Here is a 143,491-nt window from a genome sequence, read left to right as displayed (position 1 = left end):
TCAATTAATTGAGACTATCTAGATGATTTTATCCAAGGTACAATGGGGACCATGGGCCTATGAAATCAAGCTCCAATAAGTTATCATAAATCTAACAAATAAATTTACTAACTTATTAATTCCTCGTGACTCCACTATAGACTTGGAATTGCACTCTTGAATTCATAGAACGCTCTATAACAAATATAGATACGCTATTAATTATCCATTGTTACAACCATAATTGTCACTCAATCCTCTATAGACGGTCTACAATGAGATAGGACTAAAATACCGTTTTACCCCTCATTGTATTTTATCCTTAAAACACTTAGTTCCTTGTAAATGATATTTCAGTAAACTAATTTAATTACTGAAATGAGATCTATCATTTAACACCTTGAACCAAACTAAATGGAAACCATCGTTTCACTTCTTCATCAGAAGCTATAGATGTTCATATCTATGATTAACACTCCCACTCAATTATACTACCGAGTTCCCAAGATGTAAGTATGGGCTAGTCCGTAGGGTAAGCTGGTAACGAACAAGTCAAAGAACTCAAATAATACAATCAGTTAGAATACTAACCACTCAGAATTGAGATTGAATTGACCTATGGTCAACTATATGATATGATTAGAATAGATAATAACGGCATGTTTACTTATCTTATCAACTGTCAATATCGGTCATGTCCGATGTAACATATACATCCGATTTTATTTACTTTGTCAATGTTCTGGAAAGAACATAACACTGTAATGTGTAAGTAGATCATATCGTAGATTGGCAAGTCAGTGTAAATCCAGTGCACTGACTAATCTTAGGACTAACTTATTTTGAACATATAATCATATTTATATTCCACTGTGATTACGTCACTATAAATAAGATTAGCTATATGCTCGGGATTTAATAGAAGTTTATATTAAACAAATAATCATGAAAATAAAACATGTGAGCAAAGTGATTGACCAAGTCAAAAAATGATTTCTATTCTTTTATTGATAATAAAATGTGATTACAAAGAATTTGGGTTTTAATTAGGGCATAAAACCCCAACATGTTTCTGATGAGACTCATGTGCTAAGTTATGATGATCTGGAGCTGCAGTCAGATTTGTCCTTCGAGGAGCAGCCAGTCCAGATATTAGACAGAAAGGACAAGGTCCTGAGGAATAAAGCTATACCTTTGGTGAAGGTATTATGGAGGAACAGTAAGGTCGAGGAGGCGACCTGGGAGTTGGAGCCAACTATGCGGGATCAGTATCCCGAGCTGTTCAGGTAAAATTTCGAGGATGAAATTCCTATAAGGGGGGGATAGTTGTAACATCCCAAATTTCCTAATAGGGCTTAGTGCCTGGATTAGGGGGCCGGGAGGCAATAATTAAGTTAATATGTGAATTATATTATAATATAATTATGCTTGTATTTTAAAGATATTAAATATGTGTATGTGGGCCTGTTTCTTATAAGAAGGGTATATTAGTAATTTGACCCGTTTGGGGTATAAATGCGAATATGTGCTTGTGTGAGTGAGACCACATTATTATGTGGATATATTTGGGTTACTCGACGAGAGGCGGTCCCGATGAGCAAGTTAGCGAAAAAGTCACAACGAGGTCTAAATACCCGGTTCGGGGTATTCTAGTAATTTAGTACGTTACCGGGAATAGTGGGTAATGGGAACTTATTGGTGACCGTGTGAGAATATTGAAGGTAGAGGGAATTATAGGGTGCAAATTGTGGATAACGGGATTTAAGGCAAAGGACGAAATTGCCCTTGTGAACACTTGATGAATAAGATGAGGGCAAGGGGTAGAATGGTCATTTTGGGCTAAGTTTAGTGTTTGAGTGAGATGGGATTGCTGAGAAGGTTAAGGAACAAAAGGGAAACAAAGAACTCAGCAGCTTTCCTTCTCTCTCTCGTTTATTCTAGGTGCCAAGGAGGCTTGAGGAGTTTTTGGAGAATTGAAGAAGATCAAAGCTTGGGAAATCAAGGTGTTAGGCTTGGGGATTAGTTCAAGGGCAGGTAAGAATCTTGAATTGAATTGGTTGGTTAGCTTGCTGAATATTTAGAGAAAATATGTTTATGCATGCTTGATAATTGAAGGGATAGGTTTGGGTAAATTTGATGTGTTTCACTGTGATAATTAGTTGGGTTTGGTTGGTGAGAATGATTTTATGAGTTTGGGAATTGAATTGGAGGAGTGGGATGGATTTGGTTAAGTTTTGGCTGGGTTCGGTTGCAGAAAAACCCAGAAAATTCTGGGTTCGTGGTGATGAGTCGCGGCTCTTTTATGGTGAGCCGCGGCCTGCGAAGAGGATTTTGAGCCCGTAGGGCTCGGATGCAGGGGCGAGCCGCGGTGCCTCAGGGGCAGGTCGTGGCGCCTCAGGGGCGCGCCGCGGCGCGCGTTGGTTTCCAGGGAGGCCGAGCCTCTGGAATCAGAGGCGAGCCGTGGCTCGGCTGTGAGGGACCGCAACTCTTAAGGGGAAAATTGACCTTAATGGGATTTTTAGGTTGGAAACTTAACCGTTTGGGCTCGGGATCGATCCTACTTCCTCCTTAAGTGGAATTCGATGTCCCGGAGGCTAAGAGTTAGTCTGGAAGTTGTTATTTACCTGTTATTGATGGGAACTTCTTTATCGCGGTTGTGACTAGGTTTTCGCTAAGGGCTTGAATCGGGGATCGTGCTCGGACGGTTGTCACTAGTAACCCGCAAACGGACCAAAGGTAAGAAAACTGCACCTATTATGTGAATGCATGCTTAGAGCTTAGTTAAGGTGATGAACATGATTATAATTATGTTGTGAATGTCTGATTAGGTACGTTGTAACGTGCATAATTATGATTATGCTTATGACTGTTGAGTGAATGTATTATAATGCATGGTATGACTGTTTGATAAGTATGCTAAATGAAAAATGAGACTATTTGTATGACTGTGAAGCTTAGTTTATAAACTAGGGTATTGATAGGATGTTAAATGGGGATCAACTTATTAGTTGAGAATATGATGGGCTCTGGGAGATTCATAATAGTTAAGAATCTCAAGGCTTCAACTTATAAGTTGGAGGCACGTGGTGGCTTGACTTATAAGTCAAGGGCATAAGGGACTTAGTTTATAAGCTAAGATTGGCATAATGCACGTGGAGTGCAGGCCACCATGGCTGGGCCACCCTGGGAGTACAACATGCACTTGACTGGCTCGGATGCCAACAACTGGAAAGGAAGTGCGACATGCACTTGTGTGACTCTATGGTCTCCAATTGAGTTTAATAAATGCATTGGATTCAGTTATTACTGTTTGGTGGTTGTTTATTCGCTGAACTGTTGATTAAATTTTCTTGCTGAGTCTTCTGGCTCACAGGTGCTTTGTGGTGCAGGTAAAGGTAAGGAGAAGCTCAACCAGCCATGAGTCGGAGGGCATTAGCTGTGGTATGTACATATGCAGTCCGCTCGACCACCACGGCCGAGATGCTCAGAGGAACTAGGGTTAAACCCAGCTTTTGCCGCTTAGGACGGCTTAGTATGTAATCTGAGTTTTGTAACAGGCTTTTAAACTAATGCTTTTGGGATCCCATGTAAAGAACTGGTTATTAACTTAATGGAAATGTTTATGAAATGATCAAAAGTTTTTAATACCCAAACCTTAGTGGCTTAATCACATGTTTAGTTCAAATGACTTATTAGTAAGTCCAGCACTGGTTTCAAAACACACCTGGTAATGGACCCTAATTAGCAGGGCATTACAATACACGTCTTGAGGTGTAGAGATTGATCTTGGAAGATCGTGGTCTGAGTATTTTGGAGGCTACTTTGGATTTTATGCTCATAGGAGTTACAAAAAGATAGCAAGGATTCTTGATAGATCTACAACTGATAAATCCTTATATTTTTCTATCTCATTGATTAATGTTTTCATATTAATGGATCCAATTATTTAAAAATTGTTTAAATATTTTTTTTTAAATCCTTGGGCCCACCACCCCGTGCTATCCGCTGCGCACATGGTAAACCAGTTACCAACACCTCTTCTATAAAAACTTAAAGCATCAAGCCGATTACTAAAATGGGCAATAGAACTTGGGAAATATGAAATCACCTACTAGCCATTGCTGAATGCACATGTGTAACAGAAGAAAAACAAGCAAGTAATAGAGCTGATGTAAATGAGGAGACCTAACCAACATGGAAATCGTTTGTAGACGGTTTCTCAAATGAGCACAACTTTGAGCCCACATTCATTATGCATTAAGAATTGTATTTAATGCCTCAAACAAGGAAGCATTATACGAGGCCCTACTCGGTAGCCTTCGATTTGATAAAGATGTTAAAGCCCTAGAAGTTGACATTTACAGTGATTCACAGTTAGTTGTGAACCAAATCTTGGGGGAGTACCAAGCTTGAGGAATGAAGATGTAACATCCCAAAATTACCTAATAAGGCTTATGGCCTTGATTAGGGGGTCAGGATGGAAATATATGGAATTATATGTTTATTTGATATATTTGATTGTGATTATGTGAGTTTTATGATAATATAACTAGTTATGCATGTTTAGGAGTATTAAATATGCATGTGGGCTCGTTTCTTATTAGAAGGGCAACTTTCGTAATTTGGTCCGTTATGGGCATAATTGTATATGTGTGCATATATGTGATATATGTGAGAGACCACATTATTATGTGGGTTTATTTACTCGGCACGAGACGATCCTAGGGAGCAAGTTAGCGGGAGAGTCACAACGGGACCCAATACCCGACTCGGGGCGAGTCAAGGGGTATTTTAGGTATTTAACATTAAATCAGGTTATCGGGTAATGGGAATGGATAATTGATGATATATTTGGAGTTAGCGAGATTAGGATGGAATACCGGGGATTTTGACCATTTTTCCCCCGGGGACGTTTTTGGTACCCCGAGCCTCGGGATTAGCTTAAGTTAACTTAAGCCTTAGGGAAAAAAACAGAACATACAAACACTCTCTGAACTGACTCCTTCTCTCTCACTCTCTTTCTCTTTAAGCTTCCCTAAGTAAGTTCTTGATGAACTAAGAAGATTTTGGCTAGAAACTAAGAAATTGAACGCTCGAGATTGGAATTCAGATAGCTTGTGGCTAGAGGATCACCATTCATAGCTAAGGCAATATCTTAATCCTTGTTTCAGATTGATTTCTGCCTTGTTTTCCTTAAAGTTTGAGGTGTTCTTGAGCTTGTTGCTCAAGTATGAGATTTTGGTTTTTGGTGGGTCTTTAATCTAGATTTTAGTTGGGTTTTGTTGCTGGGAAGATATTTAAAACTGTTATATGGATTGAATTATTGTTTTAGGATGAAATTGGGATAGTTTTGGTTGGATTTGGCTGATGAAAAATGGAGGAAATCCGGGTTCCCAGGGCCAAGTCACAGCCTTATTCTTGAGGGGCCGCGACATAACCGAACCCAGGGCCTTGGGAGGCTTCTGTCTGGCAGACGCACCGCGACCCTCAAGGAGCAGGTCGCGGCCCGTGACCATTATCAGGGGCGGAGGGCCTCTGATTTGAGGGGCGCACCATGACCCTCAAGGGCAGATCGCAGCCCACCTGGGCTGTTTTGACCATGGTGAGTTTTTAGTGACGAGAATATTTTCCTTAGGGCTCGGGATCGATTCTACTACCCGGTTTAGTAGAGTTCGAAGTCCCGGAGGCTAGGACTCGGTCCGGAAGTCTTTATTTGCTCGTTATTTATGGAATCTTATATTATGGTTGTGACTAGGTTATCGCTAGGGGCTCGGAACCGGGATCGTGCTTGATGGTCGTTCTTATTTTACGCTATACTCGGACCTAAGGTAAGAAAACTACACCCAATACGTGTTATATGTGATTAGGGCTTGGCCCGACTGTTAATAATAAATATGAATAGGGATTGGGCCCCTGAGAATGATTATGATTAAGTTATCGTTCTGTGTATTGATTAAACATACTTGAATATTCTATACTTGCTTAAGTGTTTCATGATTGTTTGCATGGTTTTCGTGGATAGGGCTTGGCCCGTTAAATTAGCATGATTATTACTATAATTACGGTTACTTGATGATGTTATGTGATTAACATGTATGCGTGCTTTTCTTGTTGAGGTATGCCTATCCATATATGCTTCTGTGTTGATGTTCGAATACCTGGTACAGGGCTTGACTTATTAGTCAAGGATGACAATAGCGCGCTACGCGCTGGTCGAAAGGCTTAGGCCTAAATTAGCAATGTACTATTATGTTGGCTGACCTTATGGTCGTTGGAAAACAAAAGGTGTTTGGCTAGCTCTATGGCTAGTTACCCAGAGCTAAGGGCAAGGGCCCCAGGTGACTCTATGGTCACATAGCTAGGACATAGGGCCCTGAGGTTGACTCTATGGTCAACTGTTCAGGGCAGCAGCCCCAAATTGGTCCAATGATCATTTATTTGTAATTGAATGACTGTATGAGTAGGTTATTACCGCTGGACAAGCTATATAAGTATCTGGGAATCTATATTTTCTGTTTATGCACATGTTTAAGTTTTCTTGTTGAGCCTTGGCTCACGGGAGCTTTGTGGTGCAGGTCAGGGTAAAGTAAAGCTTGACTAGCCATGAGTTGGAGAGCTTCAGTGGCGATGTGTACATATGCGGCTGCTCGTCCACCACAGCCGAGGATATCTCAAAAGAACTAGGGTTGTAGCCCTAATTTTGCTACTTAGGTCAGTCTGTTGTAATTTTTGATGTATATACACTATTTTTAAACGTTTGTTTGTTATCCCATGTATGTATGAAACCTTTTAAATAAAAGTCAACAGTTCCTTTGACCAAAAATTTTAACCCTAACCCTTGACATTAACCTTAGTTACACGTTTATAGCCAAATGACTTGATTAGCAAGTCTGACACAATTTAAAATACACAATGTAATGGTCCTAGATTAGGAGGAAGTTACAAAAGATGGTTGCCTACCAAAGCAAGGCTAAAGGCCTTCTTGCACAATTTAAAAAGTATACCATACAACAACTACCACGTGATAAGAATTCAAATGTTGATGCTTTAGCCAAGTTAGCAAGCACTAAAGATGCAAACACTCTAAGTGTAATATCAGTCGAGCACCTTGCCCAACCGAGTATCAATGAAACAGAGACAACGTTTCTACTGGACAATTATCGATCTTGGATTACCCCGATTGCTATTTATCTAGAGCACGGGATTTTGCCCCAAGACAGAAACAAAGCACGAAAGATATCAAGGCAGGCTGCTAGATATGTAATTATTGATGGAGTGATGTACAGACGTGGGTACTAAATGCCTTTACTTTGATGTATCATTTATTCAGTAGATGGATTGTTGATGATAGAGGTACATAAGGACTTTGTGGAAATCACGCAGGGGGACAGAGCTTAACAAATAAGATATTGAGGCAAGGGTATTTTTGGCCAACAATGAATGAAGATGCATTGGATTACATAAAGAAATGTGACAAGTGCCAAAGATTCTTTAAAATACCTCAAGCAGCTTCTAATGAGCTTAAACAAATGCAAATTCCATGGCCCATTGTTGTATGGGGGATAGATCTGATCGGGCAACTACCCACAGGAAAAGGAGGAGTCAAGTTTTGAAGTTGTTGCAGTGGACTACTTTACCAAGTGGATTGAAGCAGAACCACTAGCAACTATAACGTCAAAGAAAGTACTTGACTTTGTGGTGAAAAATATTATATGTAGATATGGACTACCAAAAAAGATCATTTCAGACAATGGTACTCAGTTTGATAGTGACCTATTTACGGACTTCTGTACAAGGCATGGTATTACAAAAAGTTTCTCTACAATTGCTCATCCTTAAGAGAATGGACAAGTAGAAGTTGTCAGCAAGACTTTGAAAGATACAATGAAGAAGCGACTCAAGCTAGCCAAAGGCAACTGGTCAAATATTTTGCCAGAGGTGTTATGGTCATATCGTACTACTGCTCACACGTCAACTGGTCATACACCATTTTTCTTGGCATATGGGTATGAAGCAATGATACTAGTCGAGTTGACCCCCCCCCCCCCGTCACATAGATGAAGTACATATGACCAAGCTCAAAATCATCAGTTCCTAGCTGAGACTCTTGATTTGATCGACGAATGACGAAAGCAATCACAATTGCGAGTAGCTGCTATTAAGCAAAAAGTTGCTCTATATATTTTAACACTCGAGTCAAGGATAGAAAGTTTTCCATAGGAGATCTATTCTTGCGACAAGTGTTCCAAAACACCAAGGCTCCTGCAGTAAAAGTTTTGGGGCCTAATTGGGAAGGACCGTACCAGATCGTAGATGTGTTATAGCCAGACACATATAAACTTGCTCGATAAAATGGAGAATTGGTCACAAGATATTGGAACGGCGAACACCTTAGAAAATATTATCAATGATACTATGATTAATAACACTGGTCGCAAGTCACGTATTTGTCCATTTTTCACGACCAATTTATTTCATATTTTGTTATTTTTGGTTGCAAAGGCACGTTTTTTAATGGACCCAAAATGGGTATGTTTTAAATATGTAAATCGCAAGCGCATGAATCGTATATATAGTATAGAGTTCGTGTAAGCAAGGATATTGAACCCAAAGGAGTTGTCTAAAATAAAAAAGAAACTATTTTAAACCAAAATTAAATAAATTATAACCTAGTTCTAAAGATTGATAAGATTTAATGTCAAGAAAATAAAATAAAATATAGAAAATAAAGATATTTAAGAGAAGAAAAAATAAACCAATTATGATTTGTAAATAAGTTGTAAAAGAAAGATTATTAAGATACTAGAATCCACAAAATGTAAGTTTGATAATATTTATTAGTATATTGATTCCCAAGTTTTAGTGATAGTTAAAATAAAACAAACTATCATTTTCCAAATAGATTTATAATTTAAGCACAAATTATTGTTGGAAAAACTCATAAAGGATCTTAATTATTTTCATGTAAATCATATATTAAACACATTAATATAAGACAACCTAGAACATGTTTCTATAATTGAATTTAAATAGAGATAATGATAAGAACACTTACATTATATGCAGCAAAATGTCTTAGTTCTTCCTTCAGTTTCTCTAACCCTTGAATCTTTTCTGTCGCAGGGTATCACCAAGAAACTAAACCGATCTTCAAATTTCTTCATAGCCTTCCAAAGTATCCTTAGAATCACCTAGATTAAAGTAGACGATTATCAACACATGAGATAGATACAAAGAGAATAAGAATCTAAGAGAATATTGAGGCTTAGAAAATAACTTATGTTGTAGAGAGAATCTAAAACCTAGAGCATAAAGAATAGATCTTCTCAATCATATTCACCACTCAAATCGTCTATTAAAAATTTGATTTCAACTCTCACTTAGCATTCTTTTTATAGACTCAATTAAGTCATTTATTTTAATTAAAAATCAATAAAAATAATAGATAATATAAGTCATTAGGTCGAAATTCTCATGGGCTTTAGACCTGTGAAATTTTCCATTTAATTATAAGCCCATTGGACTTAAAATCAAGGTTTGTATTATTTTCTATTTATTCAATTAATTAAATAATTATCTAAATCCTTTATAAAATTAATTATTTATAATTTGAACCTTGATTTAAACTTATTTATTAATTTAGACACCAATTTATCGTAAGTAATAAATCTGCCCTAAAATCTCTTTTCTTCTCTAAATTGTATAACTTTGTAAAACTATCCAAAATTGATCTGGTCAACTTTGATGATTCTAATTGATAATTAAATCAATTAATTGAGACTATCTAGATGATTTTATCCAAGGTATAGTGGGGACCATGGGCCTATGAAATCAAGCTCTAATAAGTTATCATAAATTTAACAAATAAATTCACTAACTTATTAATTCCTCGTGACTCCACTAAAGACTCTGAATTGCACTCTTGAATTCATAGAACGCTCTATAAGCAATATAGATACGTTATTATTTATCCATTGTTACAACTATAATTATCACACAATCCTCTATAGACGGTCTACAATGAGATGGGACTACAAATATTGTTTTACCTCTCATTGTATTTTATCCTTAAAACACTTAGTTCCTTGTAAATGATATTTTCGTAAACTAATATCAGTTACTGAAATGAGATCCCTATCATTTAGCATCTTGAACAAAACTAAAAAGAAACCATCGTTTTACTTCTTCATCAGAAGCTATAGATGTTCATATCTATGATTAACACTCCCACTCAATTATACTACCGAGTTCTCAAGATGTAAGTATGGGCTAGTTCGTAGGGTAAGCTGGTAACAAACAAGTCAAAGAACTTAAATAATACAATCAGTTAGAATACTAACCACTCAGAATTGAGATTGAATTGACCTATGGTCAACTATATGATATGACTAGAATAGATAATAATGGTATGTTTACTTATCCTATCTACTGTCAATATCGGTTCAGTCCAATGTAACAAATACATTCGATCTTATCTACTTTGCTAATGTTCTAGAAAGAACATAACACTACAATGTGTAAGTAGATCATATCGTAGATTGGCAAGTCAGTGTAAATCCAGTGCACTGACTAATCTTAGAACTAACTTATGTTTGAACATATAATCATATTTATATTCCACTGTGATTACGTCAATATAGATACGATTAGCTATATGCTCGGGATTTAATAGGAGTTTATATTAAACAAATAATCATGAAAATAAAACACGTGAACAAAGTGATTAACCAAGTCAAAAATTGATTTTTATTCTTTTATTGATAATAAATGAGATTGAAAAGGAATTGAGTTTTAATTAGGGCATAAAACCCCAACAATTATTTCTAAAAAGATTGGATTTTTCTTCATTTTTATAAGAAAATATAATTTCAAAGCATTTAATGTGAATCAACCTAATGAAACAAAAAAAAATCAAATAACATTATTTATAAGACAAAACATAATATTTTTGTTCTAAGCATTAGATGTGTACAATTCAAGGACACATCTTAATCAAAGAATATTATGTTTTGCAAAATGAAGAACAAAGTGTAATATTATCTAACAATCCAAAATATAAGATATTAAAGATGAAAGACATATATGAAGAAGAAAAATCCAAAACTTTGTTGCATTACAAGGGAAATCAACATACAACAATAAATACTATCTAGTTACAAGTTGCTACATCATGATCTTAATAATCTTATGAAAAAGATTAAAAGTACATAACTAGAATAAAAAATATATTACAAAAGAAATACATACTTGGCACAAAATCGTCTTCCAAAAGGAAGAGAGAAAGTGTAGAAAAGATGATAGTAACCCAAAAATTAAGCACACCAAAAATGGTCTTGAAACTACCTATTTATAGCCAAATGTAAGTATTAAAATAATCAATTTAAATAAATTAAATTGATTAAATTAAATTTTCAATGAATAATAATATGGCAAGTAAAGTTAAATTTTAGGGTGTAATGATATATTTTGTGGAAAAATATGTAGAGAAGTTGGGTAAAAAATGGCATTTGGACGTTATGGGACAAAAGGACAAGGGGACAATTGTGGGCTCAAGAGGAAAAAAATTGCAGGCTACTGGTTGGGTTGTGGCAGGCGGTTGGGCCGTGGAGGGGTGCAACTGGAGGTTAGAGAAAAGGCTGCAGGTGTCGGGCTGCGGTGGCGTCGTGGGCCAATGGAGGAGCTAAAGGCTTCGGGCCCAGGTGGAGGAAGAAGATGCTGGCCAGACGTCGGGCCTAGGGAGCTGGCTTCGGGCTAGGCTCTCCAAATCATTTTCTTTCTTCCTTTTTTTAGATTTTCCACATTTCTTTTCTTAAATTTTCATTTCTTTTTTTTAACTAAATTTTTAACCAAAAAATGCATCATAATTCCTACAAAATAAACATAAACTAAATTAAAACTAAATATTTTCAATAATAAAATATACAACATAAAATCCATGAAAATACTAATTAAAACTTAATTTACTTTTACATTTAAGCTCAATAAAATCACATTTTTAACTTTTAATCTAACAACACTAATTTCAAATAATTAAACTACAATAAATTACAATAAAATATCTATAAAAACATATAAAAATCTAAAAAAAAAATACAATAAGACTAATAAATTCAAAATGACTTAAAATCTTAATAAATTACTTAATAACTTAAGAACTAAGCAACAATTAGCATATAAAATATGGTAAAATAACTCTATTTTATAGAGTTATCACACTCCCAAACGTAATATTTTGCTAGTCATCAAGCAAAAGAAAATTAAAACACACAATTTTTTGGTATTGGTGATATCATAAGTATTTCCTCAAAAATTGCACAAAGATAATAGCTCTATATAAACTTATTAATATAGATTAAGCTTATGTATTTAATCAAATAGTCAATTTTTCTTTCTAAAATATATTTTTAAGAACAATTATTTTTCATAAAAACTTATAAAAATTAGGAGTGTACTATTTTGAAAAATCTATATATGTATATAATTTAAGCAAAATTAACCCAATAATTAGAAGGCTATTTAGGATTTTTACCCCTCGAACTATGACCTATACATTATCGTGCCCCCTGATTCTTTCATGCCGTTAAGAATTACCCCCGAACTATTCACAATGTTGTAAAGTAGAACTTCCATCCAATTTTGTCTAATGAGGCTAACGACATGCTGACGTGACTCTTTACTTGTTAATATGTCTTGGTCACGTCAACACCACATGTGTAATTAAAAAATAATAAAAAAACTCTTTTTTATTAAAAAATAATAAATTTAAAATAAATCATTACACTAAAAATAATTTAACTTAAATCAAATCTTACAAAATTTACTTTTTTATATAAACTATTGTAGAGTCCAAGAACTTTACTTAGCTAATTGTTTAGTAGTATTATAGTATGTTTAGTGTTATCATTGTTACTTTGGATTTTTGGTTCAGACCGGGAGTTATTTGGACACTCATAGTAGTACTTATAGATTTTCTAAGTTTAACCTATAGTTTAAGAATATTAAGTATAACCTAAGGTTTGATTAATGTGTCTGATATTAAGGAATATATTATTATATTATAAGGTTTAGACATCAACCAATAGGATTTTAAGCACATGTTTTGAATGGTAATTAAGGATTTAGTATTTTTGAGGATTAAATTAAATAAGGGTAAAAGTTTGAATGTATAGGGTCAGTCAGCAGCTTTGAGCACGTTGAGGGCTTAGTCAAGGCTGTTTACTCCATTCAAACTCAGCTAAAAATGTGTAAATTCGTGTTTAAATATTCAGCGTATGCCGATATATCGCAGCTATAGGGGGCGATATGTCGCAGCACGTAGATACGGAAAACACGAATCGATGCACGGTCGCCTCGGGAACAAAGGTCCAGGCGATATATCGCCTATAGGGGGCGATATATCGCCTCCACCAGCATAAATTCAAATACATTTGAATTCTTTTCCCTTCAGCCATTCAAACTCCTTCAACAGTCCAGCATCTTCTGAACGAGTCTTCAGCCTCTGCTGAACGATTATTCAAATGATTTTCACCTAAAAAGCCATTATTTTTATTCAAGTAAAATCAAGATATTTTCATTCCCAAACTCTATAAATAGGACCTAGTACCCAGCCATTATTCACCATTTGCTCTAAGTTCAGAGGCTGCTAGTGTTAAGTGAGTGTAAGAGTGTAAACACTTGGTTTGGGAAAAACTATAAGCTTAAACATCATAAGCTTATCAAACACTTGGGAAGTAAGTGAGTGCTATAGTATTTCGGTGGATGTTAGATTGATCTTGCAATCTTTGAGGTAAACCCAAAACTCTAGTCCTTTCTGTATTCTATGTTATTTCTTTTCTCAAAACCTTCTACTCAGTCCCCTAACCTTATTCTTATTTTTGGTTAGGGAATCCAAGTTCTTAAGCACTTAAGTGGTGGTAAGCATATTTTCGTTTAATGGTTTAGTCTTCCTATTCTCTTTCATTTCATCTCCTTTCTTTAGACTCACCCTTGTTCATTGTGGTTTTAGGAGTGTTCCAAAAGTCCTAACTCAGTCCATTTTATCCCGGTAACTTTGGTAAGGAAAATAGGCTAGAATTAACATGTTATGTGATTATGTTATCTATATGTTTTATGTTATTAAAAGTGTTATGATTTATGTGTATGTTTGTAGGCTTGGGCATATGACCCATATGACTAACAAGACCCCAAATGGGTTATGGGCATATGACCTACTTAGCTAGTAGGACCCCATTAACCCCATGGGCATATGCTTGTTTAGCCTATGGGACCCCAAGTAATAATGGCCATTATAATAAGTGTATGTTATATGTATTATGTTAAGTCTTTATGTTTTCTTATGAAATTGTGTATATGACTATGTGTTAGGTTTTTCCTTGCTGGGCATTAGGCTCACTCCTTTCTGTTTATGTGCAGGAAAATAAGCTTAGAGGCGGTAAGATTCGTGATGCTTGGGAGGATGTGTATCGATGATGAATGGAGTCAAGGGGCCGAGCGTTATTCGATTCGAGGATATAGTCTCCTTTTATGTTTTTTATGGTTTTACATGTATTTTCCGCATTATTATGTAATGTCTTTTATTTTAAATCTTATTTTGTTTTAAAGACAATGGGATCCCAAAATCCTTCTTAGTATTCTGTTTCTTTGTAAATAACTCTTATTTTCAAGTTACTCAATAAATTATGGTATTTTCGTAAAATGTAAGTTTTTATGTATAGTTTCGATAATGGTCCAATTAGTCTAGATTAGTGGGTCATTACAGTTGGTATCAGAGCAACGGTTCCTTCGCATGAAGTTCTCCTCGATACACATGCTCAAAGCTCCGAATCGGACCGCCAAGTAAGTGTTTAAGTTACAAGTTACAAGTTACTTTGTCTATGTGTATAGCTAACAACTTTAGTGTTTATGTTTCAGTTAAAAATGAATGGAGCTTTAACCTACCAAGATATCCGAGCCATTAAGGCCTTAAAAAGAATAAGGGAGCCAAGAAACACCGTAGGAGCCTTAGAAAGGATTACACGAAGGTTGCTTTTGTTTCACCAAGCAATAGGTGGCCTTCAAGAGGCTAAACAAATAATGCTAAGATCAACAGAACAATATGTATTAGTGATTAGGTTGTTTAAAGATTTCCATCCTGTAATAGCAGCCTTAGAAGAAATATGGGAAGAAATGAATGATGAGGATGAATCACCATTAGCAATGAGATACTATTTCCTCTTAGTTAGGTTCACCGCAAAATTTGAATTTCAATTCACCAAGGAGCAAAAGAATAGGATTCTCACAAACCTTCCTAGAGGGCATTTTGATGCTCATGATAATGATGACTATGAGGCTATAGATGATGATATGTTAGATGACGGATCGGATGTAGAAGATCCCGATTTTTAGATTAGTAGTTTTTATTTGTTTTATTTACTTTTATGTTATGATTGTAATAAGTGAAATTGTTTTCCAAATGAATAAACATGCTATTTGAATATCATGTGTGAGTTTGAAATTTTTTTCACAATCATAATAAATACTAAATAAAATGAATAATGACTGAGTTCGGTGAGGGTGGATACGAATCAATGAACCTGGTTTCCTTGTTGAGAGTTAGGGGGCCTTAGTAGTGGGAACGATTTTACTGATCCCAGCCCTCCCTCAATATGGTTAACTTTGGAACAAAGATAAGTTTCGAGCCTGAGAATTAAGTCATATAGGATGATTAGAAACACACTTAGAAAATAAATATGACTTGTTTTTCTAAGTATAGAAACCCACTCTAATAATAAATAAAGACCTATATAATTTTTCATAAAAAGTCATAATAAATAGGTCCGAGATATGTTTGTTTTAGAATAAGTTTTTGCCTTAGAGCCTATTAGGAAAAAGTTCTAACATGTTTCTTTTAACTGTTAGAACTCTACTACGATGTCTCTCCGAAGATCTGCTCGCACCAACGGGAACGCTTCCAACGATGTTCCAGCGACCAATGCGGTCCCTACCGTTCGCCGAAGGAGAGTACGTGTTACTGCTCGCCGCAACGCACCGGCACAGCCAGCTGACAACACTGCAGAGATTGCCAGACTACGACAGCAAGTTGAGGAACTTCTGCAGCAACAACGCCAACAGGCTCAATCTCAGCCTCAGCCTCCGCCACAGCCACAGCCACAGCCGCAGCCGCAGCCACAGCCAATGGCCCCAGCACCCCAACAAGTTGGTCCGTATGGGGGATGGCCTATGACGAACTACGCTCCTTATCCTGTACAGCATATGGAGCCAGTGTACGAGAGGTTCCGCAAGCAGCACGCTCCAAACTTTGAAGGGACTACGGACCCCTTTGAAGCAGAAGAATGGCTAAGGAATGTGGAGCCGATCCTAGCCCACATGAACCTCAATAATGCTGACCGCATATCCTGCGTCTCATCTTTACTCAAGAAAGATGCCAGGATATGGTGGGATTTGGTCCAGCAATCCCACGATGCTGCCACTATGACGTGGACCCGATTTGTGGAGCTCTTCCACAAGAAGTACTACAATTCAGCAGTGCTTGCTACGAGAGTTGAGGAGTTCACCAATCTGAAGCAAGGGAACTTAACAGTGGCGGAATATGCTCGTCAGTTTGATCGCTTAGCCAAGTTCGCGGCAGAGTTAGTTCCGACCGATTATCTGAGGGTGAACAAGTTTGTTAGAGGACTTCGCCCGAAGATCGAGATGGGGGTTAAACTAGCAAACCCGGGAAACACTTCATATGCCGACGTTCTTGAGACGGCAATTGAAGTAGAAAGGTTGCAAGCCAACGTGAGCAAAGAAGAAGCCAGCAAGCCGGAACCTAGGCAGCAGAGCCAACCTCAGGCCAGTCGGAACAACAATCAGTCCAGCAACAGTCAGTCCAACAACAACGGTAACGGACAGAAGAGAAGGCATCCTGACAACAAGCAAGCCGACAACAATAAAAGGGCACGACCAAGTAATGGGGGAAATAGGTCGGGCTACGTGGAATACCCGCCATGTGCCAAATGTCAGAAGAAGCACCCCGGAGAATGCCGTGCCAACACCAAGGAGTGTTTCAACTGTGGTCAAGAAGGGCATCGTAAAAGAGACTGTCCTCAGCAAAAGCCGGAAGGAAAGAAGGACGAAAAGATAGTTCCTGCTCGGGTTTTTGCTTTAACCCAAGGAGAGGCGGATGCTAGCAACAAGGTGGTCACAGGTCAGGTTTCCATCCTCAATAAATTATGTCATGTATTATTTGATTCGGGAGCCACCCATTCGTATATTTCGTTAGGAATGATAGATAAACTAGACAAACCTAGTGAAAGATTTAGAACTAGGTTTGCAACCGAGTTGCCTTCGGGCAAAGTAGTTCTATCATCACGAATTGTACGAGGCGTACCAATCAAGATTGAGGACAAGGAACTAGAAGGAGACCTGATAGAGCTGGTGATCAAAGACTTCGACGTCATACTAGGCATGGATTGGCTAGCACGGCATGGCGCAACGATCGACTGCAGACGCAAGAAGGTGACATTCGATACTCCTGACGGCCAGAAACTGTGCTTCATGGGACAAGCTTCAGGACTACGCACACCGTTAGTATCATCTCTCAAAGCTCAGAGAATGATGGAGAAAGGATGTCAAGCATTCTTAGCCAACATCACGAATGTGGAGAAGGAGACATCACTCAAAGTTGGAGATGTTCGAGTCATACAAGAATTTCCAGAAGTTTTCCCCGATGACTTGCCAGGATTGCCGCCAACTAGAGAAATAGACTTCACGATAGAATTAGTACCGGGCACCGAGCCTATCTCTAAGGCACCATACCGGATGGCACCTACGGAACTCAAGGAGTTAAAGACGCAGCTACAAGAACTCCTAGACTTGGGTTTCATTAGGCCAAGCCATTCACCATGGGGAGCTCCGGTACTATTCGTGAAAAAGAAGGACGGAAGTATGCGCATGTGCATAGACTACCGTGAGCTGAATAAAGTAACGATTAAGAACAAATACCCGCTACCTCGGATTGATGATTTGTTTGATCAACTCCGAGGCGCGACTGTATTCTCTAAGATCGATTTACGGTCCGGGTATCATCAGCTCAAGGTAAAGGGGGAAGATATTCCTAAGACAGCCTTTAGGACTCGTTATGGACATTACGAGTTCTTGGTTATGTCTTTTGGTCTTACTAACACGCCAGCCGCGTTTATGGACTTAATGAATAGGGTCTTCAAGGACTACTTGGATAAATTCGTCGTTGTGTTCATCGACGACATTTTAATTTACTCCAAGGATGAAGTGGAGCACGAGGAACACTTGAGGATAATTTTGACGCAATTGAAGGAGCACCAACTCTACGCGAAGTTCAAGAAATGCGAGTTTTGGCTCTCACAAGTGGCGTTCCTCGGGCACATCATATCGAAAGACGGAGTTGCAGTAGATCCATCGAAGGTAGAGGCCGTGAAAGATTGGCCTAGACCAAAGAACGCGTCGGAAGTAAGAAGCTTCTTAGGGCTAGCAGGTTACTATAGAAAGTTTGTAGAGGGCTTTTCTAAAATAGCCACTCCACTCACCAACCTGACCCGGAAGCAACAAAAGTTTAACTGGAATGATAAGTGTGAGGAAAGCTTCCAGTTGCTTAAGGATAAGCTTTGCTCAACACCAGTACTTAGTGTCCCAACACCCAACGACAAGTTCGTTGTCTACTGTGATGCATCAAAGTTAGGATTGGGATGCGTACTGATAGCCTACGCGTCACGTCAGTTAAAGGAGTATGAACAACGCTATCCAACTCACGATATGGAGTTGGCAGCGGTGGTCTTTGCGTTAAAAATCTGGCGCCATTATCTTTACGGAGAACGGTGCGAGATTTATACGGACCACAAAAGTTTAAAATACTTCTTTACTCAGAAGGAGCTTAACATGAGGCAGCGCCGGTGGTTGGAATTAGTAAAGGATTACGACTGCGAAATCCTATACCACCCGGGGAAGGCAAACGTAGTTGCCGATGCACTTAGCCGAAAAAGTTATGGGAACTTAGCAGCCTTATCCGGAATAGAAAAGCCACTACAGCAGGAGCTTATCAGTGCCGGAATAGAAGTGGTTGTAGGCAAGCTGGCTAACTTGTCTATCCAATCGAATCTGCTAGAAGACATACGGAATGGTCAGAGACATGATGATTCACTAGCAACGCACATGAATGCAGTCCGAGAAGGCAAGACTACAGATTTCTCAATATCCAGTCAAGGTTTATTGAGATATAAGGATCGAGTATGCGTGCCAGACGATCAGAGTATTAAGAAGACGATCCTAGAAGAAGCGCACAGTACTCCGTACTCAGTTCATCCAGGGTCTACCAAGATGACTCATGACATCAAGGCAGTCTATTGGTGGCCAGGGATGAAGAAGGACATAGCAGAGTATGTATCTAAGTGTCTGGTATGCCAGCAAGTGAAGGCGGAGCATCAGCGACCTGCAGGATTATTGCAACCGCTTAGCATACCGGAGTGGAAGTGGGACGATATAGCCATGGACTTCGTGACGGGTCTGCCAAAGACAAATAAGCAGCATGATTCTGCTTGGATAGTCATAGATAGACTAACCAAGTCGGCTCATTTTCTGCCTGTTAAGACTTCTTATACGGCAGACCAATATGCAGACATCTACATCCAAGAGATTGTACGATTGCATGGAATCCCCAAGACGATAGTATCAGATAGAGGATCAGTGTTTACGTCAAGATTTTGGAGAAGCTTACAGCAAGCCATGGGTACTAAGTTAAGTCTTAGTACAGCTTTCCATCCTCAGACAGATGGGCAGTCAGAGCGTACGATTCAGATTTTAGAGGATATGCTACGCGCATGTGTACTTGACTTCGGAGGATCGTGGAACAAGTACTTGCCGCTGATCGAGTTCTCGTACAACAACAGCTACCAGTCGACGATCGAGATGGCACCTTATGAGTTGCTATATGGAAGAAGGTGTCGATCACCGTTGCACTGGGACGAGGTAGGAGAAAGGCAGCTTCTAGGGCCCGAAGCTGTTAGACAAGCACAAGAAGCAGTAACGCTTATTAGACAGCGTATGCTTGCTGCTCAAAGCCGACAGAAGAGCTATGCGGATACCAAGCGACGCGATGTGGAGTTCCAAGTTGGAGATCAAGTCTTCCTGAAGATATCTCCTATGAAGGGTGTCAAGCGGTTCGGGAAGAAAGGCAAGCTCAGTCCCCGATTCTTAGGTCCTTTTGAGATATTGGACAAAGTGGGACCAGTTGCGTATAGACTAGCCCTACCGCCAGCACTAGCCGATAGTCACAACGTCTTCCACCTCTCGATGTTACGCAAGTATGTGTCAGACCCATCTCACGTCCTCAAGTACAACACCATAGCACTCCAGAAGGACTTAAGTTACGAGGAACGACCGGTTAGCATCCTAGATAGGGGGATGAAGCAGTTACGGTCCAAGAGCTTTCCTATAGTTAAAGTCCTATGGAGCAATAGTTCTGAACGCGAGGCAACGTGGGAGTTGGAAGAGGACATGCAGAGCCGGTATCCGGAGTTATTTGGTAAGTAAATTTCGAGGACGAAATTCTTTTTAGTAGGGGAGAATTGTAGAGTCCAAGAACTTTACTTAGCTAATTGTTTAGTAGTATTATAGTATGTTTAGTGTTATCATTGTTACTTTGGATTTTTGGTTCAGACCGGGAGTTATTTGGACACTCATAGTAGTACTTATAGATTTTCTAAGTTTAACCTATAGTTTAAGAATATTAAGTATAACCTAAGGTTTGATTAATGTGTCTGATATTAAGGAATATATTATTATATTATAAGGTTTAGACATCAACCAATAGGATTTTAAGCACATGTTTTGAATGGTAATTAAGGATTTAGTATTTTTGAGGATTAAATTAAATAAGGGTAAAAGTTTGAATGTATAGGGTCAGTCAGCAGCTTTGAGCACGTTGAGGGCTTAGTCAAGGCTGTTTACTCCATTCAAACTCAGCTAAAAATGTGTAAATTCGTGTTTAAATATTCAGCGTATGCCGATATATCGCAGCTATAGGGGGCGATATGTCGCAGCACGTAGATACGGAAAACACGAATCGATGCACGGTCGCCTCGGGAACAAAGGTCCAGGCGATATATCGCCTATAGGGGGCGATATATCGCCTCCACCAGCATAAATTCAAATACATTTGAATTCTTTTCCCTTCAGCCATTCAAACTCCTTCAACAGTCCAGCATCTTCTGAACGAGTCTTCAGCCTCTGCTGAACGATTATTCAAATGATTTTCACCTAAAAAGCCATTATTTTTATTCAAGTAAAATCAAGATATTTTCATTCCCAAACTCTATAAATAGGACCTAGTACCCAGCCATTATTCACCATTTGCTCTAAGTTCAGAGGCTGCTAGTGTTAAGTGAGTGTAAGAGTGTAAACACTTGGTTTGGGAAAAACTATAAGCTTAAACATCATAAGCTTATCAAACACTTGGGAAGTAAGTGAGTGCTATAGTATTTCGGTGGATGTTAGATTGATCTTGCAATCTTTGAGGTAAACCCAAAACTCTAGTCCTTTCTGTATTCTATGTTATTTCTTTTCTCAAAACCTTCTACTCAGTCCCCTAACCTTATTCTTATTTTTGGTTAGGGAATCCAAGTTCTTAAGCACTTAAGTGGTGGTAAGCATATTTTCGTTTAATGGTTTAGTCTTCCTATTCTCTTTCATTTCATCTCCTTTCTTTAGACTCACCCTTGTTCATTGTGGTTTTAGGAGTGTTCCAAAAGTCCTAACTCAGTCCATTTTATCCCGGTAACTTTGGTAAGGAAAATAGGCTAGAATTAACATGTTATGTGATTATGTTATCTATATGTTTTATGTTATTAAAAGTGTTATGATTTATGTGTATGTTTGTAGGCTTGGGCATATGACCCATATGACTAACAAGACCCCAAATGGGTTATGGGCATATGACCTACTTAGCTAGTAGGACCCCATTAACCCCATGGGCATATGCTTGTTTAGCCTATGGGACCCCAAGTAATAATGGCCATTATAATAAGTGTATGTTATATGTATTATGTTAAGTCTTTATGTTTTCTTATGAAATTGTGTATATGACTATGTGTTAGGTTTTTCCTTGCTGGGCATTAGGCTCACTCCTTTCTGTTTATGTGCAGGAAAATAAGCTTAGAGGCGGTAAGATTCGTGATGCTTGGGAGGATGTGTATCGATGATGAATGGAGTCAAGGGGCCGAGCGTTATTCGATTCGAGGATATAGTCTCCTTTTATGTTTTTTATGGTTTTACATGTATTTTCCGCATTATTATGTAATGTCTTTTATTTTAAATCTTATTTTGTTTTAAAGACAATGGGATCCCAAAATCCTTCTTAGTATTCTGTTTCTTTGTAAATAACTCTTATTTTCAAGTTACTCAATAAATTATGGTATTTTCGTAAAATGTAAGTTTTTATGTATAGTTTCGATAATGGTCTAATTAGTCTAGATTAGTGGGTCATTACAACTATAATTTATTTTAAATTTATTAATTTTAATTAAAAAAAATTAATTTTTTTAAAAAATACACATGTGGCACTGATGTGGTCAAGACACATCGGCAAGAAAAGAGCCACGTTAGCATGTTGTTAGCCACATTGGACAAAATTGGATGGAAGTCCCACTTTACAATACTGTGAATATTTCGGGGGGAATTTTTAACGACCCAAAAAAATCAGGGGGGCACGATAATGTATAGGTCATAGTTCGAGGGGTAAAAATCCTAAATAGCCTAATTAGAAATAAAGCTTAAGTAATATTCATATTTTCAAGAGAACTACAATCACACTCAATCAAGGTTCTTATCATTGGAATTAAAAGATATTACCAAAGTTTAAAATAAAACAAAAATTTTAAAACATAATAGCAATTTTTTTTAACAAAACACAATTCTCCCCTAAAATTCAACATAATGAATAGTAAATAACTGTTAAAAAGACTACCTCCAAACTTAATTTAAGCATAGTCCTCAATGTGTCAAAATATAAATATATATTAAAATTTACAAGAGGTTAGAGTTTAGAATGGCCGTACCTTATCGTGGTGCATCGTCCAGAAAGCAAGAAACACTTAACAAAAAGTAAAACACACAAAAGTAAACATGAAAACAAGCACACAAAACAAATAAAACACAAGTTACCAAGAGTAATCGCAAGCAATCAAATAACTTGGTAAATAGGATCCTCAAGGAGGATGCCATCCACTTCATTGGTTTTTAATTCTAAAATATAGTTTTAATTTTTGTCCATTAATTTTAAAAATATTACCATTTTTAGGATTTTTCAATTTCAATAGCTCCATGTGGAAAAACAACTCGAAGAATATAAGGATCGGACCACCTAGAGCGTAATTTCCCTAGGAATAGATGCAAACGCGAGTTGTATAAAAGAACTTTTTGACTTGGAGAAAAATATTTTCTCAAAATGATTTTGTCATGGTAAAATATCATACGATCCTTATACTTTTTTTAATAGTCATATGCATCATTCCTAATTTCGCCTATTTCATTCAACTGAAGCTTTCTTTTCTCACCTGCTTTGTCTAGAGAAAAATCTAACTACTTAATAGCCCAAAAGGCTCTATATGTTCTAACTCAACAGGTAAGTGGCACGCCTTCCCAAACACAAGTCTGTATGGTGACATGCCAATGGGCTTTTTGTACGCGGTACGATACGTCCATAATGCATTAGTGAAACTTATGGACCAATCTTTCCTAGTTGGATTAACACTTTTCTCTAAAATGTGATTAACTTCCCTATAAGACACTTCAACTTGACCACTAGTTTGTGGGTGATATGGTGTTGAGACTTTATGTGTAATGTCATATTGTTTCATCAAATGTTCAAATGACTTATTACAAAAGTGTTCAGTTATCACTAATGATAGCGCGTGGTGAACCAAAACTACAAAATATATTTTCTTTCAAAAACTGAAGCACAACTTTGTGGTCATTAGTGTGGCATACAATAACCTTAACCCATTTAGACACATAATCAACTCCAACAAGAATATAAAGATTACCAAAAGAGTTAGGAAATTGTCCCATAAAATCAATGCCCCAAACATCAAATATGTCAATGATAAGAATAGGATTCAAAGGCATCATATTTCTTCTAGTTAAACTTCCTAACTTTTGGCAACGTTCACAAGCTTTACAATAAATATATGTATCACGAAAGATAGTAGTCCAATAAAAACCACATTGTAAAACTTTAGCAGTTGTTTTCTTACCACTAAAATGTCCTCCACATGCATGATCATGAAAAAAAGATATGAGTTTAGATTGTTCACAATTTGGAATGCATCTTCTAATTATTTGATCAGGGTAGTATTTAAACAAGTAAAGATCATCCCAAATAAAAAATTTCACCTCATAATAAAATTAATTTTTATCATGCTTAGACCAATAAGATGGTATATTTTTTGTGACCAAACAATTAACAATATCAGCATACCAATGCAAGGTAGAAACATGCATCAATTGTTCATCAGGAAATGTTTCTGTGATAGGAGGAGTGCATTCATGAGTTTTTTCAACAACCTCCCTAGACAAATGATCAACAACAACATTTTCAAATCCTTTTTTATCACATATTTCTAAGTAAAAGAAGGATCCAATGAATTAAACGAGACTTAGCATCTTTTTTTGACAAGAGATATTTTTACGCAACATGATCAGAATAGACAATAATTTTAGACCCTAACAAATAAGATCTAAATTTCTCCAATGCAAAAACAACAACAAGCAATTCCTTCTCGGTTGTGGAATAATTTAATTTAGCATCATTTAAAGTTTTGCTAGCATAGTAAATTACATGAGGTATTTTTTTAAGTCTTTGTCCTAAGACAACACCTATAGCATAATCAGAAGCGTCACACAATATTTCAAAAGGTATTTTCCAATCAGGAGGTCGAATAATGGGTGTAGTAGTCAAAAGATTTTTTAATTTATCAAAGGCAACATGACTATCATTATCAAAGACAAAAACATTTTATTTTCCAAGTAAATGGCACAAAGGTTGAGAAATTTTGCTAAAGTCTTTTATAAATCTTCTATAGAAACCGGCATGGCCTAAGAATGATCTAATTTCTTTCACAGTTTTAGGTGGGGGAAGTTTTTAAATAAGATCAACTTTAGCTTTATAAACTTCTATTCCTTCAGATGAAATCACATGTCTTATAACAATTCATTTTTAACAATAAAAAGGCATTTTTCCCAGTTAAGCACAAGGTTTTTCTCTTTACAACGAATCAAGACAAGAGAAAGATGGTGCAAACATTCATCAAAGGAAGATCCAAACACAGAAAAATCATCCATAAATACTTCAAGGAATCTTTCAACCTTGTCAGAAAAAAGTGAAATCACACACCTTTGAAAAGTCTCAGGTGCCTTGCATAATCCAAAAGACATGCGACGATAGGCAAAAGTCCCGAAAGGGCATGTAAATGTAGTCTTTTCTTGATATTCTGGGGCAATGGGGATTTGGTTATATCCTAAATACCCATCAAGAAAGCAATAATATGCATGGCCAGCTACTTTCAATATTAATAAAAGCTCAAGTGGACGTAGGTTATTACCAATTATCGAGGCCGAACTGTTGAAATTGGTTAACTATAATGGTTAAGATGTTTATACGTTGAGGTACAAAACACTTAACGGTTTGCACTTAAAGAGAAGTGAAAATATGAGATTGTGTAGAAAGCATCTAAAAATGACTTTTATGGGTCTAAAGTGATACAATGAGGTATCAAAACATTCCCAAAAAGTTTGGTAGCATTTGGAGCAATTTTAGTACCATTGGAGGGGTCCAAAATCAAATAGGGTGGCAATGTGTCGCCCCCTAAGTGGTGTAGCATCACCAAAATGTGAAGGGCTTCAAAAGCCCTAGCAGGCGATTCATCGTCTAGGCTGTCTTTTAGGATCATACAGTTTACGTAAAATGCTCCAAATGATGTGTTTTAAATGCTATAATCTTATTGGTTAGACTAATGATGATACCTACACTATATATATATGGGTTATTAGAGTTGAAAAGTCTTGTTCACACTTCCCAACTCTCTCTCTCTCTCTAACCTCATTCTCTCTCTAGCTTTCTAAGACCAAGATTTTCTCCAAGAAACTCATTAAGCATTGCTTGACTTGCATGAGTTTTAAGGCTTGTTCAATCCCAAATCTCATTCTACTTAGTTGAAGCTTCAAGCAATTAGGAAGGCTTGGAATAGAGATTTTGGACAACAATATTATTATTGTGTATAAGCCTTAGAAGTTCCTCAAGTTTGAAGATTCAAGTTGCTAAATGAAAAGCTTGTATCTCTCTAACCCTAATTTTATATTTTGTATTGTATTTTAATATAATGTTTTGATTGATTAAATAAGTGTTACAAAAAGTGATTATTTAATCTAAGTGGGGGAATGTTATATTATTTTAAATAGTATAATATTAGATTAAATAATGTGACATAATGTGATTTGTCACACCTTGTAACATACACATGTGTGTGGCAAATGTGACATATTTTGGAGTTACAAAAAAAAAACTTGTAACTCCCAAATATTACCCAACAATGTGTAGATTTGATATTACATATTTTGATTTGAATTTCTCAAAATCCATAAGAGATATGGCTGTTAGAGATATGATTTTAACTTTCATAATGTGTATGGAAGTTACAAAATCAAGTGGGAATGAATTTGGAACGTTTTGGCAAATTTGGAAAATTGGTTGCTGAAAAAACAGCTTGGGTCGCTGCCTATGTTTTTCAGGCCGCGGCCTGAGCATTGTTAGAGAATATATATTTATGTTTTTCAGGCCACGGCCCAAGAGGCATAAAAACCTCGTGGGTCGCAGCCCATGTTTTTCAGGCCTCGGCCTGAGCGGTTGGCAGCATGTTATATTATTTAAAATAATATAATATTAGATTAAATAATGTGACATAATGTGATTTGTCACACAAATGTGATTTGTCACACCTTTTAACATATTATTAAGAGTCACAAAAATTGGACACATGTGTGTGGAAAATGTGACATATTTTGGAGTTACAAAAAAAAAACTTGTAACTCCCAAATATTACCCAATAATGTGTAGATTTGATATTATACATTTTGATTTGAATTTCTCAAAATCCATAAGAGATATGGTTGTTAGAGATGTGATTTTAACTCTCATAATGTGTATGGAAGTTACAAAATCAAGTGGGAATGAATTTGGAACGTTTTGGAAAATTTGGAAAACTGGTTGCTAAAAAAACGACTTGGGCTGCTGCCTATGTTTTTCAAGCCACGGCCCAAGAGGCATAAAAACATCATGGGCCGCGGCCTGAGCAGCTGACAACATTTTCCAAACTTTGTTTTTATCCAATTTTGAACATTTCCAACAACCAAGTAACTCCCAAATCTCTATTTTAATTCCATAAACATCCAATTAATCATTGCTAACAACCATGGGGGTTGGTGGAATTTGAAATTCAAAGGGTGTCTCAAAACTCTATAAATAGGAGCCTAATGCTCACTTGTAAGACACACCATTTTCCATCCACAAAGCACTTGGCTGGAAAATACACCATAGAGACTTGATAATTCCAGAGAGCTATTTCCTAGAGAGATCCCTTAGTGCTTAGAGAATAGGGGGAAATAAGCTTTTGGACAAAGGTTTTGAACCTTGTTCAAGTTGGTGATCCCCACTACTCTACACTTTGGTTGTGTGAGAGTTTGTTCTTTTTATTGATTTTATTTTCATTCTTTTGATCTTGTTGATCTTATTTACTTGTATTATTATTGTTTTGAGTTTGTAATCTTCTTCTTCTACCTCTTTATATTTACTTGTATTTTGAGCAATTGAGTTGTAATGTTTATTTAATCAATTACCTTGTCTATTGTATTTTTTGCATAGAGTTGTATTTTGGTTTTTCCATGTTTCCATTGAGTATAAATATATATTCTCTAACAATCAAAAGCTTAGGTTCCTTTTCAATGGATGGAGAAACCATAGAGATCTTGTGAGGATCCAGCTTTAAAAAGATGGTAAGATAAGGTAATGTTCTTCTTTTGTTTTCTTAGAAGATCTAATGGTTTTCATATAGTGATAGAAATGAGAAGAAGAAAATTTTATAAATGAGGTTCATTGTTTTCTAATCTCCTTTGTTTTTTCAAATATAGTGGTTAGATTATAAGATAATTCAACATCTTGAGTTTTTGTTATATGTGATTAATGTGTAAACAATCTAGTAGATTATTAGGTAATATGCTATGTAACGACCCAAATTTGCTAATAGGGCTTAGGGCCTTGATTAGCGTGCCTGCAGGGAAATAGGTGAATTATGGATATAATATGTGAATTTATGTGAGTATGTGATAGAGATGCATGTTGAGTTGAATTAAATATGCATGTGGGCCCCGTTCGGATATTAGGGGTATGTTTGTGATTTTAGCCCATTGAGGGTATAAATGTGATAAATGTGATATGTTTGTAATATATATGTGTAGCACGATCCGAGACAGTCCTAGGGAGCAGTTAGCCAGAATTTCACAACGGGGTTGAGAATCCAACTCAAGGCGAGTCGAGGGGTATTTTGGGTATTAGATGTATTATGGGGTTATCGGGTTACGGAAATAAATATTTGGAGATATATTTGAGGTTAGAATGTCTAGGAGGGAATATTGGGGAAATTTACCATTTTGCCCTCGGTGACGTTTTTGGTACCCCGAGCCTTGAGGTAACCTTAAAGCTTAAGTTAAATAAAACAAAATAGTGGAAACCCCTAGACTTTCTCTAAACTGACCCATTACCTCTCATTTGCTCTGTTTTTCCTACACTCTTGAAGGCCTAGTAACATCTTGGAGAAAAACCAGCCAAAACTAAGGAATTGGGCTGATGGTCTTGAGGAATTAAAGCTGGGAACTTAGAGAATCTACACAAAAACATAACTCATCAAGGTAAGCTCCTAATATGTTGAATTGTGTTAATTTACAGCTGGTTTTAAGGTTGAATATTAGAGTTTTGCATGTTGGAGGATGATGGACCCAAATCGGGTATGTTTTAAATATTTATACTCGCAAGCGCACGAATCGTATTTATAGAATAGTGTTCGTGTAAGCACGAGGTCGAACCCAAAGGAGTTGTCTAAAATCGAAAAGAGAAACTATTTTAAACCAAAATTAATAAATTCTAACCTAGTTCCAAAGATTGATGAGAATTTTTGTATAATAAAGATAAAATAAAAGACAATAATATAGAAATTAAAGATAATATATATTACTAAATTAATAATTGTAAATAAGGTGGTAAAATAAGATTATTAAGATAATAGAATCCACAAAATACAAGTTCAATAATATTTATAAGTACATTGATTCCCAAGTTTTATTTATAGTTAAAATAAATCAAACTATCATTTTCTAAATAGATTTATAATTTTAAGCACAAATTATTTCTAAAAAGATAAGATTTTTCTTCACTTTTCAAAGTTATAATTTCAAAGCATTTAGTGTAAATCAATCTAATGAGATAACAAATAAATCAATGAACATTATTTATAAGGCAAAACATAATATTTTTGTTCTAAGCATGGATGTGTACAATTTAATGACACATCTTACACAAAGAATATTATGTATTTGCACTAATGAAGAACAAAGTTTAAATATGTGCTAACAATCCAAAATACATGATATTTAAGATGAAAGAATATATTTGAAGAAGAAAATTCCATAAACTTTGTTGCACAAAATGAGAAATCAACATACAAAATAAATACTATCTAGTTACATAATGTTTCATCATCACCTTAATAATCTTAAAAAGATTAGAAACACATAACTAAAATAGCAAATACAAACTAAAAATTACAAACATAAATAGGAAAATTTGGAGGATGAACCCCCAAATTTTTCCTCTAAAAATACATAGAAAAAAATAAAAAGAAGAAGAAGATGAAGAGAGTTGAGAGGTTTTGAATGTGTAGAAACTTTGTGTAGAGTAACCTCCCCTCCAAAAAAATATGACACCCTAAATGGTCTTCAAAACTCCCTATTTATAGCCACAAATGAGGTATTAAAATAATCAATTCAAATTAATTAAATTGATTAAATTAATTTAATTAATTATAATATGGTAAATAGGGGTAAATTATAGGGTATAATAATTATGTTTTGGGGTAAAATGTGTAGAAAGTGGGGTAAAAAGTTGGTATTTTTAGACAAAAGGGACAATGTTGGGCTCAATAAAAATAAAGAAGAAAATGGTTGTGGGCTGTGGCAGGTGCTGGAAATTGCTTCAGGTGGAGCACGCTTGGGCCCGTACGGCTGGAGTGCGCTGGCGTGAAGTGCTGGGGCTGGTGTGACTTGGGCAGTCATGTGGAGTGCTGAAGATGGTTGGAGAGAATGGTGAGGTGCACGGCTGGCTGGAGGGAGGCTTTAGGAGGCCAAGCATTGGGCCTGGGCTTTGGGTGCAATTGCTGAAGTGGTTTGGGCCTGGAAAAATGACACTTTTAACTCTTTTCTTTTCAGATTTGCCACATTTTCCCTTCATTTTCTTTACTTCTCAATAGCATAAATTCCCTACAAAATAAATCATAATACAATATTTTCAACTATAAAATAAATCAATTTAATTCTTTGAAAATATTAATTATAACTTAATTTATATTTTATATTTAAGTTCAATAATAAAACATTTTTTTACCACTAACTAAACAACAATAATTCAAATAATTAACTACAACATTTTACAACAAAATAACTATAAAAACACACAAAAGTATATAAAATCATGATAAGACTAATAAATTCAAAATTACTTAAAAACTTAATAAATCAATTAACAACTCAAGAATTAAGCAACAATTAGCGCATAAAAAGTGGTAAAATAACTCTATTTTGTAGAGTTATCAGAGGAATTAGGATTCAACTTTGATTTTATAAGGGTTTTGGCTTGAGTTTCTGTTGGGTTTTGCTACTGAATCAATAGTATAATCTTTGTGATAACTAGTTTGAAATGATGGCTTAATTCTGGGGTTAATTGGACTGGTTTTTTAGGTGAAAATAGGGTTTTTTTTGGGCTCGAAGGGTCGGGCAGCGGCCCTGTTCTTGCTGAGTCGCGACCCCGTAGAACTTGGGCTACCTGGAAATGAAGGCACACCGCAGCGCCCTTCAGCAAGGGCCGCGGCGCGTGTGGGAAATTTTGAGGCAGGGCCTTGGGTTGAGCTGGGGGCCGCGGCGTGAGTCCCTAGGGCCGCGGCGCTTAGAGCATTTTTGGGTTCTAGAGGGGTTTTAGGCTCGGGAATTCAATAGTTAAGGCTCGGGATGGATTTTATCACCCGGATTGATAGAATTCAATGCCCCAGAGATTATAATTATGGTTTGAAACTATTTATTGGATTAGAGTTTGATAGGTGGACATTTTTAATGCATTGTGACTAGGGTTCCGACGAGGCTCAGGTTAGGGGACTGTGCTCGGGACATCGGTGCTTGGAAAGCTCGGGACGCAGGTAAGAAAACCATTGTTCCCATAGAGCTTGTATGCAGGGCAGAGCCCAATATGTTTGTATTGCAAGGCGTAGCCCTTTGATTGAATTTGTTCATGTTCAGTATATGCTTTATTATGCTATGAATGCAAATGTGTAAATGTTCAGCAAGAGCCGGGAACGACACAGGCCGAAGTCGGCAGGGGCCAGGAACGGCGTTAGGCATGTGGAGTGCGAGGCCGAGCGCAGCAAGGGGCCGAGAGCGGCGTGTAGCACGTGGAGTGCAAGTTGCCAAGGCAAGACCCTAAAGGATACCTGGGATATCCTCACGGTGTGGACCACGAACCTAGGGCCTGGTAAAGTGCCTGGGACGGCATGGCCGTATGTGTTTAGCCTATTGATGGCATGTTTATATGCTAAGTGTTTGTTATGCATATGTTTTCTTCTTGTGATGGTTTTCTTGCTGGGCTTCGGCTCACGGGTGCTCTGTGGTGCAGGTAAGAGCAAGGGGAAAGTCGACCAACCATGAGTACGGAGAGCGTGAAGCGGCGCGTACATGTTTGGCCTACCTGGCTGCCACAGCCAGTGGTTTTGAGAGATGATTGTATTAAAACCTAGTTTTTGTCGTCTAGTCAACTTGGTTTGTACTTATATGTTGTAAATATTTCTAAACAGTATTTTGGGATCCCAAGTGTCAAACACAATATGCTTTTTCAGTAATTGAAATTATTTTCGAGGTTTATTACTCTGTTTATGATTTAATTACACTTTTGACCTAAAACCTCGATTAGCGAGTTGAAAGCACATTTTAAACTCACATAGTAACGGCTCTAAGGATGTAGGGCGTTACAACTTGGTATCAGAGTGAGCCAAGGTTTATGGTTGTGGAGATTGACTGAACATGTACGCTCGCTGCCAGTGACAAGCTTGACTCAGGGTTGGTTGGTATGATTGACTAATATGCTTGAATATGTGCTTGAATGCCCTGTTTGCCTGCTTATTTTACATAGAGCATGATGAATGAGTTAACATATGCATGATGTCAGGGCATGGCCCGTTGTGTGTTATATGATATCTGTACGCTATGTGAATTACTGTCTATGGTTGGTTGATGTGTTTGGGAGGTGGTTTTGGATGTTGTTATCATGCCTGATGAGCGGCGTCGTTGGTTGCAGGCATATTTGTTGAGATGCCTCGACAATCATCTAGACTCCGCGGCAGTAGGACCAAGGATGACAACCAGGGTCAGGACCCTCCACCTGCCCCACGAAATTGGCAAAAGATGTTTGCCGAGATGGAAGTAAGACTGCAACGAACAGAGGAAGAGCTGCGACAGTTGAGGCAGCAGGCCTCACCTCAGGTCACTGGGCTGCCAGTTCAGCAGGTTGTGGCGCCAGTTCCAGTTCAACCTGTTATGGAGAACAGGTGGGAACCTTTGTATGAGAGGTTCAGGAAACAGCATCCTCCCACCTTTGAAGGTGGATCAGATCCACTGCGGGCAGAGCAATGGATAAATATGATTTCCTCAATTTTGTTTATGAGGGTTCAGGGAAATGAGAGGGTAGCTTGTGCTAGCTACATGTTCAGAGAGAATGCCCGCATCTGGTGGGACGTGGTAGTTCAGAGAAGGAACGTAACAGTTATGACTTGGGAGGAGTTCAGAAACATATTCAATGAAAAGTATTACAGTGTGGCAGTTCGAACTGCGAAGGTTGACGAGTTCATCAACCTAACTCAGAATCGGTTGACTGTGACTGAGTATGCTTTGAGCTTTGACAGATTGGCGAAGTTTGCGCCAGATTTAGTGCCGACTGATGCGGCAAGAAGGGACAGGTTCATACGGGGTTTGAATGTTATGATTGCTCGTGATGTGAAGATTACCTTGGATCCAGAGACTACTACTTATGCTTAGGTTGTAGACAAGGCCCTTACAGCTGAGGGGGCCGAGGATCAGATCTGGAAGGAAAGCGCTATTAGGCGCGATGCCAGGAGGACAGTGCCTCCTTTTATTGGATCCAGTCGGGGTGGTGGCTCTAGTGAGCAGAAGAGGAAGGCCACAAAGTCATTTGTTCCTCCCAGTTCGGACAGGAGGGCATGGGGTGCTTCTACTGGCCGTCAGGGTGGAAGTGACAACTGGAGGAGTTTTCCAGTGTGTCCACAGTGCAGGCGACGACACCAGGGTGAGTGCAGGATTAGGGCCTGCTTTGTTTGTGGGAGTGCCAATCATCTGAAGAGGGATTTCCCTCAAGTCAAGAAAGAGGAGCTGAAGTAGAGTGACAGTCTCGCTCCTGCCAGGGTATTTACTTTGACTCGGACCCGGCTAGCCCCTCGGTTGTGACAAGTCAGATTTCTAGTGCTGGATCCTCTTTTACTGCATTGTTTGACTCGGGAGCTACTCATTCGTTTGTGTCTGCTAGAGTGATAGATCAACTGTGTAGACCTAGTGTGTTGTATGCTAAGGGATTTCAGACTTTATTGCCAACTGGGGAACTGGTAGTCTCTAGGAGATGGATTAGAGCTTTACCAGTAGAGGTAGATGGTGGGGAGTTGTTTGCTGATCTGATTGAGCTTGCGATGGATGACTTCGACATGATCCTAGGGATGGATTGGCTATCGAAGTATGGGGCGACAATTGACTGCAAGTGCAGGATGGTGACTTTTGAACCAAAAAGGGAAGGTACCCTTTGTATTTGTGGGGACAGCTAGTGGACCACGGTTACCTATGATTTCAGCATTGAAGGCTAGGGACTTGATGCAGGAAGGGATTCCTAGCGAGCATTGTGGATACCTCCAAGGTGGTGTTGGTTGGACCGGGTGAGACTAGATTGGTGTGTGAGTTTTCGGATTTGTTTCCGGCAGATTTGTTTCCGCCAGGATTGCCGCCGCAGCAGGAGATTGATTTGGTTATAGAGTTGGTGCCAAGGGCGGAGCCAGTATCTAGGACACCTTATAGAATGGCTCCGGCGGAATTGAAGGAGTTGAAGATTCAGTTGCAGGAGTTATTGGATTTGGGGTTCATCAGACCGAGTTTCTCGCCATGGGGTGCTCCAATGTTGTTTGTCAAGAAGAAAGATGGATCTCTTAGGATGTGTATTGATTACAGGGAGTTGAATAAGCTAACCATTAAGAACAAGTATCCACTGCCTAGGATCAACGATTTATTTGATCAGTTATAGGGAAGAACAGTGTTTTCTAAGATAGACCTCCGATCAGGTTACCATCAATTAAGGATTAAAGAGGAGGACATACCAAAGACCGCTTTCCGAACGAGGTACGGACACTATGAATTCTTGGTTATGTCCTTTGGATTAACCAATGCCCCAGCAGCTTTTATGGATATGATGAATAGGGTTTTCAAGGATTTTTTGGATAAGTTTGTGATTGTGTTCATCGACGACATCTTGGTGTAATCTCAGTCAGAGACAGAGCACGAGCAGCATCTGCGGTTAGTTTTACAGCGGTTGAGGGAGCATAAGTTATATGCTAAGTTCAGTAAGTGCGAGTTCTGGTTACCACAAGTTACATTTCTGGGCCATATCGTTAGTAAGGAGGGGATTTTGGTTGACCCAAGTAAGATTGAGGTAGTAAGAGATTGGCCTAGGCCGAGCAATGTTTTTGAAGTTAGGAGTTTTCTGGGTTTAGCGGGATATTATCGGCGGTTCGTTGAGGGGTTCTCCAGAATAGCTACGCCTTTGACAGAACTGACAAAGAAGAAGACAAGGTATGTCTGGACGGACAGATGTGAGAATAGTTTCAAGGAGTTGAAGCGGCGACTAATCACCGCGCCAGTGTTAAGTTTGCCGACAGATAATGAGAAATTTGTGGTTTATTGTGATGCTTCCAAACAGGGTTTGGGGTGTGTATTAATGCAAGCTGGGAAGGTGATAGCCTATGCATCAAGAAAGTTAAAGGAGTATGAACAGAGATATCCCACGCATGATTTGGAGTTGGCAGCGATGGTGTTCGCACTTAAGATTTGGAGACATTATCTTTATGGTGAGAAGTGCGAGATATACACTGACCATAAGAGTTTGAAGTGTTTCTTTACTCAGAAGGACCTGAATATGCGCCAGAGGCGGTGGCTGGAGTTGGTTAAGGATTATGATTGTGATATCCTATACCATCCTGGGAAGGGTAATGTAGTGGCTGATGCATTGAGTCGGAAAGGCCCAGGATGTTTAGTTCGAGACAGATATCTGATAAGCTAGCTGAGGAGATTACTAGAGCAGGTATAGAGTTGGTGGTTGGTCGGTTGGCCAACGTCACTCTTCAGTCTACACAACTTGAGAGGATCAAGGAGACGCAGGGGAAAGATTCCCAGTTGAGAGGTCACAAGGAGAATGCCTTAGTCGAAGCGACTAAGGACTTTTCAATTTCAGAGATGGGGTTACTGAAGTACAAGGGTCGGATCTGCGTTCCGATGGATTCTGATATCCGGCGGGAGATCTTAGATGAATCGCATACCACACCCTATTCCTTACACTCGGGTACGACGAAGATGTACCAGGATTTGAGAGTTTTGTATTGGTGGTCGGGCATGAAGACGGATGTGGTGGACTATGTGACCAAGTGTTTAACCTGTCAGCAAGTCAAGGCTGAGCATCACAGGCCAACGGGGTTGCTGCAGCCTCTGGGGATCCTAGAATGGAAGTGGGAGGATATTACCATGGACTTCGTGGTTGGTTTGCCGAGGACCGTGGGACAGCATGACTCGGTGTGGGTGATTGTAGATGGGTATACCAAGTTCGCCCACTTTTTGCCTGTTAGGATGACTTATACAGTGGAGCAGTATGCTGAGTTATATGTGAGGGAGATTGTTCGACTTCATGGGGCTCCGAGGTCGATAGTATCGGATAGGGACCCCACCTTCACTTCCAAGTTTTGGGAGAGTCTGCAGAGGGCTATTGGCACGCAGTTACAATTTAGTACTACTTATCATCCTCAGACAGATGGACAGTCTGAGAGGACGATTCAGATATTGGAGGACATGTTGCGAGCCTGTGTGCTAGATTTTGGGGGATCTTGAGTAAGTATCTCCCTTTGATTGAGTTTTCTTACAACAATAGTTATTAGGCGACCGTTGGAGTGGCTCCGTATGAGATGCTTTATGGAAGGAAGTGCAGATCACCCATCCATTGGGATGAAACCGATGAGAGGAGTTATTTGGGTCCAAAGATGGTTCAGAGGACCAATGAGGCGATTGAAAATATTAGAGCGTGAATGCTCACCTCCCAGAGTCATCAGAAGAGTTATTCAGACCTGAAACGCAGGAGCGTGGAATTTCAGGTTGGTGATCATGTGTTTCTTAGGGTTTCACCTTTGAGGGGAGTGAAATGGTTTGGTGTTCGAGGCAAGCTGAGCCCTAGGTTTGTTGGCCCCTTCGAGATTCTGGAACGGGTTGGAGAGGTAGCTTACAGACTAGCGATGCCTCCAGCTTTATCAGGGGTTCATGATGTTTTTCATGTATCCATGCTCCGGAAGTATGTGCAGATTCAACGCACGTTCTGAGTCATGAGAATTTGGAGCTAGATCAGGATTTGTCCAATGAGGAGAAGCCAGTTCAGGCTCTTGACCAGAAGGATAAAGTCTTGCAAAGCAAGACCATCGCCTTGGTGAAAGTGTTGTGGAGGAACAGCAAGGTTGAGGAGGCGACGTGGGAACTTGAATCAGAGATGAGGGAGCGGTATCCCGAGTTGTTCAGGTAATTTCGAGGACGAAATTTCTGTAAGGAGGGGATAGTTGTAACGACCCAAATTTGCTAATAGGGCTTAGGGCCTTGATTAGCGTGCCTGGAGGGCAATAGGTGAATTATGGATATAATATGTGAATTTATGTGAGTATGTGATAGAGATTCATGTTAAGTTGAATTAAATATGCATTTTGGCCCCATTCGGATATTAGGGGTATGTTTGTGATTTTAGCCCGTTGAGGGTATAAATGTGATAAATGTGATATGTTTGTAATATATCTGTGTAGCACAATCCGAGACAGTCCTAGGGAGCAGTTAGCCAGAAAGTCACAACGGGGTTGAGAATCCAACTCAGGGCGAGTCAAGGGGTATTTTGGGTATTAGATGTATTATGGGGTTATCGGGTTACGGAAATAAATATTTGGAGATATATTTGAGGTTAGAATGTTTAGGAGGGAATATTGGGGAAATTTACCATTTTGCCCTCAGGGACGTTTTTGGTACCCCGAGCCTTGAGGTAACCTTAAAGCTTAAGTTAAATAAAACAAAATAGTGGAAACCCCTAGACTTTCTCTAAACCGACCCATTACCTCTCATGTGCTCTGTTTTTCCTACACTCTTGAAGGCCTAGTAACATCTTGGAGAAAAACCAGCCAAAACTAAGGAATTGGGCTGATGGTCTTGAGGAATTAAAGCTGGGAACTTAGAGAATCTACACAAAAACATAACTCATCAAGGTAAGCTCCTAATATGTTGAATTGTGTTAATTTACAGCTGGTTTTAAGGTTGAATATTAGAGTTTTGCATGTTGGAGGGATTAGGATTCAACTTTGATTTTATAAGGGTTTTGGCTTGAGTTTCTGTTGGGTTTTGCTGCTGAATCAATAGTATAATCTTTGTGATAACTAGTTTGGAATGTTGGCTTAATTCTGGGGTTAATTGGACTGGTTTTTGAGGTAAAAATAGGGTGTTTTTTGGGCTCGAGGGGTCGGGTCGCGACCCTGTTCTTGTTGAGCCGCGGCCCCTTAGAACTTAGGCTGCCTGGAAATGAAGGTGCACCGCGGCGCCCTTCAGCAAGGGCCGCGGCGCGTGTGGGCAATTTTGAGGCAGGGCCTCGGGTTGAGCTGGGGGCCACGGCGTGAGTCCCTAGGGTCGCGGCGCTTAGAGCATTTTTGGGTTCTAGAGGGATTTTATACTCGGGAATTCAATAGTTAAGGCTCGGGATGGATTTTATCACCTGGATTGATAGAATTCAATGCCCCGGAGATTATAATTATGGTTTGAAACTATTTATTGGATTAGAGTTTGATAGGTGGACATTGTTAATGCGTTGTGACTAGGGTTTCGGCGAGGCTTAGGTTAGGGGACTGTGCTCGGGACATCGGTGCTTGGAAAGCTCGAGACGCAGGTAAGAAAACCATTGTTCCCATAGAGCTTGTATGCAAGGCAGAGCCCAATATGTTTGTATTGCAGGGCGTAGCCCTTTGATTGAATTTGTTCATGTTCAGTAAATGCTTTACTATGCTATGAATGCAAATGTGTAAATGTTCGGCAAGAGCCGGGAACGGCGCAGGCCGAGGTCGATAGGGGTCGGGAACGGCAAGGGGTCGGGAACGGCGTTAGGCACGTGGAGTGCGAGGCCGAGTGCGGCAAGGGGCCAGGAGTGACGTTTAGCATGTGGAGTGCAAGTTGCCAGGGTGAGACCCTAAAGGATACCTGGGATATCTTCACGGTGTGGACCGCGAACCCAGGGCCTGGTAAAGCGCCTTGGATGGCATGGCCGTATGTGTTTAGCCTATTGATGGCATGTTTATATGCTAAGTGTTTGTTATGCATATGTTTTCTGCTTGTGAGGGTTTTCTCGCTGGGATTCGACTCACGGGTGCTCTGTGGTGCAGGTAAGGGCAAGGGGAAAGTCGACCAACCATGAGTACGGAGAGCGTGAAGCAGCGCGTACATGTTTGGCCTGCCTGGCTGCCACAACCAGTGGTTTTGAGAGATGATTTTATTAAAACCTAGTTTTTGTCGTCTAGTCGACTTGGTTTGTACTTATATGTTGTAAATATTTCTAAACAGTATTTTGGGATCCCAAGTGTCAAACACATTATGTTTTTTCAGTAATTGAAATTATTTTCGAGGTTTATTACTCTGTTTATGATTTAATTACACTTTTGACCTAAAACCTCGATTAGCGAGTTGAAAGCACATTTTAAACTCACATAGTAATGGCTCTAAGGATGTAGGGCGTTACATGCTAGCATGTTATAGAATTGTCTTATTATGAGATAATGATAAATTATCAAGATGACAATTTTATGAGTTTTATATGACATGCCTATATATTGATTTTTTGAATCAATATGTGGATATGTGAATTATTGTATGATATTTGTGATATATTTACAATATTATTATGAGATTAACAATGCATGCTAATATGATGGATATATGTTGACAAATTGTGTGAAATTTCTTTGAGACATAATTATGTTAATATATATAAATGTATATTGATTTATACATGAGAATTATCATGATTATTATGATATGCCATATAATATGATTATTAAGGTGATAATAATGTAAATATGTTTATCATATATTATTGAAATGTGATGAGTTACCATTTATTTGGTAAATAAAGAGAATTATTTGAGAAATTAAATTTCTCATTTAAGTGTTGACCATCTCATTTTATGAGATAAGAAAAGATGAACCTAAGGGGGTTACATCTTTTAGTAGTTTTGTCTTGCCATTGCAAGAAAAATGGATCAAAGTAGATTCAAAAATTGTGGGATGACATATTGACTCAATAAACTTGAAGTCTAGAGTGTGGTAAAATGAAATATATTTGAGAATTATTTAGTGACAATAATTCTTAAATATTCAATGTATCAATGAGGAGACATTGTAAAATTGGAGAAACAATTTTGAATCTTTACACCAATAGTGAATAGATTAAAGTGAACTTTATTCATTTTGGTTAAAGATGGTGATATGTTTATATTAATCTCAAAGAGGAGATAATTTTAAACTAAAACATAAGAAATTAAAGTGTTTAAATAAATCAATGAGGATTTATTTTCTTTGATTTAAAGTGTTTAAAACAAAAATTGACATCTTCAAATTGATTTTGATGAGAAAATCAATGGATGTAAAATTGGTGTTTTCAAAATAATCTCAAAGAGACTCTTAAGAAATACACAAAAGTTGTTTAAGTGATTTTGAGATTATTTAAACAACTAAAAGTGAAAATTAGTGATTATTTGTTTGAGAAATTTTCACATGACATTTGTGTTCACATATTTTATTTTGTGAAATATATAAAAGAAAGCAACAAAATGAAAGTTATTTTCAAAGAAGTGTGTTTTGCTTTTGCAAGTAAATAAATCAAGATAAACATTGAGGTTTTTTATCTTGATCTACTGAGAGTTTATCATGTGGCTTAGAGGACTCATGATGAACTTTGAGAATCATAAGTCTAGATTTATCTTGGAGGATAAATGATTTAATAAAAATGAAGAAATTTCTTCTTAAAAGTGATTATCACTATGAGAGAAATGTGGGGGTGATGCTCCAAAAGTTAATCAATCTATTTTGTTGATAATAATTGATTAATTTAGTCATCCTATCAAATAGATGATTTGGAATTCCACATTCTAAATCATATTGGCTATATGTGTATAGAATGAACAAATCTAGACATGCTTGGTGTCTAAAGTTATTGTTTTGTAATATTTTGATTCAAGAAGGAATCAATTTAAAACATAAAGGAGAATTCTAGAAACAAATAGGTTTCTAGAATTAATATTCAAATGTTTATCTTGGATATTAAACTATAAATAGTGGGGGTGTTGACTATGGTAAAAATTACTATTTTAAAGAGATAATTATTTTAATCAAACTATGGCTAGTAACAAAGTTTGAATAAAATAATGAGAGTGTCTACGTATGCATACATGAGAAAAGAAATGATTCAAATGGAATCATTTCTACATCTCAAGGGATGGGACTTAGACTCCCTAAAGAGATTCACGGTTGATGGTAACATATCTTAATACTAGTAACCAAACTAGTATTAGGTTCAATAGGTAATAACAAGTCAATCAAGTGAATAGTAGTAGTACTCAAAATTTTGTCTCATCTGAGATATGAGTACTAGAGTGTTACCAAAATGAGGGTTAAAACCGAAAGGTTTTTTAATAGAACTCTATCTTGAAAAGACAAGTATTTTAGGGTAACAAAGTACTGTAAAAGTTCTACCTATATAGACCTAGGGGTGGTGCTGCCCCTCATGAGAATTGGGAGTCATTATCAAGAAAAGTCTATGAATGGAATGTGCACATGGCCATTAACGGTGCAAAAGCGACACAATGAGGTCTCAAGTGAACATAGAAAAGGTGTGTGTGTTATCACCGATTTGTTATCAAGGGATAGTGGTTCAATACTTCGGCAATCAAAATTTCAACAAACTTTGTGATAATTACACTAAGGTAAAATTCAAGTCGAAAGACATTTTACTATATGCACCAATGCAAAGGTTTCTATAGAGAGTCATTATTTAATCAAGTGGGGGAATATTATATTTTAATATAATGTTTTGATTGATTAAATAAGTGTTACAAAAAGTGATTATTTAATCTAAGTGGGAGAATGTTATATTATTTTAAATAATATAATGTTAGATTAAATAATGTGACATAATGTGATTTGTCACACAAATGTGATTTGTCACACCTTGTAACATATTATTGAGAGTCACAAAAATTGGACACATGTGTGTGGCAAATGTGACATATTTTGGAGTTACAAAAGAAAACAAACTTGTAACTCCCAAATATTACCCAATAATGTGTAGATTTGATATTACACATTTTGATTTGAATTTCTCAAAAGTCATAAGAGATATGGCTATTAGAGATGTGTTTTTAACTCTCATAATGTGTATGGAAGTTACAAAATCAAGTGGGAATGAATTTGGAACGTTTTGGCAAATTTGGAAAATCGGTTGCTGAAAAAACGACTTGGGCCGCTGTCTATGTTTTTCAGGTCACGGCCCAAGAGGCATAAAAACATCGTGGGCTGCGGCCCATGTTTTTCATGCCGCGGCCTGAGCGGCTGACTGCGTTTTCCAAACTTTGGTTTTATCCAATTTTGAACGTTTCCAACAGCCAAGTAACCCCCAAATCTCTATTTTAATTCCATAAACATCCAATTAATCATTGGTAACAGCCATGGGGGTTGGTAGAATTTGAAATTCAAAGGGTGTCTCAAAACTCTATAAATAGGAGCCTAATGCTCACTTGTAAGACACAACATTTTCCATCCACAAAGCACTTGGCTGGAAAATACACCATAGAGGCTTGATAATTCCAGAGAGTTATTTCCTAGAGAGATCCCTTAGTGCTTAGAGAATAGGAGAAATAAGCTTTTGGACAAAGGTTTTGAACCTTGTTCAAGTTGGTGATCCCCACTACTCTACACTTTGGTTGTATGAGAGTTTGTTCTTCTTATTGATTTTATTTTCATTCTTTTGATCTTGTTGATCTTATTTACTTGTATTATTATTGTTTTGAGTTTGTAATCTTCTTCTTCTACCTCTTTATATTTACTTGTATTTTGAGCAATTGAGTTGTAATGTTTATTTAATCAATTACCATGTCTATTGTATTTTTTGCATAGAGTTGTATTTTGGTTTTTCCATGTTTCCATTGAGTATAAATATATATTCTCTAACATTTTGTAATTCTATTATGTTTTCCATTGTTAGTATTGATGATTAAATGTATCTAATTTCATCTTACCATCATTTAATTATTTAGTTCTTTATATTAAAGATTAACATTCATATCATGAACATGTTTATTTGATTATCAAGAATTGCATTCATACTTTGAATTTGAATCTTGATCAACATCTAGGGTTTGAAATATTGCATTATTATCATTATTCATTGTTGATTTTCAAATAGTAAAGCCATGTATTCCCAACAATCAAAATCTTTATTTCTAATTACTTTCAATTTTGTGTTTTGTATTATCAACAATGAGGGAAATTGGTTCATCTTCTACAGCCTTCAAATACTTGTTTCAAGATTTAGTTTGTGTTGGACACATAACCATGGAAGATCAAAAAAAGTTCTATTTTGAAATGCTCTACATGAATGTGGATATGGATTCAAAGTCTTCATCAACAAAGGATGAGACAACTCAATGGGATTACATGCTTAAGGAGATTGGTATCATCAAGTTCCTTGTTTCTATAAGTTGAATGAAATTTGTTTGCTGCCATATTTTTGTGTATTTGAGATTATTTTTATATCAAAAGTACAATGGTGAATGTTAATAAATAATTCAAGGGTTATTGTTGTACTTGTTTTGTTTGTAAAGTTATTGATCATCATGTGATATATGGTAATTGTAAAATTAACCATAATAAGATTTGGGTTAATAGAATTGATGATGAGATCTTTGTGACCTTAAATGAATTTAATGCATTCGATGAGGAATACATGATAACCCTATAGAGAATTGACATGGTTCATGCATGTAGTGATGAGACTAATGCAACCTTAAGAGAAGGTGAACATGTCAATGCAATTGATGTTGAGATCATTGCAACCTTGAGTGAAGTTAATGTAACCCAAGGAAAGGTGCTAAGATGGTGGTATGATACTTGTGTCACCATTTATGCAACCTATGATAAAACTCTTTTCAAAACTTTTGAAAGTGTAAATGTGGGATTTGAAGTCCAAATGGGAAATGAAAAGAGATCCAAGGTACTTGGAAGGGGCTGCATTGATGTGTTCTTCACTAATTGAAAGAAAGTGACCCTGATTAATATTTTCTATGTTCCCGAAATGACTAGAAAAATTATGAGTGGAAGTCTATTGAGTAAATCCGATATCAAAATGGAGTTTGAATTCGATAAACTCACTTTGACTAAATTTGACACTTTTGTGGGAAATGGTTATACATGTGATGGAATGATCAAACTTTGTGCTCTTGATAGTGACAATAATGATATGGCATCTAAATCTTGCAATGTGATTAATTCTATTAATATGTGGCATAATAGATTTGCTCATATAGGTTATAGCACAATTAAAAGAGTTGTTAAATGTTGATTGATTAATTGTGATGTGAATGAGCATGAGCATGAGCATGATAAATGTGAATTATGTGTTATATATAAAATGATAAAGAAACATTTTTCAAGTGAATTGAATAGCATGTTGACTAGAGGAGGAAATAGATACTTCATGACTTTTACAGATGATTGCTCTAGGTATACTTATGTGTATTTACTTAAGAGTAAAAATGATGCATTTAATGCATTTAAAATCTATAAAGCTGAAGTAGAAAATCAATTGGAAAGGAAAATAAAGACTTTTAGAAGTGATAGAGGTGGTGAATATTTTTAAATGATTTTAATGTATTTTGTGAACAATATGACATTATACATGAATGCACTGCACCATACACTCCACAACAAAATGTAATAGCTGAAAGAAAGAATAGGACTTTTCTTGAAATGATTAACTCTATGTTTTTACATGCTAAATTGTGTTATAATATGTGGGGTGAAGCCTTGCTTGTTGCGTGTCATATATTGAATCGAATTCTTATGAAAAAGAACAATGTGCTCCATATGAGTTATGGAGAGGAAAGAAGCCTAACTTAGGCTATCTTAAAGTGTGGGGGTGCCTTGCTTATTGCAAGAGCACGAAGCCTAAAAGGACTAAGTTGGGTCCAAGGGTCTTAAAATGTGCATTTGTTGGCTATGCCTCAAATAGCAAGGCCTATGGGCTATTAGACTTGGAGTCTAATGTGATAATTGAATAAAGAGAAGTTGAGTTCTTTGAGAATATCTTATATTGTGATAGCAATTCTCAAGAACCCACAAGTGTTGGAGAATCTCTTAAAGAGAAAGATTCAAAGGTTGATGAGCAACCTATAAGCCAAAGGCTTAAAGAGTTGGGATCAAATGAGAAATGTTCTCAAATGGAGACACTCTACCTAGTAGAGGGAAACCTTGAAGAAGTCACATGAAAATTTCCTATGGATCTTCAAGTTGAGGATGATCCCAAAACATTCCAAGAAGCAATGTCTTCGAGAGACACCATTTTTTGGAAGGAGGCAATAAATGATGAGATGAATTCAATTATTTCAAACCACACATAGAAATTAGTAGACATTCCAAAAGGTTCAAAACCAATTGAGTGCAAGTGGGTATTTCGAAGGAAATATCACACCGATGGCACATTACAAACCTTCAAGGCAAGACTAGTAGCCAAAGGGTTTAAACAAAAGGAAGAAATCGATTATTTTGACACGTATGCATCGGTTGCTAGGACAACCACTATAAGAGTACTATTTGCCTCATCATCAATATATAACATTTATGTTCATCAAATGGATGCCAAAACGACATTTCTAAATGGAGATCTCGATGAGGAGATTTATATGGAACAACCTGAGGGTATTGTTCTAAGGGGAAATGAAAATAAAGTGTGTAGGCTTGTTAAATCATTATATGGTTTGAAGCAAGCACCGAAAAAATGGCATGAGAAATTTGATAAAGCCATAATTTCATATGGGTTTAGACACAATAATGCAGACAAGTGTTTGTACTCTAAGACTTGTGATGACTATGTCATCTTGGTGTGTCTATATGTTGATTTTGAGTAATGATATGAAAGGCATAATGGAAACGAAGAGGTTTATATCTTCCACTTTCAAGATGAAAGACCTTGGAGAGGTTGATACCATCTTGGGCATAAAAGTGAGAAGAAATAGTGGGTGTTATGCCTTAAGTCAAGAACACTATATTGAGAAAGTGCTTGACAAGTTTAGTCATCTCAAAATCAAAGAGGAAAATACATCATTTGATTCAAGCATAAAGCTTGAAAATAATAATGGTAGAGCAGTGGCTCAACTTGAGTATGCAAGTGCATTAGGGAGTCTAATGTACTCCGTTCATTGTACAAGAGCGGATATTGCATATGTAGTTAGTAAACTAAGGATATTTACTAGAAATCCAAGTATGGAACATTGGAAAGTGATTGAGAGAGTTCTAGGGTACATTAAAAGGACCAAGCAGCTAGGCCTCCAATATTCAAAGTTCCCAAAGATACTTGAAAGATATTCTTGATAACTCTACAAAATAGAGTTATTTTACCACTTTTTATGTGCTAATTGTTGCTTAATTCTTGAGTTTTTAATTGATTTATTAAGTTTTTAAGTAATTTTGAATTTATTAGGTTTATTTTAATTTTATAGATTTTTGTCTATTTTTATTGTTATATTATTGTAAAATGTTATGGCTTAATTAGTTAAAATTAATATTGTTAAGTTAGGAGTAAAAAGATGTAATTTTGAGCTTAAATGTTTTGTAAATTAATATTTTCATGGAAGTTATATTTTATATTTTATTAGTGAAAATATTTAATTTTAATTTAGTTTATAATTATTTTGTAGGAAATAATGTTATTTTTAGGTGCTTGAAATGCAAGGAAAATGATGAAAAAAGTGGCATTTGTGAAGAGGAAATAGCAAATTTTGGCACAAGGCTATCTCATTTCAACAACACTCTAAGGCCCAAACCTCTGCTACGTACTTTCGGCCCAGTTACCTTTTCCTTTAGCAAAGCTCCTTCACGCCAGCCTCCCAAGCTCCAGATCGCGCCACCTGTCCCTGCCTTCACCCAATGTTCAGCAGCTCCAGCATCTCAACACCACAGGTCCTTCACGCCTGGCACACCACAGAAGGCCCAATGCCAATCTTCATATGCTTCCTACACCAGCCCTCTTGCCAGCCGTGTGAAGCTCTCCCAGCCGAAACCATCAGCTCTTCAGCAAAGCAAGCTGGGCCCGTGCCTCTCATCACTTCCTGGGCCCGCCTGTTGCATTCAACCCAGCCCCATAGCCCATTCGGCCCACATGCCAGAGCTGCCTAAACCAACTGCCAAATAGCCACCAAAATGCCAAAAATCATGTTTTTCATTCCCAATATTTTTCACTCAAATATCAATTCACTATTCCCTATTTTTCTTACCTAAATAAACATTCCTAATTCATTTTTTTTTACCCTAGCTTTTCACTAATATTTTACCCAACTAAACATTTCATCTTTCAAATACTCTTACACTTACTCTATTTATCCTACCACTTCCCAACACAATTAAATTAATCAATTTATTTATTTTAATTTGATTAATTTAATCTCCATATTTTGCCTATAAATAGAGTCTTGTAAGACCATTTGGGGAGCTCTTCTTCTTCATCTTTTCAACATCTTCTACACATATTTTTCTCTCTTCTTTTCACTATTTTATCTCTACCATTTTCATCTTTTGAAGAGCATGTCAAGTATGTTATTTTGTAATTTTTATTTCAATCTAGTTATGAGCTTCTAATCTTTTTCAAAGGTTATTAAGATGATGATAAAGCAAAATGTAACTAGATAGTATTTTTTGTTGTATGTTGATTTCCCATTTGTACAACATTGTTTATGGATGCATTTTTCATCTAGTGTCGATTGTTAAAGCATATTACACTTAGTTCTTCATTATGCAAAAATATGATATTCTTTGATTAAATATTTTTCATTAAATTGTTCACATCTAATTCTTAGAGCATAAATATCATATTTTGTCTAAACATAATCTCTTTGATTTTTTGTAGTTTCATTAGGTTGTAACACAACTAATGCTTAGAAATTATATCTTATATGAGTGAAGAAAAATCCTACTTTTTTGAAAGAGTAACTTGTGCTTGAATAGAAAATATATTTTGAAAAAATATATAGTGTGATTTATTTCAACTATATCAAAACTTGGGAATCAATATAATTATAAATACTATTGAACTTGCATTTTGTGGATTCTAAAATCTTAATAATCTTATTTTATATATCTCATTTGAAAACCATTTTTCTATTTAATCTTAAATCTTTTTATTACTTGTCTTTTATTTTTCTAAAACAAAATCTCATCAAATATTTGGAACTAGGTTAGAATATTCTTGCTTTGTTTGAAATAGTTTCTTTTGATGTTAGTCAACTCCCATGGGTTCGACCTCGTACTTACATGAACATTATATTCCGAAATGATTCGTGCACTTGCGAGTTTAAATATTAAAACACCCTCTTTTGGGATCAACAATTCTGATGCAAGTTGGATATCAAATGTAGGAGATAATCTATCCATAAGTGGTTGGGTGTTTATGCTCGGAGGAGGAGCGATTTCTTGGAGTTCTAAGAAACAAACATATATTTCACACTCAACCATGGAGGCCGAATTTATAGCTCTAGCGACAACCAGCAAAGAGGTTGAGTGGCTTAGGGATCTCATGTTGGAGATCCCAATTTCTGCAGATGAGGTATCGACGATCTCGATACTTTGTGATAGTCAAGCCACATTGGCTAGAGCATATAATGACGTGTATAATGGGAAGTCTATAAATATAATTCTAAGACATGAGTATGTGAGACAATTGATTCGTAGCATCGCCAAAATGCGAAGGGCTTCAAAAGCCCTAGCAGGCGATGCATCGCCTGCGCCTGCATGCATGCGATGCATTGTCTGGGCGATCTTTCAGGGTCGTACAGCTTACGTAAAATGCTCCAAATGATGTGTTTTAAATGCTCTAATCCTATTGGTTAGACTAATGATGATACCTACACTTTTTATATGAGTTATTAGAGTTGAAAAGTCTTGATCACACTTCCCAACTCTTTCTCTCTCTCTAACCTCATTCTCTCTCTTGATTTCTAAGACTAAGGTTTTCTCCAAGAAACTCATCAAGCATTGCTTGACTTGCATGAATTTTAAGGCTTGTTCAATCCTAAATTTCATTCTACTTAGTTGAAGCTTCAAGCAATTGGGAAGGCTTGGAATAGAGATTTGGACAACAATATTATTATTGTGTATAAGCCTTAGAAGTTCCCCAAGTTTGAAGATTTAAGTTGCTTAATACAAATGTTGTATCTCTCTAACCCTAATCTTGTATTTTGTAATTCTATTATGTTTTTCATTGTTAGTGTAATGCCCCGAAATTCCTAATGTGGTTTAATGGCTGGATTAGTAGGCCGGGAGGGCCATAATTGTTTAATTATGTCATTAAATGATTATATGTATGTTTATGTGAATTATATTATAATATGATGTTAAATGCATGCATGTGGGTCCACATTTGAATATTAGAGAATTTTGATAATTTGGCCCGTTGAGGGCATATTTGTGTATTTCGGTGCATATTGTGATTTATGGATGAGATCTCATTATTATGGGGATATATTTGAGTTATTCGGCATGAGACGGTCCTATATTGAAAATTAGCGGTTTTGTCATAACGGGGTCAATTATTGGGATATTGGATAATGGGAATGTTTATTTGATGATATGTTGGGAGTTATTGAGATCAAGAGGAAATTCTAGGAGTTTTGACTATTTTGTCCCCGGGGGGTGTTTTTGGGACCCCGAGCATTAGGTTTTATTTGAGGTTACTTAAGCCTGAAGTAGTTCGTCAGAAAGAAACCGTACGTTTAAAACACTTTCTCTCTCTCCCGTTAACCTTTGTGACGTTCGTGGCAATTTCGAAGAAATCTTGAGTTCCAGGAGTCGGAATCAAGTGAGGATCAAGGCATAGTGATCCTAGGAAAGATTAGAAGCTTTTTGACCGAAGGATTTAATGAGAAACAACCCAATCAAAGGTAATCTAAGCTTTAAGTTTTGAGTTTTTAGAGTTTCTAAGCCTTGAATTGGATTTTGTGAATCGATGAGTTTTTTATTCGTTTAAGCCTAGGGATTTGATGATTTTGGATCATTGAGATGTTTGAGAACTTTGATTTTTGGATTTGGAAGTGTTAGGTATGTTTTTGGAAGGTTTAAAATGAAGAAAAATGAGGTTATGACAGGTTCCCAGGTGGGGGCCACGGCCCAAGCTCGAAGAAGCGGGTGGTGAAGTTTGTGTGTGGTGGGGGCCGCGGCACTAGTTATTGGGCGCCGCAGTGCTTGCTCCTGGTGTGGCTGGGGGTCACAGCTCAAGGTTCTAGGGTCGCGGCTTATGAAGGGTTTTGAGGCCAATTGGGTGTTTTGATCATGGGAACTCAGTTTTAGGCCTCGCGATCGTTCCTACTACCCGGATTAGTGGGATTCGATGTCCCGGAGGCTAGATCTTGGTTCGGGAACCTTTGTTATTCATTTTATTGATGGTATCCCATATTTGGTTATGACTAGGTGACCGCTAAGGAACTTAAAGGTTGATCGTTCTCAAGGGTCGTTCTTATATTAACTCTCGCTCGAATCAGAGGTAAGAAAAATGCACCCCATATGTGACATGCATGGTTATTCATGAGGCATGTTGAATGTTTAAATGTGGACATGGATTGATTATTGAATGCTTAGCAAATCTTGATCACTTGTGCATGGTACTGACTAAATAGTTAGAATTGGCAAAGGTGTCAATATCAACTGTGAAGCTGTGACTCATTAGTCAAGTTCTGTAGTGGTACTGGGCACTGGTCACATAGTGCTGACTCATAAGTCAGGAATGGCCTTAGCATGTTCAAGGCAAGCCAATAAAGATTAGATCTAATTGACATCTGCATTAAATGACTCAGAAGAGCGTTAATTTCGGACCGACCTCAAGTTCGATGAATACTATAAGCACTTGTCTAGCCCAAGGCTAGTTATTTAGAGCCACAGTGACTATTTAGTCACATGGCTGTGGGTGTCGAACCCCATGTGACTTATCCATCAGTCACTCATCTGTTTAAGCTAGTGACTTACCCATCAGTCACTCATCTATTTAAGCTAGTGACTTGCTCGTCAATCACTTATTATGGTTTACCAAAACCTCAAGTGTTAAACCACTCATTTGATTAAGAGCTATAAGCTCCTTCATGATTAATGTAACTACAAAGTGATATTCACTCATCTGTTCAAAGCTATAAGCTCTGTATGATTATCATGATCATCATTTGATATTATATGTTTGCATTATTGTGTTTTCTTGCTGGGCTTTGGCTCATGGGTGCTATGTGGTGCAGGTAAAGGGAAAGAAAAGCTCACCCAGCCTTGAGTGGAGAGCTTAGGTGGTGCTGTGTACATATGCGGCCGCTTGACCACCACGGCCAAGGTGTTCTCAGAGGAACTAGGGGGTTTACCCTATTTTTGCCGCTTAGGTCGGCGGGTTGTAAATTTAAACTGTAATGACCATTTTGAGTTGTAAATAACTTGTAAACATTTTTATGGGCCCATGAACAATTTTATGTTTTAAATAAAATATATCATTTCCTTTTGATTGGTTTTCCACGTTAACCTATTAATAACACCTAGAAGCACATTTTTAACCAAAGAACTTGGGTAGCGAGTTAAATTCACGGTTCAACGTTCACCATAACGGTCTTGGGGTATCCAGGGCGTTACAGTTAGTATTGATGATTAAATGTATCTGATTTCATCTTATCATCATTTAGTTCTTTATATTCAAGATTAACATCCATATCATGAACATGTTTCTTTGATTATCAAGAATTGCATTCATACTCTGAATTTGAATCTTGCATCATTATTCATTGTTGATTTGCAAAGAGTAAAGTCATATATTCCCAACACGAACCACTATAAAACTCTGAGTGTCGTTTATTTTTCTTGAGTTTAATTCTTATCCACATCGTTTATTTGACTCCATGTTGTTGGCTTAATTTGTAGTCGACATTTTCGTGCTTTCATTGAGAGCTGAACTCAAGACAATCAATCCACTAGAAGCTATGGCCAAATCAAGGAAAACGGTAATGACCCAACTATTTCTAAGACCTTGGACCATTAGATCTACTATACATAGCTACTATTTTGGGAAAAATACATAAGAAATAATATAACTTTATTAAATCTCGAAAAATAGTATCAAATACATAATAATATAAAATATGGCATGGGTACCCATTGTTTAAAACATAAAACATAATTTTAAACTAAATAAAATTGTTTACAAAACTAAATGCGAAAAAACATGATTTAAAAGACTAAAAATAAATAACTTCATCCTCGATCGACACGCAGTCCACACATTCCATCCATCCTCAACACACAAGTCAAGCTACCAAGAATCCTTCCGCCTTCCATATTCATTTTCCTGCATCACACTAAAAATAAAGGAATGAGCCTAATGTCCAGCAAGGAAAAACTACTAACACCATAAACATACACATAAAATCATATCATAACATATGAAAAAAAACATATCATAAACATATACTATAGGCATACCATAAACATATGTCATATACTACTACAATGGCCATTATACTACTTGGGGCTTGTAAACTAAACAAGTCATATGCCCAATAGATTGGTGGGACTTGCTAGTCAAGCAAGTCATATGCCCATAAATTATTGGGGCTTGCTAGCTAGACAAGTCATATGCCCAAGGTCTAATATCATACTATACATAATGTTGACATATCATAACACAACATAAGATAACATAACATATAACATAAGCATAACATATCATATAAGCATACAAAATTCTATCCTATTTTCCTTACAAACACCGGGATATTTGAGAACAAAGACGGGATTTGGAACACTCCTAAAACCAACAATACAAATTGTGAGTATTTCTAAAGAATGAAAAGACTAGAACTAAACCACCAAGAGAAAACTTACCGAAAAGACACCTTAAGTTCAAAGAACTTAAAAACCTAACCACAAAACCATAACAAAAGTTAGAACTTGAATGAAAACTAAAGAAACTAAGGAATCAAACAGGATTGAACTTAAGAATAAGGGTACCTTTGTTGACCTTATAGATTGGCCTAACTCCAATACTGAAATACTCTAATCCTTACTTCCCAAGTGTTTGGTAAAGCTTAAGAATGATAAGCTTTTTTTTCCTTTCCCACCCAACTGTATCACTCTTATGATCTCACTAACACCTTGGAGTATGATCACAGCTGAAGAGTAAGTGAAAGGGCTGGGTTCTAAGTCCTATTTATAGAGTTCTAGGAATAAAGATCTTCTTTTTGGCTTTGAATAAAAATAATGAATTAAATTGAAAATATTTGAATATTCTTCAGTCAAAGGGTTAAGAATTGGTCAAATTGTTCAGAGAGAGGTTGAAGGAGTCAAAGCTTGATTTTTAAAATTAAAAACAAAAATAATAAAAACAAATAGAATCCTAACTTCTAACTCCCTAAATCTCGTAACTCTAAACTCACATGCAGTAAAATCAACATAACTAGAGTTGTAGGACTCTGATTTAGACCATCTTTATACCGTTAGAAAGAAAATTCAATTATCTACAACTTTCTAGAAATACTATTTTTCGAAATTCATAACATGTCAAAAAATAGGTCGGAAGTTACAGTACCCTAAAGTTATGGAAATCTATTTAATTATCTAAATAACAACCTAATCCACAAATAAATAAAATTGTGACAAATGTCATGCTCCTAACAGATTCTAGTGAAGACTAAGTCTTATATTTCCCTTATTTTATCATTAAAATAATAATTCCTTAATAATCATGCATATGACAAGTGTCATAATCCTATTGGCTCTATCTAAACATTAGGAATAACGATGCTCATGACAAGTGTCATATTCTTATTGGCTCTATCTAAACCTTAGGTTATAATAATTATCATATTAATAACCAGCAATATTAATCAAACCTTATGTTATAATTAATATTCTTAAACTTATAAAATCCATAACTATTGCTAGAAGTTTCCAACTGAGTCCCGGTTTGAACCAAAATCCACGAAATCAAACATACTACAAACTAATACTAGATATTGCTACTACTACTACTATCTAACTAGCTAAGTAAAATTCTGGGACTCTACAAAAACTCAAGGTCAACAGGCTGATCAGGCATCTAGAAATCCCCAGAATCCACCTCCTCCCCCAAGAGTTAATGAAGAAGAGCCTATGTGGAATTAGAGGAAGAAGGTGAGGAGTTAGATACTGAAACCTTGCGAGCAGCTATGGGGATGATGCATGATGAGTTTGCTACTATAAAAGCCAACCACAAAAACGTTGCTGAGACTATGGTTGTAATGTCCCAAATTTCCTAATAAGGTTTATGACCTTGATTAGGAGGCCGGGAGGGCCATAATTGATTTATCATGTTATTAAATGATTAAATGCATGTTTATTTGAATTATATTATTATATGATGATAAATACATGCATATGAGTCCACATTTAATTATAAGGGCATTTTGGTAATTTGGCCCATTGAGGGCGTGATTGTGTATTTTCATGTATGTGGGTGAATTATAAATAATACCACATTATATGTGGATTGGTTCGAGCCATTCGGCATGAGACGATCATGGAATGCAAGTTATCGGCCTAGTCATAACGGGATTAAGTTCGGGGCTCGGAGTGAGTCTCGGGGTAATTTGGTGATTAGAACGTTGCCGGGATTTAAAGGGTAACGGGATATGAATTATTGGTATTTGAGAATATTGAGAATAACGGGAATTGGAGGGTGTTAATTATAATTAACAAGATAGGCGGGAAATGACGATTTTACCCTTGGGAGTCTTTAGAAACCTTTATTTGACCTAAGGGTATTTTAGTCTTTTCACCCCTAGGATTGATATAAGCCATTAGAAGGTTGTGGAATTGTAAAAACAGAGCATCATTATCATCCTCATCTCTCCCTCCCGTACATATTCTTCTATCCTTCTTCCTTTTGATTTTTGAAAGCCAACTTGAAGAAACAAGCTAGGAGATCAAAGGTGGGAGCTTAGAAACTTAGTTCATCCATTGAAGAGGACTCAAATCCAACTTGAGGTAAGATTTCATCCATGAAATTAAGCTTTACCTTGTTTTTCTTATGGTTTTTAGTCAAAGGAATTTAAGGTGTTAGTTGTGAGAATTCATGGAAGTTTTGTGTAAGATTGCTTGGGTTTTGATGAGGGTGTGATGTAGATGAAGTTTAGGGATTGAATTTTGATGTTTTGATGATGTTTGGGATTAGTTTGGAGGTTTGGTTTTCAAGGGAATCGCAGGGGAGAAGACCAGAATTTTCTCTGGTTTGCTGATGGCGCCCCAGCGCCATTCCTAGCGCCCTAGCGCTAGGCAGGGCAGGTTCTGGGCTTCTATTTTTAGGGCTCGGGATGACTTTTAAGGCTTGGGGGTTGGTTCCTTTACCCCGTTTGGGTAGATTAAGAGTCCTGAGAGTGCGGGATGGATCTCGGGAGTGAGGATTTAGATTGTTAACCTTTTTATGATTTATTTTATTGGTGGGATTCCATATTTGGTTATGACTAGGTGACCGCTAAAGGATCAAAGGATTGATCGTTCTCAAGGGTCGTTCTTTTATTAATTCTTGCTCGAACCCGAGGTAAGAAAATTGCACCCTATGTATATGACATGCATGGTTATTCTTGATGCATGTTGGATGTTTAAATGTGGACAATGATAGCATTTTGAATGCTTAGCAATCTTACTTACTTGTATATGGCTATTATTGAGACATGCCGAGTGATTAAATGTGATGCATGTGATGCACGAGAAACATGTGAATAGGGCATGCCATGATTATTGAATATGAGATTGTTCAGAGCTTAAGTCTCTGTGTTTATGCATGATCCTAGTTATGCTAGCAATTGTTAAGTAAGCATGTTGAACGCCCTATATTCAGATATTTGACATATGATATATGTTTGGTAGCATTGCTTACTTGTGTATGGCACTGACTAGTCAAGGTCGGCACTGGTCGGGTATTACTGACCTAAGAGCCGGAAACGGCATAAGCGTCTTGAACGCAGGGCCGATAAAAGATTAGATCTAGTCGATTTCAGCGTTGAATGACTCTGGGAGCATTGATGCTGGACTGACCCTAAGGTCGATGAAAATCATAAGCGCTTGACTAGTCTAGGACTAGTTACTCAAAGCCAGGGTCAAAGGCCTAGGTGACAGTTTGTCACGTGGCTAGGGAGCGGAATCCCATGGTTGTGACTCTATGGTCATGCGATAGGTTATATTGGTGACTAGTTCATCGAACACCTATCTTGATAAGCTAGTGAAAGGATCACGTATTTATAAAGGGAACGGAACCCACCTTAGTGACTTTTGCAACTGTCACTCTTTTATTCAGGGCTATAAGCCCGGTATGGTTACCGGAACCACCAGTGTTAAATCACTTATCTGATTAGGATTGACTTGATAATCATCCACTCAGGAGAGCAAGATTCCTTATCCTAGATACCCATCATTACGTGAACTTATTTGCCTGCTTGAATAGGGCTATATTTGCTAGGCATGTGCCTTATGATTTAATGACATGTTATTACTGTTCATGAGCATATTGAGTTTTCTTGCTGGGCTTCGGCTCACGGGTGCTATGTGGTGCAGGTAAAGGCAAAAGAAAGCTAGGCCATCCTTGAGTTGAAGAGCTTAGGTGACGATGTGTACATATGCAGCTGCTCGACCGCCACGGCCGAGGGTTGAAAGAGGAACTAGGGTTAACCCTGTTTTGCCGCTTAGATCGGCTGGTTGTAAATATTTTCTTGTAATAGACCTTTAAATTATATTTTTGGGATCCCAATGTATATAATAAACGTTCTAATGAAACGTTACATCTTAACCAAAAATTTTAATCCCTAAACCACTAATCATACTTAGTTATACAATTTTGACCAAATGACTCAATTAGCGAGTTTAGCATTGTTTATAAGGCACACCGTAACGGTCTTTGGAGTTTAGGGCGTTACAATGGTCATGCAGCAAATGGAGATCGACAGGCAATGGAAAAAACTGAATGATAGACAGGCAAAGATGGACTGCCATCAAAGGGGTGCAACTTTTGTTAAGAGGATGCTACACAGCTAACACAAGGGTTTCGACCAGCACCACACCCACAGCAGCCTGAGCAACCTCAAAATCACCCAACTCCACAAAACCAACCTCAACCAGAACAATCTCGAGCTGTTCATCTAGAGAGACAGCCCCGGAATTCTAGTAGACCCAACGAACAACGTCAACCTTTTCATTTTGCTCAGGTAAGCAAGCAGCAACCTAGGCAAAATATGGATGATCATTTTCTTTTCCTCTCAGCCATCATCTTGTTCTCTTTCTCTCTCCCTCACTGTTCTCCTTTATTCCCCGAGTTTTCTTCTAACTCTTCTCCTTCAAGCTTAAAGCCCAGCTCCGACTATCTCCCTCAAGCAGAAGCACCCCAACGCCAACATCTTCCTCAAGCCCCTGACCTCGTCGATCTTCTCTAATGCATTTTTTTCTTCCATTTCCTCTCTTTGTTTTCTTCCCTCCCCTCATTTATGGAGTCAATACTCACTACTCTCTTTTCCCTCACTCATGGAGTCCATTTCTCCTCTTTTGCCCGCATGAAGATATCTCAATCACAAGTGATTCTTATTATGTATCTATGTTGTTTAAGTTGTTGATGATATGAGATTTGAGATTACTTAATGTTTTTTAGATTATTGTGTTCTTTTACCTCTGTTGGAGCCCATGTTTTTCTTAGATCTATTATTTTTTTTCTCATGATATTTACATTTGATTCATTTTTTCTACATTAAAATCTAATTATTTATTTGTTCTGAGAACTTAGATTTGAAAATTTTCATGAGGAATGTTCATTAGGAAAGTATAAAACAAAGAAAGACTCATTATGCAACATTGAGAGACACAAAGCGAGACTCGTTGCTAAGGGATTCACTCAAAAAGAAGGAATTGACTACACATAGACCTTTTCTCCGGTATCTAAGAAAGATTCCCTCAGAGTTATCCTGGCATTAGTTGCTCATTTCGATTTAGAGCTGCAGCAAATGGATGTGAAAACTACCTTCCTAAATGGTGACCTAGAGGAGGAGGTATACATGAAACAACCAGAAGGATTCTCCTCTAGTGATGGTGAGCATTTGGTGTGCAAGCTTAAGAAGTCCATCTATGGTTTAAAACAAGCGTCTCGCCAATGGTATTTAAAATTCCATGATGTCATCTCTTCTTTTGGATTTGAAGAGAATGTCATGGATCAATGTATATACCAGAAGGTCAGTGGGAGTAAGATTTGTTTTCTTGTTTTATATGTGGACAATATTCTTCTTGCAACCAATGATAAGGGCATGCTACATGAGGTGAAGCAATTTCTCTCAAAGAACTTTGAGATGAAGGATATGGGTGATGCGTCTTATGTCATTGGCATTAAGATCCATCGAGATAGATACAAAGGTATCTTAGGTCTATCTCAAGAAACCTACATTAACAAAGTTTTAGAAAGATTTCGGATGAAAGATTGTTCACTAAGTGTTGCTCCTATCGTTAAGGGTGATAAATTAAATTTGAGCCAGTGTCCAAAGAATGATTTTGAAAAGGAAGAAATGAAGAACATCCCATATGCTTCTGCTGTTGGAAGCTTGATGTATGCTCAGGTGTGCACACGACCCGACATTGCCTTTGTTGTCGAAATGCTAGGAAGATTTCAGAGTAACCCGGGATTAGACCACTGGAAAGCTGCAAAGAAAGTTATGAGGTATCTTCAGGGTACTAAGGATTACAAACTCATATTCAGACGAAGCGACAACCTAGAAGTAGTTGGCTACTCAGATTCAGACTTTGCTAGTTGTACTGATTCATGTAAATCAACTTCTGGTTACGTGTTTATGTTTGCCGGTGGAGCTATATCATGGAGGAGTAACAAACAGTCCTTGACTGCTACTTCTACTATGGAAGCCGAGTTTGTTTCGTGTTTTGAGGCTACATCGCATGGTGTATGGCTAAAGAGTTTCATTTCAGGCCTTAAAGTTGTAGATTCTAAATCTAGGCCATTGAGAATGTTCTGCGACAATTCAGCTACTGTATTCATGGCTAAGAACAACAAGAGTGGTAGTCGAAGCAAGCACATCGACATCAAGTACTTAGCCGTGAGAGAACGTGTTAAAGAAAATAAAGTGGTCATTCAACACATTAGCACTGAATTGATGATTGTTGATCCTATGATGAAAGGCTTGCCACCTCATAAATTCAAGGATCATGTAGTGAACATGGGACTTGGTTCCCTTATGTAAATTTATTGTACAAACTGAAGTTATTATCAATGAAACTCTTATTTTGATGTTTTCTCATATTTATGCGCATCTTAATTTTATTTGAGAAAATTTTATCTTCATAGGACCTGAATAAACATAAGGTTTATTCGTTTAAGTACATAGCCACATAAATTACATTGTTATATAATAAATATATTGTAATACATGGAAGATAATACTCGTCATAAAAAGATGACCTATCGCCATGATTCGTGTGTTTATTATCTAACAGGGATGATCGTCGAGCTTAAGTAATACATTAATTTAAATGCTGACCAAGTGGGAGAATGTTAGAATATTTATTTCTTTGGAATATAAAATCAATTTGTTACAACTAATTGATTTAATATATTAAAGTCAATATTTAATTTATTGACAAAATATTCTAATTAATGGTCAACATTATTTGTTACCTGATTTTGTTGTTACCCGATTTTTCATATCCCAACTGATTGAGGAAATATCTCAATCTGTGGCAGAGACTCTGATGGTAGGTCTCACTCTATAAATATAGAGTACCGGTCCCCAAGCTCACTGCTCATTCTGACTTTCAGTAACTCCATCTAAAAGAGTTAGTGAGAGCTTGGAAGCCCGTGTACTCGTTCTAACTTTTGTTGCTTTTCTTTTGTAGATCTAAAGTTAGATCGAGGTTATCAATTGCAATGACTGGAGGTATACAATATTCGATCATCTTTTGTATATGTTCATTCTATATATTAATTCCGCCTACATGTATATATGATTGTTCATATGCATACATTTCATTTAATCTAACACTGAAGTGTTATATTGAATGTTTTGGATAAACAAATATGTTTTGATCTAGTATATTTGGAGGTGCAATGAAGAAGTCATGCTATGGTGTGATTTGATCTGTTATTTGTTCCAAAGGAATACATTTGTTCTTTGATGTTTACCTTAGCTGTATAAACAATAAGGAAAATTTTTATATTTTAACTTCCTTGCTTTATTTTTGTGATGTGCATATATATATATATATATATATATATATGTGTGTGTGTGTGTGTTTATATGTGTCAATGTGTGTTTTTTGATGTGTGTATATGTCTGTGTATACATAACTATATACATGTCATAATATATTTATTAATTTGTTTCATGTTTGATGATGCTCGTGATGTTGATGATGGGTTAATGTTAACAGGAATAACTTTTTCTTCCTTTATGTTTGAAGCTAAATCTTTTTTATACATTTTTTTTTCATTTTTTACTTTTTACGGGGGAGGAAGTGAAAAGTGGTCTAAGAAATATTTTGGATCTTCTAAGGCTATATAAGTTTGTATTTATTAATTAAATTCAGATTTTAACTTGTTAAGTTGACACCAATAATAGAATTTAAGTAGAGGACCAAACTCAAACTATATTCACATTAAGATTAAAGTTTTAACTAATTAAATAACAAAATAATGATATTAGAGGTACAAAACCAATTTCATGTTTAAAATTATGATAAAATTGAAATTCCAACCAAATGTCAAATGATGCCCAACACCTCAAAAATAGAATCCTAGCCTAAATTAGTTTAATTCTAATAAAATGATATCAAAGTATGGTTGAAAGTGCTTTTTACTTGCATTAAACATTTTAATTAAAACCCAAATAAGGTCCAAATCTGTCGGAACCCGTCTGAACCTGCCCGCACACCCGAAACCCAAATCCGAATGTATTTCGGATCGGGTTCAGTATCATTTTTACCAAATCCGAATTCGCAAAATCCGAACCCGAAAACCTGAAATCCAACAAATCTGACCCGTGTGTACCCCTACTGGAATCTAATCTATGATTCCTGATTCCTGGGAATATCACTTTCTGTGTTTGGTTGTGCATAAGAATCTGTCAAGTTTTCATATTTTTATAAAATTAATATAATAATATATTTTTATCAAAATAATAAATAATATAATTATAAATAGCAAATTGTACGCCTTAATTCTCCACGGGCTATTAGCGAGCTGAGGTATGGAATAATTATATCAACCACGTGGAGGTCACGAGCTCCGAGCTGCTGTTGCCAGCTCGAGATAACGAAAGGCTTACTAAGATTACTAAGAAGTCGGATCAGGAGTATGGACACCGCAGACTAAGAAGACATCCAGTTCGAGGTACGAGCTTGAGTTGGAAGATGTGACCCTTTATATAAAGTCAACCACGCAATGTAAACGTGCATATATCAGACATCACGTGTCTGATATATCCCTGAATTCTTGGACACACAGCATAAACATGCGTGTTCAGGCACCCACGACTGGGTTGGGCCGTGCGGCCCATTATCCCCCTTACCTATTGATTAGACCACACTTCATTTGTCAGGTTTTAGGAATTAATCATGAATGTCACAGAAGTGACATGATGGGTGAGAAGGTCACGGGATGACCCTGGGAGTTGCAAAGGGTTGGATTCTATTGTGTAAAGAAATACCCTGTAAAGAATACCATAAATATAGCAATAACAGTGGCTGGTGGAGTAGAAGGATTTTAACCTTTGAACCATCTAAAAAAGTATTCGTATCATCATTTTGTTTTAAGATCATTCTTTTGTCACGGTTCATTACTTAGCACTAATCACATCCTCTTATTACTAAGAAAGGCTTACTAAGATTACTAAGAAGTCGGATCAGGAGTATGGACACCGCAGACTAAGAAGACATCCAGTTCGAGGTACGAGCTTGAGTTGGAAGATGTGACCCTTTATATAAAGTCAACCACGCAATGTAAACGTGCATATATCAGACATCACGTGTCTGATATATCCCTGAATTCTCGGACACACAGCATAAACATGCGTGTTCAGGCACCCACGACTGGGTTGGGCCGTGCGGCCCATTATCCCCCTTACCTATTGATTAGACCACACTTCATTTGTCAGGTTTTAGGAATTAATCATGAATGTCACAGAAGTGACATGATGGGTGAGAAGGTCACGGGATGACCCTGGGAGTTGCAAAGGGTTGGATTCTATTGTGTAAAGAAATACCCTATAAAGAATTCCATAAATATAGCAATAACAGTGGCTGGTGGAGTAGAAGGATTTTAACCTTTGAACCATCTAAAAAAGTATTCGTATCATCATTTTGTTTTAAGATCACTCTTCTGTCACGGTTCATTACTTAACACTAATCACATCCTCTTATTCTTTAAATTACCTGTTGGCGAAGAACCGCATCAACAGTTTGGTGCTTTCATTGAGAGATTGTTAGATTGGTGCTATCTCAAATACCCAACCATGGTGGTCACTCGCTCAAGACACAGTAACGAGGTGGACCAATATGATGGGTAGGAGGCCCATCATGCCGCCATCTCCGATAATCAGAATCCTGAAGTTCAACAGCGGCCGGGCAAGCAGCCGATAAGCCAAGATGACACTGGAAGTTTGGCACCCCGACCACCTAATCTGAACCCAGATTTCTACACGGTGGTAAAAATGGAGAATGCTCAGCTGAGGAGTCAGCTGGAGAAAGCTAACCAGCAGATTAAGGAGGTCTTGGCCCGACTACCCCCTCTTACAACCGACGTTAACGTCGGAGAAAGGCAAGGCGAGACTCATAAGTCCCGCCGGGGTAATCGGTCCAGGCCTAGCCGGTCGGTTAGACCCCCGACATCAAACCCTACTCCATCATCGCACCACCGAGAGACCACCTTCGAAGAACTACCTAGGGCCGAGCAGCAGTATAGCCGATCGGTCTGAACTTCAACTCCCAGCTCACTGCCACCCTCGAGTGCGCCCAGGAGGGCTCGAGGGAATTCTCGAAGGAGATCCGGGGAGGGCTCTCAGCGGCAGTCCATCCCGCCCAGTCGTCCTACACCCCGCTCAGACCGCCGAGCGCTGGACCCGGAGGTTGGCAGAGCCGAGTGGCCCCTACCTAACCTGATCCGCCCTGACGGGACCAGGATCGCATCCCCAGTCAGACATCCTCCTTCGCTGATAAGATATCCGTCTCCTCCTCAGCCAGTCCGAGATATTCCAGCTTATGGGAGCAGTAGGAGAAACCCACCTTCCGCAGGACCTTCCCATCGTAGCAGGGCGCCCAAAGAAGTCCCGGATCCTCATCCCCAGGGGCGGGCTCCGAGCTTCTCAAACGGGAGCTATTGAACCGGAAGCCGCCGAAGTGACCTTTCTGGCGAAGACCTGCGCCAACGTCTAAGCTCGGCGCAAAGTCCTCAAGCCACCCCGAGGGGCGATCTCCGAGATCGTCTTACCTCTCAAAGGGGAACCCAGTAGGAAATGGCAGCCGTGCTCGCCCAAGGGAAGACCTGTCCGAGGTACGCGACAGGGGGAATGTTCCACATAACCTATCTCAAGATAGGAGGGACAATAACCCGCCAAACGTGTACAATGGATCCGGAGCTGTTGAACAGCCCCGGAATAACCAAGGAAATCAGGACAAAACCCTTGAATGCTTGGCTAAGATGGAGGAGCTAATGAGGAAGCTCCTGTCAGAGAAAGAAAAAGGTGAATATGATTCAGGGGACGAACTTGAGCTCTTCGCCCCCAGCATAGCAGCAACGGCATACCCACCCGGTTTCCGTATGCCACACCTGTCCAAATTCAGCGGAGACGGAGATCCGTCAGATCACCTGGGTATGTTCAATACCTTGATGATGGCCCACAACATTGGCCCCGAGCTTAGATGTTTAATATTTCCCTCCACATTGACTGGGCCGACCAGACAGTGGTTCAAACAGAGTAAAAAATAGTCAATCAGCTCGTGGAAAACTTTCTCTACTGACTTCAAGAGAGCATTCCGAGCTTCCCAGGCTGCCCGCGTCAAAGCCGATACCCTGGCAAACGTAAGGCAACAACCCGACGAGCCTTTGAAGGCTTACTTGAGTAGATTTGCGAACGTCGCTGCTCGGGCCAGAGACGCAGACGACAGCTCTAAGCTCATGGCTTTGAGAACTAGAATCCTTGTCGGAGGGGGACTCTGGAATGAGATACAAAGAAAGGGAGTCAGCTCCGTAAACGAATTCCTGAATAGGGCCCAGCGGTGGATCAACTTGGAGGAGGCACAAGCCTCAGCTGCAGGAACTAGCCAGGTCCCTGAGCAGCCCACTGGAGTGGGAACGAAGGTCGTGACAGCGACCCAGAATATTACACAGAATAACCAGTTTGGTGGAGGCAAGAGAAAGGGGAGTAGCGAGGGCAACCAGCATGGCCCAAAGAAGAATAAGTCCGTAGAAAAATTCAAGCCGGTCTACGCGACTTATACGAAGCTCACCCACTCTAGGGAGAACATCTTCCTAGCAAACTCGCTCGCCTCCCCTGGAAGAAGCTGGAGCCATTAAAGCACCAGAAGGGGAAGCGAGACCCCTCCAAGTTTTGCCGTTTCCACAACGACGTTGGCCACAATACCATTGACTGTAGACACCTGAAGGATGAGATCGAGACTCTCATCCGAGCCGGCCCCTTGGCTCAGTATGCGCGGAACAGGGTTCCTGCAAGCCGACCAGCTCCGGAAGTCTCGGTCAATCAGCCCGGGTCTCGGATAGATCAGGACGTCCCTCCTCCAGTGATAGGAGGAGAGATCTCCACAATCTCTAGAGGTCCTCATTTGGTTGGCATGAGCAGAGGTGCCCAAAAGAGGTACGTCAATGAACTTAAGGCTCATAATGGAGTGGAGTTTGTCCCCGAGCAGCATTTGCTGAAGCAGCAGCGGTTGGAGAGGCAACCAATCATTTTTACTGAGGAAGATGCCAGCCACTTTCAGTTCCCTCATAACGACCCTCTGGTCGTAATAGTTCAGCTCGCTAATCGAAAGGTTAGGAGAGTACTGGTCGATAACGGGAGCTCGGTAAATCTTCTATTCTGATCTACGCTGGAGAAGATGGGTTTGTCGGTCACTGAGCTGAAAGCAACCTCCATGATGCTCTATGGTTTTTCTGGAGAAGGATCAGCGGCTATAGGGACGATCGAGCTGGTGATCACCTTAGGAGAGGGACCTCGGACGGTCTCAAAACTCCTCGAGTTCGTGGTCATTGACTGTCCCACTGCGTACAATGCCATTCTGGGTCGACCTACACTTATAGTTTTTGAAGCCATCACCTCCATCCGCCACCTCGCGCTAAAATTCCCCTCTTCCATGGGGATATGCACGGTCTGTGGCGATCAACTTGCTGCCAGGGAATGCTACAGCATTTCCATGAAGGGAAAATTAAAACCCGGGCAGTTAACAATGGTCGTCCAAGGTGGAGAAGAGGAATCTCAGGAACCTTTGCCTAATCCTGAGATTGAAAAACCTCAGAGCGCCGAAGGGGAAAATATCGTCCTAAGTGAGGATATTGACCCCCGAATAGGCGAGGATAAGTCCGAGCTCCAAGCTATCGAAGAGCTCGAAGAAGTAAATATCGATCCACAGAATCCCTCACGAATGGTTAAGCTCGGGAAAAACCTCCGTGGCAAGAGGAAGGCGGAGCTGATCAAGTTCCTGCAAGAGAACCTGGATGTGTTCGCATGGTCACATGAGGACATGGTGGGAATCAGTCCAAGCGTCATCATGCACACCCTCCATTTGGATAAGAGTGTGCCTGCGAAGTCCCAGAAACAGAGGCGCCTGGGAACAACTCGAACTGAAGCCCTAGAAGAGGAAGTAGCCCGGTTCAAGAAATGCGGCTTTATCCACGAAGCCAAGTTCCCGGTCTGGGTCGCTAATCCCGTGTTGGTCCTGAAGCCCAATGTGAAATGGCGGACCTGCATCGACTTCTCCGATCTGAACAAAGCCTGCCCCAAGGACTGTTTCCCCTTGTCGAGGATCAACCAATTGGTAGACGCCACGGCGGAGCACGAGCTCATGTCCTTTATGGATGCGTATTCGGGCTATAATCAGATCGCCATGAATCCAGCAGACCAGGAGCACACTAGCTTCATGACCCCAACTAACGTCTATTGTTACAAGGTCATGCCGTTCGGACTGAAGAACGTCGGTGCTACATACCAGAGATTGGTGAACAGGATGTTTGCCAACCAAATCGGGAAAAACATGGAAGTGTACGTTGACGACATGCTGGTCAAATCGAAGACTGCCGATAACCATGTTTCCGACCTGGAGGAATGCTTCAAGATACTAAGAGAATACGGCATGAGGCTTAGCCCACAGAAGTGCACTTTCGGGGTCGCATCTAGAAAGTTCTTGGGTTTCATTGTCAACACCAGAGGAATCGAGGCGAACCCCGATAAGATCAGGTCGCTGCTGGGGCTGCCCCCACCACGTTCGCGAAAGGACGTTCAGGGCCTGACAGGAAGGGTGGCGGCCCTTAATCGGTTTATTTCTAAATCCACCGACAAGTGCCTGCCATTCTACAACCTGATCCGGGGGAATAAGAAGTTTTAGTGGACAGAGGAGTGCGAGCGTGCATTCCTCGACCTGAAAGCACATTTGGCCGAGCCGCCCGTATTGTCCAAACCAATGGCAGGAGAGCCTCTTTTCCTTTACTTAGCTATCACAGAAGATGCGACTAGTGCCGTATTGGTCCGAGAAGAAGACCATGTTCAAAAACCAGTCTATTACATCAGCAAGAGACTTCTCGGAGCTGAGTCCCGATACCCGTTGATGGAGAAGATGGCATTCTGTCTTATCACGGCCTCCCGAAAGCTCAGGCCATATTTCCAATCCCACTCAGTACACGTCATGACCGATCAACCTTTAAGGCAGGTTTTGCAAAAACCTAAACCATCGGGACGCCTGTTGAAGTGGGCTATTGAGCTCAGCCAGTTCGAGATTTTGTACACTCCGCGAATGGCAATAAAAAGCCAGGCCCTGGCTGATTTCGTGGCAGAATGCATAGGATTCCAAGGAGACCCTATGGAAGATTCACCCCAGGTCACCTCGGCCCAAGCGTCGTGGAAGATCTTCGTGGATGGCTCATCTAATGAGAACGGCTCCGGGGCTGGAATCATTTTGATATCCCCAGAGGGGAATAGATTCCACTTGACACTGAGATTTGGATTTAAGGCATCCAACAACGAGGCCGAATACGAAGCTTTGCTGCCCGGGCTAAGGGTGGCTCGGGAGCTGAAGGCCAGCTCCGTTCAGTGCTTCAGTGATTCCCAGCTCGTGGTAAACCAGGTGCTAGGTGAATATCAAGCACGGGGAACCAAGATGGCTGCTTACCTGGCCAAGGTAAAAGTTGAGCTGTCCGCATTTGAACGGGGCTCAATCGAGCAGATACCTTGGGAGCAGAATGCCAACGCAGACGCCCTCGCCAAGCTCGCTACCTCCGGGGAGACGGAGACTTTGGGATTAGTACCGGTGGAGTTCTTGGAGAAACCAAGCATAGAAGAATTCGGGGCGGAGGTCGAGATGATCGACGCCAGACCGACCTGGATGACTCCCATCCTCGAGTATCTCACCGAAGGAAAGTTACCCGAAGGGCGTAATGACGCACGGCGGATACTTTACCAGGCCCCAAGGTATACCGTGGTAGACGGGATGCTATACCAGCGTGGGCACTCTCTACCCCTCCTATGATGTGTTCTACCAGGCGAGGCAAAGACCATTTTGCAAGAAGTACACGAGGGTTTTTGCGGGGACTACACTGGGGGGCAGAGCTTGGCCCTGAAGATCTTAAGGCAAGTATATTACTGGCCCATTCTGTCGAAGGATTCGATCTCGTACGTCAAGAAATGTGACAAGTGTCAGCGATTCGCCACAATTGCCTGAGCTCCCCCAGTCAAGCTGAAGATGATATCGTCCCCGTGGCTATTCGCGGTCTGGGGAATCGACTTGGTTGGCGCCCTCCCCACTGGAAAGGGAGGAGTCCATTACGCGGTGGTGGCTATCGACTACTTCACCAAGTAGGCTGAGGCAGAACCCTTGGCAATAATCACTTCCAAGAGAGTCCTCGACTTGGTGGTCAAAAGCATTATCTGCCGGTTCGGGTTGCCAAAGAAAATCGTATCCTATAATGGGACTCAGTTCGACAGCGACCTCTTCACCGAATTCTGTGAAAGGTACGACATTGAGAAAAGTTTCTCCTCCGTGGCCTACCCCCAGGCTAATGGGCAGGTCGAAGCCGTCAATAAGACGCTAAAGGCGAGCCTTAAGAAGAGGCTGGATGAAGCCAAGGGAGTTTAGCCAGAACAGCTCCCCCAGGTACTGTGGACATACCGGACCTCGCATCGAACTCCTACAGATCATACTCCTTTCTCCCTAGCTTTTGGGAGTGAGGCAGTCCTTCCTGTCGAGATAAAGATATCTTCGCATAGAGTCCAAGCGTATGACCAGGACTGCAACCACGAACTGCTTTGCGCGTCCCTTGACCTGATAGATGAAAGACGAGAAGATTCGCAGCTCCAGCTCGCACATTACCAGCAAAAAATCACTCGTTATTTCAACTCAAAGGTCAGAAAGCGTGCCTTTAGCATTAGCGATCTGGTCCTCAGGAGAGTCTTTCTAGCCAGTAAAGATCCCAAAGATGGAGTATTGGGACCGAACTGGGAAGGGTCGTATCAAATAACCGAGGTCATAAAAGAAGGAACCTATAAGCTGGCTCGGCTAAACGGAGAAGCAGTCCCACGAACTTGGAATGCCATCCATTTAAAGAAATATTATTAGTAATACCCTTGTAAGGCTTACTCAGAAAGGCCATTTTTTGTGTATTAAGCAATGAGAATTAAATCTTCTTTCATTATTGTGTATATTTGCGAATGTAATCTCAAGTAACCACGAAAGACCCTTTCCTAATTACTTGGGGGGCATATGGTGCCTGGATATAACCAGGTCGCCTTAAAGGCTTAGAAGTTGATTCAAATCGATTGATCGATGCTTTTCTTAAAAAGCACGAGATATTGATAAAGGATTAACGCGAACTAAGTCATATCCTAGATATAACCAGGTCATCCTAAAACTTAGAAGTTGATTCAAATCGATTGATCGATGTTTTTCTTAAAAAGCACGAGATATTGATAAAAATTAACGCCAACTAAGTTTTCAAAATAACGTCCTGGATGTAACCAGGTCCTAAAACTTAGAAGTTTATTCAAATTGATTGATCGGTGTTTTTCTTAAAAAGCACAAGATATTAATCAAGAATAAACGCGAACTAAGTTTTCAAATTAACGTCCTGGATGTAACCAGGTCCTAAAACTTAGAAGTTTATTCAAATTGATTGATCAGTGTTTTTCTTAAAAAGCACAATATATTAATCAAGAATAAACGCGAACTAAGTTTTCAAATTAACGTCCTGGATGTAACCAGGTCCTAAAACTTAGAAGTTAATTCAAATTGATTGATCGTTGTTTTTCTTAAAAAGCACGAGATATTAATCAAAAATTAATGCGAACTAAGTTTTTAAAGTAATGTCCAGGATGTAACCAGGACTTATCTTAGAAGTTGGATCAAAAGTGATTATGTTTTTTCCTAGAAAAGCATAAAATGTCAATCACAGCACCAACAAAAGCTAAGACCATTACCAAAATGCATAAAGGCAAAAGGATATAAATCAATTAGAAAGCAAAAAAATTGATAAAGCCAATTGTCTCGAGGTTAGAAAACCTCATACAAAGTTACAAAAAAAATAAATATGTGTTCGAGGGGTGGAAAGAAAAGAAGTCCTAGGCCCCGCCAGGCTGCTCTGATGAAGTCACCACCTCGCCCTCCTGCTCGGCGGCTGCGGAGGTCTCCCCGGTCTCGGAGGGCGCCTCTTGCTGAAGGCGAGCTTTGAACTTCTCCAAGAAGCTGTCCCATGCATCCGTCCCCATAAAGGAGAAGTCTCCATCTGGGTTGTAGACCCAACAGTGGTGCAGCATGGCCTCCATGGAGGAGCTAGCGGCTGCCCTCTCCGTCGCCAGGGCGACCTTGGCCTCCTCGGCCTCGGCCTTCGCGGCGTCCAGTGCGGCCCGAGCGGCCCTGGCCTCCTCGAGCTCAGTCCTCGCAACGGCTAGAGTAGCCAAGGTAGCCTCGACCTCCTGCAACTTAGGACGAGATGCGTCCAGCTCGGCCTGCGCAGCCGCCAGGGCATCCTTGGCATCCTGTTCTTGCTTTTGGGCAGTCTTAAGGGCAGCCAAAGTTTTCTAGTGCTCGCCCCTCATGTCCTCGAGCCGAGCCCTAGATCGGGATATGCTCCGGTGGAGAGCCAAGGCACCCTGCAAGACAAAAAGATGATAAGGCAACTACCTTAGAGAAAAATAAAAACAAACATGTAATGCATAATGAGCATGAGATACAGATGGCAAGGCCAACTTACCATGAGAGCCATCCCCAATGAAGACTCCATCACGTTCTCCGGGCTCCTCGTCTCGATCGCCCACAGGTCCCTCTCGGCAGCATTGTAGTAATGGTCCACGGTGTAGCTCGCCGTCTCGTAGACCGTTCCCCGAAAGACATCGGGATCTTCTCCAGAGCATGGGGGTTCACTGGGACGCGCACCTCGGGGGTGGTGGTGGATAAGGTCCCGGTGGGCACCTCCGTTTCCCGAGCAGGGTCGGGAACTCGCGGGGGAGGAGGAGGCATCTTCATTGCAGGAGGTGGCGGAGGTACTTTCTCCTGAGCTGCCGGAGCCTGGTTTTTCCCCTTTGCAGGGGACTTAGAGGCATTCCCGATGGCCTTCTTTGCCAGCCAGAGTTTTTTCACCATGGGCCTAGAGGCCCCCGAGGAAGGGTTCCCTCCAGGGAACATAGCTCGCAGGTCATTGCTCCCGGGCTGAGACATCTCCTCTGAGAAAGCAAAGGCAAAATGTTAATATATAGATATAAATATTTGTACAAGACAACAAAAGTTAAAGGGAAAACAGATCTCAAGTATATTGAAAGGGATCCTACCCTCCGAGCTAGGGGAGGAATCTATGGTCACGACCACCGGCCCTGGAGCTGCAGCGGGGGAATCTAGGATAATGACTTTGCGGGCTGGAAGAGGCTCTGGGTCCAAATCTGGCTCGAGACTAGACTCTTCTACATATTGCCTAAGACCCGGAGCTACTATGCCCTCCCGAAGGGAGGGCCACGACCAAAGATTGGTCCCATACTCCTCAAAAAAGACTGACCTAAAAGCTATGGTGTTGTCTATGACTACAGTGCCCCTAGGGCGGCTACTTTCGTAATCCAGCACGAGCTGGTCGACGCATTGGAGTAGGGTTACGTCGCGGTCTGGGTCACTTCGGTGACGTTGAACGGGCTGGTTAGGATTGAACCTAGCTAGCTGAAGGTCCACAATGGCCCTATCTAAGTCCCTAAACATGTAAGGATTACCTTGCCCAGAGGGACTGACTGCTGCTCCGGACCGGACCCTCTCCTCGTCCGTAAGTTGGGCAACCTCCAGAGCCCGTTTCCGCCTCACGAGGGGCACCTCGTCCTCCTCGTCCTCTTCCTCTTCTCCCGCGGCCTCCTCCTCGGGGATGGGTGCTATCTCGCGAGCTGGAGGGAGGTCCCGCAGTCTCCTCAAGGCCAAAGTCTGGCTTGGGGAGATTAGTTTGCATGCCAGCATCGTCCCATCCGACATGAGCTGGCGGTAGTCCTTTTCGCTGGGGGGCAGCCCCGCCAATGTCTCGTATTGACCCCCGAGGGTCACGGATTTGGTCGTCCTCGTGAAAATGGTTGCATGGTTCTCTCTAAGTCAAGAACTAATTAAGGAAGATAACCAATAATCAACTCATGAGCTAAGAGCAAAGGGTACTTACGAGGGCGGTTGAAATAATGATGTTTGTAATTGCGGAACCCCGTCGACATGAAGAACTGGTCTTTGAAGTCGGTTGGGTGGCTGGACAGTTCGATGACCGCAGCCGTGTTTGGAAAATGGGTCAAGTAGTAGAACCCTTCGCCTTGCCCCCTCTGCTCCGGGCTGGCCTTAAGGCAGAAGAAGTACAGGATGTCCCCCAGGGTGGGGACCTCCCATTCCTGCTTCAGGAATAAGTACCTCAACCCCGCTAACAAACGGTACGAGTTAGGGGGGAGCTGGAAAGGGGCCAACTTCATGTAATTAAGGAAGTCAGCAAAATATTGGTCAAGCGGGAGGAAGGCCCCAGCCTTGAAGTGCTCGTCACTCCAGGCCGCGTATTCTTCATCGAGCGGCGCGCAGCTCCGCTCACCTTCTAGGGGAGGTCGGGTGATTAGGGCGCCCCTCCCAATCTCGATATTGTGGGAAAGGAATATCTTATTCACTTTCCCCTGGTCGGTGATCTTCGAGACGATGCTCTCGGCCTCGAAGAAGGCGTCAGGTCTCACCTCGAGCTCCTGCTTCACGGCGGGACCGAAAACAGGGATTGGAGAGTCCATGACCACCTCTTTTCCCTTGGCTTGCTGAGAAGACGAGCCGCCAGCAGTCTTCTTAGGGGCGTTCTTCTTTGGTCCCATCTGGTCGCCTAGCGAACAAAAGAAGAAATTTTAGAAAAGGCGACCTAAGCATAAGAAAGAATCTAACGCGAAGAGTTTCCTTTGCACAGGCTGATGCTGAGATCAACCCGTGGAGAGTGAGACCACGCGGTTCTATGAACACGCGCCTGTGCTCCCAACGGATCCCCGATAACTCGGAATCCGTGTATCAGGAGGGTCAGGATAAAAGTTTGCCTTGGAAGGAAAGTTTCAGTAGGCAAACAGTGCGAAACCGCCTGTGAAGCATGTCCCCTAAGTTACCCGGTTTTGCACCCAAAAGGCTGGATATTTCAAACAGGCATACCAAAAATCCTACCCAGAAAATTTCCCCAGAAAGCGTACCCTATGAGTCATGCTCCTAAATGGTTTTTTCTACGATCGATGCCCTAAAATAAAAACCTACGCCTATCATACCCACAAAAAACCAACAGAATGTTGCATACGGCTACAGGAACAATTTACCTAAGCTACAGTGAAGAGAAAATTTAAAGCATGCATAAGCAGAAAACTTACAGAGTGTTTTGCTGTGGGGAGGATGAAGGGGTCGTCTGGGTTCGAGCCTCGTCGGAATAGCTGGTGCCAAAGCCTCAAAGGAGCTCCCGCGCCTGAACTTCTGGAACGTTGGGAACAGTAACCGAAAGAAAAAGAGGGTTTTTTGAGGCTAAGAAGGAAGGAGAAGATGGGGAAATAAGAAAATTTTCAAATGAACGGATGGCCCGTGCGTAAGGTGGCCACCCCTTTTTATACGTAAAAGGCCAAGTGAGGAGGGTCGTTGGATTGCCTTGATGTAGGATGCGAGGCTCTCTACTCGAAAGGAGAAATGACGGCCGAGTATAGGCTAGGCCATTTAATGCGGTTCTCGGAAGACGTACCGTCACCAACCACAATGCTCCACGTATTCGGCGCCTGCATAATGGGCGGAATGTGAAGAGTCCACAAGGAAGCCTAAAACTGTGGCCCCAGGTGGCGTCGTGTGCCACGAGCAGGGGTTTGGGGGGCAAATGTATGCCCTAATTCTCCACGGGCTATTAGCGAGCTGAGGTATGGAATAATTATATCAACCACGTGGAGGTCACGAGCTCCGAGCTGCTATCGCCAACTCGAGATAACGAAAGGCTTACTAAGATTACTAAGAAGTCGAATCAGGAGTATGGACACCGCAGACTAAGAAGACATCCAGTTCGAGGTACGAGCTTGAGTTGGAAGCTGTGACCCTTTATATAAAGTCAACCACGCAATGTAAACGTGCATATATCAGACATCACGTGTCTGATATATCCCTGAATTCTCGGACACGCAGCATAAACGTGCGTGTTCAGGCACCCACGACTGGGTTGGGCCGTGCGGCCCATTATCCCCCTTACCTATTGATTAGACCACACTCCATTTGTCAGGTTTTAGGAATTAATCATGAATGTCACAAAAGTGACGTGATGGGTGAGAAGGTCACGGGATGACCCCCCTTGCCAACCCCCAGGTGTCATCTCCTATAAATATGGAGACCCTAGGAGTTGCAAAGGGTTGGATTCTATTGTGTAAAGAAATACCCTGTAAAGAATACCATAAATATAGCAATAACAGTGGCTGGTGGAGTAGAATGATTTTAACCTTTGAACCACCTAAAAAAGTATTCGTATCATCATTTTGTTTTAAGATCATTCATCTGTCACAGTTCATTACTTAGCACTAATCACATCCTCTTATTCTTTTAATTACCTGTTGGCGAAGAACCGCGTCAACACAAATGTCATTTAAAAAAGAATAAATAGCATTTTGCCCTCCAAACTATGACCATTGTATGATCGTGCCCCCTGAATGATTCGCGATGTTAAAAATTCCCCATGAACTATGCACGTTACTGAAATATGAGACTTCTGTTAGATTTCATCCTAGGTAGCTAACGGATTGATGGTGTAGCATTTTGTCTCTTGATGTGGCAGTGTCATGTATAGAATAATTAGAAATTTTGCCCCCCGAATTTTGACCACTACCAAATTGTGCCCTTTTTATTAAGACTAATTTTTTTTTCTTTTTAAAAATGATAATTAAATCCTGAAAAAATTTTAAAAAAATCATTTCAAAAAATTAAGAAAATAAACAATACTAAAAGTTTCAAATTAATTAAATAAAATTCAAAAATTAAAAATCTAATTAATAGCAAATAACTTTTTATTTTTACTTTTTCTTTTCTTTTACAATATAAAATAAATATATTTTAATATAAAAATTAAAAATTAAATCCTAAAACAAAGTTTTTTCCTCTTTGTCCTCCTCCTCTTAAATTAAAATTTTTATTTATTTATTTAAGTCTTTTATCCACCTCTTTAATTAAAAGTTTTTTCTTTATTTTAGTATTTATTTTAAATGTTCATTCTAAAATAGTTTTAATTAATATTGTAAAAGAAAAAGTAAAAAATAGTTATTTTTTGATAATTAAAATTTTTATTTATTAAGGATTTAATTATTATTTTTAAGAAAAAAATTATTTTTTATAAAAGGGGTATAATTTGGTAGTGATCAAAATTCAGGGGGCAAAATTGATAATTGTTCTACACATGGCATGCTACATCAACAGACAAAATGCTACATCATCAATGTATTTCAGGGGTACAATCATACAATGGTTCGGGGGGGGGGGGGGGCAAAAATGTTATTTATTCTTTAAAAAAATTACCAAAATTTTCCTTAGATAATTTATAGGATAAATACTCATTTGGTACTCTGTGTTTATAAATGATTTTGCTTATGAAATATTTTTTTAACATAATTAAAAAATACAATTATTAAATACTAGAATCTAGTACAATTTTTTAAAATATGAAAATACCCTTATTTTATTTTTAATAATATTTCATTTGTTATTTTAAACTAAGGTAATGATATAAATACTTTACATATTAATTTATTTAAATAAACAAACATTTTTTATCATTTTATAGTTTAATACATGTATATTCGTTTTTATATTATTAGCTTCAAAAACAAAATAAGTCATTAACTAAAAAATTATTAGTTTAAGATTTTTTTTTTAATAATAATAATTTTGAAGTGTTTCACATTACTGAGTATCTAAAAGAGAAATTATAGTAAATGTCTAAAATAATAGAATCAAGAAGCTCAATGTCTACATTTTAAAAAGAATAAATATGATTTTTGTCCCCTGAACTATTATCAATACTTCTTGTACCCCCTGAACTTTTCACGTTGTTTTAAATTCTACTCAAACTATTACTGTTACCTTATTGTGCATCTTCTGTTAGTTTTCATCCTACATAGCTAACCAGGTATTGATATGGAACTTTAGGTAGTGACGTGACATCTCCAGATCATGCCACGTCATTGTCACACGTATAATTAAAAAAATAATAATTATTTCAAAAAATAATTTAAAAAATAATTTTTTTTACTTCTTTTGTCTTTTTTTCTTTTTTCTCCTCCATTTAAAAATTATAATTTTTTCTTAATATTTAAAATTAAATAAGAAAAAAAAGAAGTAAAAATAGGAAAAAAAGAAAACAAAAAGAAAGTAAAAAAATATATATATTTTAGTAAGAAAATATATTTAATAAATTTTTAGTAATAATTTAAAAATAAAAAATCTATTTTAATAAAACATTATTAAATATATTTTCTTATTAAAATATATAATTTTTACTTTTTCTTCTTTCTATTTTTACTTCTTTTTTTCTTATTTAATTTTAAATATTAAGAAAAAATTATAATTTTTAAATGGAGGAGAAGAAAGAAAAGTAAAAATAGGAAAAAAAAAAAGAAAAAAAGTAAAAACAATATATATTTTAATAAGAAAATATCTTTAATAATTTTTTAGTAAACTAATTTTTTTATTAAATATCTTTTCTTATTAATATATATATATATATTTTTACTTTTTTTTCTTTTTTCTTTTTTTAATTATTTAATTTTAAATATTAAGAACAAATTATAAGTTTTAAATGGAGGAGAAGAAAGAAAAAAGACAAAAAAGAAAAAAAATAGATTTTATAATTTTGAAGTTATTTTTTATTTTTTTTAATCTTTTAAAAATTTTAATTATACATGTGATGGTGATGTGGCATCACTGTCTTAAGTGTCAAATCATCACTTTGTTAGCCATATAAGATGAAAACTAACAGAAGGTGCACAATAAGATAACAATAATAGTTCGGTGGGAATTTAAAACAGTTCGAAAGTCCATGGGCACAATAAGGTAGTGGTAATAGTTCAAGAGGCAAAAATCATATTTATTCCTTTAAAAATTATAGAGAAATGACAATTTTACATTGTTGATTACCTAAATTGTCATTGCTATGTAAGTCTCTCATTTGCATATCATTAAAGTGATATCCATAACAAAATACCTCTTTTTTTTTAAGGATGATAATTAAAGAATATCCCTTATTTTTAAGTTAGAAAAACATAGCTTTTTTAATTTTTAATTTTATTATATTTTTGTTTTTCCAATTTACTATTTTCTATGTTTTTTTCTTTTATTTAGAAGCATATGACTTTAATATCATAGTATTTGTATATTAGTTTTGTTCAATTAGTTTTTATTTTAAAGTTATATTGATATTTTCGTTTTTATGGGTTATTGGTATATTATTTTCCAAATAATGTATATATTTCTTTGTGATATGGTATATCATTTTTTTTTGCTGATAATATTTAATTTTTATCTTGTTATACACAATGGTAGTATATAATTTTATATTATGATATATACATTTTAATGGTAATATATAATTTTGTTAGCAAGTAATAATTTTGTAAGTGTTGTTGTTATATTATTTTTCAACTTAGTATATGTATTTTGTCGTATAGTATATTATTATTTTTTTCAGATGATATTTAGGTTCTATCTTATTATATGTAACAGTGGTATATAATTTTGTTAGCATGGTATATATATTTGTTTAGAAATATTTTTTTAAATGTTGTTGGTATATTATTTTCCAACTCATTATATATATTTTTTGTGGTATAATATATCATTTTTTTGGTAGATGATATTTAGTTTTTATCTTGTTATATATAATGGTGGTATATAAATTTTAATAGTGGTATATAATTTTGTTAGCATTGTATATATATTTTAATGGTGGTATATAATTTTGTTAGCATGTTATATATATTTTTGAGTAATAATATATATATATTTTTATTTTTAAGTATTGATATATTATTTTTCAACTTAGTATATATTTTTTTTGTGGTATGATATCATTTTTTTTAGATGATATTTAGTTTATATCTTGTTATATCTAATAGTGATATATAATTTTGTTAGTATAATATGTTTTATTTTAATGGTGGTATATAATAATGTTAGTGTGGTATATACATTTTTTGAGTAACACTATATCAATTTGTATTTTTGTTATTTCTTTTAATGATATATAATTTTATTATTATGGTATATTGATTTTTTGTGTTATGATTTATAAAATAAAAGGGTACACATGGTATATATATTTAATAGCATGGTATATCTATTTGGTGTACTATAATACATCAAATTAATATGTCATACTAGTAAACTTATATACTATAATTTATTTTAAAAAAAGCAAACTGTTGACTTGTGAAATTGGTCAACGGTCGTATGTACAGTATACGACATCTTTTGAACGAAATAAATATAATAAACGACAGAGAACGAATATCTTAAGCAAACACACATAAATTTTATAGTGGTTCAGCCCTGTTCTGATGAACAAAAATAACCTAATTCACTTCGCTTTTAGTATTGAATCACTCAACAATTACACTGAGGAACAAAAGCATTAACTCGTTTCTAATTTGCCCATAATTTCTCCCCAAATGTTCTCCAGATCTCCGAAATTCCAGAAAAAGCGATCCCTTGAAATGAAGTCTTGGGTCTTTTATTTATAGTACCCAGAGGTTGTTAATGACCAATAATACTGGGATCGTGGTTTGATACACGATTATCAGGTAGTGGAGATATGTGTCCACCTCCCCATGATAATGAGATCGTGGGTCTTCTTGTTGTTTCTCTAGATCGTGGTGGATAATGCACGATAGAAACCTCTGGGAAGATGTTAAGTCTCTGTTGGTATATGAGACTTAGTGCTAGGCCCGACGACCCGAGCTTGGGTGCTAGGCCTGTGACCTTCTGGGTGTTGGACCTATTAATCTCAGTTTGAACGAGAGTGAGTATTTCTCAGTGAAGTTTACTTGGGGGTTTAGGCCGACCACCCTAGGGGTTAGGGTTAGGCCGACCACCCCTAGGGGTCCTTGGGCATACTAGAGCCGACCACCCCTGGGGTAGGGGTCAGGCCGACCACTCCTAAGGGCTCTTGGACACACTGGGGCCGACCACCCCTGGGGTAGGGGTCAGGCTGACCACCCCTAGGAGTTTTAAGCTTGGTCGACTTCCATATAGCTCATAGACCTATCTTTTTTGTCCATCGGTCTTTTTTTAATAGTTTGTCATTTTTCCCTGATTTGTGATGTCACATGTCACATCCTCATTCACCATTTCATCATCGTATTTTTTAGGGATAACACAAACAAAATCAACTGATATGAAATATCAATAACAAAATGTGATATACTATATTATAAACAATGCATACACTGTGTTAACAATAATTAAAAAAAACATATAATCTTTATATAATAATAACCATACAACTTGATATACTAATGCACAAAAAATATATTCACTAGTTAGAAAATGACACACCAACAACTCATAAAAAAATAAAAAAATCAATATAACTTTAAAATAAAAATGAATTAAATAAACTAATATAAATATACCATGATATCAAAATATTTAGAATGAAATATTATTAACTTAATTTGCTAAATGACATATTTGGTAATATATAATATTAAGAAGGTGGTTGAGCTATTTTCCTACAAAATTAAAAATATTGACACTTACTTACTTTCACACATCATTAATGGTCATTTTGTACTAAGCTTCTATCTAAAAACACACTACTACAAAAAATGTTTTTTAGGGCTCGCGGAGCGCGAGTCCTCTATTTAAGAGCCTTAAAAAGTGAGGTTTTTTAGAGCTCACGTTGCGAGTTCTGAAATGATATTTTTAGACCACGCAATGAGTGCCCTTAATTTTTTTTTTAATTTTTTAAAATAATGAAATTATATTTATTTTTAATTAAAAATTATGATTTTAATGAAACATTGATATAAAAAACTGAAAAATATTAAAATAACAAAACTTATATATTCAATCTATAAAACGAATATGAATAATAATGAAAAATTTATATATATGAAAACTATTAAATGATAGGAACTACAATTTGCTAATTACAACTAAAATCATATACAACTAATTAGTATTTCCAAAATTACAATATTGTTAATCTCAAATTACATGAAAAATAGAAGAATCTGTCTCCAATCTGCTATTGACTTGTGAGACAACAAGGAAAAGTCAAATCAAAACAAACCACAAGACACAACATACATTCAAAAATTGACAAATTAGATTAGCAAGAACATGTACGATATTAATATTATAGTATCACAATAATAGAGAAACAACAACATTAAGAAATATAGTCTACATATACCACACACAAATTATAATATGTTTATCTCCAAAACCTATAAACTAGTTTTTTTTAAATGAAATATAATAGAAACTAGAAAGCATAATTCTATAATCCTTATAAATCGTTGTTCTAATCGTGATTTTATAAAGATAACTCAAGACGAGTTGGTAAATTTCTATAAATATTGGCAGCATAACGACTTCAAATTGGACATTCCCAAATTTTAAAAACCTGCAAAAATATCACATAAATAATCCCAGAGCAGTCCAGTAAAATCACAGTATGCTAATTCACTCATAACTGCATTTAATTTCTTGATTCACAATTAATTTATATAACCCAAAACAATTAAAATTGGGGTTATAAATTATACCAAATGCTTGGATAGTGAAACAAGGTTGAGGATGACGTTTGGAGCTTGGGATGAACATCGGAACATCCAAAAGTGGCTGCTGGCCGAGACTCCCATTGGAGCTTTGGCGACAGCGGCGGCGCCACCACCCTACGACGGTGGTTCGAGAAAACAGTGACTGGCTTTCAAAGCCTAAGGCTCAGGGAACGTCGTGGTGGCCGGATTGGAACCAAAAAGTTTCGAATTCTATAGATTCCAACGAACACCAAAAATGAAATCCGGCGACTTCTAACCCGATCCTTGGCTAGGCTTTGCTCACATGAAAGTGTTGAGTACAATGGTGGTGGTGGCTCGACTCACAACGACCCAAGGTGGTCAGAATCTCATCAGAAACTTTGGGAAAACCCAAAATCGCAGGAAGATTTAACGTTCTGTTGTGCGCCTTAGGGCGCGCGTGAGGGTTTGGGCTCGCGTGGGTCGAAGCTTCCGCAACCTCTGAAGCTCCCTGGCTGGCGTGTGTTGCTGGTAGCGGCGAGGAAGGCGACGGTCAGGCTCTGCAAAGACACAAGCGAGAGAAAGGGAAGGAGAGAGATCGGTCGGGTGGGAGAAATGTATATGAGAGAGAGGAGAGAGAAAGATGAGGGGGGTTGAGTGGGAGATAGGGTTTTTTTTTTTTTTTTAATTTAGTTATTAATAAAACTTTAATTTGTTTATTTATTTTTTTAGGGCCCACTTTGAGCATCTCAATACTCTTTTAGGGCACTCAAAGTGTGCCCTTAAAAGTCTTCATTGAGTCAAATTTCTTAATAGTCTTTTAGGACTCACATCATTAATTAGGGCTCACATCGCATATCCTAAAAAATATTTTTAAATAGTCTCATTGAGTGTCCTAAAAAGTCTAGGAGATATTTTTAGGGCTCGCATCTAAGTGAGTGCTCTAAAAAAATATCATTAAAGATAATTTTTGTAGTAGTGACTAAAAACCTGTTAGTTTGGTTTCATTTGAACCAGAATTAGATAAAGTTAAAACCCATGGAAGTTAGAAAAATTGAAGCTCAATTCCAAACATAAGAAATTGTTCAAATTCTCATTTTCTTCGTTCCATTTCCATTCTTGCATAACAAATGTGTTAGACTATGAAAATACTATAGGGGCTTATTAGTAATTTGTAAGTGGTGTAAAAGCCTATAAATATGTAATTGTGTAGCTATTATGGGGATGGAAATGAGATAGTAGAACTTCGGTTCAATTTGGAGTTTGGCACTGACTCGAAGAGTGCATCCTGATACAATTGATATTGTATCAATTGGTGCTTTCATTGAGAGCATCTCATTGAGAGAATTTCATTGAGAGCCCCGCAAAATGACTGACGAAGAGCTTTATGAATTCGCGAGAGCCACACTGAAATCCATAGAATTGCGCATGGATCAATTCTTCGATGCTCAACTGAAGGCAATAAAAGTGCATCTCAAAGAGGAATTAGATGCTAGAGTTGAGGGATATTGCTCATCAACAGAGACATCGATGGCTCCCTCAAGTCCGACACTGCCTACTTCGCCGAAGGTTGAATCGGTGAGCAACATGAAGCAATTAGAGATGCCTCTTGATCTCGTCTGCAGCAACATTTCTAATCGATCCGATCCAGGTAGATCGCAATCGATTCCGGTATGATCTACGTTGATGACAGCTTGCAGAGCACTGAAGGCGGAGAAGACGATTGTGGCTTCATCGGACATTGTAGATCCTAGATTTGCAGCCATGAATGAAGCTCGAGGAACGCCAACGCTGAGGAAGATGATCTTAGCTCCAATGATCGATGTTAGCTCCAACATTGTCTTCGTTGTTCGTGATTCGAACCAGATTTGGCACGGATCTGGTCGAGTTCATCGTTCGGAGTTTCCAAGCAAAAATGTCGAACTCATTCGAAGATTATTAGAGGGAAGGAAAGTGGAGCTTGCCGGGGTAACAGAGTTTGACGGCGATGGACGAAACGGAGTGATTATGGACGGTCGGAGAGAAGCTTGGTCACGCCGAATAGTGGTAGCAAGTCGGAGGAGCAGCGACGACTCATCTTTGATATGGCATCTCATGAGTTTGCTGTAGAAGAAGAAATATATATATATATACATATATCTACGTATATGTGTTCATGAGTTTGCTGTAGAAGAAGAAATATATATACATATATCTACGTATATGTGTATATGTTACAGAGAAATCAAGAAGACAGTCAATGGAATCTACAAAGGAATTAGCATCATTACTTCAATTTCAGGTGTTGAGTTGCTTCAAGTTCCAGCGGCAGCTAGTCACGTGGAGAAGAAGACCTAAGTGTTACCTAGAAGTCTTATTGAATTTGGGCTTGGGCTTGCTAAAATGGACCAAAACATAAATAAATGGGGTGTAATTAGATTTTACCTTTCTATGGTTGTGCATGTTTTTAGTTTTATTTTTCAGTTTTACCACCTTGAGGACAAGGTGATTTTGAAGGGTGGGAAAGTGTTAGACTATGAAAATACTATAGGGGCTTATTAGTAATTTGCAAGTGGTGTAAAAGCCTATAAATATGTAATTGTGTAGCTATTATGGGGATGGAAATGAGATAGTAGAACTTCGGTTCAATTTGGAGTTTGGCACTGACTCGAAGAGTGCATCCCGATACAATTGATATTGTATCAATTTGTGCTTTCATTGAGAGCATCTCAAAATCTGATTTGAATCCCACACCATTCCAATCCATAATTTTTACGTGGGTTCATCGCAATGTAATGGATTAGAGTTCTCTTGTAACATTATTCATGATTTAAAAAATATTGTCTCTTGTCATACCCGCTTCGTAGAATTATTGTCCAACAAAAAAGCTTGAAACTGTTTATTTAAATTAAATTAGAAAATTGTCGTGTTTTCAAACAGTATAAAATTATGGGTTTATACAGTTTTAGACCCTGTGTTTTGTTCCATTACCTGTTTGGATCCTGTGTTTTGACAAATTAATATTTTATAAAATGGTTAAAATAGAATCCTAAACTCAATTTTGATGAAGAAAAAATTGAATATAACAACAAAGTTATTAAGCAGAATGATTTTATTTTTGTTCTGGATTATTAGTTTGGTAAATTATTTGAGATTTTAGTTGAAAAGACATTGATCAAAATCGGGTTTATGGTTCTATTTTAACAATTTTACAAAACATAGAGTTCAAAAAGTAATTTATCAAAACACATGATCCAAATAAATAATAAGACAAAACACATAGTCTAAAAAATTATAAACCCTAAAATTATTCATCTACGTTTGAGTTTATAAGCAAATTCACAATTTACTCGAAATAAATTAATGAAGTGTGAGTTTATTTACAAATTAATTAAAGGCAAAAACTTTACCAAAAAAATTAAAGAGAAAAACAAAAAATTTAAAGACAAACATTTGCAATTTTTAATAATTAAAAGAAATGTTATTCTTATCTTAAATTTTAAACGGTGTGAAGTGAACTGAGCCCGCCCCAAGGCTTTTATTTTTCCAGGTGGGGTTACCCCAAATATCAGGATCGTGCAGATTTCGACACGTGGACCCACGCTTATAATCGGATGCAAACCTATTTATATTCCACTCTTTATTCCTCTTTTCTGGTCCGCGCTCTCTCTCTTCTCTCTTTCTCCCTCATAGTCGTTCTTGTTTCTCACTCCTACATCCTCAAACCCTAGAGCCCTTCAGTTCCCTCCATCCCTGTTCCGATTTCATGATTCGATTCTTTAACATCATAGATTTTCTCTCCTGAGTATTTATTTTTCCATTCCATCTTCCCGAGAAAATCCGGTTCGATTCGAGATTTTCCGAAACATCGTCGGAGTAGGAGGAGGAGGAGGAACAAATCATCGAGACATAAATGGCGACTGCAACAAGCAGTGTGTATGTTAGTGTTATTGAAGATGTTGTCAGCAAGGTCCGCGAAGAGTTCCTCAACAACGGTCCCGGAGAAGACGTTCTGAAGGAGCTTCAAGGAGTAATTTCAGCCAAAATTTCATCTTTCTTATTATATTATATTCTTCCATTTTATTCATAGTTCTAGATTTTCTTTTAGGGTGTTTCCACTGATTTGCTGTGTTTATAGCTAGAGTGAGTGTTACGGGGGGTTCGATCCGATCTTCTTTTTAGGGTTTTGAGATTTGTCTGAGATTTGAGGTTAAGTTATGGTTTAACTGATCCTATTTTGTTTTGGGAAAATTTCAGATGTGGGAAACGAAAATGATGCAAGCGGGTGTAGTAAATGCCCCCATAGAGAGGTCCGGTGCAGCGAAGCCCACGCCTGGAGGTCCAATTACTCCAGTTCACGATCTCAACGTACCATATGAGGGGACTGAGGAGTACGAAACCCCTACAGCTGAAATACTCTTCCCCCCCGTGAGTATTTTTATTTTTAGTATATTGATGTGTGTCAATTCATGGGTTTCGTTAGTCTTGACATTGAATAGTTGACGTGGGCTCTTTGAAATTGTAGACGCCGTTGCAGACTCCGATTCAAACACCTTTACCAGGAACTGCTGACATTTATAATATTCCCACCGGGCCTAGTGACTATTCTGCATCTGGAAATGATAATGGTGGCGGTGGTGGTGGCGGCGGCGCTGGCACACCTAGCAGTGGCAACACTGAACTGAAATCTGCTACTGGAAGACCTAGTCCATACATGGTAAACCCCACCTTGCTTATGTTTCTTGTGTTTTGTCTTATCATTGTGAAGGTTTTATTGTTTATAATTTGCTTTGTTAGGCTATTTCAAAAGTGAAGCTAATGTTCTTTTAAGTGCTGAAGGGAATTATTTCTTCGATTGAGAGTGGACACAATTTATTTCTTTGTTCAGTTTTTTTTATTTTTTATGTTTAAAGATAATAAGTAATAACTTTCTGTATTCATTGTTGTAGCAACCTCCTTCACCTTGGATGAGCCAGCGGCCTCCACTTGATGTTAACATTGGTAAGCATGGTTGTATACTGCAGACATTACAAAGCTTCTGTTCTTCATGGTTTTATGGTAATTATTGTTGTGTGGATGTAGCTTATGTGGAAGGGCGGGATGAAGTGGACAGAGGAACCTCTAATCAATCTTCCACGCAAGTAAGTCTTCTTTGTTTTACATTCTTTAGAAATTTGAAAAAAATTATTGGTTTCTAATTTGAAGAAAACTCATGGTTAAAGAGTTGTAGATAATTATGATTTTTATGCTTCTTTTTCAGATTTCTTATTTTTATTTTTATTCTATAATTGTTCTTGTTGTAGGAGGTATAACATTGTATAGCAATGCAATCAACATGTCATCTTTATGGTTAATTTGTGTCTTATGTGGGGGAAATTCCAGGACTTCTTCACGATGAATTCTGGTAAGCGAAAACGTGAAGATCTTCCTCCACAGTACCAGGCGGGTGGCTTTGTCCCCCAGCAAGATGGAGCTGGGGATACCACCCCTGAGGTTTTTGAGATTGAGGTTTGTATTTTTTTCGTCATGTTTCCCTTATGAAGAGGTGTTGAAAGTTCTGTTATGCCAAGTTTATCTTGTTTTATATATAAAGGTTGCTTTTCTTTTATTTTAATTTGACATGACCGACTTGGCCTTCTTGAATTATTCTTGTGGTACAATTACTGTCGGTTTGCATCTTTGCAGTCATTGTATTCTATTTCACTTCCTATGCCTATCATTTTTGTTGTCCTTTTTTTGTTTGTTGAGTGCAACAATTAAAGTTGAAATTGGTAACCTACACAAAGTTTGTCTGTAGATAGGTGAAGATGGGGCAGCAGGTGGTTCTGGCAATGACAGGTTTTAGTCTGTAGGATAAATATTGACAGAAAAGAGACATCTTCTGAGTAGCTTGTTGGATTAAAAAAAAGCCTTTCAGGGAAACAGAGAGAATTTATTGGTTTAGGATTCGAGTTATTTTGTAGTTCATGTAGGTGTTTAATAGCAGTTCCTCCTTGTTATATGGTGCATTTTGTAAGAACATAGCTTTAAATATAAACCTCTTACCTTTACCTTTTATTATGACTTTTAATCTTACACGTAATGTGAATTCACACATTCATATTAGTTTTTGCGCATCTATTTTGGCATTTGATTAACTAATTATGCAATTGTAACCTTCCAGGTCATTGGAGGAAGAAATAGTGAAATGGTAGAGCGCATGCTTAGGTCATCCTCAAAGATTCCTCAACTTGATGGGCCTATTCCTGATCCTTATGATGATGTGCTTTCTACTCCCAATGTATGCATATTTATTTGTTGTTTCTGTGCTCATCTGCTATGTGGAGTTATTTTTTATTGTCTCAATTCATATTTCTTCTTTTTAAATTATGATGTTCACTCGCATATTGGTGATAGAATTGAATTCTTTTGTTGTTTCTATATGATTAATGTAATAATTTGTGTAATTATTTTCTATGCTATGTGGTGGTGGATTTGTTAATAAAATTAACAATACTTTGACATTTATTTGTTTGGGAGTGAATCATCTGTCTAGTTTGCTAATTTCATATAATGTAGATTACTTGCATAATAGATCTAAGTATTATATTTCTCCAAGTTGTTGAGAAGGTTGGGATGCCAAGTTTTGGCATGCAGGAGAAGGAAACACTTGGGGTAAAAAAAAGGCCACCAGCAACAATTAGTTTGATAATCTGCAGGATCTTTTTTTGATTTGACAGCTACATATGTACAGTTTTTGGATTCTGGGTCTATTGGTATCATTATTTGGTTAGCCTAAATTGACAAGAAGTTTATTCTGAAGTTGAGCTAGATATCCTATTGTTCATTTGCTTAGAAATTCAAATATGTTGATTGATATTGAGCTGCAGTTTGTTATTGGTAGCGCTGGTCATTTAAAGTGCAACTTGGATTGTTTAAGTATATGTGCGTACATTCTTAGTGAAGTTGCGTTATTGATCTTTTGTACTTAGAATTATGTAAAGGACCATTAAGATGCTGCTCCCTTTACTCTCTTCTTTCCCCATTTATTGTTGTAAACCCCTCTTTGTATCTCTACCTTACAGATATACAACTATCAAGGAGTCTTTAACGAGGATTACAACATAGCAAACACGCCTGCTCCCAATGGTAAATACTATGATAAAAAAAATTTCTAAATTATTTTCATTACCTCCAAATCGGTAGCATATTCCTTTATGTTGGTGACTTTGGTTGTAAAATTTGTTCTTTTTATAATCTTCCTCTTTAACTCTATTTCTTGCAGACATTCCAGCCAGCACTCCTGCTATTCCTGCTCCAGAAGATGTTGGAGAGGACGATGACGATGAGCCCCCGTTGAATGAAAACGATGATGACGATTTGGATGACGTGGACCAAGGGGAGGAGCTAAATACACAGCATTTAGTTTTGGCTCAGTTTGACAAAGTATCTCTCTCTCTCTCTCTCCCCCGTGTGTTGTTGAAGTCAGTTACTTATTTTGATATACTGAAACTTCTTTTATTTTTCTTGCTATTTCACTCTAGTAACGTAAAATTGTGTGTCTGATTGTGTAGGTTACACGCACCAAGAGCAGGTGGAAATGCACATTGAAGGATGGCATTATGCACATAAACAATAAAGATATTCTCTTCAATAAGGTGAGAATGTGTTGAACAATTTGATGGTATTGTCTCGTGAGGCTTTTTGTTGCCATCTTTCTTACTGATATTGTGCCAACTGCAGGCAACAGGGGAATTCGACTTCTGAGTAGGCGAAGAAATATGAGTTTCGCCGACATAGTGGATGTGGCCAGCCTTAGAAGGGAGCAAGTGGAGGGGGCGGTGTGGTCGGATGTTTAGGTGACTTTTGTTTATTGATTATATATTAAGTGAAAGCTTGAGGGAAGAGAAAAAAACATGGTTAGTACTTTTATTAAGATTGGGATGGACGTTGGCCTGGTGTACATAATGAATGAGCTTTTTCGGCCTAAAATGGATGGTCGCTCGAGGCATTTCCAGAAGTTGAAATTCTGTAATGGAATATTATATCATTCCATCGACTTTGTATACTTGGGGACTTTTTTTTTTCTTCTTTGGGGGTTAATTTATGAATTGAATTACTTATCATCCACCTTATTTTTTTCTTATTGCGCGGCCTTATAAGACCATTTCTGCGACTTTATCCTAATTCTACCAAGCTTTTGCTTTCATTTTGCGATTCGGGTCTCTCAACTACAAAAATATGAGTCGGAGTAATCAATAATTTCTAGTTGATTAGGATCAATTTGTCAATTTTTTAGTTAATTAAAATAACAAGATTTATTTGTCAACTTTCAATTTGTTAAATAGAAAATTTACCATCAAACCTTGGTATGGGTTATTTGTATGAAGTTTTTGGTACAATTCAAATTTATGAGTTCGTTAAATTACAAGATTAGTGAGGCATTGTAATATAGTTTTAGTTGTGGAAACAGATTATACTAATGCAATGATTTGTGTAATTGGTATGACATATACATTTATCACACTAAAAACACATTTATTAAGTTATGTACAGAAAAAGAGATAGGCATGAAGTTCAACTAAAAGCAGACAATAACAATAAAATAATAATAATAATAATTATAAACCAATTCAGAAACAAATATCTGAAATAAAGAAAAAAAAACATAATTATGATGGAGCTTGGTTGGCAATAATGCACTGCGATTGAAAGAAACTAAACAAGGAAGATTGATCAACGAAATTCGGAACAGCCGGATTTTGCCACCCATTCTTAGGTGTAACGGCGTCGTCATCTGCCACTACGCCGTCCTCTCGTTGATCGTCATCTTTATCATCTTCCCCTTTATATATATCGTCATCATCTCCACCAATACTAGTGTCCTTCCCATTAACTAATTGCTCCTGATCACCATCATCATCATCAGTGTTGGGAGAAAGAATAAGCGGCGATAGCAATGGAATCGCCTTGCAAGAATCGCTCTCAGAATAATTAGCCGGGAAATTAGGCTCGGCGGCTACCGCGGCCATTGATATGATCTGATCAAGCAAAAGACACGGCGGCGCGTGAGCCTTCAGCCTCGTCTGGAACTTGTTAACGGCATTCGCTTCAGCTTCCATTATGTTAGTCTCAAGTCGTTTTTAATTAAAATAGAATGGAATGAATCGATCGATCTCGGATTAAATATTTTGGAGGAGTCAATCAAATTGTGGTGCTATTTATTTGAATGGCGAAAACTTAGAACAAAAGCAAAGAGTAAAAAGCCTAAAATAAGGAAAAGAGTCCGTTATTGAATCAGTTAAGATACAGTCAATAGAAAAAGAAAAAAAAGGAAACAAAATAAGTAACGGATTATGGGAATTGCATTTGTTGGTGTTATTATTATTTTTGACCAACTCTCCCTCCCTCTTAACAATATCATCAAAATCAACAGAAGAAGAAGCTGAGTCATGCAATGTAAAGGCGGAGAGAGATCTCATCATCTCTATTTTGATTCAGGTAAATTCTAGAACAAACGGTTTTATTTATTTATTTATATTATGTTTCTGTTACGAATCTAATTTTGTATGAGATTAAAAGAGATAAGAATAATGATTAATGTAAGGGAGAAGATAAACGGAATTGGTATAATCTATTTTCTTTTGTGTTCTGCAAAAGCTTACCTGTGGACCAGGAACGAACCAACTAGCCAACCCCAATGACGTCTAAAGTGCTAGTCAATTGCGAAAACTAACGACTCTCTTTTTTTTTTGGACAAACTAACAACTCTTTCTTTACGCCATAAACAAAAGAACAAAATACCTAATCACTAGATCCCTAAACAATTACGTGGTCATCCGCAATTGGCTATCTTTTTCATAAAAAGAAAAAGAAAAAGAAAAAGAGAGATAATAAGGCGCCAACAAAGAAGTAAACGAGTGATCAGTGTGTGTCTAGTGATTCACAATGGCTTGCAGTGTCTCTAGTCGACCTTTGTTGAACCTCAAACCCTCTGAGAAGCGCTTCCCGTTTCATAGACTTAATACGAAAACTCAACTCCTTTTCTATAATACTACTAAGTCTCACTCAACCCCACACTTCTCTGCTACCTTTCACACTTGTTTCAACTCAAATTATGCTGTTTCTTCAAGCCTCAAAGGGGGTAGACTTGAATTCACTGCCAAGGTATAATAAGACCAACCCATTTTGTGTTTAGCTTTTTTACGTTTTGGGCAATTAGTATTATTGGCTCTTTTTTAGGCTGGAGCTCAGGAAGGGTATTCTTCAGGGGAAGAAGCTGAGTCGCTTGTTGATGACGCAAGAGACCAAGAAGAGTTTTCTTGGATTTCTGTGATATTGCCGTACGTTTTTTCAGCTATAAATTTAGTGGGTTTTGTAGAATATAATCAAAATGATGAGTAAATCATTCAGTACTTTTAAGATGAGTAGCTTCTAGACAGTTGTATCACATTTTTATGGAGTTACTTTTGCTATATCTGTGATATACGTGAACATGTAGAATTCAATTCACAATATACTTTTTTGTATTACTAAAATTATGGAAATTTAGGTTTTTGTTTCCTGCCTTGGGAGGTTTATTATTTGGGTATGACATTGGTGCCACTTCTGGCGCTACGATCTCATTGCAGGTACATCTTCAGTCTGGCAGTTCTCAGTAGTTTAAATAATTATTGTGTAATGTGTAGTATGTACGAAAGCACCTGAATTGATTGAAACTGTATTTTTACTTATTTCAGTCTCCTGAGCTTAGTGGCACAGATTGGTTCAATTTTGGCGCTGTTCAGCTTGGTCTTGTGGTATGGTCATGAATCATACAAATACTACATCAGTGCAATTGCAGAAATTTTAATTTGTTTCTCCCAAAGTGTGATCACTATGGATCATAATTTTATTCTATTCTTTGTATTATTAATGTAGGTAAGTGGATCCCTATATGGAGCTCTTCTTGGTTCCTCCCTTGTGTACCCAATTGCTGATTTCCTTGGTACTTGCTTCTTTTGTTTACTTTTGTCCTGAGATTTTAACCTTGTTTTTTTAAGAGTGTCTTCTTATTCAACTTCTTGAATTGGCTTACAAAAGGAAGGAGGAGGGAACTTATCATAGCAGCTGTACTATATCTGTTAGGAGGTCTGATCACTGCAAATGCACCAGGGCTTGGTGTTCTCTTAGTTGGCCGGCTTCTTTATGGCCTTGGTATTGGCTTGGTAAACTTCTTTTAACTATCTTCCTCCCAAACAGGAGGAAAAGTGTATATGCATGCCTATTGGAAAAGATTCTGGTAGAGTTCATGTACTCAAACATGCTTTTGGCATCATCTGGACTGTTTGTTTGGACAGGCAATGCATGGGGCTCCTCTTTATATTGCAGAAACATGTCCATCTCAAATTCGTGGAACTCTAGTATCTTTAAAAGAGCTTTTCATAGTTCTGGGGATCCTGGTATTTCAATCAAACATTGATGAAGTTTTTCCCCATTTTCTTGGATAAGTGAGATAATCTGTCTTTTGCACCCTCCTGCAGTTGGGTTATTTTGTAGGAAGCTTTCAGATTAATGCTGTAGGGGGGTGGCGTCTCATGTTTGGTCTTAGTGCCCCTGTTGCTGTACTTATGGGACTAGGCATGTGGAGTCTCCCACCATCTCCACGCTGGTTGCTTCTCAGGGCTGTTCAAGGTAAAGGGCCCGTGCAAGAGTTGAAAGAGAAAGCCATTGTTTCCCTGAGCAAACTGCGAAGACGACCTCCTGGTGACAAAGTATCCGAGAAGCAAATAGAAGATACTTTGGTTTCATTAAAATACGCCTATAAGGATCAGGAATCTGAGGGTAGTTTCATGGAGGTCTTTCAAGGCCCGAATTTGAAAGCATTTGTGATTGGTGGTGGTTTAGTCCTTTTTCAACAGGTTTTTCTTTTCATATATGCTTCTGCAAATTGCTAATTTTATTTTTATTTCCATTAGTAGTGCTCGTTTGCATTTTAAAACTTACAAAGGAGAGTATGAAATATTAGTAAGCTAAATTTCTTCTTGATTGTAACAGATAACCGGGCAACCAAGTGTACTATATTATGCCGGTTCAATTCTTCAGGTAATTGATCATTAAACCTGACCTCCCAAATGAAAGTGAAGTCATTCCTTTAGTCAACTAACAATATAATGGATTTTTCATAATACTGATCCAGACTGCGGGATTCTCTGCGGCCTCTGATGCAACCCGAGTTTCAGTTGTAATTGGTTTGTTTAAGGTGCTTCTACGACTCTTTTCATTTTTAATGTTGGTTTAGGAGGGAATTTTTTCTCACGTTTCTGTTTAGTGTTTGATTATACTTTCTTCCTGATTAATTTTTTTGCAGTTGCTGATGACATGGATAGCTGTCCTGAAAGTTGATAATCTTGGAAGAAGACCCTTGTTGATTGGAGGTGTCAGTGGAATTGTATGCTTCTAACTATTTTTGGAAAATTAAGATCCCCCCCTCCCCTTTACTTGCTTCCTGTCCCAAAAGAAGAGAAATTATGCATCCATTTTATTTATGCATGTGATCTAATGCCTTAACTTCATCTAGTTGCTTCCGTTGTATTCAAAGAGGTGAAAAAAAAAATGTTTGCAGGTTAGTCTTATTCTGCTTTTGTTTATTCACAACAGGCTGTTTCCTTATTTCTTCTTTCTGCTTATTACAAATTTCTTGGGGGATATCCGCTTGTTGCTGTAGCTGCTTTGCTTCTTTACGTAGGTTGTTACCAGGTAAAAAAATTTCTTCTAACTAATGTCAATTTCCACTAAATTTTCTTTTCTGATTAATTGTTGAAACTTGAAAGACTATAAAAGCATATTTACTCTCACATTCTTCGAATATGAGGTTAAGGTCAACTTAGAGGTTCGAACATTCACAATATATATTCTTTTTGTCATCTCAGATATCATTTGGGCCTATTAGTTGGCTGATGGTGTCAGAAATTTTTCCACTTCGCACAAGAGGAAGAGGAATTAGTCTTGCAGTCCTTACTAATTTTGGTTCAAATGCTATTGTAACATTTGCATTCTCTCCATTAAAGGTTTTTATCCTCCTCCTCCTTACAGTATAAATATAGTCATTTCAGGTTGAATTATGTTTTTCCATTCTTATGCCTTGACACCATTAACATCTTATGACGGTGCAGGAATTGCTGGGAGCAGAAAACCTTTTCCTCCTTTTTGGAGGTATTGCTCTATTATCTCTTATTTTTGTTGTAGTTTATGTCCCAGAAACCAAAGGAATGAGCTTGGAAGATATAGAGTCCAAAATCTTGAACAAATAAGTGCCAAGACAGCAACTACCACTACCATTGCAATTTCATGATGACTCATTATTCACGACTCTATTGGCTTGTATGTGTATACAGTATACTAGTGTGGCCCTGAGATAATGAAGCCATGTAACATTGGGATATGTTCTGTAACTGTAACTATCTATATGCTCTTTACCTGAACAGACTTAAATAAGGGAGCTGTAAGCTATTTCTAATGGCATTCAATTTGAATAGTTTTTGTAATGATTTAGTGAAGATTAAAAGCTTGCGTTTCAACTCACATAGTTTTACTACGCATACCCTCTACAAAGGGACTTCTTAAAAATGACAATTTTGAAAAGAAAATTTAATAAAAAATTGCATTTTGTAAAAAGTTGGTTCTATCCTTCAGTTAGTATGTTTGAAGTAAAAGCAATGAAAATCAGTTAAGGATCGCAATAATTACTATCATTTTAATTATCTATATAAAAGAAATTTCTTAAAATGGAAATATGTCTTCAAATTTTGACAGGGAGTGGACCAATAATAATTAAAGTTGGTTCAATCCTTGTGTTAGCAAGTGTTTCTTTTTTCCTTTGGTCTTTTACTCAATAAAGCATAATTATAGGTACTCGTTTGTCTTAAGCTGAGTCTATTACAGTGACTCGTTCCTTATCCAAAAAAAAATCTACTGTAGTGAGGACAAACCAACCAATACAAATAACAAAAGAAGGACTATCAGTGGTGAAGAGAGAGAGAAAACGAAAGTTGGATCCCAACCTCAAGAGAATCCTCTATTGGTCCAGCAGAGAGCCACGTGTCAGTGAGGCTAATCTGAGTTATGTGGCCGTTAGTAGTTTATCAACCACACCACAGATTTTCCCAGCCCCTCATCACATCTCCGTACTCTTAAAAGCTCAAGATTCAGCTCACTCACGAACTCATTCCCCTAAACATACACACACTGGAACTCTCTTGTTTTGTTTCATAAACTAAGATCACCACCCTTTAGCCATGGCTGCTGCAGTTTCAACTACTGGAGCTGTTACCAGAACTCCTGTAATGTCTTGATCACTCTTCTTCTGCTACTTTTCATTCATTTATTTAAAATTTATTTTACAACATCTTCATGGACAGTTTCTCTTATATTTTGATAGAGGGATAAGATTGACTGAACTTTGTAGTTATGTAATTTCTTATAAACGACCACGTTCATGTTTTGTGCAGTTGAACTTGAACAGCACTGTTTCTGGTGGCAACTCTGTGCCAACCTCGGCTTTCTTTGGTGCTAGCTTGAAGAAGCTGGTGAACCAAAGAGCCACCTACCCCAAAGTTGCCTCTGGAAGCTTTAAAGTTGTGGCTGAAATCGATGAGGACACTCAGACTGACAAGGACAAGTGGAAGGGCCTTGCCTATGACGTGTCTGATGATCAGCAAGACATTACCAGAGGAAAGGGAATGGTTGATTCTCTCTTCCAAGCTCCCACGGGGTCTGGTACTCACTTTGCTGTCATGAGCTCATACGAGTACCTCAGTACTGGACTTAAACAGTAAGAAAACCAAATCTTAATATTTTTTGTTCTTTTCCTTTATGGTTTTCCAATTTGTAAATTGATATAATCATCTTGGTTCTGCTTATTTATTTCTCAGATACAACTTAGATAACAACATGGACGGGTTCTACATCGCTCCAGCTTTCATGGACAAGCTTGTGGTTCACATCACCAAGAACTTTATGACACTGCCTAACATTAAGGCAAGAACATAATAAACATGTATTGATGGTTTTGATACATAGCTTAGATAACTAGTCATGTATTGACCAATCTAAACACATATCAGGTTCCTCTCATTCTTGGTATTTGGGGAGGCAAAGGTCAGGGTAAATCTTTCCAGTGTGAGCTTGTGCTTGCCAAGATGGGAATCAAGTAAGTTGATAAACTAATCTGTGTTTTAGTTTAGCCTGCCTTGCTTTTGTAATCATGACTTATTGTACAATTTGGTTATTAATGTCATTTTCACTATATATGTCAGCCCCATCATGATGAGTGCTGGAGAATTGGAAAGTGGAAACGCAGGAGAGCCTGCAAAGCTGATCAGACAGAGGTACCGAGAGGCGGCAGACATAATCAAGAAAGGAAAGATGTGTGCTCTCTTCATCAACGATCTGGATGCTGGAGCTGGTAGGATGGGTGGGACAACACAGTACACTGTGAACAACCAAATGGTGAATGCAACTCTCATGAACATTGCTGATAACCCAACAAATGTTCAGCTCCCGGGTATGTACAACAAGGAGGATAACCCCAGGGTACCAATTATAGTCACTGGTAATGACTTCTCAACTTTGTATGCACCTCTCATTCGTGACGGTCGTATGGAGAAATTCTACTGGGCTCCTACTAGGGATGACCGGATTGGTGTTTGCATTGGAATCTTCAAGACTGACAATATTCCCCAGGAAGACATTGTCAAGATTGTTGATGCGTTCCCTGGTCAATCTATTGGTGAGAAGCTTTTTGTATAAGAATTTTATTCATTTAAGTAGATTTAGCCTTTGGACAATGAAGGTTTCTGTATTACTTTAGATTTTATTGGAAGAACTTTGTTTTTTGAGTCAAGGCTTATGAGACTTTGGTTTGCCTTTTGCAGATTTCTTTGGCGCCTTGAGGGCCAGAGTTTACGATGATGAAGTGAGGAAGTGGATCTCTGATGTTGGAGTTGAGATCATTGGAAAGAAGCTTGTGAACTCCAAAGAAGGTCCTCCCACTTTCGATCAGCCTAAAATGACACTTGAAAAGCTCCTTGAATATGGTAACATGCTTGTCCAAGAACAAGATAATGTGAAGAGAGTTCAATTGGCTGACAAGTACATGAGCGAGGCAGCTTTGGGAGATGCAAACCAGGACTCCATCAAGCGCGGAGCTTTCTACGGTAATTAATAGAATAGCAACTTTGCTTAACGTCCTTGAAACTAACAGGTTTTTCACAAAGTTATAAACACTTTATTTTTTGTCTTTATATGCAGGACAGGCAGCCCAACAAGTTAAACTACCTGTTCCTGAAGGCTGCACAGATCCATCAGCAGCAAACTTCGACCCAACAGCCAGGAGTGACGATGGTACCTGCGAGTACAAACTCTAAAGCTTCTCTGACTATATATCTTAATGGTTTCTGAGGAATTATAGATGTTTCTTACTGCTATGGAGTATTTTTTTCTATCTTTTGTGAGATAACTTCTCACTTTTGTTCATTAATGAAATGGGTGCTTTAGTTTTCATCTTCATGATCAAATGAGTTATATTCTTGGCATTATTTTTCTCTTTACTGTCATTTTCCATGAAGTGGGTTATCTACATCCCTTACTATGATGGATGATGGTTAATAGTAGCTCTACTTACTAAACAAAAACTACATGTCTGGTTTTACAAGTTTTCTGTCGCTCAAGACATCAAAAGGCAAAAAAACAAACAAACATGTTGGATCGTTTAAGACCTTTAACATAGTTACCAGAAATATTATTAAGAATTCTAAAACATAATCTTTCAAAATCAATAAATACAAGTACTCTGGCACAGTTGACATTTTGACTCTCTAGCACTTCAAAATTGGATTGTGGATGATGGTACTCGACATAATTAACTTAAAACATACAATGTGGTTTTGCCAACTGTTATTGTTGGTGCATGAAAAACTGACCCTTTCAAGCAGACATCAAGGTAGTCAGTTCCACACTTTAATTTCCTAAGAAGGAAAATACATGAATAAGGTCAAGAAGATTATTAAATCTTTTATTATTAAGAGTACACAATATTGCATCCCCCACTTCAGTTTGTTTGGAGTATTCTTCCATGATTTTCCTCCTCCAGGACTGCAACAAAAGGAAATAAAGAAGTCAAACCAAAGAGACCATGTAACTAAGTTGGACTACAAAACACACTAACTATTGAAAAGGGTCAATCATCAAGTTACCTTCTCGGGCATTGGTAGAGATGGGAATGTGTAATGATGCTTTTGTGGCTGAACGAGTTAGGCTTGCAGATTTGGTTGGAGGGATTACTGCAGGTTTTGCTGAATAGCTTATTACAGCAGGCTTAGATGGTGGAGAGCTTTCGATACTACTACTTCGAAGCAGAGAACTCACAGCCTCTCTCACCTTGTCCACAACGCTCATATTATCACCTGGAGGTTTCTTCGGACTAATTGCCTCAGATATGGCTCGTGAAAGTGCTTTGTCATCTTCTCCTGGCTCAAATTTATGCAACAAATACTCTTTTACTGACACCCCCTTATCCCACACTAGCTTATCACCCCCACTAATGCTTACATGCTTTTCGGATTTTGGAGCCACAGGGCCTGAGAAGATTTGTCTTGAAGCAACGGCAGCAGGCGCTGACGAAGGTTGGGAAGATGATTGAGCTGAAAATGTTTTTGATGTTCGAACTGAAGTGGTAATTTGTGGAGATGAAGGGGTCGAATAACTGTTTTTAGTCCGTGAAGCTTCTGTGGCAATGGAGAGGCTTGGAATCTTTGAGGCAATTGATTGAGTTGCCTCGGCTACTAACGCGTGGGCTGGTGCCAACTTCTCAGTCACATTTTCAAGAGCCGGTACAGACTTGTGGCTCTCGGTTTCAGGTACTGTCTTTGGAGGAGTGGAGAGCTTGTCATTGGTTTTAGTTGGGGTTAATTTGATGCTAGGACTAAGAGGGTTCTCCTTGTTGTTGTTGTTGTTGTTGTTGTCTTTCATGGAGCCAGTTTCAGGCAATGCATACTTCTCGGAAATCACAGGAACTGCTCTTGGATGCTGCCTTCCAGTCTCCTTGTAACTCTCAGGAGCCAGCTCCGACTCATACACTGACAATAAACATGAGATATATGTAAGAATAGACAGAGCAATAGAAGTTCAGATAGTAGGATGAAGGTTTAGAGAGTACGAGAATAAATAGTTACATAGTATAAAATAAAGGATATGATGATAAGACTCATTTCATCGGTTTTCATCTCAAAGCCAATTCACAATAAATGAAATAACTCATGGTCTAAAAGGTGGGTTGATTATCAAAAGAGCTCTTCTTTTCTTTGCTACAAAAAAGAGGAGGGAAATTCATGTAAAATGGATAATAATGAGGGAAAGTTTATATTACTTGGAGCACCAAGATATTCTGCATCTTCTTCTTCTTCATCTTCATAGTCTTCTAGGCTAACACCCCATGAGGGTGTGGTGTTGCCATCCTCATTATGCCTCTTCTTGGCACTTAGAGAGTGCCTAAGTTTTCTGGCCTTCTCTTTCACCTTAGAGAGAACTGATTTCTTTTGATGGTGTACATGATCTTCTTCTGGGTCATGGTTCCTTGCAAATGAAGGTGATGAGCATGACGACGATGAGGAAGACGATGACGATGGTAACCACCAAGACCCATCACCATCTGCATTATCAACATATATAGTACATATAATCACATAACAAATTTAAACAACGTTGGAATAATGGGATTGATTAATAATTACCTCGGAGCAACTGTTCCATAGTTGCCTTAGAAGGTGTTTTAGGAGTAGTTTCACCACGTCGTAATGATCGATCAAGCTGAGCCATTGTTAGAGAATTTTCACAATGAACAGTGCTGCTTTGCTTGTGTGGTAATTAAGAGACAATAATATTAGTGTTTATATTTTTACGGGCTTTGTTATGAATGGTGAGCAGAGATTAAGGATGATGCTGAGGCATTGGTTTCGGGGTCCGGAGTTGATGTTGCTTGGAGAAAAAACATGAGCCCCTGGTCACCTGGTTTGATGTGTTTGTGGATTTTATTTCTACACGTGGTGCCTAAGTCTCTGCATTCTTGTCTTGGTTTCCTACTTGAGGAGATGATGAGACTAACAAAAGCTTGTTTTCTTCAAATAGAAATTTGACCATGTCATTCTTATAATAGGCAACACACAAGCCTAAATTAATTTCTACCTACACCTAATCAAAATTATTACCTTCCTTTGAAAAAAAACATAAGATATTTGTCTTTTAATAAGTGACTTAACTAAAATGCCCCTATATCACAAGAAGAGCTTTAATATTTAAAGTTATTACTAAAAATTAAACTAAAATTTTGATTAGATTTTTTTTCTTCAAGTTATATAGAAAAAAGACAGAACATAATGATAATAAAAAAGATAAAATATTCAAAACAATGATTTACAGTTATGTTAAAAAGATATATGTAGATTTGTATTAATGATATAGTTTAATACTCTAAAGATTTACATTTTAAAGTTCATTATAGTTATATGAATAAGTTTTTTTTTTTTAAATCTAATTTTTATCATAAGTGAGTTGACAGTTTATTTTCTTCTTATTCACATCCATCTTGTATTAAAAAAACAATATTTTTTTTTTGCAGCCAAAAAAAAAATCAACATTAAACAAACTCATTTTACATACTCCTAATCTAAAAGTGTTTTTAAACTACACATAAAAATCAATATTAAAAGTGGTTGGTTTGCTACTTATACTTGTGTATTTACTCATTTCAATTTAATCAATCTATAATCATGAACCAATATGCCCAATCAATTATGAATTATAAAATAAAATTCAACACAAGTAGTTTTTTACATTAATCAACTGACATATCTCTCATTTTATATGTATGAGACCTAATGCAGATAGAGCAAATTCATTAAAATCAATCAAACTTCATTACAAGAATTACATAGAATAACACAAATTAAGACTCTTCTAATTTATTTTTTCAAGTTTGTAGATCTACTATATTTTGATGAAGATTTTCAATTATCATGCCTCTTACTTGAAGAAATATTTGCTGAAATCCCTTCAGCTGTTGGGCTTCAAGCTGATCTTGAACTTTCCTCAAGACTAAGCTCAAGCTCCTTTTAGGTTGTGTAGCAAATAACCTACAAGAATGAAATGATAAAAATTGAAAGCTTCCAACAAGCTAATTGACAAAATGTCATTTATTGTGATTTTGTGTTTTGTAATTCCTACTTATACTAAGAGGCACAAATATATATATATGTGTGTGTGTGTGTGTTAAATCCAAAAATCTATTAATAACATGTCAGTTGATATTAATTTACGATCAATAAATTTTTAGTGGGTACTTACAAAAGACACTAACGCTCAAGACTCTCAAAATCTTAGCAAGAGTATCAAGTGAGCATACAAGCAAGGTAGACGTACAATTCAACTCTCCTATGTTTTGTCTGAGAACAAAAACAAATATAACTTTTTAATGAAAACATGTGTTTTTAATTGCACTCAAATGCTATCAGGTTCATAAGAGATCAAAACACATCTAAAATATTTACAATTTTTAGTTTTGCTACAGAATTGATAATACTTTTAAAAATATTTATTTTCTATAAATTTCACAAAAATATGAATTGCTTATTATTAAGTTAGATTAATCTGAATTTTCAACTTAGTTTGGTACAGTTTCAACACCTAATTTACAATTTTATCATTCCACAATTTATGATAACAATGCATAAGAAATTTTTTATCCATTTTACAAATGATTAAATAAGATATTGTCTAAAATATTTTCTTGGACGGGTTGCTCGCATCTATTTTAGTAAAAACAGTCACTCGAGACGTTATGATGCCACTAGAGTGTAGTTAGTCATCGATGCAAGCCGTCAAGTGAACAAACTAGTTTCTGTCCAGTCGAGGATAAGGTCGCTAGTTCTGACAGAAAATGTTCGTAAACATGAGGATAGCAAACAAAAATAATTAGCTAATTAAACATACCATCACTACATAAAACATATGCTAACCTCTCCTTGCATCGCAGAAAGAGGTGAGATATTTACTCGCTTATACTCTGTTAAGTTTCAATAATATAACAACACAACATGTGAGTGGACATGTGCTTTTGCCCACATGGCTGGTCACATATCGTACAATAACTTTTGTTATAGCAATTTAGATCATATTATCTCCTATGTATATGTATTCATTATCTATATCACCACATATGCACAGTTTTCTTATTACTCAAAATACCAACATAATGTACAATAAAATGACATCTTTGTACAAGCATAAACTTGTTTTAAGGTGTGGCATGAATAATTAAACAAATTCATATCAAATCCAACTATAACCAGGATATTTCTTAATTCTTCTGTCAAACATGAGCTTCCACATTCCTGCAGCATCATCCCAGTAACCCTTGGTCATTAACACATTTGCCAGCAGCACATAGGTTGCAGGATCATCTGGGCACAGTTGTAAAAGTTTTTTTGCAGAGTAAAAGGCTATTTCCTTATTACCATGAATTTGGCAAGCGCTAAGTAGAGCTTTATATACTGAGGGTCCTGCCTTCACTGGCATGCGCTCTATAAACTCTTTGGCTTCACTGAGATTTCCTGTTCGACCCAAAAGATCGACTATTGTAGCATAATGCTCCATTCTGAGGGAAGAAAGAAAATATCTGCTGCTTCTCATTAGATTGAAATACTCAAGTCCTTCTTCCAACATCCCAACATGGCTACAAGCAGTGAGCACAACGAGGAAGGTGGTATCATTCGGTTTGATGCAAGTTCTTCTCATTTGCTCAAACAACTCCACAGTTTCCCAACCAAGTCCATGTTGGGAACAGCCTGATAACAGTGAATTCCATGTGATCACATCATGTTCATCCATCATAACAAAAACCTGCTTAGAATCATCAATTGCACCGCATCTTGCATACATGGATACAAGCCCATTTTGAACATATAAATTTGATCCATGTCCAATCTTGCAAACAAGAGCATGGATTTGCTTCCCCTCTTCAAGGGCAGACATAATTGATATTGCTCTCAAAACACTAGCAAGTGTGAAAAGGTCTATGCTGACATCTGTTTCTCTCATTTCAGAGAAACATTTCAGGGCTTGCTCACCAATGCCTAAATTAGAAAAACCAGCAATCACTGCATTCCATGAGATATTATCCCACCTTGTCACACATAAACAAAGCTTCTCAAAGTCCTCCAAACTATTGTTACATTTGGAGTATGTGGTCATCAGGGTAACTACTATGTATCCATTAAACTCAAAACCAACCTTAATAATCTGGCAGTGGATTTGCCTGCAATGATTCCAATAGTCTGGGCAAGAAAATGAACACATCAAACTATTATAAGCAACACAAGTTGGTTTAAGATCCAGACACAACATTTCTCTCATCAAGATCATTGCTTTATCCGGTTGTTCATTCTGCGCATAACCAGTAACCATGGAAGTCCATGTAATAACATTCTTGTACAGCATTTCATCAAACACCCCCCTTGAATCATCAATATTCCAACAACTTGAGTACATATCAATCAACCCTGTTCCCACAACAACACTATAGCAAGACCCCATTTTCAGGTTCAAACAATGCACCTGAGCTCCAAGCTATTCAGCACCTAACTGTGAGCATCCCACTAAAGCACTCGACAGACTAAATGGGGTAGGTGTAATCCCTTCCTTTAACATCTTTAGAAAGAGCCCAATAGCCTTTTTCGGACAATCAACCTGCAAATAACCAGAAACCAAGGAATTCCAAGTTACTACATTTTTATCAGGCATTTCATCAAAACATTTCTGGGCATCGGACATTGTGCCACATTTTCCATACATATCAACAAGAGCACTGCCAATGTACACATTAGAGCAAAAACCCATCTTGAAAATGGCTGCATGAATCTGAATCCCCATACCAAGAGACGCCATTTTTGCAGAAAGAGATATAAGTTTTGCAAGTGATTGAGGGTTAGGCGAATACCCATGTTGTAGCGAGTGATATAAGAGCTTCTCATCACCATCATCAATGCCACTGCAATGGTGTTCGTGTTGTGTGGTAAAAGCGCGTAATACTACGAGATTAGCTGCCTTTGTAGTTTTCGCTATGACACACCTCAGTTGTTCTGCAGGCAATACCAAGCCCATTCGCATATTTTTACCATCTTCTTCTTCGTTTCAGTTAGCTAGCTTCACAAAATTATGAGTAATAAACTTCCATTATATATCTTTCTTCCCCGATATTCTCATTTTGACCCATAAAGTTCAGAACATTTTTATTTCAGCCTCAATTGCTGATTTTATTCTCATTTAAACCCTTCCATCACTGTCTTCAACTTTCATTCTAGAGAGACAAAAAGTCACGTGTGTCTCATGCATATTCGTAATTTCATTAAGGAAATTTGATGTTAGGGAAATTTTTTAATATACCAACCTTATCATCCCACAATTTTAATTTTTTAGATAAAAAATTTCTTAACATTCTAACACTTATTTTCTTTCTCAAACAAAACTTTCTCTCTAACATATTTCATTCTCTTACATTCTCACTCACTCTCTCTCATTTTAATCTTATAGATCTTGAAAAAATACTAAAATTTAAAATAGATATTTGAGTGAAAAAATATGAATTTCCAAAGTTTTCGTTAAATTTCAGTACAGAACATCGATTTTGTATCGAAATTGCATCAAAAAAATATCTCTTTGGCCAAAAATCAAGTTTTCATGATTGTATCGCAACAGCATTGAAATACCATCGATTTTACATCGAAACATCATCGATTTTGCATCGAAAAAACATCGTTTTGGCAAAAAAAAATAAAAAATTTATGATTGCATCGAAACACCATCGATTTTGCATTGAAAAAACATCGTTTTTGTCAAAAATAAAGTTTTCATGATTGCATTGTAACAACATCGATGCACCATCAATTTTGCATCGAAACACCATCGATTTTGCATCGAAAAAGCATCGTTTTGGCAAAAAACAAGTTTTTATATTTGCATCGCAAAAACATCGAAAACACCATCAATTTTGCATCGAAAAAGTATTGTTTTTGCCAAAAATAAGTTTCATGATTGCATCGCAAGAGCATCGATTTTGCATTGAAAATAGATCGTTTTGATGCAATTTAAATGCTTTTTTGATGGTGTTTTGATGCAATTTCGATGCAAAATCGATGGTATTTTGATGCTCTTGTGATGCAATCATAAAAACTTGTTTTTTGGGCAAAACGATGATTTTTCGATGCAAAATTGATAGTGTTTCGATGTCAAATCGATAGTATTTCGATGTAAAATTGATGGTGCATTGATGAAGTTTCGATGCAATCATGAAAACTTGATTTTGTCCAAAACGATGTTTTTTCGATGCAATTTCGATGCTCAGCACTGAAATTTGACAAAAACTTTGGAGGTTCATATTTTTTCACTCAAATGTTGATTTCAGATTTTTTTTTTTAAATTTTGGTATTTTTCCGAGATCTACAAAATTAGAATGTTAGAGAGAATGAGAGAATAAGAGATGTTTGAGAGAGAAAGTTTGGATTGAGAGAGAAAATGGGTATTTGAATGTTAGATGTATTTTTGTCTAAAAAATTAAAATTGTTATATATTTGGGAAAGTAACTTATGTTGACATATTAAAAAATTTCACTAAGTTATTGTGTATATAACATGAAATTTCCTTTTTATTAGCCCTTCAATTATCCTCGAAATGCAATTTTACTAATATATATTAATATTATTGATATCTTTTTCGCTTTTTGTTTACCGTCGAAATGTCATTATTACTCTCATAGAATAAAAAATTTGCAACAAATATTTTGGTTTTTTTTTTCATCAATTTCATACTTTTTATTTTCCTTTCAAATTATTGACTAGGGGTGAACATTTGACCCGAAAACCCGCAAACCTGCCCGACCCGCAACTCGAAAACTTGTTTTTTGGGAAAATTCGTCGGATTCGGGTTAAATCCGACCCGAACCCAAAAAAGTCGGGTCGAGTTCGGGTTTGAAATTTGTTAAACTCGAGTTTGGGTTCAAACCCGAAATTTGAAAAAATTGTATTTTTGAAAAAAGTGTAAAAAATAGTATTTTTGCAAAATTTGGCTTTTCGGCCCAAAACCCAATTGCCCAAGCCCAACCCAAAATCCGAAAAAAATGGTATTTTTGCAAAATTTGGCTTTTCAGCCCAACTCGAATAAAACCTGAAACCGAACCCGAATAAAACCCGAAACCCGAAAATTTCGGATCAGTTTCGGTACCATTTTTCTTAACCCGAAACTCGTAAAATCCGAACCCGATGAACCCGAAACCCGAAAATCCGACCTGTGTGCACTCCTATTATTGACCCTTGAATCACCATACTCATTCATTTTCCTTTTCCTAATAATTAATTTTAGCTTTTTTTTGTTAAGAGTTTTAATTATTCATTAATAACAACATATTTAAATGTATTTTCAAAGTTCAAAACAAAATATACTTACTTTTCCTAATAATTAATTTTAGTTTTAATTACTCACTAATAACAACATATTAAAATATTTAAATCTATTGTTGCTCACTTATAGTATAAAAATGGGGTTCTATACATTTTTTTTAATTGCTATATTTTTTTTCTAAATGTACTCCTCATATATATTTTTTTTAAATCACAATTTTTTTTGCAGCATTTTAAATCACATTTTAAAATTTTGTTAATACAAAGTTTTCTTTTATAAAATTTTTCTCTATCCTTATAATTTGTTGTATTAAAATATATATGACTCTCAATTGAAAAAAAATTCAGAATAAAAAATAGAAAACTTTTAATTTTAATTTTTAACTCCAAAATAAAAATAAATACACATAAATAATTTAAAACCAATTTTTTTATTTGAATCATTCGTAAAGTTATGATTGTAAAAATCGAGTGACTAAATATATTAATGGAACTGTGCTAAAATAAATAATATATTTGGTAATAATCTATAAATTAAAAAGAGTGAGGGGTGGAAAAAAGTGCCAATAGACCAATCTTATAAAAACTATTCTATAAATGTAATATCTCTTCTATATAATAATTGTTCAGATAAATTTTATTTTTTTTGTTTTAATGATATATATTTTTTTTTTATGTTAAGTTTAACATAATATTCTTATATTTAATATAATATTTTTATATTTTATTGTAGATTGTAAATATGATTTAAACTTAAATAAATAAATCATTAAACAAATTAAAATAAAATATTTTTGAAATATTTTACAATGATAATTATTTAAAAATAATAAAACCATATATTTAATAACTTAAATAAAATTTAATTAAACTTAAACTTATTATTATATTAAATATATAATATATAATTTTGTCATCAATGTCAAATTCAAAAATTAGAACAAACATAAACTTAAACAAAAATAAATTAATTAATTGAAAAATAATATCTTTAAGATATTTTATGATAATTTAAATAATTAAATCATATTTATTTAAAAATAATAAAGACATACAACAATTTTGTACCTTATAAATTTGTGTGATAGTTTGTTTTTTAACAAGTGATTGGAGTATTGTGAGATACATAAGAAACTAAAAATAGTTGATGCATGTATATTTCTGTCTACGTACACTATGACTTTTTTTATTCTTATTTTATTTCTATTATTAATTTCTTTTTAAATATTATTGTATTTTATATATATGTCATGTAACCATGTAAATGTATATTTATGTCAACCTTGTGTTTAGTATTCATATATATATATAAAAATTATTAATATAAATATTTATATATACTATAAAATTATAATTTATTTTATTATATATATATTTAAAAACATTAAACCAATTTTTATTAAAATTATAAATAATATTTATAATTTTAAAATTACGGAATTCAACTTACATAGTAATATATATAAATATAAATAAAAAAAGTAAACAAATAAAATAAAGTGTATACAACTACTCTATTAGTTCTTAATAAAGATCTTACTTGGTTCTCAAGTAAAAAAGATAATTAAAGAAAAAAATAATAAGTTAGGAGTAAATTAATTAAAAATATAAATAAATAAAAATTAGACAAACATTGTGGATCTCGCCCTTGAATTTTGGCAAAAGAACCCCTTAAAACTTAAAAGGCCTGTGAACCCTTTTCTTCTGTATAAAGAGAGAGTATTGTCGAATAGAGGCTTACTTTGCTTAGCTTCGCAACCCAACAACCCCTTCCCTTATCCCCTCCGAAGCTACAATGCCGGTCTTCACTGCGGCACCGGCCCACCTCCGTACTCCGACCAGGCTCCCTTCTTCCTTCACCTCTCGCCCACAATTACCTATTCCCCCCGCCACCTTCGTCGTCCCCACACGCTCCTCTTCTAAAAAGGGTCAGCTTTCTTGTTCCTTCTCCTCTTCCTCTTCCCAAAACCCTGAACCCTTGAAACTTGATTCCCTTGCTCCCATTCTCAAGAGTCTCCCCAAGGTTATTGCTGCTTCCTCTGCCATCGTCGTCGTCTTCAACCTCCGCTCCTTTTTATTCAGTGGCAATGGTGGCGGCGGTGGGGTTGGCGGAAATGGGTCCGGCGGTGGAGGTGGCGGAGGTGATGGTGGAGGCTCGTTTTGGAGAAGGTTCTTTGCCCCGGTTGCTATGGCCGACGAATCGCAGAACCAGGAGTGGGATTCTCACGGTCTGCCTGCCAACATTGTTGTGCAGCTTAATAAGCTTAGCGGGTTTAAGAAATATAGAGTTTCTGATATTTTCTTCTTGGATCGCCGGAGAGGGGTCATCGTAGGTCCTGAAGATTCGTTTTTCGAGATGGTTTCGTTGAGGCCGGGCGGTGTTTATACAAAGGCTCAGCTTCAGAAGGAGCTTGAGACCTTGGCGACTTGTGGGATGTTCGAGAAGGTTGATATGGAAGGAAAAACCAATCCTGATGGGAGTCTCGGCGTGACGATATCGTTCACCGAGAGTACCTGGCAGTCTGCGGACAAGTTCCGGTGTATCAATGTGGGTTTGTTGCCGCAGACGAAACCCATTGAAATGGACCCGGATATGACTGAGAAGGAGAAGCTGGAGTACTTTAAGAACCAGGAAAAGGATTACAAGCGGAGAATTGAGAGGGCTAGGCCGTGTTTGCTGCCGATGCCAGTGTACAATGAAGTGCTTCAGATGCTGAGGGACCAGGGTAAGGTCAGTGCGAGGCTTCTGCAGAGGATCCGGGACCGAGTCCAAAAATGGTACCATGATGAAGGGTATGCGTGTGCCCAGGTCGTCAATTTTGGAAATTTAAATACCAAAGAGGTTGTTTGTGAGGTGGTTGAAGGGGACATCACCCAGCTGGTCATACAATTCCAGGACAAGCTTGGTAATGTCGTTGAAGGGAACACTCAAATCCCTGTGGTGAAGAGGGAATTGCCTAGACAGGTTTATATATCATACATTGTAGAAATGTTTCATCTTTTGTAACAGCTATTTGTTTTTGGGTTTATAAATGAGCTTTAGTTGGTTGATTAATTTATTGATTTCGTGTAAATTGGTGTTAGATGCGGTTAATGTCAAGTGACTAGCTTTTCTATGGGTTGAATTGATTGCTTTTATTTTAATGTGTAGCTTCGACCAAGCTATGTTTTTAACATAGAAGCAGGAAAGCAAGCTTTGAGGAACATAAACTCTCTAGCTTTGTTTTCAAATATTGAAGTGAACCCACGACCTGATGAGAAAGTTGATGGAGGCATAATCGTGGAAATTAAGCTTAAAGAACTTGAACAGAAGACTGCTGAAGTCAGTACAGAATGGAGTATTGTCCCTGGGCGTGGAGGCTACCCCACTTTAGTAAGTGTCTGAAATGCTTTTATTAGCCTTGTATCTTTTAAGGTTTCAATATTGAAAATTTTGTTTATGTATCTTGGGTGTTTTAGGCTTCACTGCAGCCTGGTGGAACTGTTACATTCGAACATCGGAATATCAAAGGGCTTAATAGGTCTATTCTTGGTTCTGTAACTACCAGCAACTTTGTCAATCCTCAGGTGATCTTAGTTCACATCTTCTGTCTTTTATATTGTATGATGACAAGTGTTCCACTATTGTCTGCTATGAGAATGTGTCGTTAATAACTTTGCATGTTAATGTTTCCCCAGGATGATCTTGCTTTCAAGCTTGAATACGTTCATCCGTATTTAGATGGTGTTTATAATCCACGCAACCGAACTCTACGTGTGAGCTGTTTTAACAGTCGAAAATTAAGTCCAGTCTTTACTGGTGGGCCTGGAGTGGATGAAGTTCCCCCTATTTGGGTTGATCGAGCTGGTGTAAAGGCTAATATCACAGAGGTATCATTGTTAGTTTCTTTTCTCAGACTCCATTTGGTTTTAAAGTTGTTATACTTATTTGGCTACCTGCCTAGCAGAATTTTACCCGTCAAAGCAAATTCACTTATGGACTTGTAATGGAAGAGATTACAACTCGTGATGAAAGTAGTCATATCTGTCCAAATGGACAAAGGGTTTTGCCCAGTGGAGGAATCGGTGTAGATGGACCTCCAACAACCCTCAGCGGCACTGGCATTGATCGAATGGCCTTTTTGCAGGCAAATATTACGCGTGATAATACCAAGTTTGTAAATGGTGCCATTGTTGGTCAGAGAAATGTATTTCAGGTGAGGGCCATTTGCTCATAATATATTGTGGTGCTTTCCATTATATGATTTGAATATGCTATAGAACTGTGGAATTGGTAATGTTGGAATAGATTCAAGGTCGCTTGCTCATTACCAAGTATAAGAACAGCAGTAAGTTTATTAAAGAAGAAAGCTGCCTATTGTTTATAGTTATATCATGAGCCTGTTTGTCATGGCTTTTAAAGTTCTTTTGAGAGTTTTTGGATAAACATTAAAAGGTACTTTGTGTTTAAAAGTTCTTTTTAAGCAAGTATATATCTACTTCTCCAAGCTTTTTTGAAATATAAGGGAAGGTTTTTTTTTTTTTTTGAGTTATAATGAAATTTATAATTTTTATTTTATTCATATTCCAATAATAAATTTCTTATTTTATTTTTATGGCAATTAATAAAAATCTATATTAAATATTTTTTTGTTATTTGAAAAGATTAAATTAAAATTTCCAAATAATAACTAGAAAACACTTCAACTTTTCTTTTTTTACTGTATAAAAGTAAAAATTATACCAAACCAGCCGAGCTTGTAAGTTTTGATCATACAAAGAATTTTTAGCTCTTGCTGTATACTTTATTTTGCTGCATAGTGCACACTCGACCTGCATTTAAGGTATGCTTTTATTCTGTATCTTGGTTTTAAGGTTAGTAAACCTAAGAGTGTCTAAATTCTGCATTACTTAGAATCAGATGTATATGTTTTGTCCCAGTTTGTTTGATCTTCATAAATTCTAACTTGCATAATCTATTCAATGTGTAGGTGGACCAAGGTCTCGGCGTTGGTAGCAATTTTCCATTCTTTAACCGTCACCAGTTGACACTCACTCGATTTTTCCAGCTGAAACAAGTGGAGGAAGGTGCTGGTAAACCACCCCCACCTGTGCTTGTACTTCATGGGCACTATGGTGGCTGTGTTGGTGACCTTCCAAGTTATGATGCTTTCACCCTTGGCGGCCCCTATTCTGTGAGAGGTTATAACATGGGTGAGATAGGCGCGGCAAGAAACATCCTTGAGGTAGGAGCTACTTAGAGTCAAGACAAGCATTAGTCATAATCACAATCTTACTATGATAATCTTTTACTTTAAAATTGGGAGAGTGAGAGGATCACAAACCTGATTGTTTCATTTCTATTTTTGCTGATTACAGCTTGCAGCTGAGCTGAGGATTCCAGTGAGAGGTACACATGTATATGCTTTTGCCGAACATGGCAATGATCTTGGAAGTTCCAAGGATGTCAAGGGGAACCCCACAGAAGTATACAGGAGAATGGGTAAAGGATCATCATATGGTGTTGGCGCGAAACTAGGTTTAGTGAGAGCTGAGTATGCTATTGATCATAACTCAGGCACCGGCGCTTTATTTTTCCGATTTGGGGAGAGATTTTGAGATGTGATTAGATTTAGTCTTTTTTATTTGATCGATTACATTGCGTTCCTCTAGGATTTTATTAAAGAAAAAGAGCAAAGACCGTCCGACAGTATTTGAGTTAAATTTATTAGTGTTGGTTTGCACTAGACATGATTCAAATGGAATGAGAAATTTACTTTATAGTTTTGCTGTAATTATAATATTTATCAGGCCAATACTTTATATTATTTGTTTGAGACAATTGTTGTTCTAGAAGATTATTGGCCCCATGGCAGACGGCTGAATGGCTTGTAACAGTTTCTCAATGTCAATTCAGAAAAGAAATTTTCACATAAATTTATAGCATTCCTAAGAACTTGCTACAATAATCAACCAAATAAACGGAACTATACATTGGCTATGTAGTAATGGTTTCTGTCTATTATGGCCAAAATAGCGATCAATTTATAGCATTAGGAGATTATTTTTGGCAGTCGCTTGCCTGTGTTTAGAGCTGAGAATTCACTTTCCTTTTGGATGTTATAAAGTGGCAAGTAATCAAATCCTAAAACTCTACAAACCCAATTCTTTTTTTAACTGGGCAAGGGTAGCTTCTATCTCATCAATGTTGTCCTCAATGCTGCTCCCTTTTCCTGCCTCATTTCGAATGTCACCTTCCATTTTCTCTTTCCCAGAACTTCTGGAATGGTTGCCTTTCTGAGACCCTCCATTGTAGTTATCACTTTCGGCCTCATCGTCCGATATGTTGAGTTCCTTCTCAAGAAATTCTACAAATTCTTCTCCAATTTCCTGCAAAGTGTAGACTCACATATTATAGGTGAGGTCTCCCACGTCTAACTCACTATAGTTTTCATGTCCAAGTAAAAAAAATCTTACCGCTAATTCCTCCCAAAGACTCTTTGGCTTTCCTTTTGCGGCAGTAGCTTCCCAGTTCTTGAATTCTTCTTGAAGATCTTTGAATAAATCCTCTGTAACACCAACGAGACTTACATTACTCTCAAGTTCTCAACATAAATGGGCAAAACAATATCTTCCGTAAGATGTAAAAGAACGTAATAAGTTCATGGCTAGTGGGATGATGGCCTCGTGAAGTAGACAAATCTACCTATTGATATTTGAACATCTCTCAAAAAATTACCTGCATCATGAAGGTGTTGTTAATAAATACTTGTAAAGATTAACTATGAAAAAGAGGATATCGACAGCAGGTCATCAAGCTTTGTTTTGATTGTTATTTGGATTTTGGGCAGACTTTCAAGGCATGCCTAGATGAAACCCCATATTTGAAACAGGGTTGGCATACAGATATATTGAACATGAGCATAATTCTTAAAGCTATAAGCAATAAATAAACATATTTATACACATGAAATTGATGGAAATATTAGTTCTTACCAAAGCCATAGAACTCTTCTTCATCTTGTGAAACTCTACTTCTTTGAGCTGAAGAATAGGAAAACCCAGAATCACGGTTCCCATAATCATATTTCCTACGTGATTCTGAGCTCAGCAATGTGTTGTAGGCGTGTTTAATTCTCATGAATCTCTCCTGCGCATTAGCCTGTGAAAAGACTCATTTTAGACAAATGAGACTAAACATAGAGGTAATTCCACACTCAAATGGAAGGTACATAATGCTGAAACTGAATAAACAAAAGAAAGAACCTAACTTAATTAGATACTCTCTCTGTCTTAGCAAAAAGAGTCCCAATCCCAATAAAACGAAGTATCACGCACCAAATAAGTGCACTCTTTCGCAAAAGTACAAGAAAAGCTAACCAAAGCATAAAAGAAACAATGCAAAATCATTTGACCAGAGCACCAAATCCTGTAATAACGATATTGAGTCGCGTTCTACAGCTGTAGTTACCTCCTTATTCACATCAGGATGAAACTTGAGAGCTAGTTTCCGATAAGCCCTTTTGATTTCATCGCTAGACGCAGATGGGGACACACCTAAAACTTCATAAGGAGATTCTCTACGACTCGCTCTTGCAACGCACCATCCCCTTCTCCTTCTCCTTTTCAAATCCCAGAAACCCGGTGTGGAGGACAAACCAGCTGATAAAAACACGTTCAGGCCACCAATTGAGCTGTGTCTGCAAGTGGGCAATGAAGATATCGCAGGATTTCGCAAGTAAGACAAGGAAAATCGATGAGAAATTTGACAGAACCCGTTGAAAAAACAGAGGGTTGTACGGTCCGGCGTTAGAGGCGGCGAAGCCAACCCACACATGTCCATGAAAAAATCTACGATAACATTTTATATAAACTCATAGCCTAGCCTCGGTGGTGCCGTTGAGGCATGTGCAGACTTGAGGTTTTGAACTTTGAAGACTCGGAAGTTGGTGTTGGCTCCTTCAGCTTCACTAATTCCCCGTGTTTAAGCTTTTGCTAGCCTCAAGCCTTCGATAGAGTATAGGGACGGTAACAACTCGTGGGCGTAAAGGTATTACAGCACAGTGAATCTGACTCGGCCAAGATTGGTTGATTCTAGTCCATGATCCTTGATATGGTGATTTTAATGAGTGGTTCTGATTGTCCCATCTCTGAGATGGATGCGGGTCCCGCTTTTATGTCAAAATAAGCCAAAATGAGTTCTTTTTTGTTCTGACAGAATTCTAGCGTGGGTTCTTTTTTGTTTTCACCGCCGGAAACTGCTTACGCAATGCGCCGTTGCATCAGAGGGCAAGCAGTACTCGTAACCCGTCAGAGCAATCCCTTCATCCACCGTAAATTGTTTCAGACATCAGCTGATACATATGCGAAGGTCATCGAAATCTACGGTCCTGATCGACACTTGAACTCAGGAAGAGTGCTCCACTCTCACTTGATTATCAACGGGTTGGCCCGTCGGACCCATCTCGCTTCTAAGCTTATAGCATTTTATGTTATTTGTGGCAAACTAAACAATGCCCGGAAAGTGTTCGACAAAATTCCTGAAACAAATATTCGCCGGTATATCGTCCTTATCGGGGCATATGCTCGATATGGGTTTCATCAACAAGCACTCGATGTGTACAACGAAATGCAATATATGGGTATTAAGCCTAACATATTTGTCGTTCCCAGCGTACTCAAGGCCTGCGGTCACCTCTCCGATTCACGAACAGGCGAGAAACTACACGCTGTGATACTCAAACACTCGTTTTATTATGACATTTTTGTCAATAGTTCACTCATTGATATGTACTCGAAGACTGGACAAGTAGAGAAAGCACGTGGGGTTTTCGATACCATGGTGGAAAAAGATTTGGTGGCGTTTAATGCTCTTGTTTCGGGCTATGCTCAACATGGATTACCTGAACAAGCGTTAGATTTGGTTGAGAAAATGCAAGTAGAAGGAGCAGTAAGGCCTAATATAGTAACTTGGAATACTTTGGTAGCTGGATTTTCTCAAAAGGGTGATGAAGTAATGGTTTCCCAACTTTTTAAGAAGATGGTTGATCAAGGGATTGAACCTGATGTTGTATCTTGGACTTCAATTATATCTGGATTGGTGAAGAATTTTCGAAATGATGAAGCCTTTGATACTTTCAAGGAGATGTTGGATCATGGGTTACGTCCAACGTCAGCTACTATGAGTAGTCTCTTGTCTGCTTGTTCGGTTGTGGCAAACGTTGTGCGCGGGAAGGAGATTCATGGTTATGCAATGGTGATTGGAGTTGAAGATAATATATTCGTGAGAAGTGCTTTAGTTGACATGTATGCTAAATGTGGATTCATACATGAAGCCAGGGCATTGTTCTTCAAGATGACTGAAAGAAACACAGTGACTTGGAACTCAATGATTTTCGGGTACGCCAATAATGGATTCTGTAGTGAAGCAATTGAGCTTTTCAAGCAGATGATGGAGGAAGACGAGAAGAAACTTGATCACCTGACCTTCACTGCAGTTCTCACTGCTTGTAGCCATATGGGCATGGTTGATCTTGGACAAAGTCTGTTCCACTTGATGCAAAAAGAGTACAAAATCAATCCAAGACTCGAGCATTATGCTTGCATTGTTGATCTTCTCGGTCGAGCAGGAAAACTCACTGAAGCTTATGATATGGTCAAGGCAATGCCAATTGAGCCAGATTTGTTTGTATGGGGAGCATTACTAGGGGCTTGTAGGAACTATGGGAATATAGATATTGCTGAAATAGCAGCTAAGCATTTGAGGGAGCTAGAGCCTGAGAGTGCAGGAAACCAACTACTGTTGTCAAATCTATATGCTGATGCAGGTATCTGGGGAAATGTAGCAAGGTTGAAGAAGACTATGAATAGAAAACAGCTTAGAAAATTTCCCGGCTGCAGTTGGATAGAGACCTGACATGTAATTAGTACAGAATTATTCCATGTAGTATTTCGATATACGATAGTCGAGTCATTCTTGGTTCTTATTCATGAAGGTCATTTTATCACACAATTTTAAGATGATTTTGTAACACAATATTAAAGTCTCGTCCATTCCTTTATTGCTTCGAGTGAAAAATACATTGTTTAGAAGCAATAAATGCTAAACCAAATATCCACCGGAACTTTTAACCGACCAACATCATCAACACATTTTAAGCAGAAAAGTAGCATGCCGATCTTGTAACAGTCAAAGCTCGTACAAAATCAGTTCAGCACCTGTTTTTTTTTCAACTAAGCTTCAGTTTGAAATCTTCTTCAAACACATCTAGCAAGTTAAGACCATTAAAAATAATGACATAATCACAATTCGAAAACAAAACAAAAATACAATGGTAATTATTTCAATAAACATCACGTATCACATAAATACAGTTACAGCTGCACTACATCTATGTGTATATCAGCAATTCAGGATTAACTAACATTGTAGAGGGCTCACGGACTTGAATGACCTGCCCACCGGAATAATGTGGAACAATAAGCATCTGCAAGCGACATGCACACGACATTAATTCAGAAGTCTTAAGAAAGCACACAACCTACTCAAACACTTGAAAAAAAACACATGGATCTAAACTCAGCTTTCAAATAGTTCACTCACCCTCCATACTCAACATTCACTCAAGTTTAGCAATTGAAAACCCCCAACAACAATCCACAGGTAAAAAATGTGATCAAGGGAAGAGCTCCAGTAAAAGTTCATGACGAGGAATCATTTTCGAAGTTCTCCATTCATCGATGTTCTATAATTCTTCTATATCTAGCCCCAGTTACTTTCTAGTCTCCTTGTGATGTACTTGTAGTGGTTACACTAACAGTTATCTGAAGTGTGGTTCCTAACTAAAATTAAGAACATATTTTGGAAAATGTTCCAAAACCCAGAATCACCAGCAAAAGATTTCTTTATTCTTTCTGAACTCGGTATTTCAATGAAATGAAATTGTTTCACTACCATATCATGATGATTTTATCAACCCACCATCAGAGGCAGAGGGAAAGCATGATAAAAAATGCAATGCCATTTTGCTTAAGAATCTGTAGACCTTCAATGCAAAATACAAGAAAACACTGTAGGGAACCCTCAGAATTATTCACTGAATTGGCTTTGTTCACCCAAGTTCCACATGCTTCGAGCAGAAAAAGAGCAGTGATACCAGTCAATTTAGATCAATACATATACCCACATCACAAGCACACCCTTCAGTATTCTATATATAAATATATATATATGTATAGTATACATTTGAAATCTTTGGACAAGTGAAAAATGAAAATTTTGAAAAAGATTCTCGATTATACACAATGGGAGCGGTCAAAGATTCTACAAGTTTTCCAACAACCACATCAGGGAGCAGCTGAATCAATATAATGTAAAAGCTTCTTTTAGGAAGTTCCTCAAGAACTGAAAATTTTACAAAGATGGTCCGAAAGTGCATTCAACAATGTTTATTTTAGATTAATAAAAAGATCATAGGAAGGAACATATGCATGTTGATTTTTATACTATTCTCTTATAAGATCTTTAGTAAATGTACTAGGAATTATATAAATCACAATTCAGAGTACCATCAATGAAAGCAGAAACTCATAACAGGTCAACAAAAGAGAGGCAAGTGATAGTATAATCAGCTAATTTGCACGTATATATAATTGAAAAGAATTTCGTACATGACAAGAGGCTACAAGTTGATAAAGGCATTCAACTCAGCAAGGTAGAACAGCTGACACTTTTGCTTAGTTTTTATTTGCTTTGCTGCTGAGAAAGAAGGTTTAATACATTGATTAATAGAAAAGAGAATGACACTTATCAATTGATAAACAAGTTTAATATAGACCTAGTGACGTGCTGTCAACATGAGGACTAGAAGTACTACTCCGTGAATCTCCTGCATTATAAAGAATTTATATAGTATATTGATATATATGTATGTATGGAAGGATGGATCGTAATCCCATATCATATCGACTATGCCTCTAGTGTCTTCATGTAGTACCTAAGAACCCTTCCCTTCCCATGCTTGTCAAGTTCAGGATTAGCAATCTAGCAACCTTACTAGTTGAGCTCCAAGAATTAACTTCAACCAACTTGCTCAACTTCTGAATCAAGACAAAAACATATCATCAATCATCTGAAATTCGTATGCAGCCTTCAGCAGAAAGCTTCGTCATTAAAGGCGAACAGCAAGTGTGGGAACCCCCAAAAGCTAATGATTGACCTAGTTAAAAATGGGCTTTTAAAAAGGTAATTCCTTTACTGCTAAATCATAACGCATTTTCATCTAAATACCACTGCACATACATGCAATAGTAGAAAAACTTGTCCTATAAAGGGTAAAAATACAAATAGAACAAGACAGGAGATTGAAAAACTTATCCTACAAAGGGTAAAAGTACAAATAGATGCAGATACGGTATGAACAACAAGACAGGAGATTGAAACTTCTATAGCTCCCAAACAGCAATGCTGTGGGATAAAACCAGTTTAAAAAAGCCTGCAACCCGACATAACCTTTAGAAGCCAGCTACCAACATTTTAAGCAATCATACCGAATAGTTCAGTTCATAAAGCATAATCTTGATCACATATTAGATGAAAAATAAATAATCATGCGAGAGGCTGATTTTGGTTCCCAAAATCAAACTCAGTCCATTATGTATTATGTATGTATACACAATCAAGTACACAAAATGGCAATATCAGACTACTATAATGACAAGGGGAAACCAACTCACCTCAGATTATGGTGTCAATAATGTATAAAGAGTTTTATTTCTCATTTGGAGCCACATGTGGGTAAGTTACCACCGAACCATACTTATTTCCAGACCAATCTCGCTGCTGCATCATGCTGTACGGATGATGCGACTCGAACCCATGGTAACCCACGGCACCATTGGGAGCCCCAACGGGAATGCCCATATGTCCATGGCCACCGTGAGCCATTCCTAAAACCGGCATAGACATCATCGACTGGTACGGAATCGGCATCGGTACCGGCAAGTGCCCGTTTCCATGTGAGTGACCGCTCCCGCCGGATTCGTTAAAGCTCTGCGGTACCGGTGTGGACGAAAAGAGCTGGTCAGAAGACGACGGATCATCGTTCGATAAACCCTGCATCCTCTTCAAGTATAGCCGGTACTTCTGCAAATGGCTAGCCACGTTCTCGCGGGTCAAGCCCTCCACGTTCATCAATTGCATAATGGTCTTAGGAACCGCGTTCTTGATACCCAGATGTGCCACGACATCGACGAACCGTTTATGAAGCTGAGGAGTCCATACAAGGCGAGGCCTCTTGAGGGTCCGAGCTGAAGGGTCATCGGTCGGATTGTCAGTTGGGAGAGCAAAATCAGCCTCCTCGACACAGTCAATTTTTCTAGATTTCCGAGAATCAGATCCAGACCCATCCCGATTATCATCATCATCGTTCTCGTTCTCGTTCTCGTCGTTCTCAACTACCATGGAGTCAGGGCTATCACCGAATGACTTGAAATTATTCGAAGAGAAAGCCTGCGATTGCATACCCCGAAGAGAAGATAACGTATCCCTCGACGCGCGATTGACATCGACCAGCGACCTATACTGCACCGGTGAAATACTAAACGCTGACGCCAGCTCCGGCGGGATCAACGGCTGCGACAAAGGCGTTAGATCGTCCACGCTCGGTAACCCAGTCTCCCATTCCAGTACCCGCTCTTCATCAGCACCACCATCATCTGTACCGCCTTCGTAATCACCCATCCTCACCTCCTCACCCATATCAAAAACCCAAGATAACTTCTTCTGTTCGTCACCGTTTCAATTTTTCTATTAAATCAATTTATTATATAAGAGAGTATTGAGATTTGGTTTAGGGTTTCAGAGTCAAGTTCGGAATCAGATCGAACCAGAGGAAAACCTGGAGGGTCGGACTAAGAAGAAGAACTCGAAGATGACAAGTAACGAGTTTCAGAGTTTTTAAAGATATTTTCGTGAGATTCGGGGGATTAAGCGGTGTGTTTGGGAGAAAAGAAAATTAGAGAGAAACTCAGTAATAATTTTCTAATTACGCTTTGTGAAAAAGTGCAATATCTCATTCCACCTCGGTCTAGAGATTGTGCCAACGTGGACGACTTAGCCAGATATTTTTGATCTTCTAAATATCTATTTTCACTTTTTTAATCTCTAACCTACTCGCCACTCCAACTTTCGCAATTGTACTCGCTACACTTATTGGACACGTAATCAAACACGCCGATTATTTTATCCTAATTCGTCATTCAGATAAGGCCTCCAAATTTACCGAAAATAACCTTGTGACTAGAACGAAGTCAAGCCCTCTTTACGTGGCCAAGTAAGCAACGCCTATTCGCTTTATAGGGTTGTTTAGTAATTTTAGTTGTAAATTATTAATCACCGACTCTGGCCCCGTATAAATTGTAATTAATTAGTGTCTGTTTGCTTTGTTTAACATTATTTGAGCCAATAGAAGGAGAGAATATTGGTGCACAGCTGGTACGGAAAGACGTGGACAAGCTTGGACGACACAACGTGCCGTTGCCCCCGTCAATGGTTGGACGGTTGATGATGAAGTTGATCAATTTCCGAGCCTAGATCTACGGACGAAACTTCCAGGTCGGTTCTTTCTTAAATTATTTATTATTATTTTTTACTGAAAATCATTATGAGAATTTAGTCATGAGTTAGTTGTGTGGTTTGTTTTCGATACTGAGTTGAGATTGGATTGATTAGTGGCTTTTAAAGTTTTTTGTTTTTTTTAATCTTATTAGTGGCTTTTAAAGTTAGTGTAAAGGTTAGACTTTTTTCTTAGAGAAATTAGAGTACATGATAAAAAATAATAGCACAAAGAAAATAATGTCTTTATTTTTTAAATTATAGAGAAATTACCATTTTATATTAGGAAAATTACCACAGTTACTATATTTTGTATTTTTTTTTCATTTTTACTATCCCTAAAAAAGCTTCTCACTTTTATGAAGAATTTTTATCATTAATACTACTTACTTAATTTTATATTTTCAGTTTTACGTTTTGTTCATTAGTTTTTTCCTTTTTTCATACTAAGTTTTTACTTAATTTTGGCCTTTTTAACGTTGCCCGAATTGAAAATGGAGTTAATAAAGGTCGCTATACGACCCCTGGAGAAATGGGTTGCTTCACTTTTGGGTTGACTCTGTTTCGGAGGAAGACCACAGAGCATTGGAGCTTGAGTCGGCCGAAGAGCTCCAGGCCGAAGTCGAAAGCGCAGAACTTTGAACGCTCTGTTTCTCGACCCAATTCTCGATCATCATAGCTCGCCTCAGATTGTTTTTCTCCTTCTCTTATTTCTGTTTTTTCTTCATAACTACTCTAGTAGTAGTAGCATAACCAATCCTACCTTCCTCTTCCTCTTGTTCGTGATCACCACCACCCTTTGATTCGTCAATCGAACGGTAGATAACGTCTAGAAGAGAGGAAGAGAAAGATGGAGTTCTTCTCCTTCATGGGTTCGTTTCTTTCTCCCACTTATCCATACTTAAGTCTTAGTGTAATAGCCTAGTAACAGATCAAAGATGGGATTTATTATAAGGAGAGAAAAAGAAGAAGAAAAGAGAGAGCTGTAGTGTTGGCAGAAACATTATAAATTTGTTTATAAATATGTAAGTATTAAGGAAATGGTCTTTAAGTGTCTGTAAGTATTAAGCAACCCATGGCTAGTCCAAGTGCAACCCACTGCAACTGTTAATGTGAGTTATATATATGAATTACGAATGCAACCACATGCAACCTAAAACAACTCATGGCTAGTCCAAGTGCAACTCACTGCAACTGCTAATGTGAATTATACATATGATTTAAGAATGCAACCACATGCAACCTAAAACAACCCATGGCTAGTCCAAGTGCAACCCACTGCAACTCCTAATGTGAGTTATACATATGAATTACGAATGCAACCACACGCAACCTAAGGCAACCCATGTCTAGTCCAAGTGCAACCCACTGCAACTCCTAATGTGAGTTATCCATATAAATTACGAATGCAACCACATACAACTTAAAGCAACCCATGGCTAGTCCAAGTGTAACTCACTGCAACTCCTAATGTGAGTTATCCAAATAAATTACGAATGCAACCACATGTTGTAGGATCTTAAAATTTAAATCTAGATGCATGCTTCCTATTATTTTTCCAAACACATAATAGAAACATAGAATAACACGACATACATATGAACATTAGATTCGTAAATTAACATAAACACAATGATGTAGAAACTTACGAATACGCAGCGGAACTGGAACAACTCATTCCTTCAATCTCTCTAACTCTTGATTCCTTTCTGTAGCAGAGTATTATCAAGAGATTGAACTAGATCAGCAACACAGTCTTCCTCACCAAGCCTTTGATCAATCTAGAACTAGTGTGGGCTGGTTCTCAACACATGAGAAATAGATCTAGAAAAGAAGAAGAGAAAGTGGCTAAGAAAGGATTAGAGTGTCTAGGTTTTCACTTACCCAATGAATCAACTGAGACTCACTATAAAAACCCTAGATATCATATTCCTTATATAGACAACTTAATGGGCTTTATTTAAATTTAAATTTTGAATTAATTAAAATAATAAACAAAAAGATAAAAGCCTTGGGCTCCCACAAATGGACTTGGGTCCAATACTTTTATTTTGAATTTAAATCCCAATTGGGCCTAAATTCAAAACATTTTATTTATTTATTTTAATTAATTAACTAAATCCTTATTCAAATGAACTAATTATAATTTGAAACTTGATTTAATTTTTATTTATTTATATTGACACCAATTTATCAATATTAATAAATTTACCCAAAGATTCTCTTTTATTCTCTAAATCTCATATCTCTATAAATTTTCTAAAATTGACCTAGTCAACTTTAAAAAAAATTTAATTGATAATTAAATCAATTAATTGAGACATTCTAGATGATTTACTCAAAGGTGATGCGGGGACCATGGATCCATGAAATCAAGCTCCAATAAGTTACCGTGAATTTATTTACGAATAATTTCACTACCTTATTAATTCCTCGTGACTCCACTATAGACTTGGAATTGAACTCTTGAATTCATAGAACGTATTTTCCAAACCATAAATACGTTATCCATTGTTATAACCATTACAGTTAGTTAATCCTCTATCGATGACTTACTAACAAGCTGGGTGAAAATTACCGTTTTACCCCTCATCAGTATTTTATCCTTAACTCCCACTAAGTTCCTTATAAATGATATTTCCGTGAACTTAATCACAGAAATGAGATCTCAATCATTTAACCTTTTGAACAAAGCAATTAAGGAAATCATCTTTTCACTTCTCATACAGAAGTTATAGATTTCATATCTATGAATAATACTCCCACTCAATTTCATTACTAAATCTCCAAGATGTAAGTATGGGCTAGACCGTAGGGTAAGCTGGTAACGAACAAGTCAAAAGATTTAAATAATATAATTAGCAGAATATTATCACTCAGAATTAAGATCGACTTAACCTATGGTCAACGTTGTGATATTGATTAGATTCGATAACAACGATACTTATTTATCAATCAATAATCAATATCGGTCCTAGTCCGATGTAACCAAATACATCCGATCATATCTACTTGGTCAATGCCTTGGACAAGACATCACACTCCTAATGTGTAAGCAGATCATATCGTAGATTTCCTAATCAGTGAAAATCCAATGCACTGATCTAATCTAGGACTCGTTCTTTTTTAACATATAATTACAACTATAATCCACTGTGACCTAGTCACTATAATTGTAACTATCCATATGCTCAGGATTTTATGAATGTTTGTATTAATTGAATAAACATGTAATAAAACAAGCGAACAATGCAATTGAATAAACAAAGCGATTTCTACTTCTTTTATTGATAATAATAACGTGTTACATAAGAAATATGGTTTTATTAAGGGCATAAAACCCAACACATGCAACCTAAAGCAACACATGTCTAGTCCAATTGCAACCTACTGCAACTCAGTGCAACTCCTAATATGAGTTATCCATATGAATTACGAATGCGACCACATGCAACCTAAAGCAACCCATGGCTAGTCCAAGTGCAACCCACTGCAACTCCTAATGCGAGTTATCCAAATGAATTACGAATGCAACCACATGCAACCTAAAGCAACACATGGCTAGTCCAAGTGCAACCCACTGCAACTCACTGCAACTCCTAATGTGAGTTATCCATATGAATTACGAATGCAACCACATGCAACCTAAAGCAACACATGGCTAGTCCAAGTGCAACCCACTGCAACTCCTAATGTGAGTTATCTAAATGAATTACGAATGCAACCACATGTCAACTTAAAAATTCATATGTTAATTACATCCTTATGCAACTCATACAACCATAAATGCAAGTTCAATGCAATCTCATGCAGCCTAAAACAACTTTAAAAATTCATTTGCAAATTTCATTCTTTATATAACTCATGCAACCTATTGCAATTTCAAATGCAAGTTCAATGCAATCTAAAAATACACACACTACAACCTCAAATGTAAGCACATGCAACCAAATACAACTCATAGCAACTTAAAAACTTATATCTTAATTTAATTATTATGCAACTCTTGCAACCCTCTACAACCTCAAATACAAGTCCAATGCAACCCCATGCAACCTAAATTAAATTTAAAAAAATTCTTTTGTAAATTTCATCATTATCCAACTCATGTAACCCTTTGCAGCTTCAAATGCAAGCTCAATGTAACTCCTTTAACCCAATGGCATTTGAGGTTGCTTTAAGCTATACATATTTGCCCTAAGCTTGCATTGGGCAAATTGTTGTGCCAATATTTTATCATGTAAGTCCTTGTAATGTCAGAAAACAATCAGGGAGTTTTGGCGTTGCATTTGGTGAACTTTAATGGAAAACTGTTTTCATCTCTATGCAAAATGATCTTGCCATGGATGAGAATGTACATATATTTATATGTATATATATATACATATTGAAAAAATTTATGCTCACAAATAAATGTGTCGATCAAAGCAACTAGTAACAAAACTACTGGTGTATGCATCATGACCCACTTATATAGATGATGACATATTTCATAACATATCCACTTCTTCCATAGTATGTGAAGAAGAATCTATAGATTAATTAATAAATGATATTTGCATATGGGAAACCAATATATATATATATAGCGATCCAATTGAGTGATGGCACATATATTTATTACTTCATTTCGTGCTAATGTAGGTGTTGTTGGCCACACTTCAACCAGAGTTTAGCTCTCTCGTGCTTAAATCTATAGTCTACTTGATATTATTATTATTATTATTATTATTATTATTATTATTATTATTATTATTGTTGTTGTTGTCATTTGATAAAAAAATAATGCTCTCATATCCTAATCCTTTCTACTTCAAAAACTATATTTGTGCAGCTACAAAAGAAGCTACTAAAGTAGCAGAAAAATAAGCAAAAAAACATAGGAGAAAGCACAGGCAAATGAGCAAAAAAGGGACAAAGAGAATAAGTGAAAGAAGTGGGAAGAGACGCTGGCAAGGCTCGTTGATTAGCGCTGAAACCTTATTCCCGTAAAAGCATAAGAAAATAAAGAATAGATTAAAGGTTACAAGAGGCCGTATTTTTAATAAAAAAACTTTAGTTTATGTAGTTTTGAATTAATTCTTTATCTTATTAGTGGCTTTTAAAGTTAGTGTAAAGGTTAGACTTTTTTCTTAGAAAAATTAGAGTACATGATAAAAAATAATAGCACAAAGAAAATAATGTCTTTATTTTTTAAATTAGAGAGAAATTACCATTTTATATTATTGATCACTTAAGTTATTATTTTGTACCAAGCTCAAAGTAAATATTAGGGTTTACCTAAAGCTAAAGAGGTTAAAGAAGGTAAATGTGTAATTTCGCTATATTAATTTGTTATATTGAGTTGTTTGTTAATTTTTTTAAAATTAAGATATTTATCTAAATAATAATTATTTTGTGAGCTATTTTGATCGTTGCCATTTTTCTTATGAACAAGAAATTGTAAGCAGTAGATGATAATAGGGTCATTGAGGATAGTTCCCTTTAGTACTTATTCACCATGACCAAATATAAATAAATAAATTTCCTTAGTAAAAAAAACAATGATAATAATAATAATAAATTGTTTAAAATCAAAGTGTCTGATGTGTCCCTCAGAGTTTCGAATTGTTCCTTTTACTTTATTTATCTTTAAAAGAAAATTAGACAAATGTCATTTTGTATGGGAATTAAAAATTTCCATTTGAACACCTTTAAGTTTTGATATTCCTTGCTGCAAAAAAAAAATAGTATTCCTTTACCAAATGAACCATTATTGAACTATTTTAGCTAATTATAAATTATACTTTTGGAGTATGGTGAAGGAAAAATTACACATTTTTCAAAAACAAATTTGAAAAATAGGGAATTTTAGAAAAATTACAAAAATATTGGTAACGGTTCAGTAACCGTCTACTACAATTAGAGCTGTAAATACGGGCCGAATTTTTGAGCACGGCACGAAACCGGCACGAGCACGACACAGCACGAAAAAATATAAGCTTGGGCCAGACACGTCAATAAAAAATATGGGCTTGGGCCAGGCACGGCATGACACGGGCTTAGCACGGCACGGCACGACAAGCCCGAAGGCACGACACGAAAGCATGAACAAACTAGGCCGAAAGCACGACACGATAAAAAACCCGATATTTTGACATTAATAATCATAATAAATTTTTATTTGTCAATAATTAATAAATTAAAATGATGATATATGTCTTATTTTTCTCAATGTTTATATTTTTATAATTATATTAATTTATTTTAAGATTTTTTAGTTAAATTTTTAGCATTTATTAGTAGGTATTAAAATTCTAATAATTATCTTTGATATAATTTTGTGTAAAATATTGTTAAAAAGTATATAAAAATATCTAAAATTATAATTTAAACAAAGAAATGTATTTGGTTTGGTGGTAAGTCTATTGATGGCTAAAGAGGAGGTGGAGGGTTCAATTCTCCATCTCACATTTTTTAGCAAAAAAAAAAAAGTGGGCCCAAATTTGGGCGCGAATATAGAAGGGATAACTTGAAAAATATCCACTTTTAGGATTAGTTAACTAAAAATAGCTACTAATAATATTTAGTTGAATATTACCCACTTTTTTAAGCACATTTCCCATATTACCCTTAAAACACTACCAGAAGTCCAATGTAAAAATCTCAATCTTTGCCTCTGTCGTGTCATTTACTTCCCTCTTTAAATAATATTCCACTGTCAGTTCCACTAGACCACTGTATAATGGGTAGAGTCATTAATAGTTTGGGTATTAATCAAAGAGTTTTAAAAGGTGGGTAAAAATTAAAGAGGTTAACTTAAATTGGGTACTAGGTGTAATTTTCACAATATAGAAAGTGGGCCGGCCCGACACGGCATGAGCACGGCATGACATGGGCCGGGCCCATGGACTGTGCTGGGCCTACTCTTTCAAAAATGGGCCGCCCCGGCCCGGCACGAATTGAATATGGGCTGGGCCTAGCCCAAATTTATCGGAGGCACGAAAATGTGGGCCGGGCCGGCCCACATTTACAGCTCTAACTACAATTTTTTTTATTTAGTCTATAAATGTTGTTTACAAAAACGTAACATATAGTTACAAACTTGTAAATTTTAGTTGCAAAAAAATTGTATTTTTACAAATTTATAAATTTTGTATACAAAAGAAAAAAAAAATCGTATTTACGGTTATGCTCCTTCACATTTTTATAAACTTTTTTAGTATTATGTATTTTTAGTATTTTTTTAAAAAAATCTTAAGAATTTTTGTGAATTTCCCATCTAATTTTGTTCAAATTGCCATTGAGATACCCCTTGGCTCTTTTTTTTATTTTTAATTTCTCTAAATAAGGGATTTTCACCTTTAGCAACCCTAACTTGTGAGCCCAGCCTGGTTCATGTTGGGCTTCTTTTCTCTTCCAATTGTAATTGGACCAAGAAGCCTAGGACATCTGGGCCTTCCAAATCCTTATAGTTTTTTGTGAAAGAAATCCAAATAGCCCATTGGATGGGTCAAGTAGTAGTAACTTCAAGTCCTCTGGCTCTGAAGTTGATCTAGAGATAGAGAAGAGTGAAGTGGTAGCAGATGAACCATGGCTGCCACCACATCCATATCTCTATCACCACCAGATTTCATCTCCATACTCCACCACAAACCTTGTCTATTTCTTAAACCCCATAAACAATCCCTCTCATTAATCTCACCCATAACCACTTTCTCATCCAAAAAGACTCAAACTTTCCACAACCCACTTCACAAAATCAGAAAACATAACAACCCAATTTGGAGAATTTATGCCACGGCCGGGGAAACTCCTCCATTAGAAGCCACCCCACTCGAGAGTTCTCAGCAGATTGTGTCCACCGGGGACGATGCTACTGCCAACATCATTTCTGCTCTTCTCTTTATTGCCTTTGTTGCTCTATCTGTTGTCACAATAGGGGTAAGTATTAGTTTTCCTCCAAGCTGTATTATAGCCTGAAAGTGAAAATCATGTTTTGATTTTGGGCTAAATTTGGTATTATAGCTAAGTTGTAGATGTTGGTGGATTTGCTTTTCTGGTCCAGGTTATCTACATTGGCGTGACGGACTTCTTGCAGAAAAGGGAGAGAGAGAAGTTTGAGAAAGAAGAGGCAGTTCAATCCAAGAAGGGTGGTAAGAAGAAGAAGGTTAAAGCAAGAACTGGTCCTAGAGGATTCGGCCAAAAAATTGAAGAGGAAGAAGATTTTTAGTGTAATGTGATGATTAGTGTGGAAAATGCTCCAAGTAAGCTTTTCATTCCGTTTGTAACTTGTAATTGAAGCTTTCTCACTTTTTTATTCCTTTTCTTAGTTCCTACACTTAAGCGAGAGAATCTTAAAAGCACTTTGTTAGGGAACTTGGAGGATTTGGTTTGGCAAAATTAAGCTGATTACTTGAAAGGGTGGAGTACAATTAGTGTTCTTTTGTGGGAACATTAACGTCAACATTGGTTGGCCAAGGGGGAAAATATTTTTTTTTCTTTTTTATGTGTAATCTTCTTTGGTTTATTGATTTCAATTTAGATGTAGCCATTAGACAAGAATGGTGGGCTTGCCAATATGAAAAGCATGCCTAACATACAGTTGGCCTATATAAGTAGCGATATAGTATTAGTAATGATGATCATACACATACATTCATGAGTTGGAGACTTGGGGTTATATTTTCTTTCTGGTTCACGTTTCTTTGATTTTTAACCAAGCGAATGATCCTTTTAGAGGACACATGGACTATGATTAAGTGAAACTTTTTTCACTAATATAGAATAGTTTCGAACAATAAGAACTATTGCTTCGCAACCCTTTCAAGTAGTGAAGAATGATGTTTTAAAGGACATCGTACAAGACCAAATGTGGCAACAAATACTAGGATAATGAACTTGGTTCTTGGTCGGTATGCAAGGCCTTACGTTATTGAATAATACAATTTACCAAAAAGGTTTTAAAAACTTAATTTTAAACAGTGACCATTTGTAGTAAACATATGTATTTATAAGTGTAAATGATGAAAGAGTAGAGGCTAATGGTTCAAAATATACATACATATGTATATATGGTTTGTAGAACGTATGGTCAAATCAAAATTTACATAATAATATGGTTCTTCTATCGATACGGCTAAATACTTTGCACTCGGAAGTGAATATAAAATAAAAGCAAAGAGAAAAATATACATTGATAAAAAGCATTGGGAAGATAGAAAATTGTGTTTTTCTTTTTGATAAAAAGAAAAGTCAATAAGCATACATTGAAAAGAAACTCTGGCCTCTCTCACCTAAAACATAAACAGCTCTCCACATTGATATGGCAACATTTGTACAGTCACGTTAACGTAACAAACTACCTCAACATCTTCTTATCATCTTTTTAAATTTTTTTACACCCTTAAAAAAGAACTTGTATAGTTGCTTATCTCTGCAGGGTATCTTTATCAGGTGTGTGCGCTCAACATCTGATGTACCTCTGACCTTTGCTCGATCCATTCTATGTATAAACTTTTTAAACTACACAATGTACAATTTTGTTTCAGTACAAGCAACATCCTTTTTCTTTATTTCCAACTAGGCTCATTACCTGTCTTCAAAGATAGGTACAGCCATTCTTGCTCCTAACTACCGGGAGGACGACGAGAGGAAATCTCACACTAGCCTCAGTTAGCTGTACAAACAACTTGCTTTCCTAAGCCACCTGTGCAGCGGGGTGTAGAGACTGAGCTGCGATTCTCCTTTCTGCAACCAATTCAGATTATCTATTAGAAAATGACAAAATAATTCGGCACATGGAGAAGAAAACAAGGCCAAACTAAGCTAGCATACCATATTTATAACTTACTAGTGTGTTAAAGAAAAGCAACCTTAGTTCTCAAAGGCAAACGAAGACATTACAAGCTAGGATGAATACACAATAATCCAAGTTTGTTGGCCATAATGACATCTATGAGGCGCTACTAAAATATGTGGGACTTATGTGGAATTACGGCATAAAAGATGCAATAAAATGGTATATACTAGCACAGATGTCGATTTACTTTAATTTACACTCAAAAACATATGCACATGAAAATTCAAGAGAAGAATGTACCTCCAGCAGCAACAAGTTTCTCTACACGTGCTACAATATGCTTCCCATACGTGTATTTCTTCAATGCATTCAAATGAACTTTAATACGTGAAAGGATCAATTCGCGTTGTTGGTCATCACAAGTCTCCAACACCTTCTGTACGACATAGTTGGCAAACTGATCCTTCATCATTGCCTGCATTAACATTGACAGTTGAGTAGAGATGGTCAAGCATATACATTGAGACAAAAAAGTAGTCACGTACACATTGAGAGATGCAGCAATTAACACAAACTAATTCCTAATCCAGATTTTCACATGCCGAGAAGACAAAAGTTATCCCATTCAATCTTTATTCTTACAATACAAGTAGTGTTATATTGTAAATGGCTACTAAATTGTGTTTAGGTGTTTCCAAAACTGACCACCTGAAAAAGATGGAATACATATTAACAGGTATGATAGAATAAAAACAGGCGAAAATATGCAACTCTACTATAAATTTATCACAATTTATTGCCAGCACTGTTATACCAAAGAAGCAAAACAAAATGTAAGCAGAAAAACAATATTAATGTGACAAACCTGAAGAGGCTCATTTTCATCAGTAGATCCAAGCATTTCATTAACTAATAACTCACGTTCAGCAGGGCCACCAAAAGTTAAACATTTCTCTACAACATTGGAGGCAAACTTCTGTTGACTCATTATAACTATTTTCCCAGCTAATTCCTTGATGATAGCAGAACGCTCATGAGGTTTTCCATGTTCCAGCACATGCTGTTAGCAGTAAGTACAGGGTACAGCAAGAAGCTTATAAGACAACTATAAGAAGCAGATTACAGAAAACTACAACAAAACCCAAACAGATGAACTAAAAAAGTTTACTTCACAAGAAAAACTTGAACTTAAAGTTGCTTATACAAAACAGAACACCAAAATACAGTTTAAACTTTAAACCATACCATGAATTTTAGAGTAGATGAAATTTCACATCACAACTACTAGGGAAAGATAATGAACCTGAACAACATAATTTCCATACTGATCTTGAGCTAACATGCTGACAGCTCCTAAAATCTCATCCATAACTTTACTCTGTGTTGTTGGATCCTCACAATGCTCCAGGACTCTCTGCCAAAACAAGAAATCAGCATAAGCCACTAACTTACTGTCTGCTAAACAAAAGATGAAGTAGAAAAAGCTTAAGAACCTGTATCACACGACACCCATAAGGATGAGTGGATAGTGTAACCACTTGATCATAAAAGGTTGAAACAATAAATTGAATTGCATCTTCAGGAACACATTCAATACACTTTTGGATCACATGGTTCCCATTCTGATCACGAACACAGCGCATGATATTACCATCAAGCTCCTTGACCATTTTAATCTTCTGGTCCAGGTCAACAACTTCTATTGCCTGAAAAAATAACATTAGGCAGATCAGGTAACATACTGTATAATATATAATGATCTTATCAATTTTGGTTCATTAGAACTAGCACAAGCATCCTATGAATCAGATCAGCAACTAAGGATACTAGCCACAACCACAACGTAGTTACCTTAAAGTCAAACTCTTGAATAACGAGAGAATACGAAGTGTTAAGAAAAATAATAATAAATATAATAGCACATAACTGACATAAAATAACCAAAGTAATCCAAACGATTATTGTTATACAAGTTTGGTCAAGAAAGAAAGAATCACATTCTAGCATATCATGCAAGTTGCAAGTTGCAAGTTGCAGCCCAGACTACGCCAGAAACAATACAATGTTAACACTCGTCAACTAAAGGTACCTTTTGGATCACCCGACATCCATACATTTGAAGACTTAATGTCAGAACATGGCCAAAAAGCTTGTTGGCCAGTTCCCTCCTCTGGTGTGCAAGCCCGTGCTCAAAAAACTGTATGGAAACACCAATTTTTTCACTTTTGTAAAACAGCTATACCAATTAGAAAAGCACAACACTACAGAAGAATGAATAAAAAGTACCTTCTGAATAACATAATTGCCAAATACATCAGTCATCAAAGCGAGAGCTTGAGGCATGATTTCCTGATAAACCATGTTCTTCTCTTCTATTGTGGCTGTCTCAAGTTTTTGTTGAATAAAGCGACTCCCATATTGATCCGCACTGTTAATAAAATGAACATGACATAAGGAACAGTATCATAAAATTACACTAGAAAATTATTCAAAAACAGTACCCACCTGAACTCAACAACATGTCCAGAAATTTCTGAAAGTTCAAATGATTTGGCTTTATTACTCTTAAACTCCTCTAGCAGTGAGGAAGCAAAACCTTCATCCAAGTTACCCCCATCCAGATGCCAGGCTCCCATGACACCCCCAGGCAAATTCCTCATTCCAGAAGGATACCGCATATCACTATGCCTCATAGGACTACCAGGACCAACAGGAGAATTTGGAACAGGACTTCCAGAAAAAGAAAGGCCAACACCAAATGCAGGATTCCCATAGTAACCATGATGATTAGAACCACCAGACTTCCCACCCAAAGGAACACCATACTGTGATTTCTGTGGTGATAACAGAGATAGATATGCTTTTTGAAGTTCAAGTAAATTCACGTAGGAATTACCTAAGTAGCTCCTGTCTGCAGAAGGATCATTAAGAGCAAGTTGTGCTGCGGCATACTCAGATGTCCTCATGTACTGAAGATACATAGGATCCACAAAAGGGGACTGAAGAGCACCTCCTCCCATTGGACTCCCCATTCTACCAAGATTGTGTGAATCAGATCCGGCAGCTGCTAGGTTTTGTCCAGAAGCCAAACCTCCTCCAAGCACTCTTGAGTCCATTACAGGAGATTGCACAGCTGAAGCCACAGCAGCGTTATCATAAAATGGTGGCACATTACCACTACCAAGTTGGCTAGCCATCATGGATGCTAATGCAGGATTCATGGAATATCCACCCAAACCATAATTAGAAAAGGACGGATTTGTACCATCTAATTGCTGGTATTGGGCATGTAAGCCACCTCCACCATTGAGGGTGGAAGTAGGAGACCCCTTCAAGTAAGAGTTGCTTGAAGCAGATTTGTGCAGATCAACTGGCCTCTCCAAGGATGAATTTCTCATGTCTGACCCACTTCCATTGCTCTTCCCCAAGTCAGAATACAAACTTTTTCCTGATTGTTGATTAGATGGCATGTGCATCTGCCCAGATTCAGATTTCTTGAGGTAGGGATGTCGACTGTTATGATTCTCACCACCTTGTAGACCAAAGAGATAATTTTGATGATTATCAACATCCTGTCTCATATGTGATGAGAAATGATTCTCATCATCTATCACACCATTTGTTGATAAGTTCATGCCAGACAAAGCAGCTACTAGATCTGCAGACTCATTAGTGTTAGATGAAACACCATTAAAGGAGTTTGGGCTTGTAATGCCTCTCTTCTCTGAGGCACAAGTTCTCCCTCCTCCAATAGGTGTAAGACAAGGACTGGGAGCCCTAGCAACAAGTTGAGGATCAGGAGTAGTGCTTCGGGACAAGGAAGCACCTAGAGCAGCAGCATAGCTGTATGAAGACTGTTGACCCTTACTACCATTTGCACCATCAGAAGTTCTCAAGTCATGATGCAAATGTGCCAGATCAGCTTCAGCAGAGCTTACATTGTCTACATTTTCATCGAAAGCATTTCGGCTTGCTGGACGAGAAGGAAGCCCACTAGCAGGACTTGCTCGCCCCAAGTCATCCTGCATTGACATCAAACTTAAATAATCATGGTCTAAAATAGAGTAGAAAAAAAAAATACACTTTATCATAATGACGGAAGATGGAACTGGAAAGCAATAAAATAGCAAATTTGCAGTTGTCTTTTTCAAATGTCAACATGAATAAACACAAACACACTAGGACTGCATGCAATTTGAATGCCAATTGATCTACTTGATCAGCCTCCTTTCAAAGTACATTAGTTAGAAGCACAAAGGATTACATAAATGAACCTTCCACCAAATTCAAAATATATATATGTACTTCCCCATCTTAAATTGTCTTCCCCTACTGGTTTTATTTCAAAGGGAATATATATGTAATATAAATCATGAAGGTTTTTTTTACCGATAAGCTTCTCAACAAGACTTCAATCAATGTCAAGTGTCAACAACATGACTACACAAGTGTGGACAAAGATGTCTTCGTAACAGGCACAAAACGTTAATGGGTGTAAAATCCAGTTTAAATAGGCAATAGAAAATGCAGTAATTAAATCATTGTCATAATTACATAAAGATAGCTTGACTATGAACAAGTAAATGTCAACACTCAGTAAAGAGCCAAAATATTTGCTATTTATAAACACCAGCTGCATCCAAATCAAAATACCAACTTTAACTAGACAATAATAGATGATCACATATGCGACCAGATGTCATTGATAAATTACCAATATTTACAGCACAATGCTCCTGTAATATTTCAGGAAAAATATGCTTGATGACAAAAAATAAAATCAGTTAAAAGCAATTGGCTTGTTCAAAACAGCCTTCGATACCCAGGCTATCATAAATAATAAATGCAGTTACTGCAAATAATAGTCAATTTCAGTATGGAAATAAAGTTAAAGATTGAGCAGGAGAATATAATCAACTCACCTGAATAATTTCAGCAAGGCTCTTTTGTTTGCTCCCAAGTCCTAAACCCGGTAAACCAATCAGTCCATCGCCACCCCACTCTCCTGAGGCACGTATTTTTTCCAACTCAAACTCCCCCTCTTGTTTCGTCGAGTTGAAACCAGGTGGCATCGAAAACATCGATCTACCACTGTTATCATCAGCTCTACTTCCTTTTCTCCTGTCTCCAATCCCCCCCAAAGTTGAGTTCCCTCCTTTCAACCTTTGGGAAAACCTCCAATCCTCCTTTGAAAGCAAAGGAGGTGGTAGCCGAGGATTTAGATTAACATTCGAATAATAGTAGGAAAGATAAGCTGGATCAGACCTGAGCTCCTCCTCAGAGACAAAACCATTGCCATTTTTAGCTCCAGACAACTCAGCAAAGGCAGCAGCAGCTGCAGCGCCTCCACCTCCGCCGCCGCCAAACAATCCTCCCACGGCACTTAAAGAGCCCTCGACAGTTGGAGGAGCTGATCCACTTCTACACATATTCAGCTCACGTTCACGATCATCGGGGGAGTCTTGCCGCCGCTGCTCCCGGAGCAACATCCCAATCTCCTTCTCTAACTCGTCCCCAAACGATCCCTCGTTACCTCCAAGCATTGGCCTTCTTCCCAATTCAGACAGCATTATCTTTAAAAAAAACTTTTTTACAATACCATCAATCAAACAAAGATTAAGGAGTTCTAACTAAACACTACCCACATAAAAACAAATCAGACCCAGAACCCCTAAGTAAATTCCAAAGACAAAAACTTTAACTTTAAGAAAACCCCATATTTACAAACTTCAAATTCCTCCCTCTTACCCGATCACGGCCCAAAAATCTTCCAACACCCTTAACACAACCCAAAACTCCAACACCCAAAAAAAAGAAAAACAGTTGCACCACACAAAAACTATGTTTCTTCTTGTTCCCCCGAAATTTCCCTAATCATAAATTATTGAAACCAATTCTTCGCAACATGTTGTCATGTTAAATATAAACAACCTAAACAAAAACACAGAAGCACAACAGGAAAGAAGAAGAAAAAAAGTGAGAAGTGGCGAGCTGAGATCAAAATAGAAGACGAAATGAGAAGATATATAGAGAGAAGAGACACAACGAAATAAGGGCTATTTTTGGGTTTACAAACTAACCAGACCGGCGGCGATTGGTTCTTACAAGAACCCTTAGGGTTTTTTCCAATTTGAAGGAGAGGATTAAATACAGTGATGTAGTTAGAAAGACAGGAAAATAAAATTATTTTTAATTTTTTTTTGTTATTAAAAAAAATAAAATATGGTTATTGCTCTTTTTCAGTTCACTACAATATGTAAAATACTTTATTAATATTCCTATGAAATAGGGGCAATTGACCAAGTGATACTAGACCAATGTTAGTAATAATATCAAAACAAACTTTGTCAAAAAAAAATTAATATCAAAACAAAAAATACAAAACTATTTTTTTATGCATGTAAGGTAAAATCCAATGCTGACACGTAAACTCTTTAGATTCGCTGCTACTTATATAAAAGGAAAAAAATTTAGTGAAGGAAATCAGCTAGATACTAGTACAGGTAATTATTTTTAGTAAATTGTCCCAACTACCCTTTTTATTGGATTAATTTTTCATATTTTTTTAACCTTGATTTGTTTACTCCTTTTTGAGTTGTCCCTTTTCCTTAATCCAAATAGTTCTTCAAATTCTCTAAATTGATTCCATTGATTAGGGTTTTGTATTTGTGTTGGTTTTGCTTTTGCCCGTCTACCACATCAAGATATGATTATGACCCATACTAACGAAAATTAGTGTGCTTGTTTGCTTCTTATTAAACACATTTAACTAATTTTAATTATTATTTCACGTATGGGTAGTTGGGAACTTAGCAAATAAAAAAATCGATGGGTTTAACTATTTTGTCTTTTAAAATAATAAACTAATATGTTACTATATATAAACTTTTTGGATTTTACTATTGATGAACACAAAAGTCGGAAAATCCACTAACATGCAAAACTCGCCCAAATTGAAGCCATTCACTTCCGACATATTCAGTTTCGGGTATCACTTTCACCTATTCGAATCTAACCTTAATCAAATTATGTGTACATTGATAAATTTTAACACCTAAAACCTGAACCCTTTAAAAATAATTGCTCCTTTGTCACAAACAACTTCTCCTTAAGTGGGTAAGATTTCAGGTCTTTCCTTGTCAGATTGGAATAGATCTTATTTTGGAGAAAAGCATATATCTTGTATGTTTTTTAAAAAGTGGCATAAATCATTTTGTCAAAAACAAAATAGTATTTTTGAAAAAGTTATTTCTAAAGGTCCAAAAAAAGCCCAACTCAAAAACTCGCAACCACTAGTCGAATTTAGGGCAATTTTATTATATTGATAAAATTTTAGTCCAAGTTACCAAGATATATAAGATTTTAAATTACAAATTATAAAAATGTATTATATATAAGCATTATTTGTTTTTATTTAGGAAAAAATTTCATTGCAAGTCTTTCTAAATTTTAAAAAGGACAATTGTTAACTTTTTTATTATTATATAGGGTGCGTTTGGAAAGCTACGCTGTAATTGGAATTGAGTGTAATTCAAAGTAATTACTTAATTTTGTGTTTGTCTAACCATGTAAACTACATTGGAAGTAATTGAGGGTCCTAATTACACTCTCCAATTTTTATAGTCATATGAGAATTGGGTGTAATTACACTATGTAATACTAATTAGTATCAATTTTAAATAGTACTTATTACATAATATTATTTTTCTGTGTAAATACTAACTCTTTTGTCAAACATGACAAGAGGAATTCATAAGTAATTACTACTTGACATTCAAACACATTTTATATTTTAAAATATAGTGTAATTACTCAGATATGAAATTACTACTCTAGTAATTACATGGCCTAATAATTACACAATTGTTTCCAAACACGCCCATAGAGTAAATACTCACTTGGTACCATGTGTTGTATCGAAATACATATTTGGTATCCTATTTTTTTAATAATACTCATTTGGTACCTTGTAATTTGAAATCGTATATACATTTGTAACCTAAGCTCAAATTTGGTTAACAAATTTTATCGATATGATCAAATTGCCATCAGTTATATGTAATTAAGTAATTAAATTTGAAATACATATAATTGATGGCAGTTTGTTCTTATTGATGGTCCAAGGTACCGAAGTATGTACGATTTCAAATTACAAGATATCAGATGAGCAATATTAAAAACATAGGGTACCAAATCTATATTTCGATAAAACACAAAGTACAAAATAAATATTTATCTTATTATATATAAGAAAAAACATCATTATATTTATTTGAGCATATTTATTTATTGTTTTATACTATGTTTACATAGATGTTTGGATTGTAATTTTTATGGTATTTTAAAAAAAAATACTTAATGCAATGTGCGTGAAATTTGACTTTTTAAATAACATACTTTTAAGGAGATTATTGCCCCCAAACAGTACGATTCAACGATCACCTGTGTACCCCAACTTGCGGCCCTCTTTCACACTAAATAACAAAGCTTTCAGCTCGGCGATTTTGAGCTCACAGGTTGCAGCCATGGGGCAAACGGAGGATGCAATGATGGTTCCACTACTATCTCGGTGAACCATACCAAACCAAATAGTGCCATTCCTGTTATTAATAACAACATCAGTGTTCAACTTGATGTAATTACTAGGTGGTAGAGACCAAGCCTGACGTTGACCCTGAGATGGTCTCATGTGAGTAATTGATTGATGCGTCACCTGGTATCTTTGGTTCGCCATCTGGTATCAGGCAAGATAATCAATGGTCCAATCCACCACTAGCTCGCTCAAGATGATAATAGAATCGTGGAAAGATTTATTTTGGTGATACCAGACTAGTATAGTGGTGAATGATATCATAGTAATTTGTAATGTGTTTTCTGATGTCAATTTTAGTTTTCGTCCTAGAGAGGCTAATGGGGTGGCTCATGTGTTGGCCTCTTTAGCTCTTTTTATGGACAACGAACATGTTTGGTGGCCTGATTCCCTAGTGTTGTTGTAAATTTTGTTATGGCCGATTCATAGCCCCTTGCAATGAATTATTTCATTTAAAAAAAAAATAGAGTACATGTTGATATAGTGACCGAGGGAAACTACAAAAGCAATCCAATTACTTATAATGCTCAAGTAAAAATACACGTATTTGTGTATGTAATTTTTTATAGCTCGAAAACATCTATCTACAAGTGGTTTACATACTACAAATTGAGAAAAATTAAAAATAATTTTATTTATTGATATCATTTAGATTGTATAGGTACACAAGCTGAGACATGTAATTTTGGACTTGGAATCTTGGATATTACTTATTAGAAACATCGATGAAACTAGTAAAGCTATTTGGCTGAGGAGAAATTTCATGTATAATTGTTGACTACTATAGCTTTAAGTAAGGTTTAGGTGAGAGAAATAGTGTCAATTAAATCACAAAAATATTTAATAATTTATGACAATCCTATATCTAAAATTAATAATAATATAATTTTTTCATTAAAATTATTTAATATGTATGAAAGAGTTTCTCAATGATTATATGTAGTTACATTTTTAATGATTAATTATATATTGAAATAATAATTGTGTTATTATAATTAAAATTTGATTGTTTTGTGAGAGTAAGGGCCTTCTTGAAATAATTTTTATAAAAGTAGAAGTGAAGTAAAAGTAATAAAATTTTCAGGATTGTTTAGATAGTATATTTTAAAAGTACTTTTGATATCAAAAGAGCTTTCTAACATATTTGTCATATACAGTTTAGAAGCTACAATATACAAAATATACCAAATTTATCCTTAAATTATTTTTCATTTTATATTATATTAATTTAGTTATAAAATTATATTAGATTAGCTGTTATCCCCAAAATTTGAAAACGATGACGTGGCAATAAAAGTGACAAGTGGCAAGAAATGGTTGGGACAAATGTTTTAGATTAATCTGGTGATATTACTGACATGAAAATTGTTTAACTGGTAGAATTTATGTCCGACTGGTAAAGATTTTTGACTGACTAATCATTTGCTTTGGCCGACCAGTGAAGTGTGTGGCCGACCAATGAAGTGCTTGGCCGACCAGTCAAGTGTTTTGGCCGACCAGTCAAGTGTTTTGGCCGACTAGTCTCTCTTCAAGGAGTGAAGTTGGCCAACTAGACAGATCATCATTATGCAGCGAAATTCCAGTAACGGCTTCGGCTAGAATTAGTCGTACCTACGCGGGAATCTCTCAGATTATCCCAAAGAAATTGCATATTGTTGTATTTTAACTTTTATTATTAATTAAATATTGTGAGAGTAACAGAAATATCCCGATTATGAGGGATTTCGTTTTGTACGATCCTGGGCCTATAAATACAGAGCTCATGGCATCATTAAGGGGATTCGAATTCTGATTTTCCTAAGAGAGTATTTGTATTCTGAGAGAAATATTGTATTCTTTTCATTTACACTTAAGAAACTCAGTTGACATAAGTTCATCTGATCTTGAGTGTAGATCCATAAATCACAACTCTAAGTGGATTGGGCTATTACCAACATATTGGGGCTGAACCACTATACAAATTATCAGTGTCATTTTTTGTCTTGAAGGTTTATTGTAGCTTTGACGTCTACTCGTCGTTGGCCAAAATCGTGGTCAACATTTTGGTGCTTTCATTGAGAGCCTGAAGGGAAAAACACACAATTACCGTATTGTTATGGCGCCCAAGAACACCAATGCAGCCTCCAAGAAGCCAGACTCATCTAAAGGGCCTGCTAGATCAGAAGGTCCCGGCCCTCAAGACCATGAGACTGAGCCCAGGGTCTTGCTCGAGGAGATGACTCCAGAGGTTGAGCAACTCCAGGAAGCCATGGGGGCCTTTCAAGAGGGGATGGCGCAATTCAATGCCCGACAGGAGTCATTCGCTGAAGAGATGGCTAGATAGAAAGCTGCGTTTGAGCAGCAAAGACGGGAGATGGACGCCAGGAGCAAAGAGATCAGGCGACGGCAGGAGGAGGCCGATAGGTGACACCGCAAGGCTGCACTCGCTCTGGAGGTGGCTACGCAGTTGACCCAGGGCAATGCCTAAGCTACGGCACGAGGAGTAGCTACCCAAGGAGCAAGGACTATGGATGCTGGTCGAAAAACCATTGACAGACCTAATTCTCGAGGACCGAACATAAGTGGGAGTAACCCTCCTGGTCGGGAAGATGATGGGGTCCGATTTGGCACTGCCTCGACTCAAAGGGGGAACTCTAGAACCCCCTCTAGGAGCCACCGATCAGAAACTTCTAGATCTGGGAGTCACCGATCGGGCAGTAAAAAGACTCCACCTGGGCAGGAACAAACCAGAACTCCTCGAGGTAAAGAAACTTCGCACTTCAAAGATGGGCATGGTCGTGATGAAGCTGATAGTCATCACACTGACCAGTTAAAGGAAAAGGATGGCAATTACCAGCAAGGAGGAAAACACTGCCCGGCGCAGACAGGAAGGCCACCACTGCATCCCAACCAGCAACGCAGTGGGAAGGAGCACGTCCCGCGCGGTAAGCCTTCCGAAAAAACTCAGAGCACAGTGTTCGATCGATTGGGGAGACGTACCTCTCAGAAGGATTTAAGAGATGTCATTGCCGACAGAAGAAGGACCATCCTGGTCGAAGGGCGAGATCCGACCCGACCTACCAGTCAAGTAGAAATACTTGATGATGGTGCGTCGAATAGGAACGCCCGACCAGGCGGTCCAGACCTTGAGCCCCTAGCGGTCGCCCCAGGCATCCAGGCCCAGCTTGATGCGCTAACGACTGCAGTTCAAGGTTTGTCAAAATGACCTTCTGCAATCGATCCGGTAGACCACAGGAGCGGTAGCCCGTTTTGTGTCTGAATCAAAGCAACCCAGCCCCCAGCAAAGTATAAAGCACCGGTACTTCCAGTTTATACAGAAAAGGCAGACCCAATAAGGCATGTTGGGAAGTTTGAAGACCAAATGGAGCTGCTCGGAGTGAGTGATGACTATCGCTGCAGAGTTTTCCCCACTACATTGTCTGATACTGCCCAAGAGTAGTATTGGAAATTCAAGCCGAACTCCATTACCTCTTGGGAAAGTTTCAGGAAATAATTTTGTAGGTAGTTCAGCGGTGCTCAGACCCCTCCAATTTATGCCAATCACTTGGCAGATATCAAACAAGGGAAAGATGAATCTCTCAAGAACTACATACAGAGGTTCATGATAGAAGCCAACCGAGCGACTGCAGTTGGAGATGAGGGGAAGATGGTTGCCATATCTTCCGATATAATCTATCAGAGTCCTTTGTGGGACAGTATTCATCGCAATCCAATTTCAATACTACAATAATTTCTTGGCCGGGCGGACAAATATATGAAATTGGATGACGCGATTGAGAAAGGAGAGAAAGGCCTAAACAATCTGGGTGGATCAACTGATCCTCCTAAGAATGGTGGAAATGGACAAAGTGGTGGGAAGAAATGTGGAAATAACGAGTATGACTGCCATGAGGAGAAGAAGGCTAAGTCGGGATCAAATGGCAAGCCAACTAAGTATGAACCTCGGTTCATCAATTACACCACTCTTTCGGCCAGCCGAGCAGAAATATATCTGGCGAGTCATCAAGAGGTTCCCTACCGGAAACCCTCACCCATCAGGAAAGAGATGAGTAAGAGAGATTTAAATAAGTTCTGTCTTTCCATGGAGATTATGGTCACGACACAAATGAATGCAATCATCTCAAAGATGAGATAGAGTTTCTCCTCTAGTCGGGAAAATTAAAAAAGTATCGAGCAGAAAAGACCCAAGGAGAAGGAAGTAACAACAATCCTGGGTTTAAGCGACAGTGGTCTCCACCCTTGCAACCCGAGCCTATGGACTTCACTCTAGACACTATATGTGGAGGTCCAAATCTGGCTGGGGATAGCAACAAGGCAAGAGAGATATGCTCGAACGCTCCGACATGAGTTGGACAAAGCATCAACGTCTGAGGTCATGAATGTAGAGGAGTGACCTCCAAAGAACCCATGGTATGAAAGTGAGTCTCTCACTTTTACTGAAGATGATGCACGACATGTGAGATATCCTCATAATGACCCCCTCGTCATTACAGTCCAAATAGCAACACATGAAGGTGAAGAGATGTCTGGTCGACACGGGGAGCTCTATGAACATCATTTACAAGTCATCTTTTGAAAGGATGAAACTATCCATTAATGACTTGAAGCCATGCTCTCAGGTAATTTATGGATTTA

The 143,491-nt window shown here is 37.3% G+C and overlaps 11 protein-coding genes and 1 pseudogene across 21 annotated transcripts; 6 read left to right on the top strand and 6 right to left on the bottom strand.

The window, feature by feature from the left end:
* Window positions 1-84,078: 84,078 nt before the first annotated feature.
* LOC133791129 (uncharacterized) lies at window positions 84,079-88,536 on the top strand. Of its 2 annotated transcripts, XM_062229041.1 has the most exons (11): window positions 84,081-84,459; window positions 84,687-84,857; window positions 84,955-85,146; window positions 85,379-85,430; window positions 85,512-85,570; window positions 85,812-85,937; window positions 86,593-86,709; window positions 87,494-87,557; window positions 87,694-87,854; window positions 87,983-88,066; window positions 88,152-88,536. In XM_062229041.1, the coding sequence occupies exons 1-11, from the start codon at window positions 84,343-84,345 to the stop codon at window positions 88,173-88,175; spliced, it is 1,167 nt and encodes a 388-aa protein (XP_062085025.1). In that variant the 5' UTR covers window positions 84,081-84,342; the 3' UTR covers window positions 88,176-88,536. The 2 variants fall into 2 exon arrangements, with proteins under 2 accessions (XP_062085024.1, XP_062085025.1); XM_062229040.1 differs by having other exon boundaries at window positions 84,079-84,459; window positions 85,379-85,570.
* A 346-nt stretch (window positions 88,537-88,882) lies between these two features.
* Window positions 88,883-90,160, bottom strand: LOC133791130 (uncharacterized). Its single transcript, XM_062229042.1, has 2 exons — window positions 90,074-90,160; window positions 88,883-89,675 (listed from the first exon to the last, which is right to left on the bottom strand). The coding sequence occupies exon 2, from the start codon at window positions 89,528-89,530 to the stop codon at window positions 89,081-89,083; it is 450 nt and encodes a 149-aa protein (XP_062085026.1). The 5' UTR covers window positions 89,531-89,675; window positions 90,074-90,160; the 3' UTR covers window positions 88,883-89,080.
* A 149-nt stretch (window positions 90,161-90,309) lies between these two features.
* Window positions 90,310-93,971, top strand: LOC133791127 (D-xylose-proton symporter-like 3, chloroplastic). Its single transcript, XM_062229036.1, has 14 exons — window positions 90,310-90,575; window positions 90,651-90,751; window positions 90,961-91,039; window positions 91,148-91,207; window positions 91,329-91,395; window positions 91,491-91,615; window positions 91,748-91,849; window positions 91,931-92,308; window positions 92,445-92,492; window positions 92,587-92,649; window positions 92,758-92,838; window positions 93,048-93,146; window positions 93,320-93,457; window positions 93,563-93,971. Exons 1-14 carry the CDS (start codon window positions 90,357-90,359, stop codon window positions 93,698-93,700), a joined length of 1,698 nt encoding a protein of 565 aa, XP_062085020.1. The 5' UTR covers window positions 90,310-90,356; the 3' UTR covers window positions 93,701-93,971.
* Window positions 93,972-94,542: 571 nt separating this feature from the next.
* LOC133791128 (ribulose bisphosphate carboxylase/oxygenase activase 2, chloroplastic) lies at window positions 94,543-96,956 on the top strand. Of its 2 annotated transcripts, none has more exons than XM_062229039.1 (7): window positions 94,543-94,729; window positions 94,898-95,220; window positions 95,321-95,426; window positions 95,513-95,598; window positions 95,705-96,177; window positions 96,323-96,604; window positions 96,704-96,956. In XM_062229039.1, exons 1-7 carry the CDS (start codon window positions 94,685-94,687, stop codon window positions 96,718-96,720), a joined length of 1,332 nt encoding a protein of 443 aa, XP_062085023.1. In that variant the 5' UTR covers window positions 94,543-94,684; the 3' UTR covers window positions 96,721-96,956. The 2 variants fall into 2 exon arrangements, with proteins under 2 accessions (XP_062085023.1, XP_062085021.1); XM_062229037.1 differs by having other exon boundaries at window positions 96,699-96,956.
* A 70-nt stretch (window positions 96,957-97,026) lies between these two features.
* On the bottom strand, window positions 97,027-99,263 carry LOC133791565 (uncharacterized). Its single transcript, XM_062229488.1, has 4 exons — window positions 99,179-99,263; window positions 98,815-99,096; window positions 97,643-98,524; window positions 97,027-97,541 (listed from the first exon to the last, which is right to left on the bottom strand). Exons 1-4 carry the CDS (start codon window positions 99,261-99,263, stop codon window positions 97,498-97,500), a joined length of 1,293 nt encoding a protein of 430 aa, XP_062085472.1. The 3' UTR covers window positions 97,027-97,497.
* Window positions 99,264-101,579: 2,316 nt separating this feature from the next.
* Window positions 101,580-103,680, bottom strand: LOC133789529 (pentatricopeptide repeat-containing protein At1g11290, chloroplastic-like; annotated as a pseudogene).
* A 3,922-nt stretch (window positions 103,681-107,602) lies between these two features.
* On the top strand, window positions 107,603-111,654 carry LOC133791122 (protein TOC75-3, chloroplastic). Its single transcript, XM_062229027.1, has 7 exons — window positions 107,603-108,857; window positions 109,044-109,265; window positions 109,352-109,459; window positions 109,571-109,762; window positions 109,840-110,088; window positions 110,863-111,117; window positions 111,251-111,654. Exons 1-7 carry the CDS (start codon window positions 107,688-107,690, stop codon window positions 111,488-111,490), a joined length of 2,436 nt encoding a protein of 811 aa, XP_062085011.1. The 5' UTR covers window positions 107,603-107,687; the 3' UTR covers window positions 111,491-111,654.
* A 129-nt stretch (window positions 111,655-111,783) lies between these two features.
* Window positions 111,784-113,898, bottom strand: LOC133791125 (uncharacterized). Of its 2 annotated transcripts, XM_062229034.1 has the most exons (5): window positions 113,343-113,898; window positions 112,868-113,033; window positions 112,578-112,610; window positions 112,349-112,440; window positions 111,784-112,261 (listed from the first exon to the last, which is right to left on the bottom strand). In XM_062229034.1, the coding sequence occupies exons 1-5, from the start codon at window positions 113,712-113,714 to the stop codon at window positions 112,025-112,027; spliced, it is 900 nt and encodes a 299-aa protein (XP_062085018.1). In that variant the 5' UTR covers window positions 113,715-113,898; the 3' UTR covers window positions 111,784-112,024. The 2 variants fall into 2 exon arrangements, with proteins under 2 accessions (XP_062085018.1, XP_062085019.1); XM_062229035.1 differs by lacking the exon at window positions 112,578-112,610 and having other exon boundaries at window positions 113,343-113,892.
* Window positions 113,899-114,140: 242 nt separating this feature from the next.
* On the top strand, window positions 114,141-115,932 carry LOC133791123 (pentatricopeptide repeat-containing protein At5g59600-like). The gene has a single exon (XM_062229028.1). It carries the CDS (start codon window positions 114,141-114,143, stop codon window positions 115,785-115,787), a length of 1,647 nt encoding a protein of 548 aa, XP_062085012.1. The 3' UTR covers window positions 115,788-115,932.
* On the bottom strand, window positions 115,895-119,947 carry LOC133791124 (transcription factor LUX-like). 6 transcript variants are annotated; one of them, XR_009874126.1, is made up of 3 exons: window positions 118,607-119,945; window positions 117,709-117,970; window positions 117,491-117,629 (listed from the first exon to the last, which is right to left on the bottom strand). XR_009874126.1 is itself a non-coding variant. In XM_062229031.1 (2 exons), exon 1 carries the CDS (start codon window positions 119,628-119,630, stop codon window positions 118,641-118,643), a length of 990 nt encoding a protein of 329 aa, XP_062085015.1. In that variant the 5' UTR covers window positions 119,631-119,947; the 3' UTR covers window positions 115,895-116,358; window positions 118,607-118,640. The 6 variants fall into 6 exon arrangements, 4 of the variants coding, with proteins under 4 accessions (XP_062085015.1, XP_062085013.1, XP_062085014.1 ...); XR_009874127.1 differs by having other exon boundaries at window positions 117,491-117,626; XM_062229031.1 differs by lacking the exons at window positions 117,491-117,629; window positions 117,709-117,970 and adding an exon at window positions 115,895-116,358 and having other exon boundaries at window positions 118,607-119,947.
* An 8,040-nt stretch (window positions 119,948-127,987) lies between these two features.
* Window positions 127,988-129,135, top strand: LOC133791121 (uncharacterized). Its single transcript, XM_062229026.1, has 2 exons — window positions 127,988-128,408; window positions 128,533-129,135. The coding sequence occupies exons 1-2, from the start codon at window positions 128,058-128,060 to the stop codon at window positions 128,695-128,697; spliced, it is 516 nt and encodes a 171-aa protein (XP_062085010.1). The 5' UTR covers window positions 127,988-128,057; the 3' UTR covers window positions 128,698-129,135.
* Window positions 129,136-129,636: 501 nt separating this feature from the next.
* Window positions 129,637-136,460, bottom strand: LOC133791120 (pumilio homolog 2-like). 3 transcript variants are annotated; one of them, XR_009874125.1, is made up of 10 exons: window positions 135,189-136,430; window positions 132,772-134,288; window positions 132,553-132,694; window positions 132,356-132,463; window positions 131,760-131,972; window positions 131,570-131,680; window positions 131,132-131,326; window positions 130,567-130,741; window positions 130,060-130,214; window positions 129,637-129,989 (listed from the first exon to the last, which is right to left on the bottom strand). XR_009874125.1 is itself a non-coding variant. In XM_062229024.1 (10 exons), exons 2-10 carry the CDS (start codon window positions 135,834-135,836, stop codon window positions 130,165-130,167), a joined length of 3,159 nt encoding a protein of 1,052 aa, XP_062085008.1. In that variant the 5' UTR covers window positions 135,837-136,197; window positions 136,347-136,460; the 3' UTR covers window positions 129,637-130,164. The 3 variants fall into 3 exon arrangements, 2 of the variants coding, with proteins under 2 accessions (XP_062085008.1, XP_062085007.1); XM_062229024.1 differs by having other exon boundaries at window positions 129,637-130,214; window positions 135,189-136,197; window positions 136,347-136,460; XM_062229023.1 differs by having other exon boundaries at window positions 129,637-130,214.
* Between the last annotated feature and the right edge of the window lie 7,031 nt (window positions 136,461-143,491).

Source organism: Humulus lupulus, chromosome 7 (assembly GCF_963169125.1).
Source record: "Humulus lupulus chromosome 7, drHumLupu1.1, whole genome shotgun sequence".
NCBI classification, from domain to species: Eukaryota; Viridiplantae; Streptophyta; class Magnoliopsida; order Rosales; family Cannabaceae; genus Humulus; species Humulus lupulus.
Note: the sequence above shows the minus strand (reverse complement) of the source record. Positions and strands in the feature narration are given on the sequence as shown.

Bases quoted from the DNA above. Each gene is read 5' to 3' on its own strand.
- LOC133791124 (XM_062229031.1), bottom strand. From the start codon at position 119,630: ATGGGTGAGGAGGTGAGGATGGGTGATTACGAAGGCGGTACAGATGAT.
- LOC133791125 (XM_062229034.1), bottom strand. From the start codon at position 113,714: ATGGACATGTGTGGGTTGGCTTCGCCGCCTCTAACGCCGGACCGTACA. The intron at 112,611-112,867 runs GTAAGAACTAAT...TTCATGATGCAG, and splicing joins AGAAGAGTTCTATGGCTTTG to GTAATTTTTTGAGAGATGTT. The intron at 112,441-112,577 runs GTAGATTTGTCT...TTGGTGTTACAG, and splicing joins AGATGTTCAAATATCAATAG to AGGATTTATTCAAAGATCTT.
- LOC133791120 (XM_062229024.1), bottom strand. From the start codon at position 135,836: ATGCTGTCTGAATTGGGAAGAAGGCCAATGCTTGGAGGTAACGAGGGA. The intron at 132,464-132,552 runs GTACTTTTTATT...GTTTCCATACAG, and splicing joins GCAATTATGTTATTCAGAAG to TTTTTTGAGCACGGGCTTGC. The intron at 131,327-131,569 runs GTTCATTATCTT...TACTGCTAACAG, and splicing joins ATGGAAATTATGTTGTTCAG to CATGTGCTGGAACATGGAAA.
- LOC133791565 (XM_062229488.1), bottom strand. From the start codon at position 99,263: ATGGCTCAGCTTGATCGATCATTACGACGTGGTGAAACTACTCCTAAA. The intron at 99,097-99,178 runs GTAATTATTAAT...TTGATAATGCAG, and splicing joins TATGGAACAGTTGCTCCGAG to ATGGTGATGGGTCTTGGTGG. The intron at 98,525-98,814 runs GTAATATAAACT...GTTTATTGTCAG, and splicing joins AGAATATCTTGGTGCTCCAA to TGTATGAGTCGGAGCTGGCT.
- LOC133791130 (XM_062229042.1), bottom strand. From the start codon at position 89,530: ATGGAAGCTGAAGCGAATGCCGTTAACAAGTTCCAGACGAGGCTGAAG.
- LOC133791122 (XM_062229027.1), top strand. From the start codon at position 107,688: ATGCCGGTCTTCACTGCGGCACCGGCCCACCTCCGTACTCCGACCAGG. The intron at 108,858-109,043 runs GTTTATATATCA...TTTAATGTGTAG, and splicing joins AGAGGGAATTGCCTAGACAG to CTTCGACCAAGCTATGTTTT. The intron at 111,118-111,250 runs GTAGGAGCTACT...TGCTGATTACAG, and splicing joins CGGCAAGAAACATCCTTGAG to CTTGCAGCTGAGCTGAGGAT.
- LOC133791121 (XM_062229026.1), top strand. From the start codon at position 128,058: ATGGCTGCCACCACATCCATATCTCTATCACCACCAGATTTCATCTCC. The intron at 128,409-128,532 runs GTAAGTATTAGT...TTTCTGGTCCAG, and splicing joins TATCTGTTGTCACAATAGGG to GTTATCTACATTGGCGTGAC.
- LOC133791129 (XM_062229040.1), top strand. From the start codon at position 84,343: ATGGCGACTGCAACAAGCAGTGTGTATGTTAGTGTTATTGAAGATGTT. The intron at 86,710-87,493 runs GTATGCATATTT...TCTACCTTACAG, and splicing joins ATGTGCTTTCTACTCCCAAT to ATATACAACTATCAAGGAGT. The intron at 88,067-88,151 runs GTGAGAATGTGT...TGCCAACTGCAG, and splicing joins AAGATATTCTCTTCAATAAG to GCAACAGGGGAATTCGACTT.
- LOC133791127 (XM_062229036.1), top strand. From the start codon at position 90,357: ATGGCTTGCAGTGTCTCTAGTCGACCTTTGTTGAACCTCAAACCCTCT. The intron at 92,650-92,757 runs GTGCTTCTACGA...ATTTTTTTGCAG, and splicing joins TTGTAATTGGTTTGTTTAAG to TTGCTGATGACATGGATAGC. The intron at 92,839-93,047 runs GTATGCTTCTAA...TATTCACAACAG, and splicing joins TTGGAGGTGTCAGTGGAATT to GCTGTTTCCTTATTTCTTCT.
- LOC133791128 (XM_062229037.1), top strand. From the start codon at position 94,685: ATGGCTGCTGCAGTTTCAACTACTGGAGCTGTTACCAGAACTCCT. The intron at 95,221-95,320 runs GTAAGAAAACCA...TTTATTTCTCAG, and splicing joins CTCAGTACTGGACTTAAACA to ATACAACTTAGATAACAACA. The intron at 96,605-96,698 runs GTAATTAATAGA...CTTTATATGCAG, and splicing joins CAAGCGCGGAGCTTTCTACG to GACAGGCAGCCCAACAAGTT.
- LOC133791123 (XM_062229028.1), top strand. From the start codon at position 114,141: ATGCGCCGTTGCATCAGAGGGCAAGCAGTACTCGTAACCCGTCAGAGC.